Here is a 144,179-nt window from a genome sequence, read left to right as displayed (position 1 = left end):
AGCTTACCTCATCAACCAACTTCAGAGAGTACAGAACGCAGCGGCCAGGTTGATTTGCAATATCCCATTTCGCCACTCTATCACCCCTCATCTGATCAAACTTCATTGGCTCCCGGTAAGACTCCGCATCCAATTCAAAGCCCTCACCCAGGCCTTCAGAGCAATGAACGATCGAGGTCCTTTCTACCTACGTTACAGAATTAAGCCCTCACTAGCCACCCGGAACCTCCGATCCAACCACCTCCGTCTGATGTCCTGTCCCCGCTTTCGATTAGCCCGCACTGGTGGAAGAGGCTTTGCAGTAACCACCTCCAAACTCTGGAATCATTTGCCCATTGAATTGAGATTCTTGACATCAGAACCCCTTTTCCGAAAAAAACTCAAATCCTGGCTCTTCTCCCTTATCTAATTAACTTTGCAATTCTCAGTAACCCCCCTCCTCCCCCTAGTAGAAGGTATTTCTTTTAGCGCCGGGACACCTCCGTTGGAGGTAGCTGTGCGCTCTACAAACTACTAAATAAATAAATAAATAAATAAATAAATGCTGGTACTTTTCAGTAATTAGAAAGTCGGCTTATGAGAAGCCTTCATAATCTCCCAGTAAGTATTCCACTACACCCATTGTGGCTAGACTACAGGCCAAGGCACATTAACCCCTTCGCTGCGGGGGTAATCCCCCCGCTGTGCTGGTGGGCGGGGGGCGCACACACCGCCCCGGTGCTGATGATGTGCTCAGCCACGGTGCTCGTGTGCTGATAACGAGCTGAGCTCCTCACGCCACACCCGTTCCTTAGAACGCTCAGCACAGCAGGGGAATTATCCCCGCGTGTGAGCGTTCTAACGGCCGTGACGAGCTGAGCTCGTCATGAGCACCATAGCCGATGACGAGCTGAGCTCGTCATCAGCATGGGAGGGGTTAATGATATAGTAGACTCAAAAACCTTATTGTACTGGCAGAGAATATGGAGAGTCCTTGAACTCCACATTATCTGAAATGCCCTAGAGGAGATTATGGGAATCCCGTGGGCTAGTAGGATCCCCTGGCTTAAGTCAATCGCGGATCGCCTGAGAAAGTTTGGGCTGGGTAATCTTTGGTCGACACCAACAGAAGTTGTATCAGTCTCGAAGCAGGTCCTGAAAAATGCCTTTTGGCAGCATGCTGATTTGCACACTCTAAGCTTCTTCAAGGAAGGCTCCCTCACTGCCTTCTTTTTGAGTTTAAAATAGAGTATCATTTTGAGCCTTGTTTGGATGAGATTGAGCCCCCCAGGCTGGGACTTTGTTTATTAAATTTCTGGGGGCTCCATCAACTCAATCACAAAGCCTAGATCAAATGTAGCTAATACTTCATTAAACAGTTCTCCAGCCGGGGAATGGCAAAAATGAGTTGAATGAGTTGATTCCTCATATAAATGACCACACAATTAACCCCTTCTGATGAGGGAACCACTCCGTCATCGACCGCGGTAGCGCTGTGCTGATGACGGAGCGGTTCCGTCATGGCCCACTCGACGCGCCTGATTTCGCACGGTGCGTTCTATTGAGCGGGCGGGGCCATGACGGAACCGCTCCGTCATGAGCACAGCTCAACCGAGGCTGGTGACGGAGCGGTTCTGTCACCAGCATGGGTGAGCCGCGCGACCCCCCGCCCTCTTAGCGCTGCGGCGGAGGTGTTAAAATCACCCATCATAATTATCACAGTATTGGCAGGGCTAGCATTACAAATTGCATATAGCTCTTTACTTAAATTTCTTAAAACCAGACAAAGTTCTGTTGAAATCACATTGTTATAAAAATTCACTAGTATTACACATTGGTTCATAGGTATGGACACCTTAATTATCTGATAAAAGCTGCTACTCGAACAAACCTGTGTTTTGACAACTACCAACTTATTAGAGATGTACAGACTCAGACGGCCCTTAAGCCTGCCCCCAAGGCCTTTCATGTCTGATGTGTGAAAAATTTTAAACCCATTAATATGGATTGGCTCATTGACCCAGGTTTCCTGTAATCCTATAATATCTCTATCCTGGATGAACTTGTGCCATTCTGGGTTATCTATTTTCGATTGCAATCCTGCGATATTCCAGGAAATAATATCGCTGTGGGGGGACATTACCATTTGCAGACGGAAGCAGTAGCGTATTCCTGGAACTGATACTATCCCCAGTGTAGGGAACTTCAAATAGTTGTGTGGTGGGAGCGATGTTAAGAGTGAAGGGAACCTCATTGCCTTCTTCTTGACCCCTCACTCGTTCAACCCCTGATCTTACAAACTTGCTACCGTGCTACTTATCCCAGGTTGTGAGAGATCCTCCCCAAGAGTCCTTACTGGCTCAATTTTCTTTGCCGGATGATATTCCCCCGCATTCAGTCAGTCTATTTTCCCCAGGGAACTTAGGGTTTCAAATTGGTTGCTAGTTGGAATATAGAATCTTTGTTGAAAACCACCTAAGCAGTTCTCTGTCTCACTATGGTACTGTGGACGCCTGGGAGGTTGATAGAAGAACCCCAGTGGTCGGATATTTATACCCCTTGTAGAGAAGTATCTAGATCCAACTCTCTCCAGAATGGTTTTAATCAGGTTAGGTGAGCCAAAAGTTAACACTATACAATCACCGGGCAGGGATTTAACTGCTCCTCCTACCCAGGCAATTCGTTTAGCCATTTTAAACTCGGAAAACAGAATGCTAGTAAGCCTCGTCCTTGCCCCAAAAAATGTAGAGCCTTGTTTCTCAGGGTTGTCCATTGCTCTATTGCTCCAATTGGGAGTGGAGGGACATTCGCTAAGATAATGGTATATGGGGTTGCCTCGGGGGAGGGTCAAGTTCCTAGATTCTGGTGGGCATTCCTGCCTTGATGTTAGACTACCTGTTGTAACTGGGGGGATATTCACCTTATTAATGGTTGGCATGGAGTTATCCACCAGCCCCACTCTTCATGACCTTGGTGATATGTCTTGCCTAACATGGATTGACTGCACTTGGTTATAAGAGGCGCTAGGTGCTCTTACTCTCAACGGCTCTGATCCAATCCGAACATTGAGGGTGTTAGGATCTAACCAAGGGCGTAACACAGGCCCCTGCAACCCCCACAGTGCGGGGGCCATCACCCTCCAGGGGGCCCCGTCAGCACCGCACTTCTGCTGGGGAGCTCTAGATTGAGTCCGGAGGGGGCCCCTTCACTTACGCTGCAGGGGAGCCCCCTCGAGGTTCGTTACGCCACTGGATCTAACTGTGTCTGCTGTGTCTGTTGCTCTCGTACCACCTCATTCACATTGCTCGCTAAAACATGGCTGCCTTGTGTTGCTGTTTTTGAACTCGAATGGGCTGTTTGGCTACAGCAGGTACACACCGTGGGGTTAATATTCAGAGAGCTCTCCATTGTTGCCAACCTATTGTTAATTTGTATGAGCATTTGCTTTAATGGATCCAGCATAAGTTCCACTGTCGATTCAGTTTTTGCCAGAAAAACCTCCCACCAAAGTTCAGACTGAGGTCCTGGACAAAAACTACATACAGGCACTCAAATACTGTCCATTGCTTTGATTTACTCATGAGAAAGTGTCACTCAAAGAGTCATACAGTTGACAGTTGTATGTCACTCATGGACGCACTGAACCCATAGAAATGCCGTACATGAGCAATCTGAAAGCTTGCCAGCTCTGCATCCCTCACTGGCAACATTCCTGCAGACTGGAGGGCTGAGTAGTGTGTGAGCAGGTTCAGACATCCTTCATCGTGCCTGTGAAACGTACATTGATGCGCACTCTACCGGTGTCTCTCCAGTGGTAACCAATCATCTACTTTGGGTGTCAGCCCTATCATCCAAAATCGAAGCAGTCTGTGCTTAGCTAGTAGAATCAACACCGCCATCAAGGGTTTAGGGAAGAGTTTAACATATTCCAAAAGCATTCTCAAGGAGCGCAATCTACCTTCACACTTATTATCTTTACCATAGCCTGTGAAACCCTCACAGATTATAAGCCAACTGGGGGTACGCTCCCATGTCACCCATACAGCACTCGCACTGGGAAGACCTACCTGGGTCTATTCTATGTAAGAAACTGGGGAAGCAGTATAGTCTATTTAGAAATTTAAAATGAAGTAGTTTATGGCTATAGTTTACTGATTTAGTTTGAGCTCAGCCTTATTTCCACACTTCAGATTTAATATCCTTCACAAATCCAATTCTCATGTTTTATGGGCCTTGTTAATAGCTGAACCACAGCATTCATAACATTTAGGAATTCAACCTCTACCTCCAGGATTCATGATCATTTGATTGAGTGGGAGAAACTCTATAGGTTTGTCTGGGAAAGAGAGCCATATGGCAGTTGTCTCCTTGGTTCCTTTAAATTGTTCTAGTATTTGTTATTTATGTACAGCTGGCCTAGTCTCACCAGGCCAGCCTTTTCTAGTCTAGATTTAATGCCCTTATCCAGTGTTGAAGAAAGAGCAGGATTGTTAAGGAACGGGTTGGTCAGGGAGTATACTTGTGGCACACCGGCCACTCTAGAATGGCTTACACGACCAATTAGTGCTGTGAACGGTTTGTAGGAGCTGTAACGGTTGAGGTAGCTTAATTGCAACACTGTTTTTCAAGTGTCCCACATCTACCTGGTTACCTTTTATCGAAAGATGGAGTGCACTGTAACTGGATCGAACCACACATAGCTGACTGTGCTGCCTGATATTATCTCTCCAAGTCAGGGGCAGCAAACCCCCCTTTATCATATGGCATTAGGACAAATCTCCAGTTCAGTCTAGGGCTTTGTTCTACCCAAACCAGCCTTAGCTTAATAAACAACATTTGCAATGCAATAGTTCTCGCATTAACACGGGTTTGAGCTATTGGTATTGTAAATGACATTGCCTTTTATTTAAGTTTTAGTTTTTGAAACATAAATAAAAGGCATTGTCATTTACAATGCCAATAGCTTAAACTCTCGTAAATGCGAGACCTATTGCATTGCAAATGCTTGTTGTATGTTCCGGAAGGAGTGTGTTGAGGTGTGTTGTGTCTCTTGTGCTAGCACAAGGTCACCAATTATCTAAAAGTGTTAAGAGTCAGACCAAAATTACAGTGCAGACTCAAGTTCCAGATACAAAAGCAGGGACGAGCCAGAACAACAATGTGCTATAAATTAACTAAAATTACTAAACTAACACGTTACGCTCATTTCTTAACAACCTGTGAATTGAAAAAACCTCCGCCTCTTTATCGCCCCTACTCTCCCTCAGCAGTCCCACCAAGATATTACACAGCCTCTTTCACATGGGACCTACAAAGTACCTCAAGGCAACCGACAAAGGCACATGATACAAGCTTTCTCTATTCGTCCCTCCAAATTAGACCCTGTGGAATAAGACATGATAAGACCATCTTTTTCGTCAGTCTTGCACGACCCCAAAACGCTTCCCACATAAACCTCGCTGCAAATACAGTCCTTCCAAACAAACACTACGTGCTCGATAATGGGCTTCGGCACCTCGCGTGGGATACAAAGCGGTATCCAAAGGCAGTTACAAATATACAACTGCAAAACACCACAATCAATCTAAGCAATAGAAAACATCATCGCAACTATACATACTTTCCAGCCTTACAGGGAGTGGAGGGGGTTAGAAACACGGATATAGAGATACAGTAAATAAACAGACAATAACATCGCAATGGCCCTGACATGGAACTGGAGAAGCCATTTGGCACAGAACTGTTTGCGAATGGTGGCGGGATGAGGCCTAAGAGGAGGCACTACCCTCAAGGCTGTAAGCAAGACCTGGGATCGCTTGGCACTGGAGCAAAGCTTGGCACTGCACTGGTGGAGACTTACTGAGGCTTAGTAACGCACAGCCCACAGAGGGGGGGGGCTAGGGCTTGTCATAGCACACATTGAAAGGAGCCGAGTGCGGCTGGCCACGTCGCCTGCAGAGCAACGCAGAGGGGTCAGCAAAGTAGTGTTCGCCAACCAGTAGGATGTCATTTTGTTTCGAAAAGGTCACCGCGGGTACAGAGAAGTGCTAGGAGTAGCAATACTACTCTTCGCACAGCTTGTCACGAAAAGAGGCTAGAGGCCTGCCACACCCCTCCTCCGAGGGGAGGCCCGGTTTTTACAAAGGAACAGCTCAAGTACAGGATGGACTGGAGATGAGGCTTGGTGCAGCCCTGCTAAGATGGAGGCTGGCCTGGGCTTTGGCAGCGCACAAGTTCACAGTACTATTTACACCAGCAGAGTAATAACGCCTAACTACAAGGCGCAGGCATGCTTCTCAACACCTCGCTCCCACATCTGCAAGTCAGATCGAGCCATTTACGTGCTCCAGAGGCTGTGGGTATGTGGTTTCCTCCGCGAGGAGGTCGGGCACAGGCGGAGCTGCTTATTGCTGTTTATAGGGACACCCGATAGCATTGAGAACCGAAGTACGCACAATGGAAGTCTGTGCGCCCAGCAGCTGCCCCCGGGTCAGGTAATTCCTGACAAACCTCAAGAAAACAAGACATTTCACATATAAGCAAACTTAAGTCTTGGCAACTATGGAAATCCAGAAAAACATAGATACCGTCAAGCCACACTCAACTACCTGGCCTCTAGGTATGCATAGCGCCGCTTTAGCGTTAACACACAGCAGCAAACTTGCGTGGAAAAGGAAGAGCGATGATACGTGGACTCCGAGACTTCTAGGGTGGCACTGCCTACGTAACGTTTGTTCTTGTGTTTGAGCGTCTGCCATCTATTGTAGTATTATATCTCTACTTGTACTTTGTGCGCTTTTGTAACTTGCACAGGCACACGTCACTTTTTCCTCCTGTAATGTACCCTTTGCTACCTCTTGTATTTTGTTTGCTCACAATTGTCACTATTGCCTCATGTAACGTAACGTTTGCTTTCTTATTTAATTTGTTCATTTGTAATCTTCTCCTCATGTATTATTACTGTTCCTATTGTGAAGCGCTCTGACACCTTCGGGTAAAGTCCGCGCTTTATAAAAATGCATAAAATAAATAAATAAAAACTCGTGCCCTAGTTCCATAGTATGTACAATCCCAACTACCCCCCCTCCCCACCCCTTACCCCTGTGATTAGCAGGCCCACGGGCGGATGAAACACAGGGCCTGCTTCGAGTCGGCAGAGTAGAACCCTCTCTGATGCATGCGCTGCTCTCAGGCTTGGCTGCTCTCTGACCCTCTCCGGAAGGAGCCGGACGGCGCGAGCACAGATGAAGTGCAGACGCATTAATCCCAATTATCAAACAATAGCACGAGCGAGAAATGCCAGCGGTAAACACGAGTGTTGAGTTAGCATTAATTTTTAAATGAGATGGGTGCAGTTTAATATCCGATTTCTTCATAACGATAATGAGCTGACCTTATTCGGAGGCGGATGTGACTGCCGTCTGCTGGCTTGAATCTATTAATATGTGCTGACAGGAATACATCCCTCCACCGTCTATAAAAACAAGACGTGCGCGCGCACTGACAAAAACGAAATCTATCGTGGGGCGGGACTTCCCTCTTCTGAAGCCCGCGCCCACGGAGTGCCTGGCCAGAGGAGCAGTGGTGACGCGGGGCTCCCATGCCCGAGGGAGAGCCCTGCGGAGGGTGCAGATGTCCGGAGTGGCAGTAAGTGGGCCTTAGTTGTAGGGGGGGCAGCTTGTGTGTGTGTGTGCGCGCGCGTGTGTGTATGTGTGCGACGGCAGGGGGGTCTCTGTATGTGTGCGTGCGTGTATGTGCGCTCATGTGTGTGTCTCTGTGTGTGCGCATGCGTGCAGGGGGAGGTGTGGCTGTGTGTGTGTTGGAGCTTCCCAGGAGACAGGAGATGGCCACAGCGTGCGCGTTTGCACGCGCGCGGCCCGCTCCGATCCGATTTTTGGATGCGGCCATCTCTTGTCTCCTGGAAAGCTGAGTCGCTGACAATAGGTCTCTGGCGAGACAGCGCTTCGCGCTGTAAATGCCACGAGACCTAAAAAGTATTAAACTAAGAGGAATGGGCATGGGGTTGAATAGGTACAAACATCTGGGCAGGACTAACATTTTACTCAAAGCAACTCTGCCAGCCATTGCTAGTGGCAGTGTTATCAACCGTTCAACCTGCCCACTTAATTGTTCAATTATTGTGCCTTAGTTGTCCTGGGCACCAGCTGATTCCCTTTTTTGTTTTATTTGTAAGTACTCCTAGTATCTAACCAAACTCTTGTACCAGTGCATTGGGTAGTTGGCCTGTGGCCTACAGGAGGAGTCAGTGAAGGGGAATATTTCATGTTTTGTCCAGTTAATATCTATACCTGTAAGAACCCCATACCTTGTTTTTCTGTTAATGATCGCCCCGGTGTTGAACTTTTTTCCACAAAGACCATAATATCATTTGCATAAAGTGAGGATAAAGCATCAATTTGGGAAGGCAATACCCCTGTGTTGATGGCTCTTCTGAAGTCATGTAGCTAAATACTCCATGGCCAGAGGTCAGAGGGGGCATACCAGTTGTGCACCTCTATACACTAGAAATGGCATGGAAGTAAGTCCATTGGCAACACTAAGCTCCTCATTACTGTGTTGAGTCAGTTCGCAATGATCCAAGCTAGGCTTTTATTATCAGGAGTCAATAGAGATAGTCGTCTGCAGGATGGCCATCTTTGCCATGATTCATAATTGCGATGATCATGGGCTCTGTAGCAGTAGGGGGCAGTGTTTTTATTGTTTCTTGATAGGTCACCTACCTGTGACGCAAGAAATGTCTTAAATACCTTATCAAGTTCTACAGTAAGACTGTCCAATCCAGAGGCTTTGTTACCAGATAGGCTCTCAAAGGCCAATGAGATTTTCTGTGCATCATTTGGCTCCTGCCAGTGGGCCTTAGCTACACTCTCAATTCATCCCAAGGTAATCTAGGAGCATTTCCCCCAGCTACTTCAGTGAAAACAAGCCTTATTGAGTGAATAATATGTCAAAAGATTCTGGCAAACTACCAGATCCTAGGAATAACATATATTGTCCCTTGACTGCAACTATGTACAGAGTGGGAATGCTATTCCAGGTGTAGCTAGCTCATTCTTGTTTGAGTGCTGTAAAAAAACTCCTGTTAAAGCTCACTGAAGATGGGCACAGGGTGCGCTAGAGAGCCCGGCATTAAGATAGCCATCATTTCAAGAGCCTGTGCCGGCCAAGGAGAGAAATCCAGCATTCATCCTTCCCCACAACGGAAAACCTCTTCTACCCCTCTCTGTGACCCAGGAAGGCTCACCTGCATCAGAAGACGTCTGCCTGCTTTGGGTTCGGAATCTTGACAGTGGAGGACTCCTGGGTCACTATCTCTGGCCCGACTAGGTCTAGTGTCTTCGTACAGCAGACCCTGTGTGCCGGTTTACAGATGTGGACTAGCTGCTGGGGATGGTGCAATAACACCCCGCCCCCCATAGGGTGGAGGCTCCCGCTGGCCTGGATGGCGTGGCGGCAGTTGGGGTCAATCTGCCGCTGCGACAGGCTTCATGCACTCTCCTGCAGCCACCAGGTTCCTTGGCTGGCTGGCATGACTGAATTTGGAGGGAGCACGCCTGGAGGCAGGGGCCACCCAAACTCTGAGTGGGGCCTGCGAGCAGGTGTGGGTCAATAGCAGGCTGACGCTGCATCCTGGGCCTGCCTCGTGTGCTGTGCCTTTGCCTGCTCTTTTGGATCCATATCGCTAGCCCTGCGTTGCAGGCAGATCCTCGTGGTCACACTAGTTGTAGCAAGTGCAGGGGCCCCTATGTTGCTTTATGGATCACCTCCCTTGCTCTGCAGATGGTTCGACTGAACCTGAAGCACCCCTTTTCTAATGATTTAAAGACATGGCTCTTCGCAGAAAGGAACAGTAAGACTATTTGATTGTGCATTAATGGCTGTTGGTCTCCTTGTGCCCTCCCCTCCACCCCCTTCTCGGTGGCCACTCAATGAGGTGTGGTAGGACCTTGGCTGTGGCACGGCGGGTTACCCCCAACTCAATGCAGCCACTTCCTTCCATTGCTTCTACCTAATTCTTAGCCTCTTAATTGAACTGCATCTGGGGAGACACTGTTTAGGATCCAGGACGCCACTGGGGGTGCTCTGGAACCCTACTGATCAGTTGGAGTGTTGCATGTCTGATGTTGAAGATGCACACTTGTCCTCGGCTGGTCAACTCCTCCATATGGAAAAGGTACTGGAAGTTATCAAAAATAAAAATGAGGACCTTGAGGCTCTCTTCCAGCGGAATAACCTGCTTATTGTTGGTATCCCTGAATCGACAGCCATGGACAAGATGGAAATCAATATTGAAACCATGCTAAGAGCCTTGATATAGTGTACTTTTACTGTTTTAATTAACTGAATGAAGTAATTTTGACAGACTACTGGTTGATTTACCAAGGAAATTGTTAATTGGAATGCTAATGTTACACACTTACCCAGAACCCGGTCAGATTGTAATTATGGCAAGCTATCGTACCTTTGAATGTTTGTTGATCACTTGTCATGGAGTGTTTGAGCATTTCACCTAAGTTCTTATTGCTGGTGGCTCCTTGAAGAGATTGTTGAAGTCTGGTTCCAGGACGAGCATTGGCCAATGTCGTTTTTTTTTTTTTCAGTAGTATTCCCTGGCCAAAAGTAGATATATTAAATACGAGCTTTGATAAATAAAACAGTCTTGTTGCAAATCTGACATTAAAAAGGTGCCTTTAACCTTCACAGCAGAAATGTTTGCCCAATCTACATTTCAAATTCAGCAACTTCTGCACAATCATACTCAATTTCAGGCTCATTTTCCTGTATTATAAAACACAATATTAAATGCTTCAAACACAACAGACATAATACACATTTTTAAAACCATTGTATCTGGTTTGCTGAGATGCTTTAACACGATTTTGGATTTACTTCTTCCTTCTTTAATTCTTTGTTTTCAAATCTGTTTAGTGGGACATCAACTACACTTCTTATACTTGGTTGTTTAATTCTTAATTTTTCCTAGTAAAGAAATATAGCAGCATGAATGCCAACATGAATAAAAGTAGTTCCTACTCTACTGAATTCCTACTGGGTTGGTGCATGACGTGAAGCAGTGGCATTCGACTTTGGAGGAGACATGTCTACCAGATTAAGTTGTCTTTTTACTAATTTTAAACTCCTAAAGTGAGTTCAAGTTCAAGTTCGGGCATTTATATAGCGCACTACTCACCCAGAGGGTCTCAAGGTGCTTGGGGAGGGGTTCATTATTTGTCGAAAAGCCAGGTTTTAAGTTCTTTTCTGAAGGAGATGTGGTTTTGAGTAAGGCGGAGGTGAGTGGGGAGTGAGTTCCAGGTCTTGGCAGCAAGGTAGGAGAAGGATCTGCCACCCATGGTGGATTTTCGGATGCGCGGGACTGCGGCGAGGGCTTGATTGGACGATCTTAGTTGGCGGGTGGGTTTGTAGAAGGACAGTCGAGTGTTGAGGCATTCGGGTCCTAGATTGTGGAGGGCCTTGTGTGCGTGGGTGAGAGGGCGGAATGTAATTCTTTTGTTGACTGGAAGCCAGTGGAGGTCTTTTAGGTGTCCGGTGATGTGATCTTGGCGAGGGATGTCTAATATGAGTCTCGCTGATGCGTTTTGGATGCGTTGGAGTTTTTTCTGTAATTTTGCTGTGATTCCGGCTTATAGTGTGTTACCATAGTCCAGACGACTCGTGACCAGTGCGTGGGTGACAGTCTTTCTTGTCTCGAGGGGGATCCAGCGGAAGATCTTTTTGAGAATGCGAAGTACGTTGAAGCAGGAGGATGAGACTGCGTTGACTTGTCTGGACATCGAGAGAGAGGAGTCTAGGGTGAAGCCAAGGTTACGTGCATGGTCTGTGGGTGTGGGTGCTGTGCCCAGGGCGGAAGGCCACCAAGAGTCGTCCCAGGCAGAGGGTGAAGATCCTAGGATGAGCACCTCCGTTTTGTCTGAGTTGAGTTTTAGGCGGCTGTGTTTCATCCATTCGGCTACTTATTTCATGCCTTCGCGAAGGTTGGTTTTGGCGGTGATAGGGTCTTTGGTGAGGGAAAGGATTAACTGGGTGTCGTCGGCGTAAGAGATGATGTTAAGGTTGTGTTGACGCGCGATGGAGGTGAGTGGACTCATGTAAACGTTGAAGAGGGTGGGACTGAGTGAAGATCCTTGTGGTACGCCACAGATGACTTCAGTGGCCTTTGAGTTGAATGGGGGAAGTCGGACTCTTTGGGTTCTCCCGGCGAGGAATGAGACGATCCAGTCCAGGGCTTTTCCTTGTATGCCGATGTTGCTGAGGCGTTGTATAAGGGTGCTGTGGCAGACTGTGTCGAAAGCGGCGGAGAGGTCGAGTAGGATGAGGGCCACTGTTTCTCCGTTGTCCAGTAGTGTTCGGATGTCGTCAGTCGCTGCAATGAGGGCGGTTTCGGTGCTGTGTTTGGCTCGAAACCCGGATTGAGATGGATCAAGGAAGTTGTTCGATTCAAGGAAGGCGGCGAGCTGGCTGTTGACGGCTTTCTCAATGACTTTGGCCGGGAATGGGAGGAGGGATATGGGTCGGTAGTTTTTAAGTTCAGAGGGGTCTGCTGTGGGTTTCTTCAGAAGGGCGCTGAGTTCAGCGTATTTCCAGCTTTCTGGAAAGGTGGCAGAGTTGAACGAGCAGTTGATGACATCACGGAGATGGGGTGCGATGATGGAGTCAGCTTTGTTGAAGATGTGGTGGGGGCAGGGGTCGGTTGGTGAGCCAGAGTGGATTGAGTTCATTAGGCGGATGGTGTCTTCAGTGGTGATTGGGTTCCAGGCGCTAAGGTTGTTGGTTGGCGGAGTAGGATCTGAGGGGGGTGGGGAGGGTTGATCGTTGGGAGTATTCTCGAAGCTGTTGTGGATGTCGGCAATTTTGTTGTAGAAGAAGGAGGATAACGCATCACAGAGGTCTTGGGAGGGAGTGATGTCGTTAGATGCTGCGGTGGGGTTGGTGAATTCTTTGACGATGTTGAAAAGTTCCTTGCTGTTGTGAGTGTTGTTGTCGAGACGATGTCATGATCACGCGCTCACGGCCAGCCTGCCGCCCTCATCTTTCCTGTGTGTGTATGCCTCGATTGAAAGTAGTAGGGACTACATATCCCACAATCCTTAGAGGGCACAGCCCGGCTGACCAAGAAGGAGCATACTCCTATTTAAGCCCCGCCCCCACCGGGGTCGGCGCTTGACAAACTGCCTGTGAGCTTTGGACCGTGAGTGCTGCGTTTTTGAGCCTTCTTCGTTGTTTCCGGTCGATTCATCTGCACAGAGCAAGTCGGAACGGACTTCACGTTCCTACAGCGGTTTGCTCGAACTTGCATGCAACCCTTTCCTTGGAGCGCGGGTGAAGCGCTACCCAGGGAAAACCGTGTCTCTGTTCACGGAGCTGAACAGGAGACGATTTCTACATGCTGTCAGGGAGAAGGATTGTTAACCTCCCGATAGTTAAATTCAGAGAAAGCCGTGTCTCTGTTCACGGAGCTGAACAGGAGACGATTTCTACATGCTGTCAGGGAGAAGGACTGTTTACCTCCCGATAGCGAACCTAAAGACATTGGGTCGATGCTTCACGGTTCCAGAAAAGAACCGTAGAACTCTGGATTGCCTTTTGTTTCCTTTTTGCTTGCTTTTACCTTACCGCCTGTACGAGACTCTGGATTACTTGGGCGACTAAGAGCCAGATACAATTGGATTTAATCCGGAGACCTGGAGACCGGGAACTGGACACTCCCCCCTTCCTGTGGGCCCAGAGGCTTCCGAGTATATTTCCGACTTCCATTGTGCGACCTTCACAAGACAACCTTCGCATTGGCACCGCCCTCTGAAGAACGATCCTAGACACATCCATGTGAGTTCCAAGGGGGTTGTACCCATAATTGTTATTGGAGGTGTGCTACCTTGCTGTGCTTGTGTGGGTGTGCTTGTGTTGTTACTCATTTTCCCTTCTTGCTGTCTTCCTGATACAGGGTCTCTGAGGGAGTATAGAAAAGCAGTCAACCCTTCCTGTGACGGAACAGGCTCTTTTGGCATTCCTTTCTTCCCTTCCCCTTTTCCCTCGAATGCTTATCTTACCACAGTGTGACATCCGTTGTGGTGGGTTTAGTGTTTGGGAGACATTGGGTCTTACTCTTCACGGCGTCGCTCCTGCTGGCCGTCCTGAAGGTTAGTGGCGTTTTAAGTTGGGCGCTACTGACTCCTGACAGACGATCCTTGAATGCTGATTTCTTGGCGGATCGAATCAGTTGGTGGTGTTTGCGGGAGACTGCCTTGAGGGTGGCCATGTTGTCGGTGGTTGGGTTTTTTCTCCATGTTTTCTCCAGAGTGCGGCATAGCTTCTTGGATTTTTTAAGGTCATCATTGAACCAGGGAGCCTTTTTGCTGGCTGATTTGATCTGGTGCTTTTTCAGGGGTGCTAATTCGTCAGCACTGTGGGTGATCCATTGCTTGAGATTGGTGGCTGCTTGGTTTGGGTCCAATGAGAGGGTGGGAGGGTTTTGGTTGAGTGATGTGAGGAGTTGGTCGGAGGTGATTTTGTTCCAGTTTCTCCGAGGAATAGGTTGTGGGCGGTTGTGGGTCAGGGTGGATTTGTAGCTGAAGTGAACACAGCTGTGGTCCGTCCAGTGGAGAGCTGTGGTGCGATCGAAGGAGATGTGCTTGCTGGAGGTGAAGATAGGGTCGAGCGTGTGTCCGGCTACATGGGTGGGGGTGTCAACAAGTCGTTTGAGTCCGAGATTGGCCAGGTTGTCCAGAAGGGTGGTGGTGTTGCTGTCGTGTTTGTTTTCAATGTGGTAGTTGAGGTCTCCTAAAAGAATGTAGTTCTCGGAGGCGAGGGCATGTGGGCTGACGAAGTCCGTGATGTCGTCGCTGAATTGAGTGCGGGTGCCTGGAGGCCTGTAGATGAGGGTGCCTCTAAGTGTGGTCCTAGGGTCGGTGTGGATCTGAAAGTGGAGATGTTCGGCGGTTGCAAGATTATTGTCGGAGCTGGTCGTGATTTTGATGGTGTTCCTATGAATGATGGCGATGCCTCCTCCTGTTTGATTGGTGCGGTCTTTTCGGATAATCTTGTAAGTGTCCGGTATGGCTATGGCGATGTCGGGTGCTGATGATGTGTTCATCCATGTTTCTGTAAGGAAGGCGATGTCCGGTGACGCAGTGTCGAGTAGATCCCAGAGTTCAGTTGCATGTCTGTGGACTGAGCGGGTGTTAAGCAGGATGCACTTCAGGCGGTTAGAGTCGGAGCTGTGTATGGAGGAAGTGGGTTTGGTGATGGTCCTGGAACAATTGAACTTGCAGGAGAGGCAGGCGAATGGGCCGTGGGTACGTCCTGGGGCGGTTTTGCAGCATTGCGGAGCGAGTCCGGGGTTGAGGGCGAGGAGAGTTGTGGCATCATATGTGACTCTAGTGGGCTGGGTATGGTGGGGACCATGGGGACAGGCGCTGGGCGCGGTCCAGGCGTGGACGGGCGTAGACGGGCTTACCTTTGGCGCACCTTCGGCGCGCATGGGGCGCGACCGCTGCGCGTGAACGCTGCGCGAAAAAGCATCTGTCATATACGGACGGTGGGAGGGGCGAGGGGCGAGGGAGGGTGATCTTGGAGGCGGGGAGCGGGGCGGAGAGCCGGGCTGGGGGTCGCCACAATAACAACAAGATGGCTGCAAGCCAAAATGCGAGCGCGACGAGCTAGGGGCACAGGTCAGGCAAAGGCGGTCGGCAAGCGCCAGTGGGATCGGCGCTATAAGGCACGGCAGGCACAGGCAGCAGACTTAATAATTAAATACAATCCAATGATCCCAATCGAGGCACAGGCACAAGCAGTGCGAGCAGCGCTAATTAATTAAAGTTCAAAGATCATAGGCGAGGCGCAGGCACAAGCAGTGCGAGCAGCGCTAAATAAATAAATAAGTGAATAATGTCCAGTGATCACAAGTAAGGCACGGGCACAGGCGGTGCGAGCAGCGCTACAATACCAGGGTGGGATTCGCAGCAGCAAGGGGAGCGACCTCCTTCGTGGATCTCGGGATGGTCACAGCGCTTCGAGCGATGGGACGGGCTGGATACCTGCAGTGGGAGGGAGGGTGATCTTGGAGGCGGGGAGCGGGGCGGAGAGCCGGGCTGGGGGTCGCCACAATAACAACAAGATGGCTGCAAGCCAAAATGCGAGCGCGACGAGCTAGGGGCACAGGTCAGGCAAAGGCGGTCGGCAAGCGCCAGTGGGATCGGTGCTATAAGGCACGGCAGGCACAGGCAGCAGACTTAATAATTAAATACAATCCAATGATCCCAATCGAGGCACAGGCACAAGCAGTGCGAGCAGCGCTAATTAATTAAAGTCCAAAGATCATAGGCGAGGCGCAGGCACAAGCAGTGCGAGCAGCGCTAAATAAATAAATAAGTGAATAATGTCCAGTGATCACAAGTAAGGCACGGGCACAGGCGGTGCGAGCAGCGCTACAATACCAGGGTGGGATTCGCAGCAGCAAGGGGAGCGACCTCCTTCGTGGATCTCGGGATGGTCACCGCAAAGTGACATCGCACACCCTCAAAGAAGCTATATTCAATAAGGTTCCAATGCAATCTCCTATGACTACCCCAGCAAGAAAGTGTCACTTTACAACACAATACCATGCATGCCTTTTCAACCCAGCCTTTACCACGCATGCCTCTTCAATGCAGCCTTTACCACGCATGCCTTTTCAATGCAGCCTTTACTACGCATGCTTTTTCAATGCAGCCTTTACTACACATGCCTTTTCAATGCAGCCTTTACTACGCATGCCTTTTCAATGCAGCCTGTGTCAAATGCAATACGTGTTTATGAATGGATTAATATTACTCTGTGCAGATGCCTGTGGACTGGTATTTTGTTGCATTGAATCTCACAGATTACTGTAGTAAGCATCAGAAACGTTCACTCTGAATATTCTTGTTAGGCGTTCTTCAGAGGGGTAGTAAATTATTTAGCCAACAGTAACTCTGTACATGTATTTAAATCCTTTGACTGCCTCAAGGTTGCCTTTTTGGAAAGCTTGTACTCCATACAGTGTTTTCTTATGGTGATAAGACAATGACAAAGCTATAGGCCTGGTCAGTTTGTTATTAAAAGTTATGTCAGATTCCATACATTAATCTATTTAGTATGAAAAGTTACAACAAAAAAACAGTTGGACTTATTTATTGTGATAAACAAAGGTTAAAACCAATAAGCCTTTGTGAGTGGATTGTTATACTGTGATAAGGCCAATAGATGGGTGTTGGAAGGAGCAATCTCAGAGGGCCAGGTCGTGCTCACCCGATCACCCCAAGACCCACCTCTTCCACAGATCTTGCCGAGTCTTATCGTGAGGTCCTCTCTGGGGAGGACTTCGAGTCTAGGATCGTACACACTGAACTCACACCACACTTACGAACGGACACCACGCCATTGGATTCTAGTCACAAGTTCTTTATATAAGCAATAAAAGAAGGAAGCACTCTTATGTACACAGTGATCGAAGGACCCCCAAAGTCTTGGAGGGATCGGGAAGGGGGAAGCGGGACAGTCTTTTAGTCTCTGGGACAGTACGAGGCGTACCCTACGCACAGCTCTCAATCCTCGAGCCGGGGGATACGAGATGATGGTCGTCCTGGCTGCTTCACCTCCGTTGGGTCGGCTCGGTCGTGATGGTGATCTCGATGGTCCAGCCGGACCAGAGTACTCCTCGAGCCGCGACGAGGTCAGCAGGGCTCGATCTGGAGAAGTTCGTGAGGAGCCGCGACAGCGTCAGCAGGGCTCGGATGGGTGCAGGTTCAAGTTTGAGCCGCGACAGCGTCCGCAGGGCTCGGGTGGTCTTAGAGGTCGAGCCGCGACAGCGTCAGCAGGGCTCAGGTGGTTACGAGTTCAGGCTCGAGCCGCGACAGTGTCAGCAGGGCTCCGGTGGTCGTAGAGGTCGAGCCGCGACAGCGTCAGCAGGGCTCCGGTGGTTCCGTTCCTTGTTGCGAAGAGGGAGCCGCGACAGCGTCAGCAGGGCTCAGAGGTTCAAGATGAGTTCTTCTTAGGGTCAGCCGCGATCTGATCAGCAGGCTTCAGGTCCAAGATACAACTCCCCGCTAGTTGTTGGGCGGGCCCTGATATAGTCCATCGGCCCTTTGATGTCCGGGCCCTCGCAGGCGGAGGTCTCATTCCCTGGGAGCAGGTCGTTGGTGAGGTCCGGCGGTTGGCTCTTTGATCCTTGGAAAAGATGGGTCCGGGACTTTCCAGACGCCCAGCGGGTCTGGAGCCAGCACTCGGGGAGGCCAGAGGTGCGATCGAAACTGGCCCACAGGGGAGGGCCAGAGGTGGGACAGATACCAGTCTTTCAGGGGAGGCCGGAGGTTCCATCGAAACTCCCTGGCTTATCTCACTCGGGGAGCCCTTTACCCCCCCAGCCGGGACTGGCGCGCCTTTGGAGTCTGGATTCCGCTGGGGCCGGGGTCACGCTAGGCCCAGGGAGACAGGGATGTCGGGAAGGGAAGATGGCGTCCTGGCCTTGTGGGGCATGCCAGGTAGGCGCTCGGAGCCAGGCGTGGAACGGGAAAGGCAGGCCTGGTCGAGGTTCTAGGGGGATCTAGGCTTAACTGGAGTAGGACGACCAGGCTCGGGGTGCAGGCTACACTAACGGGGAGGCTGCGCAGGGGACTCGGGGTACAGGCCTACGCTCACAGGGTGTGGAGGGACAGGGGCGACCCACGCCACGAGGCCGGGTCCAACAATGGGTATTTTGTTAGGTGGAATCACACAGATTACTGTAGTAGACAAGGGTTTTGGTGTTATCTCCTCCTACAAATCCTGAAGGCAAAATATTTGCACTGTCAGAATCCTTGTTAGGACCTCTTAGGAGGAGTTGTATTTTGTTTTGCTAAGTTTAAATCTGTGTGTTTATGCCATGTTATGACTTCACACCTGATGCTTTCCTAGTGAGAAAGCTTATGATCAATACAGAAGGCCTCGGTTGGTCACACGGAAAAGCCATAGGTCAGATATGTTTAATATGAAACTATATGATTGACTTATATATTGTGAACAATTTAAGTTATTCATTTTAGGACGCGGTACGGCTACCCCTATCCCATTCATTGTTGGCACTGACAATAAATCCGTTGCAGTGCAAAATAAGACTACGTGGCCCAGCCTGGGGGATTTTACTAGGGCATACAACACAAGTTTGCCCCTATATGCAGACAACATGATGTTGTATGCAAGAGATGTGGTGATGGATCTGACACCAATAGCTAATACGATGCAGGAATTTAGGGTATTAGCGGGACTGATGGTCAACTACTAGGGTATGGGGCACTGGCGTAACAAACCCTGAGGGGGCCCCCTGCAAGGCACATGGAGGAGCCCCCTCTGGACTCAATCAGGAGCTCTCCTGCCAGAGTACTGTGCTGAGTGGCCCCCTGGAGCTTAGGCCCCCCACACCGTGGGGGCTGCTGGGGCCTGTGTTACGCCACTGGTATGGGGGATTAGGGAGGCCTAGAGTGGCACTGGCTAGGCTAAAGCTGCAGACCGACAAAGGATGAATGAAGGCCCCAGACTTCAAAAAGTACTACTTTGTGAACAGTGGCAGTAGGTTACACTCTGGCTAGCCGACCCCCACTCAAATGAAACCGGAATCAAGAATATCGACCTTTGTGAGAGAGCACTAGAGGTGCTACTACGGCACACAATAAAGCCAGGAGAGACCTTCCACTGCTGGTTAAAATGGCTGGATTGGTGTGATTCTTTTCCAAGACAATGTTTTTGTTTTTGGAAAAGATCATTTTGAACATCAAGTTTGATTAGATGCTATTTTTACTACATTGGGTGAGAGGGGGTAGAGACTGAGGAGAGACAAATGTGATTTTGCGGCGTGCAAAGTGTAGTATTTAGGCAATGTGGTCTCTGGCAAGTTAATTGGCCTGTGCCCATGTCGATTAATAGCCATTGAAGAAGTACCGATTCCTTTGGACAAGGAGCAATTAAGGGCTTTTCTGGGAATGTGCAAATATTACGCCAAGTTGTGCGTAACTTTTCCATCAAAGCTGAACCTCTACCTGCGTTGTTGTGTTGAATATCAGGTTTCTGTGGGGTGAGTCACAGATGCTTGCTTTCATGGAGATCAACAATGGTTTGGCGAATGCACCTTTACTAAGTCTGTACACGCCTGGTGAGACAGTAACAGTGGATGCGAGTGGAGTTGGGCTTGGGGTGGTGCTTACCAAGGCAGAAGAGGATGATGAGCGCACAGTCGCATTTGCATCTCGTACGCTCAGACCGCTTGAGAGAAAGTACTTGGTCATTGAGCGTGAGATGCATGCGTGTGTCTGGGTGGAGGGGCGTTTTAGAGCTTATGCGTCAGGTACTAGGTTTAGGCTAAGGTCAGATCTTAAGCCCCTTAGAACTATTCTGAGTGGGAGTAAAGTACATTCCACTAAAGCCACTGCTCGATTGGTGAGGCCGAGTGTGAAGTTGCTTGAATATGATTTGTTTGTTGAATTTACACTGGGTAGAAAAAATAAGAAAGCAGACTGTCTATCCAGATTACCCATTCAAGGAGAAGACAAAGATGTGAATGATCAGTAGGATCTGGAGTGATTGGTGGCCAGTGTACTTTGGTTAAATATCAAATGTGTCAGTGAAAGGGAGTGGAGATCTGCTCTTGTCCATGATCCAGTGGTAAACAAAGTGGTGGAATATACAGGAAAGGGTTGGCCAAGGCAAGGTCGTCTTTCTGTGGAACTCCAGACTTCTAGTAAGGTGCTGTCAGAAGTCTCAAAGGAAGATGGGTGGCTATACAGAACAGACAAAATAATTTCTCCACGAGATGTCACTGAGAGACTATTGAGCATAATTCATGAGGGTAATCTAAGCATGAAAATGTCTAAGAAGAGACTGATGGAGATGATGTTCTGGTGGCCGAAGATGGACAGCGATGGGGAGGATTGGATTGGTCAATGTATGAACTTTGTGTCGAATGATAAAGGTCTGAAATGTGTGAATCCTCCAATGGATATCCCTGAAACTCCTCAGAAGGTATGGGAGAGAGCGAGCATAGAGTTTTTTGGGCCTTTCCAGGTTTTCCCTCAAGCTCAAAGATTTGTCATTGTTCTAATTGATCACTTGTCAAAGTGACTTTAAGTTAAATTCATTCAAAAGCCTAACACCAGAAGTGTAATAACTTTTCTCACTGATGTTTTTGCCAGAAAAGGTTTCTCTTCCGAACTCCATTCAGACAACGGTGTGCAGTTTGTTTAGTTTGAGATGGAGGAATTTTTGATGGGAGTAGGGATCAAGCACAAGAGGTGCGGTCTGTATCATCCCCAAGGGAATGGTCAGATTGAGAGGGCAAACAGGATGGTCTTTGACTGCGTCAGGGGGGCTGTAATTGAAGGTCTTGATGTGGTGTATGCAGTGCGTGCTGTGCTCTGGTCATATCGCATTACCCCTCTTAGTGTAAATGGTGTTACTACATTTGTGGCCCTGAGGGGCAGGGGCACTCAGGATTCGTTGAGACCCGCATGGTTTAACAATCTATTGAAAGTCAAATCCAGCAATAAATCCACTCATGACTTTGAAGTGACCAGGAATAGACTCTGAGAGCGTCACACAAAAAGTAAAAAGAGGTATGATGTGATTAAAGAGAATAAAACTGTATTGATTGAGTAGGGTGATTATGTGCATGTAAAATTACCAGATTGAAAATGTATCAAAGGATTTTGAGGTTTAGTCCTGCCTGTCGTGTTGAAGAGGTGAGCAAAGATGGCTGTGCAGTGAGAATGCAAAATGGACAGTGGTGGAATTGTGTGAGATTAGTGAAAGAGACGGGCCCTGTCCAGACTCATAGTGAGTCTGTGGGGACAAAGTGATGAAAAGTGCAACTCCAATGGAGAAGCTTGTCCATACTTTCCCTCGAAGATACAAAGATTTTGTCATGACTTTAGATCTCATTGTATTTCCTTTTATCTGATATTGTATTATTTTGTTTAGTTTTATGTTATTGCAACACCTCTTTAGAAAAGTAATTTATTTAGAACTGTTATTTTTTTTACACTATGGTTTTGCTGTTATTTCTACTCTTATGGTATTTATTCTTGAAATGGGAAAAGGGGGAGGTGTGTTATATCTAAGGGTTTGTCTATGTGTTAGGATATTTACATATATTGGTATGCCTACGTGGTGGGAGCTGGCTCGTGACACTTCCAGCCCGTGACAGTTCCACTCCACGTTGCTCGTTCAGACAGTTAGGTTGGCATGTTGAGCAAGCTGTGTGGCGGTTGGAGCCGGCACAGAGCGCCTGGTGTTGGCAAGTGGCTGCCTGTAATATTAACCCCTTCACTGCTAGGCCTTTCCCCCCATGTGCTAAGCCTTTTTTTGGCCATATGGGGAAGTTCGCACTGAGGCCCCTGTAACCTTTTGCCAACATAAGGTATCAAAGTCAAATTTGCGCCATTTTTTTCCAACACTCTGTGGATTCTGAAGGTACCAAGGGTTTGTGGTTTCCCCTGGAGGGCACCCAGAAATTAGCCAAAATACAGCCAATTAAGTTTTTTTTAAATGGGAAAAAGTGCTGCAGAAGAAAGCGTCTAGTTTGTTCCCAGCGAATGCATTCAACAAAGGGTTTATAGTGTTGAACTCACCCTCTTCTCAGCTTTCAGGGACAGGCAGACTTTTGTCAAAAAAACAAAATTTTCCATACAGTTGTGTAATTTTACTGGGACATAGCCTATTTTTCCTATTTTTTTTTACAACACTCTGAATTCAGCAAGGGGTCATTTGTGTAGATCATTCAAGGTTTCCCTAAAAAAAGCAACAATATTGAAATTGAGTTGACAAAACAGCATTTGTGCCAACGTGTTACCTGTAACTTGTATCATTTTACTCAGGAGACTGAGTGGAATGCTGTGTGGTAGAACATTTGTGCAGGCACAGTGATCCCCACAAAAATATGTGGAAAATATGATTTTTTTTCTGCTAAATTTGAGGTTTGCAGAGGATTCTGGGTAGGAAAACATAGGGGGATCCACGCAAGCCATACCTCCCTGGACTACGGGTGCTAGGTTTCAGAAATGTGTGGGTTTGGTAGGTTTCCCTAGATAACCGCCAAGCTAGAGGCCAAAAACCCAGGTGCCCCCCATGCAAAACCAGGTCATTTTGTGATAGGTATTTTTGATGTCTCCTCAATATGTTTTGGGCCCTTGCCTGTCGCAGGTACTTTGCCCACCCACACGAGTGAGGTACCATTTTTATCAGGAGACCTGGGGGGAATGCTGGATGGTAGGAAAACTGTGTTTTTTCTGATACTAGAAGATTATGACACAGTATAGCAAGAAAAATGTGTGACTATAGTCACATTTCTAGGTTTGCAGGGCATTGTGAGTAAAAAAAACTTGTTGAGATCCATGTGAGGCACACCACCCAGTACTCTTCATTTTTTTAAAGTTTACAAAAATATCTAAAGTTGATAAATTTTCCCTAGAGTCAACCTACACCTTAGCACAGAGAGACAGATAAGACAAATATGACTGCATATCCATCTGTTCTTCAAGTATACATATATACTGGTTGGATTTTGCACGAGGGTGAGTGAAAGGTTCAAATGTATATTTTATTGACAAGAGATTTCACAAAAAGTAAATGCACTGTTAATAGTGAAAAGGTTAAAAACCTGAACCAATGAATCACAGCTTGTGGGCTGTAAAGCCACGGCAAGGCACCACCCTCTTTACAGGACATTCACACACCTTTCATACTTGACACACACACTCACACCACCAGCTGCGGCCCCGGCACATTATAACACTCACATCAGCAGAAAATGTAGAGACAATGTACTCCCTGGCAGAGAAAGACAGAAAAGACAAATATTACTTCAAAAGAACTATTCCTTAAGTACACACACATACCGGTTGGATTTGGCATAAGGGTGAGTGAAGGTTCAGAGCGTAAAATTTTATTAACAAGAGATTTCACAAAAAGGAAATACACTGTTAATAATGAAAAGATTAAAAACTTCAAACTGGAATGGCATGGTGAGCAAAAAAATTATGGATTTAGCCCCAGATCTCTGTACTGGGGTGAATGTATGACATTGTTCTGCATTCTGTCCATCAACTGTTGTTTTTGCTTTTGTCACCCCGAGTGGGACGGGTATGCTCAGACGTGAGTATAGTGCTCTCCATGTCACTGGAATCAAGCTATCCTGGCTGAAGACGGCTGATAGCCAGAAACCGGTCCTAGGATGCATGTTTCCAGTCCAGGGAGGACCTGGCTTGGCAGTTCGGGCTGGACTGTTCCCATGGGGCACAGGACAAAAACTGATTTGCATATACTGGGTTCAAACTGGAATGGCATGGTGAGCAAAAAAACAATGGATTTAGACCCAGATCTCTGTACTGGGGTGAATGTATGATATTGGTCTGCATTTTGTCCGTCAACTGTTGTTTTTGCTTTTGTCACCCCGAGTGGGCTGGGTATGCTCAGACGTGAGTCCAGTGCTCTCCATGTCACTGGAATCAAGCTATCCTGGCTGATGAGGGCTGAAAGCCCGAAACCGGTCCTGGGATGCATGTTTCCAGTCCAGGGAGGACCTGGCTTGGCAGTTCGGGATGGACTGTTCCCATGGGGCACAGGGTCAAGGCTGATTTGCCTATGCTGGGTTCAAATTGGAATGGCATGGTGAGCAAAAAAACAATGGATTTAGACCCAGATCTCTGTACTGGGGTGAATGTATGACATCGCCCAGATCTCTGTACTGGGGTGAATGTATGACATTGTTCTGCATTCTGTCCATCACTGTTGTTTTTGCGTAAAGCCACAGCAACTCACCAGCCTCTTTACAGGCCATTCACAAACCTTTCATACGTGACACACAAGACCATTCATCACCGCCAGCCGCGGCCCAACACATTACAACATTCACATCAACAGACAGCGCCAATCAAGGACCCATCACTTCCATACGCTCACTTGACTGACACAGCAATCAAATCGTCTGGTGGTTGACATAGTGTATACAGTGGCATTTGGCTAACAGACTGTGTAATGACCTGCAGCAAGTTACTACTGTCAGCCAAATACCAGACCACGCACACAGCAAGTCAAACGCCAGTCCACGTCACCGCCAGCCAAACACCAGTCCACCCACACCGCCAGCCAAACGCCAGCCCACCCTTACGCCAGCCAAGCCCTAGCCCATGCACACTGCCAGCCAAGTACGAGCCCACACACCGCCAGCCAAACACCATCCCACGCACACCACCAGCCAAGCGTCAGCCCACGCACACCGCCAACTAAGCACCAGTCCATGCACACCTCCAGCCAAGCGACAGTCCACGCACACCGCCAGCCAAGCGACAGTCCAGGCACACCTCCAGCCAAGCGACAGTCCACGCACACCGCCAGCCAAGCGACAGTCCAGGCACAACGTCCTCAACTTTTTTTTTTAACAAGAAAGAAAACACAAACCAGTTGGCACTAGATACAAAACTATAACTACAAACACAACAGCGGTAACTAAAGACATCATTCTAATGCCAACCTTGAAACTGAACAACAAATATAAAACTATACAGACCAGGCAGTACACTATTGGACTCACAGCTGCTCCCAAAAACATTTTTGAGTGTGATACAATCTGAAACATGTGGGCACACACATCCCAGGATTGGAAGGACAATCAGCACAGTGCATACAACTCCCTTTCCGCATACTTCTTCGCAAACAGACTCTACATCTCTTACAGGGATTGGGTTTTTTGGATGTGGGAGGAATTAAATCGGGAAAGTGGCGATCTTTAATTCTAGCCACATCCTCCACTACTTGCACTCTAGGAACACTTGCCTGTTACACTACAACAGGGCTGCTTATAACAGACTCCTGAAACTGAAGTCATCTTTGACGCTGGAGAACACTCCTTGAACACAACAAAAGCATTAAAAGTTGCTAAATTGAAAAGATGGATGGCCAACTTCTTATACCAAATGTAAGCCTTACGAACAGCAGTGTAAGGTTCCAACCTCTGATCTACTTTATCGACACCACCTATATGCTTATTGTAGTTTACAATACACACAGGTTTGCGCACTTCAGCAACCTGACCCCAAACAGTCAAAGATGAAGTACTTTCATCATAGATGGTAGTCAGTATATAGACATCTCTCCTGTCAGAAAATTTCACAGCTAGCAGTTCATCACTATGCAAGACACTGCACTGTCCCCTCTGAAGTTTTTGCAAACAAGCTCTTTTGGGCAACCTTTATGGTTAGAGCGGATTGTGCCACAAGCAGAAGGGTCCATTTTGAACAATTACTTAAACAATTGCACAGCAGTGTAGAAGTTCTCAAGGTACAAATGGTGACCTTTGTTAAACACTTCTCTAGCAAACAATTTTCTTTGAAACTCCTAAAGTGGACGGACAACCAGGGGGGGTCAATAGTGGCACCCCTACCAGTGTACACCGGGAAATTATAGACATATCCTGTCCTACTCTAAGACAACATATATATCTTAATTCCATTACATGCCCTCTTACTAGGAATGCACTGCCTAAAAACCAAACAGCCCTTGATCAGGACCAAATACTCATCAGCAGCTATTTCTTTCCCTAGAGTATAGATCTCTGAAAATCGATCTACAAAGTGATCAAGAACAGGGCGAATCCTTAAAAGACGGTCACAGTCAGGGTGATCTAGTGGCAACACCAAAGCATTATCAACAAAATGCAGCGTCCGAAGCAAAAGTAAATACCAACTTATAATTACAGGAAATATGGCCATTGCCATCAATGGACTGGTTGACCAAAAAGAAGTCAGGAATGGCTTCCTTATCAAGCCCAGCAAAAAAGTCAAACCCAAAAACATCTTCATCTCATCCAGATTTGTGTGAGTCCACCAGTAGCTCTAGAGTGGGGCCTAAGTCTGTTGTCCCTCAAATACTGTTCAGCATACAAATTAGTCTGCTCAACAATCTCAACAAAAATACACCACCCATAAACAACAGAAAAAACTGTATAGGCAAAAACAGTTCACAATTCACTCTTCATCTGCATCACCACTAAAGGCAGGCAACACCGGCTGCACCATGTTTGGATCAACTCAGAGTCCAGAATCCGGCACTTCCAATGGGACACCTTGCAGCCCCAGGCTGCAATCCAGATGCTTCTTGCTGAACCATCGACACATCAGTGTCCTCAAAAACAGGCACTTCATCCACACTGAGAGTAGCTTCATCCGCACTTAGTGGCTTCATCATCAGATGATTCTTCGTGGACAGAAAACTCACTTCCAGAATCTTGCACTCCCTCCTCTCCCTCAAACGCACTGTCAGCCTCATAATCATGGTAGGATGAAGATTCAAAAAGCCTACCAACCACCTGCTGAGCAGTAATTCTGTGGCTAGCCATAATCCTTACTAATAAATGTAACTTGTCCAACAAGTCAGCAACAACAAACACTTTGTAAAATAAGTAATAAACAAATTGTGGCTTTATCACAAAGACCTATATACTCCAAAACTATACCACTCACTTGCCAGAAGCAGCTAGGCTCACCACCATTTACTCTGCACAGACACAGCAAGGACCAACAATATCCCACTAAAAAAAGAAAAGAAAATCACACATAAGACAACGCAAAACAAATTGCGAAGATTTTCACCCTCAAAACACTAACTAAATATGCTGCTATCATGACACCCCTTACAAAAAATTCATTTGTGTATGACAATAATACTCATCTGTAGTGAACAAAAAAAGTTTTTCTTTCCAAAAAAATGCAACTATGCAAAACTACAGATCAACCACATCCGAAACCGCAAACATGAATAAGAAGCTTTGCACTAGAATAATGAGAAATAAAACATTATAATCACAAATGCAAATAATGCACCAGTTCACACAATATCTACCACCCAAGCTGGGGGGTAGGTGGGCCTAAAAGCATTAGGCCGATCTGCTCCCAAGCGGGGCAGAAACAGCCAAATTATTCACTTTCGTAAAGGGGAGCAACCCTTGTCCAAGGGGCCACTCCCCAACACCACCATTGAAAAAAACCCTGGTGTGTAGTGGCTTCTGCCACAAAGAGGGCAGAAACTGCCACAATGCTCACCCCATACAGGGAAGGGACCCTTGCCCAAGGGGCCACTACTCAACAACATTTGAGAAAACCCTGACGTCTAGTGGATTCTTCCCCCTTGGGGACATATGAGCCTAAAAACATAAGGCCGATCTGCTCCCAAGGGGGGCGGAAACAGACAAAATATTCACCCCAAAAAAGGGAGCGACCCTTGCCCATGGGGACGCTCCCCAACAACACTAAGACAATCCCTGGTGTCTAATGGCTACTGCCTGCCTTTGGGGCAGATGGGCCTAAAAACATAGGGCCAATCTGCCCCCTAGTGGGGCAGAATTGGCTAAAATAAATGCTCCCCAAAGGTGAGCGACCCTTGCCAAAGGGGCCGCTCCCCACAAATATATTTAAAAAAAATCCCTGTTGGTCTAGTGGGCACACAATAAAATAAAATTCATTATTTGGGCCGATCTGCCCCTCCAGGGGGACAGAAATGGCAAAAATAAATGCTCTTCAAAGAGGGACAGACCTTGCCTAAGGGGTCACTCCCCAAAAACATATTTAAAAAAAGAATCTCTGGTGGCCTAGAGGGCACAAAATTAAATTAAAAAAGAATTGGGGCAGATCTGACACCCAGGGGGACAGAAACAGCCAAACAAATTGCTCACGAAAGAGGAGCAACCCTTACCCAAGAGGCTGCTCCCCGAATCACAAGACATTTAAATAAAACAAAAGAAATCCCTGTTGTCTACTGAGCATTCCTGCTGCAGGAATGCGCCCCATGCACGATCGTGCATCAGGAATGCTGAAAAGACATCGGAGGAAAGGAAAACCCTTTCCTTTCCTCTCATGCCTCTTTTTTAAATCAATCCTCCCTGAGGAGAAACTCACCTCTCCTCCTTGGATGCGCTGGAAGCAAATGGCTAATGACATTGGTGCATGGTGCATTCTGACTTCATTAGAGGACATGGAGGAGGTTTTGGGGGGCCAGCACTAGGGCTTCTGATGCCCTCCCTGGTGGGGGCAGCATTAAGGGAAGTCCACGCGGGGAGCACCAGGGCTTCCCCCGTGGGTGGGTGCTAGGACGGCCCGGAACCATTCGACGCAAAAGCCCACCATGAAGTCGGACGGCTCCCGGCCGTCCAACGCATGGAAAAGATTAATGCCCTGAACTTGGAAAAACCTTTACTAATCTCACACTCAAGTATGCCACCGTATTAACTCCTTGCAACACAGACATTTCATAGGAGTTACAGGGAGCTACAGCGAGCTAGTGGCTGTGACCCTAAATGGGAGAGAGACTTACACAAGGGTCTCGACTTCTTATGATAAGTGATGTAGCGCTGCACCTATTGGGCCCGGATCGGGTGTGGGTGGTTGACAATATACTTGTTGCAAATCTTTGAGTCGTGTTCTGAACCCAAACACCAGGGAAACACCTTGTTTGGGTCACAGATTGACATCTGTTTTCTCACTCATGGCTTGGCTTAAAACAGGATGTTTAGGGAAGGGGAAAATGACTCCTTAGCTCTGGATGTCAGTAAGAAGTAATCGAAAGGCCTTCTGAGGAGCAGAGCTTCTGATCTGCGCTGGAAAGTACGGAAGAAATGAACTGGTATCAGCCTGCAGAGATTACATTTATATGCATTGTTGGAGAAAAGTTTCACATCTGTGCTTGGGGAATATTCTACGGTGAGGCTTCAAAGTGGATGTGAATTTAATATTCAGATATACTTATCTGCATTGTAACGACTCTCAAAGTAAATGTAAGTTACCCCGATAATTTAAATACATAGTAAAATCATACTAGTTGCAACTTTTCACCAACCAAAAGAAAAATAAGTATGAATACCAAAGAAATGAGAAAACAATAAATATAAATAAACACATATAGATAGTTAATACTTTTGTTTATGGGTATTTCAAATGACACAATAGTACAGTACAATGTTAACACTGAATCAGTAACTTGGGCTTACACTTTTTAGTCCACGCTATGCAGACAGGAGCAAGCGAACACCCACAAGGGAATGGGGTTATGGACGCACTTGCAGACGGAATAGATGCTAAAACAATAATAATACTCATTTAATAAACAAACTATAACCATGTCCATGTGGGCCTAAGTCTCATCACAGAATGTGTGAAAACATAATTTGCGGTGGAGCCGAATGGCGGCAAGGAAGAGCAATCCATTCCGCCTACGTACGTATCACGACCTTTGCACTCTCAGTTTTATCAGTGTTTGGCTCATTTACGCAACTAGGACTTGGCCCCACAGTCTACCCCTCCTCAGAGTCAACTGCAGTCCCAGGGGACTCCCATTTGTCAACCACCTCCCTCCACAGCACTTCAGTAGGCCTGTGACGGACACCCCTTGCTTCCTCCCTCCGTAGCACCATTTCCTTTGCCCGTGCCCCGGGTGTGACATCAGTAACGCATGTTTCCACACTAGGTCACCTGGGCGATTTCCAGGCCATGGGCACTCATTGCTTGGCCGTAGCCAGGGCCAGGTCCACAAATGTGTTGCCCACCTTCTTGGGGCCCGGCCTACGGAACAGGCCTATTAAACAAACTGCAGACGTATTTGTGAGTGTTGTAGACAGATTCCTAATAGGACACAAGATTACCTCCCCACAGAACCCTGCGAGCCCAGAGCAACCTCAAGTCATGTGATCAAAATCATCATCCAGTGCCACACAACAAGAACAACCTCTAGGCTCCCCACCATACGTAGTCTGTAGTAGGTCCTGTTAGTGTAATTGAATTGTATATATTTGAGATGTGTATTGTGAAAGACTTTCTGTGGATATGCAAGCACCCGTCCTCATTCAGCATCAGTCATGTTCTGGCCCAATGGGTTCTTAACCATCCCATTCAGAGCCTGAGTTAACCACAAGTCTACGCAAGTTCCGGAGTAGCTGTAGCACCCCATGCGTGGGAGATTCTGCTCTAGCAACACACCTAAGGTCCCGTAGAGCATGAGTAAGCTCTTCTTAGGTAAGAAATTGGCCCACTGGCAGGCCCGTCTGCTCCACTATGTTCCCAAAGGGCAATAAATATACAAGAAGGCCAAGTTGCATCAAACGACCAGGACAAGGCATGCTCCACTTTCAATAATCGATTAATGATAAGTCAATATTTGGATTTGATTGGATTGGATTGTTTTTTTATAAAGCGCGATAGTTACCCGCAGGCATCCTAGCGCTGGTGGATTGCATGAGTGTATAAAAGAAGGAACCTGCTTTTATCTACTGAATAAGAGAGTCTTCAATTTTTTCCGAAATGAAAGAAGGTTGGGCTCAGAGCGGAGGGAAAGGGGGAGAGAGTTCCAAAGTCTAGCCGAGTTTACAGAGAAAGTTCTTCCTCCACACCGCGCTCTTTGGAACCTGGGAGTGATTACTCGGAAGGCATGCATCGATCTGAGTTGTCTGGTTGGATTGTATGGGATGATCAGGGTGTGATTTAAGGCTGCTCCTTTCCTCCAGAAGGCGCGATGGGTGATGCATAAGCTTTTAAAATCGATTCTTGCCTTGATAGGTAGCCAGTGGAGGTTTGTTTTTAGTTCTGCTTCCACCGACTGGCGACGAGGAATTTCTAGAAGGGTACGAGCAGCGCAGTTCTGAATTACCTGAAGTCTATTAATGGTTTATTTCGGTGCTCCCAAATAAAGGGCGTTTCCGAAGTCCAAACGGGACAGAATTAGCCCTTGAATCATGACTTGTTTTGCCTTTGGAGGAAGGAGTGGAGTGATATTTCAAATAGTGATGATTGTACCCGGTGTGTATTGTCATAGATCACTATGTTATTGAACGTCATTCATCTCCTGGGTCTTTTCTTCCAGATAAAAGGTTTTGTCACAGACTTGTATTTCGGTTAGAATGTCAACAATTATGTGTCTATTGTGAGTATTGAGTGTTACTGATTCACCTGAGCACTATCGGGATGCGATTTTATGGTTGCTCGCTTGTTTCTCTGCGTGTTTGAGGGCAAACGATTGCAATGTATTGTTAGCACCAAGTCCCATGTGATGCATAGTGGTCTCCAAGAAGTCCCAACACACTGTACCGAAGGCCTTCTCAAGGTCCATCAACACAATCACTGCAGCAGATTCAGGTAACTAGTCATGGGTATGCAGTGTAGAATAAAGCCTATGGCAGTTGTGATATGTGTTATGAGTTGGTAGAAAACTGTTGTGGTCTATGTGAATTAGGGCCTGCATATGGGGTAATAACCTAGAGGCTAATATTTTACTGAGTATTTCTAAGTCAAAGTTCAACATAGAGAGGGGTCGAATCGAAAGTCCAAAGGTGCCACATCCTGCACGCTAGATTGGGCTGGGGCAATACCAGAGCCTCCCTCGTGGTTGCGGGAAGGATACCCATTTCATAGACCTCCACGTACATTTCTGTCAATTTAGATGCCAGTTCACTCACGAACGTCTGGTAAAACTCCAAGGGAAGACCATCTGCGCCAGGTGTCTTACCTATCGCAAAGTCTTTGATATAGTTTGTGGCCTCCATGTCTGATGCTCGGGTGCCTAGTGATTCTTGTTCCGCCTGAGGGAGAGACCGACGTAGGAGTCTCTCCAAGGGGGATTCCAACGCTTTCTGGAGGCCCAACTCCAGCAGACGATAGAGGTTCACGTAGTAAGACCTGAATACCTCATTAATAGCTTTCATCCGAAAGAAGACCGCCCCTCATCTGAACTAGGTAAGTAATAGGGGTATCCCTACACTCTGCAGAAACCAACCAGGCAAGGATCTGTTCCGACCTCCCCTTCTCTTCATGTATCGTATTTACATAATTTGTATAGTCATGGCATCAAAGCCACTCCAGAGCCACATTATACAGCTCAAGTGTCTTTAGCAACTGTGGAATGGCACCCAGGCTACGACCCAGCTCATTATCCCGCTGATGCAGATCAGCCTCAAACCTCTGGTGGATTCGCTCCAGGTACCCAGAGTGTCCCAGGCAGTGCTACCGCAGCACAACCTTAAACGTCCCCCACTCTAGGCTTTGAATTGATGCCGAACCCAGGTTAGTGGTGAAGAACTCAGCGATTCTGGCTGCTAAGGAGTCTTAAAGACAGCATCCTCCAGTGAAGTTGAGCATAACCGCCCAGATGTTATAAGTGGGCATTCATCCACTGGTTTCAGCATCAAGAGGAGAGGGCTATGCTCTGACAGTATTCTGTGTGTAATATACAACTGTTAAGGGACTTAGAGCAAACAAAGCGATCAATTCTCTAGTGAACTTGATGAAGGCTCGAGAAGAAAGAGTAATCCCTGTCTGTGGGATGTTGTGTACGCCAGGGGTCCTAGATATCCCAGTGAGTAATCCAAAAGGCCAATTCAGCAGTTGTTCTATGGGCTGATGCCCCGGGAGTGGCTGAGACGAGCGGTAAAAAGATGTGTCTAATACACAATTAAAATCGCCTCCATTGAGGCACAGCCCCCCTGTCAGGTGAGCTAATCACCACGGCAGGGTATAAAGAAATAAGGCCTGATCATAAACACTGCCCAGTACCAGGGGCCTCCTGCTAAGACATCGCTCTTTATCGATATTGAATGCAGTTGTTTAAAAAGGAACTCACGCCTGCTCCCAGAGTAGCACCACATCTTGCAAAAGCAAAGTATGTAGTAACATGAAGCTGACCAATCCATCGCCTGCAGAGGTGATCAGCCTCAGCCAATGTGAGGTACGACTCATGAATTAGGGCAACATGCACACCACGTCTTTTAAGATACATCAGGATTTCATGGCGTTTGGTCGCAGAGCGCATGCCACGTATGTTCCATGTCATCACTTTTTAGATATTGAGTCTGTTGCCATGGTGCTAGCTATGTGGTAATCTGGCACAGAAAACCACCTTGAGGAGTGGTGTGGCTCACTGGTTAGAGGCGGCAGACCCGGAAGCAGAGAACGGCCCAGGGCCAGGGTTCAATTCCCGGCGCGCCAGGGTCATGGACCAGGGTCAACGGACTCGATAATTCTCGCCTCGGTGCCTACTCTAACCAGGGATCACACTCGGCAACTCTGGGCATTAAGCTTGCCTCATCTCTACAACGGCCCCCCACAAGTCGCCGGGGATGCCTGGTTTCACCTTGGAGATACCCAGTAAGGGACCATCTCACAGGGAAAACCAGGACGGGTTCCCCAGCGGTCTCCAGCACCATGATACTCCGGCAAGGAGTCGCAGTGCGCTTTACAAGTACACCCACATTTACATTTACATTTACATTTGAGGACGGATGGCAGTAGGATGTAATGTTCATTTGTTTTTGTTAAAAAACTGATTCCCATATATTTGCTCCCTTTTGTGAAAAATGATATTTCAGTAGAGTACTTGAAACCAATGTAGCATAGTAAGTCAATACTGCTAGCTCACTGAGGCATAAACATGGAAACTTGTTTTAGGTCTTGCCTAGCGTTGCAGTGCACATGTGCTGCTCGCTCTGCGAGGCTTCTTGTAATCGATACAATTTTAGATGTGCATGTAGGCTTGGCTCCTTTTTTCATTGGCTTGCATCATTGTGCATGCAAAACGCTGGCTTTCCATTGCATGTGAGGCTTTTCGTTCCTCCTTTTTGCCGCCCTGTCACCTTGTAGCCCCGCCCACCCGGACTGGATCGTTTACTGGCAGAGTTACACAGTCTCCATTATAAGTCTGCAAGCACTCTTTCATTTTCCTTTTGAGCGCAGTCCGCTTCGGCCGTGCTTGTTTATCATTTTCAGCGTGGTCCGCTTCGGCTGCACTTGTTTATTCACTTAATTATTTTCTCGCCCAAGCGCAGTCCGCTTCAGCCGTGCTTGTTTATCATTTTCAGCGCGGTCTGCTTCGGCCGTGCTTGTTCATTTACTTATTTATTTTCTCGCACAAGCAGAGGCTGCTCCCGCTGTCGGCGCTGACGTTTTTCTCAGCCATAGAGAATTGATTGCTTTGTTTACTCTAGTTCACCTAGACGTCTATTATTCCAGTCGTTGCTCCCACACAGACATATGCTACATTCATGTTACAGTGCCCAGAACGGAAACCTTGTTAGACCGACATATCGATTCCGGGTCACTTTGCGCACGGTCAGTGAGAAAACCAGCTAGAGCGCTACACGGCATGGACACGGCAGGCACTATATGCTAATCCTCTCAGCAAAGAGCGCGGCAGTGTGCCATCCTACAACTTGAGGTACAGGGTTCGCACTGTGCTGAAATCCATTCCTCGTATGTACACTGAAGTTAAATAAACTTGCTGTACATTGTAGAAGGGTGCCGCTCGCAGACGTTTTTGTGGCAACATACCTTCCTGAGCAATAGAGGAGCAACCTTCGAGGACCCTGAAAGCTACTGATAGTTGAGATTGTACCGGGGAGACCTGTGCCTGACTGTCCTGAGAGTGCGGGACTGCGAGTCCCAGCAGGCTGAGCGCTCTAACCACCCGGCGCACCGGCGACTCTTCCCACCCCCCTCCTCCTCCCGCAGCTGATAACGGCTCGCGGCCCCCGCTTTGCGGGAGCCACTCGCAGCCGTTTTTGTGGCAACATACCTTCCAGAGCAATAGAGGAGCAACCTTCGAGGACCCTGAAAGCTTCTGATAGTGGAGATTGTACCGGGGAGACCTGTGCCTGACTGTCCTGAGTGTGCGGGACTGCGAGTCCCAGCAGGCTGAGCGCTCTAACCACCCGGCGCACCTGCGACTCTTCCCGCCCCCCTCCTCCTCCCGCAGCTGATAGCGGCTTGCGGCCCCCGCTTCGCGGGAGCCGCTCGCAGCTGTTTTTGTGGCAACATACCTTCCAGAGCAATAGAGGAGCAACCTTCGAGGACCCTGAAAGCTTCTGATAGTGGAGATTGTACCGGGGAGACCTGTGCCTGACTGTCCTGAGGGTGCGGGACTGCGAGTCCCAGCAGGCTGAGCGCTCTAACCACCCGGCGCACCTGCGACTCTTCCGGCCCCCTTTCTCCCCCTATATACAAGAGCACTCATGACCGCGCACGCGGGACGCGCGCGGGACGGAGCATGGGGCGAAGCCCGGGCAAAGGGCGGGCCGTTTGAGGCCGTTCGAGAACGGTCGAGACCGGGTCCGGGCTATCCCTCTTGTTTCCGTCATCCTGCTTGAGCACTACTCCTATAACACCAAGAACGATCCATGGCGACCAGGGAAACAAGGAGTAAGAGTGCACTGACCGCTGGAGCAGCAAAAGGTACTTTGGACAATTATTTTGTTAAAGCTGGGTCTCTCTTAATAGATGAGATTACGATTCTGGAAAGGCGTATATCTCTAGAAATAGATTGGGTCCGAAGATCTTCTATAGGGCCCTTAGCATTAGCAAAGACCCCAGAGAACAGACTGAACTGTACTACTTCAGAGATTGGGGAAATTGTGGCTGGTGGGACGTTAGCTTCGATCAATTCGATTAATTCCACCTTGTATAACATTGGAAGTGACACAAGTATGCCCGATGATCTTAGTCTGTTACCCCTACCTCATATTCAAGCGCACCAGACCCCCACCCCCCATAGATATTAGGGCCAATATTGATTCTATTACTGCTGGCGCAAGCTGTACTATGCAGGGGGAAAGGGAAGGCGCAATACCGAAAAGGAAAAGAGGGACGCATAACAACGGAGGGCGTAAAGCTAAAATTCCCAAGAACGTTGGAACAGTGGCGGGTAAATGTAAATGTAGTTGAGCTTATATAGCGCACAGCTACCCGCAGTGGGTTTCCCGGCGCTTGCTTAGGGAACCCTTCCTGGTATTCCCCTGTGAGATAGCAGGGTATCCACAAGGTGAAAGTCATGCATCCCGCCGCGAGGGGCCGTTGTGGAGATTAAGCAAGCTATTGCCCAGAGTCGCAGAGTGTGAACCCGTGAGTCGAGGAGGCACCGGGGCGAGAATTATCGAGTCCGTGGAATTTTTTAGCCCAAGACCCGGCGAGGCGGGGAATTGAACCCTGGTCCAGGACCGATCTCAGCTTCCGGGTCTGCTGCCTCTAACCCCTGAGCCACACTTCTCCACATACAAGGACCACCTAAAAAGGGACCTGTTCCTCCGGCAAAAATCATACCCTCACCTACTGTCTCATTGCTAACGCAGACACCAACCCTCGCAACTCTGCCCCCGCTTATAACTCTAGAGGCTCACAATTTGACCCTAACGAAGATTGAAGAATTATTGAGGACACTTCTAAACCCCCTAGACTCACGATTATTAAAGATAGAAGCCAGGCTATTAATGATAGAAAAAACAACGCACATCTTGCTGATACATTTAAGTTAAATAATAATGCTGTAAAAGGAGGGGACGAGGCTAGGAGCAGGAAGGCCGCATCTAAGTTACCATCAAAGGAAGCCCGGCCAGCTCCTAAGCTACCACAAATACAAACACATACTTCTATAGCACACTCAGCTAATACTATGGTTATCGATGACACCTCACAAACATCACCCTCACCAGTAATTACTGCCACTTTTCAGATGACTGAAGCTAAGTTAAAATTGAGCCGTCCACATAAAGATGCCGCTATCACAACAGACACACATATTATCAGTAAAACTCCTAGGCCTGTGAACTTGCCACCTGAGTCAAGCCCGTACACAGTCATTTTGGCTGGTGTACCTGAGTTGAACCCGGAGTGCAAGGAATCCGTCTTTACTCTCAGGAACAAGGTAATTAACTGGCTTTCTTTGAATAGACCTCTACCTCATGGAATCACTAGCGGGGTCCTCATGGTTAGGAGAGTCCCATGGTTGGGCTCCACAGAGAAAACAATAAACGGAGATTGCGTTATAATAAATTTCAAAGACCCTAGGACTGTCTCCCACATTTGTGGATGGCCACACATTGAACAGGGGACATATATCCAATCACTACCTCTTTCTTTCTTTTATCCAGCACAACATAATTTACATGAGGAAGAGGGCTGGCACACCGTTCCTAGGAGGGGGAGAGGTTGGGACCCTAGAGCTAGGGGCGCCTTCCACCACCTTAGACCACTTCAGCCAGACTTCTTTCCCACACTTAATAGATATAGCAGCCTGGAAATGGTGGACTGACGCAACTGGCCTGGGAGGTGGGAGCGGGGTGACCATCTGACAACATACAATATAGGAAGTACTAGTCCACAAGTTCTAAGCCCTGTTAGCCCTCTGAAGAACAAACACTGCAGCAAGCCCTACAATGACAGCATAGAGATCCACCCAAACAATTTGGGCCCCCCATTTATCCTAGAGGGTCTGGGAACTGAGTTATGGGAACGACCACCTAGCGTTCCATCACAGCTTAGCAGAACTGATATAGTGGCAGCTACTGCTCCAGTTTCGAAACCCAGGTCAACTTCCCTCAAGCTTTTGTCCTGGAACGTGGCTGGCCTGGGGAACAAACTGAACTACCCCGATTGGTGTGCGTTCATTGAGGACAAAGACCTATGCCTGTTTCAGGAGACCTGGGCCAGAGAACCCACACTTAGACGAGGCTTTGAGGCTTTCTCAATTCCAGCGAAGTGGGGAGGGAAGGGGCGCCCCTCGGGAGGACTTGCAACCTGGGTGGCTGCCGACCTGGGATGCAAGGCTTCAACCCTTCCATCAGCATCTGTTGATATTCTGGGGGTCTTGCTGGAGTGGCCAAATTCGAACAGATTGATCGTGGTAAACATCTACTCAAGACCAGTAAACATCACACAAGAGTCAGACACCATTGATCAACTTTTGGCTTTCCTTAGCGACATCCCCCAGGGCACACCGTTCTTGGTGGGTGGCGACCTAAATTGTCATTTTGAGCCTCTCCAAGGCTTACTGGATGGTCTAACTCAGGAGGAGGATGCGGCGTGGCTGGTGCCCTCCTCGGCAGCTCCCTCCCCCAGAGCCTGGACACCATTGGCTCTGCAGAGTACCATCTTAACCTTGAAGTGGGGTATCAGGGCTTGTAATGGACGTATAAGCTCAGATGTCCCACCCAAATGTACTTACCACAGAGAGGGTAGAGAGTCGAGATTGGACTATATTTTGGTCCAACTTTCCATGTGGTCACATATAACTGACTTCCGGGTAACAACTAGGGAAGATAGTGACCACAATGCGTTAGAACTGGAATATGCGATCCCCGATTTGGAAGGCAGAGGGGTGGTGCGAGAGGACGCTGCCCCAGAACTGGCGCTCTCAAATAATAGAAGGCGAGTGAGGTGGGAGAAACTAGCCTCCAACCCGGAGAAGGTCCGCGAAATCTACCTCCGGCTTATACTGGCTCTTGAAAAAGTCTGCATGATAACGGACCTACCTACCTCCCAGGGCATACACAAGGAGCTCTGGATCACCCATGAGAATTTAGTTGAGTCTGTGGCTGAAGTTCTTTTCACCACAGGAAAGAGGCGGCACTACGACCGCCCCAGATGGTACAATCAGGCTTGCCGGGAAGCAAAATCAGATCTCCTGGCTCTAATTAAAAACGGAGCAGAAAGGCCTGCTATCCAGGAAAGTAGAAGGGCTTACAAGCACCTATCTACCAATGCTAAAAGTGAATGGGAACATAAAAAAATGGGAAAATCTTGCCATAACCCTGGCGACTAGGGACTCTCGCAAATTTTGCCGCTTGGTTAACACAGGGTCTGAAGAGCTAGTTTCTGCAATAGAACCCAATACTTCAGCTAAGACCTGGCAGGCCCATTTTCAGTCCCTCTATAAGCTACCTGATGATGCTATTAATGACACTTCTCTCAATACTAACGCACCAGTGGAGGGGGACCCCTTCACAGAGATGGAAGTTCGAGCCGCTATTGCAGGGCTGGCACCAGGTAAGGTGCCCGGTTTGGACGGCAGAGGACACCCTGCTTCTGTCTAAATCCCCAATGGGAATCCAAAGAGTCCTGACTGGGTTCGCAGCCTTTTGTGCAGAGCGGGGACTTGAGATCAACGCGCTAAAAACTAAATTCATGATTCTCAATCCCCCTAATTAAACACGCCCTAACCCCTCCATAGGCCAATCAAGACTAGAGAGGGTTTTTACATTTGAATATTTGGGCTTAACCATTAATCAGGACATGACTTGGGACACACACCGGACCAGGGCCAACATGAAACTGGCCCAATTAACGGGGGGTATTTCTAGGATGGCAAACAAATCGACCTATAAACCTTTTGGTGCCGCCCTAGAAATTTACAAAATGCAGGCTAGAGGTGCAGTTTTATATGGAGGGGAACTATGGGGGCATACTCCGGCCCAAAACCTCCAGACCACGGAAAATAATTTTATCAGGCAGTTGGCTGCGTTACCTGCAAGCACTCCGCTTCTTCCACTGAGACTCGATATGGGTCTAAGACCTATATCGGAGGAACCGGGTCTAAGACCAGTTATCTTCTGTCGACGCATTTGGAGCAAGCCTGAACTTATAGATTACAGGAACGAGCTCCAAGAGATTCTCTGCTCGCCTAAATCAAGAAAAATCCTATGGATAATGTATATCAAGCAAACATGCGAGACATTAGGCAGACTCGATCTATGGCTGGACCCAGCTAACACATGCACTAGGATCCCATGCAAACTTTTAGTGAAGGACTTTCATGAGCTGAACTTAACGCTAACAATGGGGAAAATAAGAGGGGGTCAGGCTTGTTTACTAAATTAAAAGACTCGTATTTACTAGAATGTGTGCTAGACGACATTTCACCTGTCTTTACCAGGAAACTTTTTATGCAATGGCGCTATAGCACACTCCCCATAAGGTCCTTTACTATTCACTGGGCCCAGCCCACATCTAGCGAGCAGTGTCCGTCTTGCCCACAATATCGGGAAGACCCCTTTGGCGGCATTGGCGGAGTCGTTCGGGGCCCGGATCGTATCTTATGCCGACGATACCCAGCTCCTCTTCTCGTGTAAGAGAGGAGGAGATTTCGAGGGGGAGAGTATCCGGGATTGCCTTGGGGCTGTGTTCCAATGGTTCCAACTGCACAGCCTCAAGTGCAATTCCGACAAGTCTGAGATACTCTTCTTTGGGTGCGACACGGAGCCAGACTGGCAGGCCTGGTGGCCTATCGACATGTTCCCCCCCTACGCGTTCTTCCCAAATAGCGAAAAACTTGGGTGTTAAGTTGGACACGGGGCTGACAATGAAAGCCCAGATTTTAGGTGTGTCGGGCATGTGCTTTGGCCTCCTCAGGATGCTGCGGAGGTTATTTCCCTTGTTATCGGAGGAGCACCGGAAGCTGACTGTACAGGCCCTGATTGGCTCCAGGTTGGATTATTCGAACATTTTATACCTGGGCCTGCCAGAGTACCTGTTACAGCGGCTTCAGGTTGTACAGAATGCTGCGGCAAGGGCGGTCTATGGAGTGAACAGGCGTACCAGCGCTGCGGGTTTGCTCCAGACCTTGCACTGGCTCCCAATCCGCAAGCGGATCGCCTTTAAGGCTCTGACATTGGCATTTAAGGCCCTCCATGCGTCGGGAGCGAAGTATCTCCAGAGGAGACTGACTTTCTACCAACCAGCTCGCTCTCTGAGATCAGAATCTTTATTTCTGGCTACTGTTCCACGAGTGAAGAGAGCGCGTCTGGGTGGTCGCTCCTTTGGATTACTGGCGCCCCAATTATGGAATTCCCTGCCCCTTTCCCTTCGGGGATCCACTGGCTTATTAGCCTTTAGAAAGGACCTTAAGACCTGGCTGTTTGTCCAGTAGGCCTCTTTGTGTGCTGTTTTCTTCTTCCACTCTGGTGTCTTTTATTTTTTTAATGTGTTATGTTAGTTTACTGCAGCCTGCCTCAATTAAAAGCGCCGGGACACTCTTTTTGAGTAGCCGTGCGCTCTACAAAAAACCATTTAACATAACATAACATAACAATCTGCATATTTTATTTGTTTGCAAGGCGTACCATAGACCTAGGAAGTACTGGCTTGTCCCTCTTCTTAAAAATCTGGGTTTTAAATCACACCTCCCTGCTTATAGGATTCTAAAAACTGACCTCTCACCTCCCATTGTCTTCGCGGTCGCTAAATTTTTGACTGCGATATGGCACATCCGTACCCGCTCCTTCAAACAAGAGCAAGCGTTGGGATAAATGAATTGTTCTAATGAATTGTAATTGTAACGCACAGTCTATGAAACTACCACTTTTTTAATGTTTTTAATGATTTTGGGTGTATATTATCTGTGTGTTTTAACTGTATACCTGTTTTGTACATCTTTTATGATCTAAAATTAATCGAAATAAAGATTGAAACTGAACTGAAGAAGGAACGTTTATCAAACTATGCTGAATAAAGCGCCAAGAAGCGCCTGTGCTCTTGTTAAACACTACAAATGGATTGCCAACAGGTGGGAATCCACAGCCTGTGCTCGCTGCAGCACCAGTATGCACGGATTTCTTAGCATAGGTTAAAATTGCAATGAAGGATTGAAACGTTGAGATGAATGTTGCAGATTTTCACCCACCCACTCTGCCATCATCCAGCCTGTACACTCTGTGCATGAACAGGTGCTGCCACCCATGCAGTCCGCTCCGGATACCAGAAGTCCTGCTAATTGATGGGTTTGTGTTCACGCTGAGCCTGCAGTGCAAAGGTTTGAGGTTTTGTAACGCCATGCAAAGTGTGTGTAGGTGCGAAAGCGCTGGCCGCAGTAGCAGCTGACAATGGAACACAAGTAAACCTTTTGTGTGAGCAGGTCTCCCTAGGCACTCAACAGCAGAGCAACAAAATGTGACTAAGTGTTGCGCCTGGACAGGGCCAAGCCCCGGTGCATGGATTAGGCCTGTGTGGCTGAAGATGGTGATGCTACTGTCCAAACAGGCGAACGTGGGGTTGTCCACGGGGGCTTTGCGCAGACAATAGTTTGTGACGCATGCAGTGACTTGGAGGTCACATCATATATTATTCTTTTTTTTTTTTTATTAAATAGAATGCACATTTTGCGCAATTTCTGCATCGAATATTGAGTATATTTTGTTAAGGGTAATGGAAGACTCCATATCTGTAGTGACATAATTTCAGTCATAGGCATTCATTTAACCACACAGTGCATTTTGGGAGCTGGTGTCCCAGTTCACAACTATTCACTACTATTGTCACATAGTGCGGGGCTGTCATTAGTTTAACGCAGTGCATTCTGGAAGCTGTAGTCCGTGACTCACACCAAGTGCCAGTTGGATTGCAGTTCAAGGTGACTGTAATTTTCAGAATAAAGAACCTGTAATCTAAAGGGATAACTGGGTAAACACGTGATCCGGAGAGGTGGGGAGCAGCTTTCCGTCTTCTGGGGGATGGATTGTTGGGGGAATCTGGTTTATCTGAAGGCCTTTAGCTGTGAAATGCCTTCTCGATTGGGCACATACCATCCAGTGGTAGAATAAAATCCTCTAAGTTTGTTCATTCGTTTCCGCCCCCGACGCATCACTGTTCCCGCCATGACACAACGACCCCCCCTTCAACAACCGAGGGCACTGCATCCTCGTTACCCTCCTTCCCGCATCCCACCATGTTCTGCCACGGACACCTCGGTGCCACAGCCGCAGCACAACACCGGCAGGGAAAGTAAACATTATACCCAGCACCAATTCATCACGGCGGCACATCATCCACTTGGAAACGTTATGCTGCAAGCCTAAAGCGCTTCGTCCACGCCGCCAACACATCAGCACGTCACTACAATTGCAGGCACGTGGGGGCACTGCTCTGCTCAATGAACGGCCAACCCTCCCGTAGGACGACTTTAAAAAAGAAAAAAGATTGTCATTTACAATGTCAATAACTGAAACTAATGTCATTGCGAGACCTATTGCATTGCAAAGAGATTAAGGTATTGAATTACAAATAGACCAGTTGCGAATAGGGATTGCAATTTATGCATTGTTTGTTCAGTTTGTGCATCGTCTCTTTAAAGGCATCCTTTGTAGTAATTGGTCGCAGAGGGACCTGTCTAATGTATATTATTTAGGCAGGTTAGTATTTGTGACCTCCCGTGATTGGATATAAACACAGGGATGGTGAAGTACCAACAGGAGACCACCATGCCTGTGTTTGCATTCCCGAACCAGAAACTTTGTTTTCTTTTAAGCAGCATCTAGTTTGAATTAAATAAATCAGAACTAATTTACAAAAAAAGGAAAGTTTTCCTGTTTAGTTAAACCTGGGGCATAGCCCCTATTTGTTCATTTGACCACTGCCTGTTGTTCACATCCCCCTGAGTCCCATCCGCCCGACACTATTCCAAAAGGGGAAGCAGTCCTTTTTAAATCTTTTGCTGCCCTCTTTGAAACCCACACCAGAGTTGCAAATACTATGATTTTACAAAGTGCGGGGTTTACATTTGAAAATATCTTTGTACATCTGTCCCTAGGCCTCAAAGAGAAGGTTTAAGGTCTGGCTCCTTTCCTCAAAGTTAATATAAAATATTGTTATCATCCACCCACTAGGGTAGTTACCTAGTTAGATTCCTTTGTAGATCTTCTCCTTTCTTTGTCTCTATCCCATACCAACTTCGTAGGGCTTGGGGACTCTTACTAAACGGGCAGAATCACTTTGAAGTCAACTGGATTCTAAATGTATTAATGGGGTGGCTTCCTTAGAGCTCAGTCACTGTTCTGAGGTCTACACGTGAAAAACACCATACACTGGACCAAATTTTTGGATCAATTGAGACAGTGAACTGTGGGGAAATTGTACCCCAAGTGTGACCTGATCATTTTTGGTCAGGTTTACTGTCAAGTTGAAGAATTGCGTCTCACCTACACAGGTGGACCTAATGTGACTATGCTGATAAGTCCCTGGGGTAGGTTATCCATTCCAGATTTTGTCCATTGACTCCTACATAGGATTTCACTGCTGAGGATTCTAAAAGCTATGTCCACTTGGATGTCCAAATAAAATCTGCACCATTCTTTAGTAGAGCTCAGAAAATATTCTGTGAAATCAGCATAGTGTTTTATGAACTTCACATAGAGTTCGTATAACCCCATAAAAGACCTTAGTTTTTCCTTATTGGCGGGATGGGGAGCATTGACAATACCTTCAACAATGCTGGGCTTCGGTTTGCACCCTCATCTGAAAGAATGGGACCTAAATATTCGATTTCGTTCACAGCAAAGATGCATTTGTCCTCTCTGAGCGTTACACCATTCGTTTGTAAAGTAAGAAGAACTTGTTCAATGATCTCATTGTGTTTCTCTTGTGTGTCGGTATGCACCAATATCTCATCCTGTAGAATCAGAACATTGGGTACATCTTTGAACATGTTAGTCATCACCTTCTGAAATACAGAGGGCGCCAAGCCCAATCCAAACAGACTCTTTGTATCGGTCAATTGAGATCATAGTAATCCTGGCTCCGGAGTCAAAGAGCAGTGGAATACCACACCCTTCAATTTCTACAGGTACCAGGTGATCACCAATCTTCTGGTCAGTCTGGACATTATTAATTTCAACACACTCTACAGATAGAAGAAGCTCTTCAACCTTTTTTTCAACAATATACTGTTCATGTCATGCTGCAGTCTTAAACACTTCTGATAGATGCGCGTCTGCCACCCCTGACCACCTTGCCAAAATGCCCTAACTTCTTACACTTCCAGCATTCTTGTGATGCCGCCAGACAATTTTTAAACCTAGAAACATGAGTAGAAGTGCCACATCTAAAACAGTGCAATTTAGAGAAATTGTGTCCAGAAATTATACCTTTGCCTCCTTTAGCACTAGTTTCACCCCTTTAACACTAGAGCCACGGGTGTTGCACATGTTAGAGGTTTTGGTGGAAGAATTGACACTAGCTACTCCAGCAATAGGCGCTGCAACCTCTAACTGCTTGGCATCAAGCTGTGAACTTTTGATACTTTTTGCTTTATCAATAGCTTCGTCCAAAGATGGATTTTGCAATTTCTACATACAATCTGGTCTCTAATAAGTTGAGAAGTGAAATTATCAAAATCACAATACCAAGCTAACATTTTTAGAGCAGTAGCATAGGAATCAATTGATTCATTAAGTTTTTGAACACGCGTAAAGAACTTATGTGTGTGTACTACTAAATGGACTTTTCCTTCAAAGTATATACTCAATTTTTCACGGCTAATTAAAATTCATCAAGGTCTTCGCTATTGTGGCCTGTGTACTCAGGCAAGTGGTCAAATACATTCTGACCTTCTACACCTAAGTAATAGTACAAAAGACTGCATTTTCTGTCTGCTTTAAATTTAAAACCATCAATTGCTCCTAGATTAGCACTAAAGGAGCTATACCATAAACACCATTTCAAGAGTGGTTCACTTGGTTCCTGTAGAAAAGGACAAGGGGGTGTGACTGTTTGCATTGTAGAAAACTGGCAATTACGTTTTTCCTTTAAGAGAGGTTAAAGGAAAAGAGAAAGAACAAAAAATAAATGAGGAAACAAACAAATGAACATAAAGAAACCTGTCATGAGAAACGTGTTAGCTCACAATGGAAATCATAATGCATTCAACAAAGTTCAAGCCAGAGAAATGAGAAAGAAAACAAGCACTGGCGTTGCCAATAGGTCTCGCAGTAGGAAAGTTGGAGCTATTACAATTGCAAATAACAATGCCTTTTATTTTTGTTTTCATTTTAAAAACATAAAGGGCTTTGTCATTTACAAAACCAATAGCTCCAACTTTCCTACTGCGAGACCTATTGTGCACTGCACAGTGTGGGTGAAAGTGGCACTGCGTGTGTGTGAGTGGCTTTGAGTGAGTTGCGTTGCGTGGGTGAGTGGTGTTGCATGTGTGAGTGGCGTTGCGTGTGTGAGTGGCGTTGCGTGTGTGAGTGGCGTTGCATGTGTGAGTGGCGTTGCGTGTGTGAGTGGCGTTGCGTGTGTGAGTGGCGTTGCGTGTGTGAGTGGCGTTGCATGTGTGAGTGGCGTTGCATGTGTGAGTGGCGTTGCATGTGTGAGTGGCGTTGCATGTGTGAGTGGCGTTGCATGTGTGAGTGGCGTTGTGTGTGTGAGTGGAATTGCGTGTGTGAGTGGCGTTGCGTGTGTGAGTGGCGTTGCGTGTGTGAGTGGCGTTGCGTGGGTGAGTTGTGTTGCGTGTGTGAGTGGTGTTGCTTGGGTGAGTGGCATTGCTTGGGTGAGTGTGGCATTGCGTGGGTGATAGTGGGCTTGCGTGGGTGTGAGTGGCGTTGCGTGTCTGAAAGTGGTGCTGTGTGGGTGAAAGTGGCACTGCGTGGGTGTGTGGCTTTGCGTGAGTGAGTGAGTGAGTGGCGTTGCGTGGGTGAGTGGCGTTGCATGTGTGAGTGGTGTTGCGTGGGTGAGTGGTGTTGCGTAGGTGAGTGGTGTTGCATGGGTGAGTGGCGTTGCATGTGTGAGTGGCGTTGCGTGGATGAGTGGCGTTGCGTCGATGAGTGGGGTTGCGTGGATGAGTGGGGTTGCGTGGATGAGTGGGGTTGCGTGGATGAGTTGCGTTGCATGTGTGAGTGGTGTTGCTTGGGTGAGTGGCGTTGCGTGGGTGAGTGTGGTGTTGCGTGGATGATAGTGGGCTTGCGTGGGTGTGAGTGGCGTTGCGTGTCTGTAAGTGTTGCTGTGTGGGTGAAAGTGGCACAGAGCCTTTGATGTGGCCTGGCGCAGGAGAAATGCTGCTGCTGCTAATTAAATATAAAAAGTGTTTAGGGACTCACGGCTGCCGAGAGTAACAAGGCAGTGCTGGGAGGGGGGCTGCGCACCAACTGAAGTGCTCTGGTTGCACGGCCTGCGGCCGGCCGTGTGAAGTGATAAAGCATGGGGGCCAGAATATTTAAGTGACCTAAACTGGAAATAGTTTTAGTACAATAACTGTGGTAGTAGAAATCGTTTCAGCCAAAAGGCCTGGTTGCAGCTTTGTTTTGTTAAACGGGGTGTGTTTTAAAGTGAGGCGTTGGGGCTGGAAAGTTTTACGATCGGCCTGAGAAGAGAAATGTCGAACAAAGACAGTATTTCACTGCAGGCTGGCAGACAGCTGCGGAAGGTATTTACAACGCTGCTGCGGCCAGGAAGTGAGGGGGCAGGGGGGTTGGAGCAATCCGCATACACATGTAAATTGGAAATGTGGTGCAATTTGTAAAAATTACCATGATCCTCTTTATTCTATAGAAAATAAAATGGCGTATTGCAAGCAATCACTGGAAATACAATGCCTTGATGTTTCAGTTTCCAATGTCTTGCTCATCTCGCACATATTGCAAACGCGCACAATCGGGAATATTTATGCAAATGCATCTGCATACTTTTATATACTAAATGCGTACGTCTTGTAGGGAGTGGGGTGTAGGAGGGAGTGGGGTGTAGGAGAGAGTGGACGACATATATACATTGATGGATGACATATATACATTGAGGATATGCAGGGTGAGAGAAGGGAGCAGGAGAAAAAGAAAATATAGAGAAAGAGAATGCGAGGCAAGAAAGGAGACAGCTAGAGAAGGGTAGAAGGGAAAAGTAACAAGAGTAGGGTTGCGAAGGAAAGAGCATGGAGAAGGAAAGTCAGGAGGCAAGAGAGGGAGGGAAATGAAGAAAGAGTGGGAAAAGAAAGAGATGAGGCGCGAGAAAGAGAGGGATAAACTCAAGAAAAAACGTGGGAGTGCGAGAGATAGCGAGGACAACCAGAGAGAGGTCGTGGGAGGCGATGGAGAAACAGAAAGTGAATGAGCGAGAGAAGCGCAGAATCACCGAGAAAATAGAAAGTGGTAGAGGGCAGACCCAGCTGGACTGGATGAGAAGGGACAGAAAAGAAATCAGCTTTAGATGTAGGAAGAAAAGAAGGGAGAGTTAGAAATACTCTGACAGGCGAGTACATGAGAACAGTACCAGAATGAACAAATGAAGGGAAAGAACAGTGACTGCAGCAGGCAGGATGGAAGGTCACGAATGCTGCTAAGGAAACGGATGCAGTTAATAGCTGTACGTGGGGAAGCACGGGAGGGAATATTGTTGATAGAAGAGAGAATGCAGAGCGCACGCTGGGCGAAGCCCTTTGATGTGCTGTGAGCGGCCGAGAATGAATGATTAGGGGAGGAGAAGCGGGAAACTGAAAGTACGGCCGGCCGCATAATTAGGGGAGGAGAAGCCCTGGCCGTGAATGCGCGTGCATGTTTGCTCACGTGATTCACGTGAACTGCAAGAAAACCGCGGGGCTGAAAGCCCTTAGTTTGAAGAGGATTTTGGCCACTTGAATTCTCGTTACCTCAATGCGCTTGCGCGCATTGTAGGTCACGAGACCTAAAAAACCCTGTTCTGTGTGGATGTAGTACTGTGGCTGCCCACACGGTGGCGCTGAACAGAGCACGAAGACAATCCAGTGGGCACTCCAGAAAACAAGGCAGTCCCCTAGAAGAAAGGTGAGGATGCAGATGAAATGAAGGCGACATCAGAGACTGTAATATTTTTTTTACTTTAAATGGTGCAGTGGTTTCATAGGCAGCAGAGAAAACAAAGAAAGCTGGAGGAGATCCTTGCTCAAGCACGAGTGGCAGAAAGAAGATGCGATCAAGTCAGCCGCACAATCTTGAATGTGCGAAGTAGTAGAATCACATAGGCTTGAAAAACGTAAAGGCAATTATCCTTAAGACAGGTCGGGCTTAAGGAATCCCCCGCACAAGTCGGGCTCACGGCAGACACATGCAAAGCTAGCGTGCGCTGCCCGTTGATATGAAGGCACGAGAAGCTCGAGCGAAAACAAGCTCAACCATGTTCCACAGGCAGTCTTGAGCCAGTCAAGCGCTCATAATACACAACGCCAAAATGGACATGCAGAGGGAGGCTGGAGGAAAAGCGCAAGCGTGACAGTATGTTAGGTACAGCTTTGAGGACAGACACGCCTTGTAGGATATTGAACTAAGAGGCAATGTCACAAACAAGAAATGAAACTCGCATGACTTCGCCGACTTGGTAAAAAAAAACACTGGGATGGGAAAAAGCAGCGTCCCACGCGTAGTAATCCCTGGGCCCTCGTAATTCAGGTGGACAGTGATGGAGCTCAGATTTCACCTATAAAATGTAGCATTATTATATGTCAAAAAGCTGCAGACAGCATTTCTAAAATGGCACGCAGATTTGGCGCAAGCAAAATGAAAACATGACATAAGGCCTGGTCCAATGTGTTCTTTTTTAAATGGCAGATTTTTGTGCATGAAAAGTGAAAACATGAATCAGATGCTTTTAAAGGGGTAACACTTTTGGTCCCTACAAGTGAAAATATGAAATAAGGCCTGGTCAGAATGCTTTCAGTTTAAAAGTGCTTTCATGTAAAAGCATTCTCAATTAATTAAACAGCCATGTTTAAATGTGATCAATCAATATGTAATCTCACTATAGAATGCACATCAATTTAGAAAATATATTTGTACTTTCAAAATAGCATATAATTGTACTGAATTAACATGTATTTTTTTGCAGAAGTAGAAATGTGCTGTAATGTGTTTTTGTAGTGTAGAAAAGCACATGATTTCAGTTTGCTTTAGTGGACTCAGCTTACTGCAGTTTTTGCCCTCGAAGATTAGAATGGAAGGTGCTCCTCTTTCCTACCAACATTCTATGAATGGGCTTTGTTAATAAATCGCGCCCTCCTTTTTCCGTCTCTTCCTCCTTCACTATGTTGCATAGTTTTTTGTAGCCCGTTTAAACAGTGGAGTGAAGAGAAAACTCACAATTAATACTTTTTGTTACAGAAAAATGTAATTGTTTTTAAAGTTTAAGGATGTGAAGTCATCTAGCACAAGACTAAAATTTGAACAGGAACACGCCTGATTAATGACGTAACCAGTCACCCCATGGGGAGACGATGTGTTTTGAAGTTCTGATTGGACCAGCTATGAGGACCAAGCACGTGGACGTTGCCTTGAAATATGGCTTACAAGTGGGAAGGGTGGCTTTTTTGCTCATATTTTCCTGAGGGCCATTCCCAGCTTCTGTGCTGGACACAGAGACCGGGAAGAGAGAGAAGTAGGGGCTGCGACTGTGGGGGCTATTTTGCAGCTCCTGAGACAGAGAGACAGACCAGCACAGCGAGGCAGAGAGAGCTGAGAGGATCAGAACATGTTTAGATTTTAGGTGCTAAACTTTAAATGTCATGCTTTGACTAATTGCTTTTGAAAAGATGTATTTGTCCTATGCATTTATTTCTCTTTATGGGAGATTTTTGCAATTTATTGATTATTGATTAGCCTTGCAAGACTCATTCTTTTTTTCTTAGAAACTCTTTAAGAGTTTTGACAGACAATTTGCACCACATTTTTCATTTCTACATGTGATGCTTATATGCAGACTGTAATATGTTCTGTATTAATGCTATTTTTCCTGTTTTCTAAATTCTGTAACCTGATTGATATTTAACTAATGAATAAAGGGTGAGAGAAACTTTTGACTAGAAAATAAAACCCTTTAAAATACTCACCAACTCTCTTTATTGGCTTAAATATTAAATGCATTTTTGATTTTCATGTTTATGTAGAGTCTCCTGAAGGTAATACATGGTGTCAAGGGCCTAACACCTTTTCAGCGGTAAATTAGAGGTGGATAAGGTTTTGCATTGAGAAATGAATGTGAAATTACAGCTGGATCAACAGTACCTGAGTTTTGTAGGGTGGAGAAATCATTTTGCGGCGGTTTCTATTCGAAACAGAAGTTAATCCAAGCTTGTCGCCTCATTGTTAAGTACACTCTGAGACGTTGAAGTTCTCCAAGAAGCAAGAGTTTGTTGAGCGTGTTGTGTACAGATCCAGAGGGCCCAAGCGATCAGCATCAACTGCCCAACAGTTCTAACATAAACATTCCAAGAACTACATGACCAATAAAAGCTCCCAGCAGAGAATGAACATTAAACATTCCAACCACTAACATATAATATAAGGTACAATGAGAAATGAACATAGACACCACAGTTCAATTAGTAGTGAACGAAATGAATAGAAAAAGTGCCTGGCTGGGCATATAGGAATATTACTCAACAGGTAGAGCAATTTAGGCATGGTGATAGTCTTTAATAATAAAAAGGCTTGTAGACCTGCCTGTGATTCTGTTGTGATTTCAGACCATGAGACATTCATTTAATATTGTCAGAAGCTGCCTATTGTCCACACAACTCGGGGATACCAGTGACCTACCCGCGAGCTCACCCTCGCCATATCAGAGGGCTGTATAATATTTGCACAAACAGTATATTTCTCGGTCTGTGTGGGTTATGGCACCTTCAGAGATTAGTGAGCTAGAGAGTATTTTCATTTGCTGTAGTAGCCTGGCAACCAGCGTCATGGAGTGTTTTGAATCAGAGGTTCTAATGACCTGGCGGTCAAGTCCCAGTTTGAAATCTCCACCCCATAGGAACAGCCCATATGCTATCCTCCAGGTCCTGGAAAAATGTAGGGGTCTCGATATTTGTTTCATAGGCATTGATAATATTAACAGGCCTTATCTCTAATAAACCGTGTACTACCAGGAAGCGACCCTCAGGATCCTCAAGGAACACTTCCTGACATAGCTACAATAAGAAGCAACAGAGCAGTGCGTACTCCATTGGGACGCAAATCTTGTTTCCATGTTTGGGGTTAAGAATGTTTCCTGTAAACGTACTATGTGTACATTGTTCCTAACACGATACATCAGCACCTACCTGGCTTTACAGGCGTTGCTGGGCAAGTTACTTACCTTCAGTACCCCCTTATATGGTGGACACTCAAGCCACTGATTCCTTTCCTTTTAATATTCCCCAGACATCAAACTGGATCTGGAAACTTTACAAGCAGTACCTCTGTGTGGTGGTAAGTGACATTGAGTGGCTCTGAGTCTGCGTCATCTGCTCCGAATGCAGCGTGTGATGCCTATATAGGACCCACCCCAGCTCGCTGACATCTCTTACTTTTGGCAACCTTTCCACGGCAGGAGCGCAAAGTGACAAAGGTTTCTGATGTACACTAAGGACCTCATAAGGGTTACCCTATATGGAGATATCTGTTCATTGAGGGGAGGATCAGTAAGTAATCTACGGCTAAATAAAGAGTCTCCCAGATAAAGCGTTACTGATTGAGTCATTTTTATACAGACTTCTAGCTGCAGATTCCTTACCTGAGAATAGGTACCCATTCAATACCTCCCCGGAGGTGGGTCTGCAAACAGCTTTAGACCAGGAAGTCCAGGAGGACAGAACAGGTAAAGTGCACATCATAACAGACCTGACTACCCATGTACTAGTGTTTGGTAAACAGGTGCAGAGATGCCCACCTTACAGCCTGGAAGATGTCCAGGACAGGGCCTGGTGGAATGAGGCCTGAGGGCGTTACTTCTTGGGCAGTGCATAGCAGAATTTAATGCAGATCACAATCTAATGTGAGATGGTCCATTTCTGTTTTTCCTCATCCCCGAAAAACACAGCGAAGAGTTGTTCATACACGTGGAACTCTTTGGTACAATCAATCTAGAATGACAATGCTTTCTTTGGGTCCAGACGTTGGGATCGCTCCTCCACATTGGAAGATGACACATAACAAAGAAAGCAGGTAATGTGCTAGTCCGGCCTACATTGAAAAGTGTTACTACTTTCCGTAGGAAAGAGACACATGTTCTCAAAACCAGTTTGTCTTGGGGATAAAAGAAATGTAAGGAGGGTGCACAGTGTCTGCAGTTCACTAGCCCCCGTGACCAATATAACGGCGACTAGAAAGGCAGTTTTTACGGTCAACTGACATAAAGGACAATAGTGCAAGGGCTCAAAGGGCGATCACATCAGGAAGGTCAAAACTGGGTGCAGGTACCAATGGGGAATGATTAAGTCGTTTGGAAGGAACATGTGCTCCCATGATATTTATTCGAAAACTACAAGACATGCAAAATGCTGCGGCACACTTGACTGTAGGGATACCTAGGTATAAGTAAGCTAGGCAGGGTTGATTAGTTTTCATTGGTTACCTGTCACCCTAAAGATTGAACTTAAATCCTTGTGCACAGTATACAGAGCTTTTTATGTGCACAGCCTTACATTTACGCAAAATGGTTAGGCTCTACTCCCTTAAGTTTTCCTAGATCAACCAATACACACCTAGTTACTGTCCCCACTACCAAACGAGCTTGAAGTGGAGGAAGATATTTTCACCTTAATGTGGCCAAATGCTGGAATGCCCTCCCTTGGCCATTCGGACCAGGACAATAAGCTGAGTTTTCGAAAATCTCTTAAGACCTGGCTTTTCAAGAATTGATCTTCTGTACCTATGGCCTTAGTGGCACAGTTCTCTTTCTCTGTCAGTGCTGGGATGCCATCAACTTGCCATGTGCTCTATCACTCGCATAGCGTAGCATGTGTTGTAGTTCATTTAAGAAATGAGTCACAATGTGTGACTTGAACATAAAGGGCAGATACGGTAACCGAAGGAGTGCTGATATGGCCAAAATGCACCTTTTAAAAGTCTTGAAGGATTAGTGAAAGAACAAAAAAAAAAAACATTTCAGACAACGGTGCAGAAAGGAGATTAACATTTTTGGAAACACACCAAGCCACAAATGTGCTGCAAAGGTCAGGTGTGTACTGTCTTAGTTGAGGCTGCCTGGCTGCTGGAATGGTATCACTGACTTCAGGAGGAAGGTAAAAAACTGTCAACTGCTGCGGCTAAATCTCTACCCCTGAAGGATGAGCGTGCATACATTCAGGTGCAAGTCTCTGCCCTGTTGCGGCAACAGTAGATCCTCCAGAAGAGGCAGCAAGATTGGAGGACCTATGTTCATGCTCAGAAGTTTGGGATACCATACCTTCGGTGCCCAATCCGGGGCCCAGTAATTCCAGATCTTCTTGAGAACTCTGGGCAGGAGTGGTATCAGTGGAAAGGCGTATAGGAGGTCTGAGCTCCACTCAATACGAAATGCCTCTCTGACAGTGAGAGTCGCCGTAGAAACTCCAGTGCGCAGAAGTGTAGACATTGCATGCTCCCTGTGGTTATGAATATATCTAATTAAGGTTCTCTATAATCTCTTAAGAGACCTTGTACCACCTCCTAGTGGAGCTGCCATGCGTGATCTACTATGTATCAATAGCTAGTTTGTCCGAACTGGCGTTCAGAGAGCCTGCTATATATTGAGCCACCAGGAAAATGCCTTAGTGTTCCAGCCCTGTCCAGAGTTGGAGTCTTGAGACCCTGCTAGTTGAAATACCAACTGGTGGTGGTGTGTCAGTTAACACGTGAACAAGCTTTCCCTTGAAGGAAGGAATACAGGGTTTCAATGCCAGCCGGATAATTCTCAGCTCCAGCAGGCAGATATGGAGCTGAGACTCCACCGGAGACCAGAGTCTTCTGACCTTGACCTCCCCAGATGGTCGTACCAGCCGAGGAGTGAAGCATTTGTCACTAGGGTTAGCTCCGGGTGGGGGAGGGAGCGAGGTCTACTGCCGACCCAGTAGTTGCGCTTCGTCAGCCATCACTGCAGATATTTTGCACTTGCCTCCGATATCTGGACCAGGTCAGAAAGCACACTGGGACTTCAGGTCACACTGCTGAGCTGCATTTTCCAATATGCTTGTGCTAGCAGCAGGAAGCCCTAAGGCCTAGCACCCTCCGGCTCACTGTAATCCTGGATAGAGGCTGAAACATCAGAATCATTTCCCGAATATCCTGGACTCAAAGTCATGTGCACACCTCAAGCTAATTACTTCAAAACCACATATATCAACAGTTATTTCGTTTTAGAAGCAAAAATCTGAAGACAGGGTCGACAAACAGTAGTTGATTATTTTCTTGTTTTATGTATTATTGGTCCTCCTTCAAGCGGAGATACCAAGAAGAAACTTGGCAAAAACGAAATAACTGTTGATATATATGTGGTTTTGAAGTCATTAACTTGACGTGTGCACAGGACTTTGTTTTTGCATTCTGCATGGTGGGTCTTGCCCACTCTTTTACAGGGGTTTGGGGTTCCTTCTCACCTAGTAGCACCGTCCTCATTTAGTACCTATTCCTACTTTTTCCGCTACCTGTTATGTGCGCCGATTTCCCTGTATACTGAAAACCCTACGCAGAAGAGTCATCCTGGACTCAGTGTTCTGGAGAATAGGCCAGAAACTGCATTGTATCCAGAACAGCTCAGATGAAAGGGAGCATCTGAGAGGGCATCATGTGCGACTTTGGCATGTTTATAGAGAACCCAAGAGAATGATGATTTTTGGAAGCCTACTCTCTGTGGGGTGGACATAGCCTGGTGTGCGATGTCCTGCAAAAAGCGCATGGATGAACTGGTTTGAGCTGAGGCAGAAGTGGAGGCGCTCAAGTATCGGAGCCGGGAGGCAGGTGAGGAGCAGGCGTTGTGACAATTGCTCCTGGTGCAGCAGTCCTACGCCTCTCCCCTGATGGATGAGGCCCAGGTTTGGCTGGCAACGCGTAGGAGGATATGTCGGTGGGGTGACAAGTCTGGTAAGATGCTACATCGGCTATGCCAGGGCACTCTTCAACCCCAGGCCCTTCCGGGTGTGCTGGTTGAGGGTGGGGCGCAGATGACGGACCCTATGGCCATAGCGGAGAGCTTTGCCGCATATTATGGGGACCTTTACGCCCCTTGGGAGTGCCTACCAGAGGCTACGGTTGACAAATTCATAGCTTATCTCCTGCCCAAAGCGGTGTCGGATGAGACGTGTCAACAACTGGAGCTCCCCCTGTCAGATGAGGAGCTGAGCAAGGCCCTGGGAGAGTTCAACTCAGGGAAGGCACCTGGACCCAACGGGCTCCCTAGTGAGTTCTTTCGACAGTATAACTTACAGCTAGCCCCTTATTATCGGGCCGCACTGGAAGAAGCCAGGGAGGCGGCCAGGCTCCCCCCAGACTAGAGACATACGGAGGTGGTGGTGTTCCATAAGCCCGGCCGGCCCCTGGAGCAGCACGCCTCCTATCGCCCCATTTTCCTCCTCAATGTGGAGGCCAAAGTTTTGGCCAAAGCATTGGCTAACCGCCTGTTACCTTACATTTCGGCACTTGGAAAACCCGGACCAGGCTGGGTTTATGCCCCAGAGGGCGACAAGACACAACATAAGGCGGGCACACGTGGCATTGGTGGCTAGTCAACAGACTGGGGAACCGGCTGCACTCCTGCTAGTGGACATGGACAGGGCATTTGATTACCTGAGTTGGCTCTACCTGTTTGCCCTACTACATAGACTTAATTTTGGCCCACACTTTCTATCATATTTGATGCTCCTATACACCGATTTGACGGCGTCGGTACGGGTGGCAGGAGCGGTTTCATCCAGCTTCCCTTTCAGATGAGGCACCAGACAGGGGTGCCACCTGTCGCCGTACTTATTCGCCCTGGCCATGGAGCCATTGGGGGCCTAGGTGTGCATTGACACACAGATCAGAGGTTTTACAGCGTTGGATAGATCGGGGCCACGGCTTCTGTGGATCATGCAAATATTCGGGGAATTGTCCGTGTTATATATGAACCCCTGTAAATCCACACTGTAGGTTCTGGGAGATCGGGTGAGAGTGGGCATGTGGGCATCTGCAATTCAGGTGGCGGTGGGGGGCCTCAAGTACCTAGGGGTATTCCTGTCGGCCATCTCTTGGGAGCGAAACTTGGCACCGGTTTGGGAGCGTGTTTGTGCAGATATAAAGACCTGGTCACATATGCCTTTGACAATATACGGCAGATCAGCAATTTTTAAGATGGTTGCGCTCCAATGTTTGCTATACTAGCTACAGAATCATCCGTACCCGATCGCATCTAGATGGTTCCAGCTGGTGAATTCTGTGCTGGGGCAGTTCCTGTGGGAGGGGGATGCAGTACGCGTAGCGATGCGCACATGCTTTCTCTCCACTTACTGCAGAGGACTCGCGACCTCGCATATTCTCTCATACTACCAGGCTTCGTCCTTATTGGTCCTCAGTGAGTGGTGGTATCGGAATAGGGGGGACGCGGCCTATGCATTGGAGCGACACCTTATGGGGCCTCACACTCTGCACACTATTCATTATTCAGTGCCGTTGCGGGGTGCGCTGCTACCAGTCACGCAGGTAGTATTTCTAATCTGGCGGCAGTCGCTGAGACGAATGGGGTGGTGGAATACCCTAACCCGAGAAACTCCTCTATGGCATAATAGGCGCCTGCGTGACCTGGCTGCCCTGCAGGGCTTTTGCGGCTGGGATGCTACAGTCATCTCAACCTTGGGGGATGTTGTGAGGGATGTGTCACTCAAGTCCTTCCAAGATTTGCAGGCGGAATTTTGTATGCCCCGGTCCCAGTTCTTTCGGTACCTACAACTCCGCCATGCACTCCCCCCCCCCAGTCTGGAGGGCCTGGAATCTCTCCCAGAAGTTAGCCCGTTGGAGGCAAAGGTCTTCATGGTGGATCTGGAGACCAAGAAGATCTCCTGCATCTACCAGTCCCAAGTCACTCACTGCTCCCCCACACTTCAGAAGCTTCGGGGGGTATAGGAAGAGGATGAGGGTACGCTGGACTGGAGGGAGGCCCTAGCCGCCCCCGGGGAGTGGCCATAGCGATGCGTCTCCGCCTCATTCATTTTAAATATCCACAATGGGTCTACTTTACTCGGGTTCGACTGTGGCGGGCAGGATTGATTGCAACCCCGGAATGTCTTCGTTGTGGCCGGGAGGAGGGCACATTCTTGCACACTGTCTGGCAATATCTATCACTTGATCGATTCTGGAGGGTGGTGTTTTTCAGTCTGTCGGAGGTCTTGGGGTGGACACTCCCACGTACACCACAGTACGCCCTGCTTCATGTCATAGAGGGGATTGGGGATAATGTATATAAAAGACATCTTATGCAACTGGGCCTCAATTTGGCGAAACGCAATATACCCAGGATGTGGAAGGATTCACGGGCCCCCTCGGTGGCCGCCTGGAAATATGGCCTGGACTTTTGCATGGGGCTGGAACAGCCAATCTTTGTTGCCAGGGGATGTCCACGTAAGCGCTATAAAATATGGATGCGGTGGGGGGATTATAGGGGTCTGTGGCTGGAGCCTCCCATTGTTGAGGACGATCTCCCAGTGGAGTGAGGGCTGGGTCCGGTTGGTTGGACCTGGTACAGGGGGGAATGGGGGGGTAGCCTGGGGTGTGTGTGTATTTAAGCTGATTTTGTTTTTTCTTTTTTCCGTTCGTTTTTCTCTTTTTGTCCTATATTACCTGCTCTTGGACTGGGCTCAGTGGACTTTGCGCAACTTGGGGAGAGGGTGTGGGGGGGTTTAATATCATAATTGAAACACTATGTCAGGTGATTTGGTTGTTCATTTCAAAAGGTCAGTAGGTTTCTTGCTTATGTAAATGTGATACTGCAGTTGCCTCTGGGGTACAGAGCCCTGCAACATATGTGCAATTTGACAATAAAATCTGTTTTAAAAAAAAGAAAAATTCAACAGCTTTTGGGAAAGCTCGTTTTGAAGGTTTGTCCAACCCTGAAGGCATATTTTAAGGGACTAACAACCCCATTAACCCCCATTCACTAGCCTGATGAAGGGAAATTACTCTCAGAACCAGGGAGAATCAGGCTTTTTGGGGGACAATATCAGAAAATATTTACAGGAGGAACTTAAAGCCTCCCTTAAAGAGCAGTAGATGCCACTTTGTTCAAAAGGCAAAGAGGATTCCCCTCTGAGGATAATTATTTTTCTCTATCTGACGAGGATTTACCATCTACCTCATTGCCTAAAAAAAGGGGAAAAGTTACTCATAAAAGCAAACACCTATCTAAAGCTCTTGAACCAGCTTATATTACTGGCAGCCCTTGCACTATAACAGATTCACGTGCTCGCTGCAGCACAAGAGAGAATTGCCACCTTAAGGGGGCACAAAGAAAGGTATCCCATGGCGGCACAATAAGAATCAGTAGCCTTTATGGCACAACAGATGTTGAAAATACTACGTCTTCAGCTGAAATTGATGCAGACGAATTTATCTTTGACCCGCAAAATACATTTGATCTCCTAGATGAAGAGATTAAGATATTAATCAACCTTGTACTTCCCAGGTAAAGTAAGGACCCCTTTGGGAAGAGATGTTTAATCCCACAAAGTGCAGATTGGTGGCCACTACAACATGTCTCCCCCTTTTTAGGTCTATGGGTCAAAAAAGCCCTCGACAAGGATACACATAACCTCTTTATGAGTGAGTGCCTAGACCCTCTACAGAGGACAAGGCGTGTGTAACACCTAATTTGGATTCAGAGATAATACGTTTCGTTTTTAAATATGGTGAAGACCCGAGAAAAGGCATAGAGAAGTGCCCGAAACAGTCTAAGGATAAGCTCCTAGGTATATTGGGGCCCCTAGCACGCATCCTGGACATGACTTAAGATTTGAGGGTGAAAAACATCCTTGTGAACACTGATTTACTAAGAGGTTGGGCGCAAAGGGCCTTATGCATGTTAGCCAATGCCAATGCCAACCCTCATAACGGAGAAACGGAAGGCCGTCTTGATAAGAATTAATCCAAAGTTAGCAGATCTTGCTTCCTAGAAAGACATCAATCATACCAATGGTCTCCTGTTTGGTGAGATCTTTATTAAAACCTTGGGCAGATATGTTTCAGCCTAGACTGCCTTCTGCTAAGTGCAATATAACATGCATAGAGTCTTTGCCTCACATCCTCAAAGGGGCAGAACCCATAGGAACCACGGAGGAAGAGCGATACCCTCCATTCAACCCTATCAAGGTGAGCACCTCTACTTCTTCACAAACACTAAAAGTGGGGGGCAGACTAAAACTCTTTACCCAGAGTTGGGTTTTAGAAACAGTTACAGGCTTCAAAATAGACTTTTTGAAAACACCTCATCAAGTCAGGGAACTGATGGATTTACATTTAGAGGAAGACAAGATGTCTCTCTCTTATAGACATAGAGGTAACCCAAATGTTAAACAAGGGTGCTCTAGTAATAGTAGACAAACAGGACACCTCACAAGGTTTCGCAAGTACAATATCTCTGGTAAAGAAAAAAGAAAGGGTTGGCGTCCAGTCATAAACCTCAGCTACCTGAACAGATTTTTTACCTACAGGCATTTCAAGATGGAAGGTATTCACCTGTTGAGGGACATCCTACAAGCAGGAGACTGGCTAGTAAAACTAGACCTCAAAGACGCGTACTTTATGAATCCCATGGACAAGGACAGCCAAAGATATCTCCGTTTCAGAGGGAGGGGCATACTCTACCAATAGCTCTGCCTCCTTTTCGGGCTGTCCTCAGCCCCTTGGTGTTTCACAAAGTACTTCATCCAGTGGTCACTCATCTCAGAGAGAGGGGAGTGAGGTTGATTATTTATCTAGACGACATTCTTATTATGTCGCAAGACAAGCTAGAGGTACAGAATCATTTACTCAGGACTATAAACCTCCTATAAAGCCTGAGTTTGATTATAAACACCGAGAAGTCAGTTCTGCTTCCCAGTCAGAAGATAGAATCTTTAGGTTTTCAGGTAGACTCGACCCTATCCCACTTGAGTTTACCCCACAAGAAAGTGGTAAAGATAAAGAAAGACGTGAAGTCTTCCAATCAAAGGACATGGTACCAATCAAAGACCTTGCAGGGGTTTTGGCTCTTCTTTCATCCACCATCCAGGCCATATCTCCCGGTCCCCTACACTGCAGAGGTTAACAGAGACTGAAGACCCTACGTCTAAGGAAAGGTCTATGGTACGAAGACTTGTTTCCCCTTCATCCAGATGCACAAGAGGATCTATCATGGTGGCTGAATGACCTTGGTGCATGGAACGGCAGGGCCTTTTTTGGTAATGTACCAGACTTTTTAATAGAGTCAGATGCATGCAACACTGGCTGGGGATTCTGCCGAGGAGAATCAGAGACAGTGGGAAGATGGCCTCTTCAGGAACAGTCTCTTCATATAAATTGTTTAGAAATGATGGTGGCCTTAAACTCCCTTATGAGCTTCAGGGAGCACCTAAAGAAATCAAACGCGATCATCCACTTAGACAACTTCACAGCAGTATCATATATAGACAGAAAAGAAGGTGCGAGATCCAAGACACGCTCAAACATAGCGCAACAAATTTGGTATTTTTGTTGGGAACACAAAATTATCCTAAGAGCGGAGTTTATTCCAAGGACTCAAAATATAAGAGCAGACTGGAACTCGAGATTTCTGTTGATTACAGCTATTGGCAGCTACTCCCAGAAGTCTTTGCTCTGATTCAGGACCTATGGGGCCCAATTCAGATAGATCTCTTTGTGAGCAGATTGAACTTTGAGGTTCCAACCGATTTCAACTGGAAGCCGGACCCCCAGGCTACAGCAATAGATGCTTTTCTTCAGCATTGGGGCAAGAACTTAGCCTATGCATTTCCCCCTTTCTCCTTAATCCAGAGAGTTCTCTGGAAGGTGAGAGTAGAGTTGAGCACTATCATTCTAGTGACTCTCTTCTGGAAATATCAAGTGTGGTTTCCCGGAGTGATGCAACTGGCTGTAGACATCCTTCGTCTAGTTCCAGCATCCCTGGGCCTGCTTCAAGACCCAGAGGGAGAAGAATATCCTTTTGGTTTCAGAGGGGAAGATGAACCTTCTTGTCCGGAGGATTTCAGGAGGCCTAATAGATATTCAGACCTTTTCATCAGAAGCTAGGAACTTATTGGATGAAGCCTCGGGTCTAGGAACCAGGAAAAGATACAGAGGTGTATGGAAAAAGTGCTGCAGTTGGTGTTTGGAGAGGAGTTTGGATCCCGTGGAGGTCCCTGTTTAACAGATAGCAAACTAATTAGCATCCTTTTTCAACTCTGGTCTCTCTGATAGGACCATTATTTGTTACAGATCCACGATTTCATCTGGGCATGCTTTAGTAAACAATTCAGCAATAGGTAGTAATTCTCTTATTAAAAGAGTAATGAAAGGTGTTAGACTCAAGAGACCCCCTAAAGCACGTTATGATAATTTGTGGGATGTTAATCAAATTTTCAAACTTTTTGTTTCTTGACAAGATAACTCATTCTTATCTTTTTAAACAGATTTTGTTTAAATTAGCAATTTTACCTTACCTAGATTCTTTCACACGAGTTTCAGATATTAAAGTTCTTGAGCTATCTAACAGATTTTATTCTAATGAAGGCATACATTTAGACATTTGGAAGAAAACAAAGACTATGCCTGACTGTTTTCTACCCCTTTTTCAACAAGTGTGAAAAATTGTGCGTGATGAGATACATGGAAGTTTATGATGACCCCATTGCACAATTGAGGGATAATGGAGTTCATCAACTGCATTTATCTTATGTTAAATCCCATAAACCAGTCTCTTCAGCAACTTTAGCTAGATGGATACGTGCCATAATGAGTGAAGCTGGTATAGACCTATCTAGATTTGGGGTCCACACTTCTAGAGGGGCAATGTCTCGTAAGGTGTTCTGGTCAGGTGGATCTCTTTCAGAGATTCTTAGAACAGCTGATTGGTCTAACGCAAATACCTTTGCCAAATTTGACTTAAGACCAATTGAGCATGTTAGCAGTATAGCTTTTAGCAGCTTTGAACATGCATAATGGTAGCCTCCGGTCTTGTTTTGAAATGACGATTCTCCAATTATTATGCAGAGAGAATCTTGATTTCATTAAAGACATACGGAGGCTAACATTATCCCACCCTCCTCACCCACATATGAGGAGAAAAGGGATAAAGCGGTTTCTTTGAGTTTTGTTAAGCTTACTTAATGTGTACGTTTATAACATGCTTATCACGCACTGTTTTTTTGTCCTATTATTTAATCTTTCTCTTATTTCAGATAATCCCACCTAGGATTGGGATATACAACAACTTGGTTTTTCAAACCTTCTTTATTTCCTTGGCACCAGAGGATTACTTTCATCCTTGTTTGTTTGCAGTATGTAAATGTAAAATGCAAATGTATTTGAGCTTGTAAAGCGCACTACTACCCGTCCGTAGGTTTCCTGGCGCTGTATAACTCTGGGGAACCCGTCCTGGCTTTCCCTGTGGGATGGTCCCTGCAGGGAGTCCCCAAGGTGGAGCCAGGCATCCCCGGAATTGATGGGGCCGTTGTGGAGATTAGGCAAGCTAATGCCCAGAGGTGCCGAGTGGAACCCCTGATTAGAGTAAGCACCGAAGCGAGAATTATCGAGTCCGCTGACCCAAGTTCACGACCCTGCTGCGTCGGGAATTGAACCCTGGTCCCAGGCCGACTTCTGCTCCCGGGTCTGCCGCCTCTAACCAGTGAGCCACACTACTCCAAAAGTATAAAGAGGAAGACAGCCATGTGCATTGGATAGTTATAATTGTTCATGAACATTCTACTTGTTTATGATATGTTAATGTTCTTTAAAGGGCTGCAGGTTTGGGCAGCAAATAAAAGTATATAGTGTAGGAGGTTTGCCATAGTGGTGGTGGGAGACAATGCCTAGGGCAAGCCTTCCTCCAATCGTCAGTCATATAGCTAGGGGGAGACTGGAACCATCGACTTTCACAGGTATGCTGCAATCACTGCCGTCGCCATGGTGAGCACCCGAGGAGTGCTCGTAAGGCTAAAAGGGAGCACAACTAAATTATAATGATCGTGAACCGCAGGTAGTGCCTGGACAGGCAGGACTGGAATGTGGAAGTAGGCATCCTGCAAGCTCAGAGTTACCATCCAGTTTTCCATGGTCTAGGGCAGAAGGAACCAGAGCTAATGTGTGCACGGAAAAATGAATGGCAAAATTCTCACCATTAGATAATAACTCCTGCTTACGTTTACAGAGTATTGCTCAATTACCATGTTGCTTACTCATACGGCCAATGGAAAATACAGCAAATGATATAACATGTTTTTGGTGCTAGGACAATGTAATGTGCACAGTAAAGGTCTGTCCGAAAAAAGCCGGTCTTACCACCAACTTGCTTACTAAGCTAAACGTTTGGTGTTAAAAAAGTAGGGAACCCACACCAAAGAAGAACATTTTTTTTTTATTATCCCAAAATATTAGATATCTTCTGAAAATAGAAGAGCAGCACAAATGCCATACAGTCACCAAACACGCTTGATCATGAAGACAAGCTTTGAGGCAATGTGACAACAATGCCCAGCAACTGGAATTTTCAAATTCACTGCCCTAGAAACTACACAGCCTCCCTTCCCGGTCAGTCGAAGGAACAGGCTGCAATCACAAAACTCAAGGAATACTTTTAGAACAGACACATGATTGTGTTTACAATCCAAGACTCAACGGTAATTGTCTGGCGCTGGAATTTTATACAGAAACGGTCCCAATACATAAAAGAGGTTAAAACATCCCTAAATAGCACAACGCTGCGTGCTCAAGTTAAGCACTGCAATCACTTAATTCGGTTTTATGCTACATAATGCGCCTACAACAAACACATGACACAGATCTTTTTTTGTTTTAGCGACAAACACATGACAGAATTTTTATTTTATTTTATTAGTGGAACAATATTGGTTCAAAGTTCCACCCAATAAAGCAGAGTTAAACAAGCACGTTTTAAATGTGTGCAGCCAGGGTAAGATAAGTATCAGTAAACAGTAAAACAGCCTTAATGTAAGAAAAAGAGTTCCACAATTGTTGAGCCTGGTGCCACTGCACCTGCTGCACGATTTAAATCATGAACCTAGTGCCTTGGGGAAAACAGAACTTCTACAAGCCTGTTTAGTTGTAAAATATGTGCATAATCTGTGTTTAGTGGGGTGCCTAGAGCTTTTGGTCCTGGTGCCAATACACCTGCTGCACTATTGAAATCATAGCCCTAGTGCTGGTCACCACTGGGCCTCCAAGGACGGAGTCAGGCCGCGACTGCTGTCAGGGTGCCGACCGGCGATCTCAAGTGGCATTAGATCATATAATTAAGATCCCATGCACTCAAAGCATTGAATAAAATGTTATGCGGAAACAGAGAGCACTCAGCAGTGCCGGCAGGCATCCGTTTACAGGCACATTCTCCAGAGTTTCACAGCCGAGTGGCCATCTTGGTCGCCAGCTTGGCCATGCCCCTGGATACAGCTTGTATTACAGTGATGTTTTACGCTATGTGTTTCATTGGTCTTGGGGATGCTCAGTGCCAGAGGTTATTTATTCTTGAGCGGACTTCCAAATCTTTGTCTTTAGTTTTGATTTCAGTCAGTTACTACGTTTGGTTAGTTGGGTATCATGTGCCGCCACTTTGTCCTCACAGTCAGTTTTCTCTTGTTCCACCATATCAATTCTCTCTTCGGTTTGTGCATGTGGACCATGTAAAGGAAAGAATGGGCAGTCAATGAGTCGTTTTTCCCTATCCATGATGGACGGGCAGTTTTCAGGTCCAGTGGAAAAGCTTTGCTACTGGCTGTGTACAGGGATATATCTGTGTTTTCTTGTTTCATCTCACCCATTTGCTTTGGATTTGCACTGATCTGGTTTACCCATGTTTGGTTTCAGAAGATCCACTGGCGTCAGCATCTGATTAAATGAGATTCTGCTATCTCCCATCTGCATGGGGTGTGGTACTCGTTTTCCTGTGAGTAGTGGGTTTGTCAGTGCTAGGACTCTCAGTTCCTCAGATTCTGGTTGCAATGTTCAAGTAAAATGGTGCTCATTTGTGATCGTGGAGAGCCACCCCATTATGATGGTGAATGTGCAGGTCTGTGTTCTGAGGCCCTGATTATGAGTGTGGGTGCTATTTATCACACCTGGTAAATAATGATACCAGGGGATACGCTATTTATTGGGCGCAATAAATAGCACCTATTAAGAGTTTGTTGAGAATAGCTTGCGCCTTTTGGTGTTTAATTAACCTGCGCCTTTGGTGTTTAATACACCAGAATCCACATGGTTCAGTAAATAACATATATATTTCCACTGTTAAATTTTGGCAGGTTTGACATGCCAAAATTTAACAAAGCTTGAGGTATTTAATACAACTGATAGTTGACGGATACAGTAAATAGCTTTTAGCTCGTACTTCCAACCAGTGTACAATCAGGGGTTTACAAATGGGTCGGAAATAACTAATCCTCTAATAGCCAGGATTTGAGGCTCTTAATTGCTATTGATGGGAAACACAAAACCCAAGAGTGCGGCAACAGTAGTTCAATAGTTTGATCTTGCTTTTGCCTAGGCATATAATAACCCCTGTGGCCCCCAGACGGACCTCCTAACCTAGCCTCAGCGGTGAGGACACAGGCCCAACAATGAGCTGTTACTCTGCCAAGCAAAGTAGGTACATATACTCAGCACTTGCAAGGTGCAAACAGATACGAATCCGCCGACTTCAGAATCTTGTTTTGTGATATGCAGCATGAATTGGGGCTCTCAATGACTTGGACAGAATAGGTCCCAGTGATAACATAGTTCTCCCTCGTTGGCTTTTTGTAGCTGTGTTCCCATGCCTTTAATCTCCTACCTTCAAATGGTCAGCAAGGTGGTCACGCTAAGTACCCTCTCTGGCCTCAGCACACACCAGTCACATTGGGACAGCAGTGGTCCAGGCCCACATGCTAGTCCAGGCAGCAGATTTACTGCTCTCCAGAATCAGCAGACAACACACTGTTTCGGTATGCTGTTGTTTGATTTTTTTTAGCATGTTAGCTGTAGGATGGAGGTGAATTTTAGACTCGGTCCACAGGTGGTTAGTGCTGAGTGGCCACCAGAGGCAGCAGTTCTCTGGCACCACCCTCTGCATGAACGTAACCCCTTGTGCTTTCGTTAAAGCTAAATCAATTGGCCAATACGTAATCCACAACATGACAAATCATTCAATGCAAAGCTGCTGAATACAGTTTGCTACTTATTATCTTTGCTGATGGATCACTGACTTAAGATTTCCCTACTCAAAATACATTTCCCCTTCCAACATACACACCATATTACATTCTGTGCATCAACATACATACTGTTTTAATTATTTTCATGAAAAGGACTTTTTAACATTTAGCATTAGTTTCAAAAGCCATTTTTCAGAAACAAAATCACCATGAAACATTTGCTGTAAAGCATAGCCTATTTAACCAAATAAATACAATGAAACAGAAAGGTATTTGTACATTATATTGGGCTTCCACAGAGTCACCTTCCACACAAAGTCCAGCTCTCCAGTGTGGCAGAGTTAGCAAGATCTCAATACTCGACCCTCATTTGACACGTACACATCAATGTCAACTGACAGTAGACTGTATAAAGTCAGCATGGAAGTACATAGGGTGCCTGATGCACACTTCCATATTTAGTTTTGCATTTTTCAAAGAAAAGAGTGCTTAGCAAGTGGTATAAACTATTTCTTTTCTTAGAAGAAGTTTCATTTACTTCCTCATTCCCATGTGGGTTTGTTACAGTCCAATCTGTTGAACCAGGAAGCACACACTACTTTTCCTGGAGTTTATTAGAAACATAAGAAATGCATTTATGTTCCCGAGAGCATTCTTGTGCCCGAGTGTGCTCTACAGTCAGAGTGCCATGAAAGTTAAAATTGTTGTTAAATAAGACAACATGTATTAACATAAAATCCTTTTAACAGTATTGCCTGATAACGCTCAAAGACAACAATATCTATACCAGTGTCATCTGTGCACAAGAGAAACATTTTCTAATGTATATTGTTTTTTACAGATGTGACAAGATTACTAACAGTTAAAAAAAATTTAATTAAAAAAATGCATTCAGAATCATTATGGGACATTATGAGGATGGTCAGATGAGTCAATGGCATGTGGATGCTGCTTGAAAGGTCATTCATTTATTTGTGCATTGTAAGTATTATAATAATGTTCCATTTTCAATAGAAACTGACAGACTGTATAAAATGATTGTTAAAAGAAAGTCTAAGACTTGAAAAGTTCTTGCCAAATGGTGACATCTGATCACCCTACACATCATTATTCCTAAAAAAAGAAAAATATAAATAAAAAAGATAGGTGTATCCTATCCTCAACATATTGTACTCTTCTATTTACAATCATACACCATTCCCAGATCCAAGCAATGAAATTACATCACACTATAATAGTCGACAAAAACATAGCAGGTTATCCTGTAATATGCTCTTATACTGACCCCATGGGGTTCTGGAGGCATTTCATGGGTCTCTATGAAATATGGGTTTCGTTAGCAAGTGGACAGCATCAAACCAGCAAGTGGACAGCCTCAAACCAGCCTGCAGAGCTTTACAATTGCATTTTGTTGATGTAATATTCCAATCATGAAAACTCATACCTGGTCGTTCTCATTTTAATGAATGAATCAGGAGAGCAGGATTAACAATCTCACTCTTATGCAGACTTCAATTATAGTTTTTAGTAAACATTCCCATTTGAAAAACAATACATTTTTTAACCCAACTGCCACAAAATATTCATGTAAAATAAAAAATACAGACCGGCTAACTTTTATGACATGACCCTACATTGCCATTCAAAGGATCTGGTGATATTTACAAACCCCATCACCTTTAGCCTTGTGGTTTATGAAAGGATCAGAACACCATGATGAAATGTAGGACCATACAACATGGTTACCTATTATTATCCTACACAAATAACAAAGGTTATACACTGAAATATACTTGGAACGTAATGTTTACATAATTCCTTAAGGCCTTCACCATCCCATGTACATGAATGAAATAGAAAAAATGCGCCTCATGGTCAACAATGGCAAAGGTTACCAATACATTTAGTAACAAGATCGAAGAGCTCTCTCTCCTTACAGCATGTAAAAGACACCTTCCACAGCGGAGGGTAGTTTCAACATATTGAATTATTCCAAAGCTAGAAAGCGCAATATTGAACCTCACCTGACATGGGAAAGGTCTAGACATAGTTTCTCCAAAAACCTTATAACTCTGAATGCTGAAAAGTAAATTAAACCCTCCCACATTTACTGTAGCCAAAATGATGTTCTTAGATGCGTTGCTGACAGCAACTTATAATTTAATGAAAGACTGAAACACACCCTATCTGATGCTTCTGTATGAGATTTCTGTGTCTAAACTTGCAAATGCATATATAGATGGGAAAACCATGGAAGCTCTTTCCACGCCCATTACAACAGAATGTTATTTACACTTTGTGTGTTCACTAATTGACCACTAGGCATAATAAATCATGAAAGTTCTTCCCTCTCTAACTACATCTGTGGGTTTGCAGGAGGTGTCTTATATTTTATGAATAACTGAAACATCCTACATATTTTATATTGTTTTTCATGTGTGTGATTGCTGGAGGCATTTTAGGTATGTTGAGCTAGGAAAGCCCATTTAACCTCCAATGCATTTGAATGGGTATTCTTCTAGATGTCTTCACAGATAGCTGGTTAGGACTTATGCTTGAGTAAAGTTCTTTCCACATACACTGCATGTGTGTGTTTTTTCCATTTCTATGTTAGCTGCTGACTCTTAAGATGTATGGATTTACTAAAGCTCTTTCAACATTCACTGTATTTCTATGCTTTTTCTTCTGTATGCCATCACAGCTGGATGGTTAGGTCTGAGGAGTGTGTAAATCTCTTTCCACATCCTCTGCATTTGTATGTTTATTTCCCCTGCATGTTAGATGGTGGCTCTTTGGATACATGGATTTACAAAATTCTTTCCACATTCCCTGCAAGTGCATGGTTTCCCTGCTACATACCTTTGCAGATGTATGGTCAGGATTGATGCTCAAGTGAAGAAATTTCCAGATTTACTCCATGTGTGTGTTTTTTTCTGTGTGCATGCGCTGATGGACCTTCATAGTTGGTAAGCGTGTAAAGCTCATTCCACATTCCCTGCACGTATATGGTTTTTCCTTTGTGTGTGTTAACTGGTGGCTCTTTAGATGTGAGGATCTACTAAAGCTCTTTCCACATTCACTGCAAGTGTAAGGCTTTTCTCCTGTGTGTATTCGCTGGTGGATCTTTAAAGTTGTTGCTTCAGTAAAGCTCTTTCCACATTCGCTGCAAGTGTAAGGCTTTTCTCCTGTGTGTATTCGCTGGTGGATCTTTAAAGCTGTTGCTTCAGTAAAGCTCTTTCCACATTCACTGCATGTGTATGGTTTTTCCCCAGTGTGTGTTAGCTGGTGGCTCTTTAGATTTGCAGATGTACGAAAGCTCTTTCCACATTCACTGCAAATGTGAGGTTTTTCCTCTGTGTGCATTCGCTGGTGTCTCCTTACATTTGATGCGCAAGTAAAGCTCTTTCCACATTCACTGCATGTGTGTGATTTTTCTCCTGTATGTGTTAGGTAGTGGCTCTTTAGATTTGAGGATGTACTAAAGCTCTTTCCACATTCACTGCATGTATGTGGTTTTTCTCCTGTATGTGTGAGGTAGTGTCTCTTTAGATGTGAGGAATTGCTAAAGCTCTTTCCACATTCACTGCATGTTTGTGGTTTTTCCCCTGTATGTGTGAGGTGGTGTCTCTTTAGATGTGAGGAATTACTAAAGCTCTTTCCACATTCGTGGCAAGTGTATGGCTTTTCTCCTGTGTGCCGTCGCAGATGGATGGTTAGCTCTGATGCATAAGCAAACCCCTCATCACATTCACTGCATGTGGATGGTTTTTCCCTTGTGTGTGTTGGTTGATGGATCTTTAGATCTGCTGTGTGACTGAAGCTCTTTTAATTTTCACTACTTGTGTCTATGCTTTCTGCTTTATGTGCGCGAAATTGGGTCCACAGAGTTGATGACTCATTAAAGGTCATCTTACATTCATTACACTAAAATAACTTTTCTGTTGAGTTGTTACTGGTGTCAGTGTAGGAATGATGAATGACTAAAAATTCTCATAAACATAGAACCTTTATGTTGTTCATCTCTTTATTAATGAACTCTTAGTTGTGAATTGCTGAACAACAATATTGCCACATTAACTGTGGCCTCATGGGTTTTCCCCTGTGCGTGGTGTAGCACTGAGGAGAATCTGGAGCTTGTCTTCCATTGTGGCGTTTTACTTTGGGGTTTAGAGTCCAAGAGTTAGCTATATTTTGGCATAACCCATATTAATGTGTTTGCTGACTGACCATTGTGGTTCCTTAACCACTAACTATATTTTAATAGTCACTAGATATGTGTAGTATTTGCAGTCTTCTGTTCTTAATAATAATGTTGAATAGTTACTGGAAGTCTTGCACGACTGATATCATATGCATGGCCTTCCTATATGGAGCTGTGTCTTGAACCTGCATTAAAAACTTTCAAGTAGATTTGCAATCTCACAGCTTATCTAAATAGTCGATTTCCTGCACAGTATTTATAAAATACACACACGCAGAAAAAAACTCATTACCAAGTCTTTATGTTTTAGGATAATGTACGGATTGTAGGGGCCAGCCAAACAGTTTTTATGATGGTCTAACATCACAACCTTTATATTATCATGCTAGAGAGGCTAGCATTGTTGTAACTACCTGATAATTATCTAAGATAAAGGGTGGTAGCTAGCATATTTTAATAATGATTGTGTTCTGCCAGTTTAATTTTTGTGATTTTAATTTAACTCAATCTTTAGAGACCGGCAGCACGGATGTCCTCAGCCTCTTGAAGCAGCCAGATTGCACTTGATATTCTTGCAAGATTTGTCTGTTCGTGTACGAGAGTCTCTGTCTCCTACTAAGTTGTTCTATTTCGAATTACTGTTTGGCATAATTTCTGGTTCTTCTTGAGTTTCAGATAGCTTTCCAGTATGGTCATATTTTCTTCATTACTCTTCGTCTTATTATGTGTTCAGGAATCTCCTATTGGAGGGATACAAGAATACTTGTAATATCGAAATCTATAAGCAGCAAAGTGTACACTATGTCTCAGATGAAATGTCAAAAAATTAACATGAATAAATTCCAGCCACTGGTTATTCCTCTAGATAGAAATCTAGTCTATCTTTTTAGCTCACTGTGCCTCTATAGACAATCATTCTTATGGAAATCAGCTGTTATCCTGCTCCAAAATGAACGGGCCTGTATGTGCCGAAGTTCACCTGGATCTGAATAGTAACATAAGCAACCATGCAAAATGGAAAGGACAGAGTTGGCCTGGGTCAGTGAGTTGTGGCTTAAGTCCTATGGTACAGAAAGACCATCAATTAATACATTTCAACTTGTCATGTTCATAGCTTAAAAAATAGTGTTACAATGAAAATCAATGATCAGGCTCAGCAAGTGGCCTAAAAGCTGCTTCTCACTGGAGAGTTGCTGGAGAAACTCACATGAAGTGCAGAGGAAATTCCCCTAAACGTAATCAGCACCTGGGAAGATGAAACAAAATGCTGTCTAAGCTGATGTATGGATACGAAATGTTGCCTTCCTGAAACACAACAGAGCTCGATTATGTACTTATCAGTCTTTCTATAGAGTAAAATTGTATACAATTATTGTAACTGATTTAGAAGTATTACACTTTGTAAGTATGTATTAGGCTATAACTGATGACTCGTCGGGTTCGTAGATCACCCACTTCATTGTATGTTTGCTGCTTGTATTTAAAGATCATTAAAACATAATTTAAAAAGAAATCTGTCAGTGAACCAGAAATTGAGAGGTTAGAGATCATCAAAGAAAACTCAGAATACCTACAGAATGTCTCGTACTTTAAGAGAACCAAGCACCTTCTAACTGGTGCATTCAGTGCAACTACAATTATCACCTAGAAAATCTATTGCTATCTACGGACTTCTCCCAACTCAACTACAAGTCTAAGTAATGCTACTCATAAAACAGCAATACCAAAGGGGAAGATGGACGGAGTGTTGGACATTACAAGCACTCACCCCCAGTCAACTGATCTGGGTTTAATCCATCATCATTCTTTAGCTCACTCCGCCACCCCTGTTCCGACATGGCCATATGCAAATCAGTCTGACCCTGTGCCTCATGGTAACAGTCCAGCCCGAACTGCCAAGCCATGTCTTCCCTGGACCGGAAACAAGCAATCAGCCGTCATCAGCCAGGCTAGCTTGAATCCAGTGGCAAAGTGAGCATGCCCTGGCCTGGCAGTTCAGGCTGGACTGTTGCCATTGGGCGCAGGGTCAAGACTGATTTTCATATGGCTGGATACCCTGGCCTGGCAGTACGGGTTGGACTGTTCCCATTGGGCGCAGGGTCAAGACTGATTTGCATATGGCTGGGTACAAACTGGAATGGCATGGTGAGCAGAAAAGTTATATCCTGGCCTGGCAGTTTGGGCTGGACTGTTCCCATTAGGCGCAGGGTCGAGACTGATTTGCATATGGCTGGGTCCAAACTGGAATGGCATGGTGAGCAGAAAAAGTATGGATTTATGCCCAGATCTCTGAACTGGGGTGAATGTATGACATTGCTCTGCATTCTGTCCATCAATTGTTCTTTTTGCATTCATAAAACAGCAGCAGCTAGTGAGAGAAGGTATGAATCCAAGAAACAACTAAGAACAATGACACCACAGACACTGAGCACCATACAAGACTAAAGGGCAGCATTCTACATTTGAACAGTAACCTGCAGACTCAGCAGCACTGACATAACTATCTCCAATCACAAATCAAACATATCCTAAAATGCAGGGGCTGATATGAGGTTCAAGATGCAACCCTCCAAGACATGCTCTGAGATAAATCGCAACAGGTCAGGCAGCAACAGGCAGTGATTTACAGACACAATAACTTTGGGCCAGAAACATAAAAAGCAAAGGTAAAAATAGCAGTACTGCAATGAGCATCGAGAGGCAGACACTGTTTTAAGGTTAGGATACAAGATCCCTCAACTGGGAAACAATGCAGTGGCACATTCATTATACTGTGCATTAAAATGCAGTTTAATTGCTTTATGTCACACTGTACAAAACCCTCAAAACATTTCATACCCATCATATGCTAGTCTTTGTTATGATATGCCCAGTATTCCCCACAACTGTCATTATCAAGATATGTCCACACACTGCATCATACAGCTGGGGATGGAGTTATTTAGACAATAAACTAACTCAAAGGGCAAAATGCTAGTGAAACATATAGGGCCTTATATTGAAACTCATTACTCAAATCTACTCACTAAATTAATTATGTTTGAGCAAAAAAGCATTATTAGATTACACTTTTGTTTTACTAATACCAGCTCAAATTAAATGCTTTGCAACAATTCTAAAATAAAACATTTTGTAATAGAAAGAGGTATTATTCTTGTCTGTATAAAACATGCTAACACAACATAAATGTTCTGTAATAGGTCATTTCAGGCAGCTTGGTAATCACTAAACACAAGGCAAGATGCAGCACATGTAATTGGAAAGTCTGCTCTGAAAAGTATTGCATTAACGATGGCTGTATCGACAGGGGGCGCTCCTTGACCATATGTGCACAGCAACAAGTGTTCTTATACCCATGGTTGGAAAACCTGCAGACAGGTGGGTCTCCTACAGGCTGATATCTCTGCTTAATCCGGGCATGAAAATACTGGCTAAACTAACTGAGAAGGGTAATCTTGAATATGATTTATGCCATATAGATTGACCAAAGTTAACGTTCGGTGTCTTTATAACAGCATTGCTGCAATAGAAGGAGTTACGGCTCTGTTGGCAGTAGCCTCTCTGGACATCAATAAGTTGTTCGAATCAGTGGAATAGCCCTTCCTATTCGGCATTATGAACAAGATGGGATTTGGTCCCAGCTTCATGAAATGGGTCAGGTTGCTCTATACTAACCCTAGGGCGCAGCGACGTCAATGGTGTCCTCGCTGAGGAATTCCCCATAAAAGAGCGGCACGAGGCAGGGCTGCCCCCTCTCACCAGTGGTATTTGCCCTAGTGATAGAGGCTCTGGCGGCATGGATTCGTGTTGATGCCCAAACTGGGGCTGGAGATGAGATCACCCATGGGAGGAACGTCTATCCAGTTATGCGGATGATATTCAATATTGCACCTAGCCAACCCAGATATTTTATTTTTTGCGGATTTGCGACATCGTCACTATTTATGGAAACTTCTCCAGCTTTGGCATAATCTAGGATAATTCCCTAATAGTTCTGATGGGCGGCTGGGAAGCCGAGGGGCCCCCCATGCCATTAAATGTTGCCACCCCGCGCTTTAAATATCTGGGTCCGTGAATCTCAAACAAAGATGATACCCACTATGAGGATAACCTGATCCCACTGGTTAGTAAGCTAGACAAAGATGTAAAACACTGGAGGGCACTACCACTGTTGGATTCACCTTTATACTGCAGAATAGCAGGTGTGCCTTGCCCAACACTTTCTTCGTCGCAATAACTAGGCTCCTGAGATCCCTGTTCTGGCTAGACCGCCCGACACGAATAGCAGTCCAAACTATTCAACGGTCTACCTATGATGGGGTATAGCACTATCTAACATATGCAAATACTAGGCTTGGCCGAAGTGGCACAGATCAGTGTTGTCAACAAATGGGATAGGTACCGCTAGAATATCCCGCCTTCCTACTGGATTGTCTGGCTGGGCATGGGGGGCTATATGCATGCGCTGCACAGTGGAGAACGCTTAGCTGATGCCGCCATGCAACACTGGCAACTACGTGGCATAGATAACCAAGTGAAATGAAACGGGAGAGGAGATTGTCTTCGAAGACCCCACTGTGGTTGGGCACAAGACTGGGCTGGGTGACAGCATTACCAGGGTTAACAAAAATGGGCGACATTAGCCTCTCCACCTTGGAAGATGTGTGGGATGCAAATGGTAATGTACCTATTGCACATCTAAGGATCCAGTATGACAAGGCACCCACACTGGTATTTAAAAAGCGACAACTGTGCCACACACTGAAAGCACAGATATCATCTGGGGAGGAAACTAAAGAGGAATTTCTGCTGGAGAGAAGGTTGCTGAACTTCCACAAGACCACGAAGGCAATGTCCCTTAGATACTTTACTGACTAACATGCAAACAGAGCATGATTGATTGAGGTCCCGTTGGTAAACTGATGTGTGGGAACTAGTGTGCCGTAGCGATTCAGGCGCATTTTTGGCTGATTGAGCTGAAAATACAACAAAGAAGCTATTACACTAAGTCATTTCTACACAAAATAGGCCAGTCAGAACACGTGCCTGCGCACCTGCATCCAGGAGGGTACATTCATACTTACCATATGGGCTTGCCCCAAGCTACGCCCTTTCTGGGAGGGAGTTACTGAGAGGCTGGAAAGCACCACAGGTGCACACGCTGACAGACAGGCAGCCCTAGGCTTGCTGGGGACATGGCAGAACTCAGACGTCTCCTCTTATAAAAAGAATGGCTGGTTCAGTTGGACTTCCTACTGGCAAAAAGGGAGATTGCATGGCTATGGGGAAACCAACTAACCCGCAGGTGCGGAACTGGGAAAGGGAAGTGAACATATACTGCTGTGTCATGGAAAAGCTGTTATACAAGTGAAAGGGTGTTGAGATGAAATCTGAGAACATTTGAGGTGGTTGGGGATGATACTGGATTGCATGGGTGACCAGCTGGGCCCGGAGTAGAGAAAGAGACGGAGCAGTGCTAATGGAGATTATGGACCGCTAAGATGGTGCTCAACCACTTCACCCCCCAGTCTCATTGCGATACAGTCTCCATACTGAACAGAGTGGAACTATTCATTCCCCACTTGGGTTAGGGAATTGTAAGCGTGCAAATATAAGTGCAATTATTTATTTGTTTAACTGTTATGCTAGGTTTGTTTTGAAATGCAAATAAAATACATTAATAAAAAAACAATGGCTGTATTATTCAGCGCTTATGATGGATGACACTTCTAAATCTCGTGGCAAAGGATGGCCTTCGTACTGGGGTGGGGACTGAGAGCACCTTCTTTCTCAGGACGTCCAGTTTACCGTCATTGTGTATGCAAGAACTGGCCTGAAATACTAAATGATGTAGCCCATGCATTTATATTTGTTGTGCTTGTACTTATGCAATTAATGGTTGTGTCTCTTGTCGAATAAATTGACAAGGAGAGAAGTAGCATCTACAGCCCTGATTCGTAAACGTCTTGCAGTGTCCTTGGCACAGTCTGTGAGAGAGGATTAACAGCAGAGATGAGTATTCTTCGTTCTAGAATCAGCTGATAGCTATAGCACCTGCTGTGTCCTTTTGCAAAACAATGCTCACATTGTAAGCTCTTGCACAAGTCTGGGGCTAGGAGAAATTTGTGGTGGTCTTCGGATGCCAGTGCATTTTAAAAGGTAAAAGGTGATGTCCCTGTGATAATCTCGAAGATGAGTTGATAATTGTAAGAAAGTACCCATTACCATAAAATGATGTGCTCTTTGGAGAAAGAAAGCTTTATAAAGTGAAATTTAGTGACTCCATGCCTAGAGTTGAAAATATAGCCTTCACCATAGATGGCTGATTGCTTAATGGTGATATTAGTGGCTAAGTTACGTGAAAGAGTGAAATCCAAAAATTTCTCAAAGCGACACATACCTCTGAATGACTGCGTCTATGCCAAAGGTCTGAGGGGATAGAAACAGATGCAGAAACAATATATAGAGAAGAGACCAGAGAAGATGTAGGGAAGGCGAAAGAAGAAGGGGAAAGAAAAAATTGAGCTAACTCATTAAAATGGATAAGTATGAAACGACCAAAATATTGCTAGTAACGCCTAATTGAAATGTAGCTCTTGAATGCCAAGAAAAAGGAGGACTCTCACCGCTCTGCCGGTGATACTTCCGACCCGGTGGGGCCCTTGACCAATTCAAGTAAGGATACGGATTTTCAATATAGACACTACATAAAAATAAAAAAGAAGAAACAAAGAAAAACAAAGGAGAACTCTGTTTTAAAATGGAGACGTGCATGTGAATATGTTTAATAGATTGAATACATTTGAATTGAACCTATACACCTGTACATATGCCACCGATCAAGATAGCAAGCCTCATGTACTGAATTGGGGGCTAAAAGTTCTTAATTTATACGGATATAATCCGTGTGGTATTAGTAAATTGAGTGTAAAGATACCACTTTGACCTAAGAAATCCCAGTTCATTTACCCTAGTAATATTGAGAGCATTATAAGGCTATGGACAAGTTTCCAAGTGATGGACTGCTACAATGAATGGTATTCTTAGAAAGATCGTAGCAACTCGCAGTTCATCTGTAAAACTGAAGCAACCTTAGACGATAAGGTCCTTATTTATATGAGCAAAAATATCCTGTCTGTATTAGTTCAATTATAAAAGTAATTGATGTTACTCATAAAGTATTTATTTACAGGGGGCCTCTTCATGTAACTTTCCAGTATCGTTTTGTAGTTGGAAAGTGTCTATAAATGCCGTGATCACATCATACCTGTCGTGTCTGTGTAAATCGACAGGAATCCCGGGAGCTTTTCTTAGTGACGCAAGGATTGGAGCGAGTGACTCCAAGCTTGTTCTCTATGACGAAAGAAAATAAATGACCCAAGAGGTAATAACTCTTGTTATCTCTCATGCGTGTTTGTAAGTAAATAGCCGAGTGAATACTATATCTAAATTCATATCCAGCTTACCTTGGTAAGTAAGTTGTCTCGAGCGGAAGGGTAGAGAGAATGAAGTAACTCTCAAACCCAGATAGTATCGTGAACTGAAAAAGAAGCAGAAAGGTGGCGGTATATTCAGTATGTGAATTCAGCATATCGTACGTTCTATAATAATAGCATTAATTCGGTCAATATATGATAGCTTCCTTAATCTAGTTTGACACTTACATGATCAACGCGAAGTATGTGCTGTACGTGTTGCTCCCGGGTCACCGTGTTCCTGGTTGTGGACACGTGACCCATAAGTAAATTCTGGTTAAATACACCCCGCCTCGCTCACAAGTCGAATAAAGACTAGAGCGCTGCCTGTGTCAAGAACATTAATTATTCTCTCCGTGATCACGCGATCAGTGAGTGTTTATAACATATGTTCGTGTACGTACTTTGTCGACAATATAAAACAAAGTTGACCTTCAGCAGCACTAGTAAAAAAAACGCAAATTCACAAACACAAAATTTCTATTCGTATTTAGGATGTTACAAGTGGGCCAATGATAGCAGTCGAATCCTGGGAGAGATGTTGCATCTGAAAGAGTTTCAGACAAATAATACCTATAAGAATATCAAGGATCATATAACAGAGGCACCAAATGTACCGGACCTATTTATTCCACGAAGAACTTTTTAAATGTCCCCAAACCAAACGACATGATGCTCCTACGTACGTTTCAGTGTTTTAAGTGAGAGCATGCACATTTTTTTTTGTATTTTTTTTGGTGAAGTGTATAAAATGCGCATTATAGTGTCTCACTTAAAGTTAACTTTTGTTGTATTAGAGAAACAAAATTACAAACAAAAAGTATACATAGAACTTGTAAACTTAGAACCGTATATTTCTCCAACAACCATGTGTTTCATGTGGACAATATCATTGCTCATTCGAATTAGTCTCCTTAACATGAAACTTGATAGTATCTCTTTATATAGCTGATCTATCAAGATATATGCTTAATAGATTGCTAAAGATAAATCCTTTTACTGATATTGTGACCTCATGGATTTATGAATTCGATTTCCTACAGAAGTTATATAGATAAGCACATTAAATATCACTCAATAAATGGTACAGTCAGTTAGTTGTGTCATAAGATGATATTCTAACACATGATACAGTCTGAATGAGAGTGGCACGAGCCGTAACAACCCCATTTGTTAGGTATCCATATGTTGGTGACTTAGACCTCCTAGTTACCCATATGTTAGTGACCTTGACCTCCTAGTTATCCAAATCACAGTTTAACATTCATTTGAATGAATAAACGGTCAGACACTTAGGTTACAGTCAATCACCTAGAAAAAATTGAAATTCTGAGTCATAATTGAGTCCCTGTCCCACCGCGTACAGACGCATGATCCACATTGCTTCAGCACGTCTGAGTTTCAGCTCTCTGTTGCCACCTCTGACCCCCATGATGATTGTGTCAATACCAAAGTATCGCACTGATCTATCAATTTCTGCGTTTTGACAACTAGCTACATGTAGTGCCACAGGATATTTAGGGTATTGGTTGAGTATGGCTCTCATATGTTCTGATATCCTTTCTTTTAGGGGTCGGATGGTGCTGCCTACATACTGTTTCCCACAGTTGCATTCTATGATGTAGACCACGAATTCTGTCATGCCATTAATGTTGGATTTGATGGTGATCACATCCCCCTTTGGACTGCTAAAGTTTTTTGTGCCATGCTTGGCCCATCTACACATGGCACACTGGCCGCATTTATAAAAGCCAATACTGCGTTGGGACAGCCAGGTAGTGGAACTAGTGCCATGTGGCACTGTAGGACTGAGTCTGTTTCTTAATGTATTGCCTTTCCTAAAGCAAATCTGTGGCCTTTCTGTTATGTACTCCTGGATTGTTTTCTCTGTTTTAAGTATTCCCCAGTGTTTCGTGAGGCTCTTCCGTAATGTATGGTGGAGTGAGTTGTAATCCGTAACTAACCTGATGGTGTTTACTCCCTGTTTCTTAGATGCTTGTGTGTGGAATGTGTCTGGCCTTTTAACTTTTGCTATTCTCCGTTCGGCTTTTAAGATGGTAGCATCAGTGTAGCCTCTTCTAGAGAACCAGTCTTTCATGCTGTTTAAACAGCGTTTGAATTCCAGGTCTTCGCTACAATTTCTTCTTGCCCTGAGGAACTCACCATATGGTATGGAGTTGATTTGATGTGGTGGATGTGAACTAGAGGCGTGTAAAATTCAATTACATGCTGTAGACTTTCTAAACAATTTGCTGTGTAATGTGTCGTTGCTTACATAAAACTCCACATCTAGGAATTCAATCCGCGTTTTGCTGAATTCCATGGTGAAGTCAATCTCCCACGTGTTGTTGTTCAAGTGTTCGTAAAACTGAATCAAATGCTCTTCAGTACCTGACCACAAGAGTATACAGTCGTCAATATACCGACCCCAAAAGATAATGGAGTCGATATATTGTGAGCCTTTTTGTCCCCAGATCAAGTCCGCCTCAACCGTACCCATAAAAAGATTAGCAAAAGATGGAGAAAATTTTGACCCCATTGCCACACCCCTCTTTTGACGATACCAGGTTTGTTCAAAGATAAAGTAGTTGTTTCTTAATACCAGTTCCACCATAGCAGACAACATTTCAGTATGTTGCCAAAGCGATGCTGGTCGATTGTGTAGTATCTTATTAATGGCCTGTATACCTGAGTCCATATTAATGCTAGTATATAAGGACACCACATCCATGTTGACCAAATGGTACCAGGTTGCCACTGGATGTCAGATAGTGTACTTAAAATATGTCTTGTATCTTGTATGTAGGAAGGAAGATTCTGCACAAGAGGGCCGAGGAAGAGATCAACATATTCGGCAATTCTCTCCGTCGGTCCCCCTATGCCAGATACTATAGGTCTACCTGGGAGAAATGGCAAGTTCTTATGGACTTTAGGCAGAGTGTACAGCCATGGATATGATGGTCTGAACACTTTCATATAAAGGTATCTTCATCATTCAAGAGACCTGATTGCTTCCAAGTTAGAAGTTTACCATTGATCTCAATAGTGAGCGGGCCCCTGGGATTGTGTGTAATGCGTTCATAGCATACAGGATCTCCAAGTTGTCCAAGAATTTCTTCTTGGTAGTCCGCGCGGTTCATTACGACCACATTGCCGCCCTTGTCGGCCTCCCTGATGGTGATTTTGTCATTCTCACTTAGTATTGTTAGAGCGAGACGTTCGCCTTGTGTCAAGTTGTCCTTAAATTTAAAGACATTATGTCTGTGGCTGGGGTTAAGTCTGTCTATGCGCTCTAGTACACGTTTGTGGAAATTATCGATGGGATTACCACCTGGTAGGGTGGGAATCCATTTTGATTTTGACCTCAATCCACTTGAGATACTAAAATCAGAATCCATATTTAGCTCCGCTAAAAGCCTATCCATATCATATGGGGTATCCTCAACATCAGTGATGGACAGGAGAAGCTGAGTTACTTGTATGTCTTTTATTGACAAAAATTCGAAAGAATCAGCAAATACAGGAATATTCATAGCACAAGTGGTTACCTTTTCTTTACCAGAAAAATGTTTATTTAGTTTTAAATTTCTAATAAACTTGAACAAATCAATCTTCAGTGTACATATGTCACCTGTAGCGTAGGGATTAAAATTGAGACCTTTTCCTAACAATGAGATCATGTCTGGTGTAAGAAGGTATGAAGAGAGGTTAATAACCTGTACTTCTGTGGAACCCAGATGGTCTAATTCCTGGTTGTGCCCGACCTGAGTTTTTTCTTGTAATCTTCCGCGTTCGATCCTCCTACCCCTGCGGGTTTTGGATCTGATAGATCTCTTTGTGGTAGTACCCTGTTCCCTCTTCTTATGCGTTGTACTTCCCGTAAAAAAGCGGACCCACTGGGTACTGGTCCTTCTGCATTTTCAGGGTCACTCTCACTAACACCTGTTGTACTTAGAGAAGTATTACTAGATGATACCGAACTGGGTCCTGTCCCTGGAAGATTATTTTTACTTCTGGCTACAGTGTTCGGAATCAAGGAATCATATTTTCTTGCATATGTAAATATCCTGCCATGCTGATAATCTTGCTCGTCTCTCCTGAGCTGTCTAGCTTTTCTGTTCTTTATATCAGACTGTTGCTTGAGAAGAATATCATCTAAGATGGTATAGTTTTTTTACAGTTGCTTCTGGCAGGTTTAGATCTTTATTTTCCTGCTCCACAATAGAGATTTCTGCCTGAAGCTTGCTGACTTTGCGATCTGCACTTTCAATTAATAGATCCATCAAAGTCATTGAATTATGTATCAGTGCTTTAAGAGAGGTATTTAAATCAATGGTAATGAGGAGGGTAGTTATGAGGCAGGTTGATGTTTGTTTTATCAACAAAGACAGGCGCCATGGGGGGATGAAGCCGCTCGCACGAATATGGAAGTTCTAATATTGCAAAGTTTTTCATACTTCTCCTACTCATGACAGAAACACATTCCATATCTCATAAGAACTGCAGCTGTAACTAAACAATACAATTATAAAAAGGTGCACTCTTCACACTGTGCTAGGAAGAACCACAAATTGAGCCTACTGGCAGGGTGTGACCATTGTGATGGTTGTGAAATTATAAACTTCAGACAACTGAATCATGACTGCATTATGGATGGGTGCGGATTATCAGGCAAAAGGGCCTGGGACAGACATTTAACTGCAGCTGGATCGCCTGACCCAGCCTGGGGTTCTGGTCAGGACTCCCCCTATCCTTTTTGGGGTGCTCCTCAATCTTTAAGATGGTAATCTTCCTCCACTTATTACACCAACTACATAATTATCCATATATTATTCCCTGCTACCTCTTCACTTGAATGGACGCTGCCTTGTAAGATGTTCTGGGGAACTACTTCCTGTTCCGTCCACCTCAGAATTTCACTGTCAAAATGCTTCAAATCCATATATGAGGGACGTATAGCGGCTATAATGACTTCATATCATAGGGAAACCCATTACATTATTAAAAATTAATGGTGGTTTGATATCCAGGGGGACCCAGCCTTTACCTCTGACAAAGGGCTGATGTGGAGGACAGAGGAAGATCCTTTTTTGAGGGATAGACCCCTTTCTCTCTCTCTGGGCACAAGAGTGGCGTTTCTGGTTTGGAATGAAGCTATGAGGTCTCTGGATATGTTGCATGACAAGCGAGACACTCCTGTAGTTGGGCTGTTGGCTAGGGCAGATGTCTGGGTTACAGGGACTCAGGTGGAGGGATGCAATCTTTAGGATGGGGAATGTCATGTCCAGTTACACTGAAATTATTTACAGAGCTCAATAGTGAATATAACCTCCACTGTAGTCAACTCCATAGACTTCCGAACCGCCCGTGTGCTCTTATTCCTCACATAAAAGACCTGGACAAGCTCCCCAAATAAAGTTAGAGAAGTTTTAATGGAGGAATTGAGGTCATAAGATCTCAGCAGTCTATAGCTCTTTAGCAAATTGCTCATCTGACTCTTTTGGCCAATTGCGGGAGGAGTGGGAATGGGAAAAGTGTTCCCTAATGGAAGACGAATCAAGGGAGGCATGGGTGTTCCCCCAGGAAGTAGTGACTGAATCACAGTTTAGGGTCATACAGCAGAAATACATACATAGGGCCTAATTCACATGAGATAGGCTGTGGAAGATGAGATTTATTTTATTATATTATCTATTACTTATATATAGTTTATATTCATATTATTGTATTTATATTATATTATAAATATTTGTAGAGTGCACTGTGACCAGACAGGTATCTTGGCGCTAAGAGCAGTAATTGCCTACATGAGGGAAGAAACCCCGAGCATAGCACATCATTACGGGAATCCACTATTTAGGGAACAGGCAGGTCAAACATATGTGGATCTGACAACACGGTTTCTAACAAATGGAAACCGACTTCCAATAGAAGTTAAAGTAGAAATGAGTAGAGGAACAATTCCAGTAGAACTAACAACCTACTAAGGTCCCGAGCGCATAGAACCTGAACACGTAAATCTTAAACTTGTATGGGATGCCCCTCCGACTCCTCAAAAAAACTGAGAGGAGCGAAGAGAAAACAAAAGCCCTCTCCCCCCAGGAGGATTCATCAGAAATGAAAAATCTAGCCTCTGTATGGGAAATTTTGTTTAGGACATTGCAGCTAACACTGAGCGCCCTTTCTTATCAGTCAGAGAAAATGAATGCTCAAATTGACTTATTGAACATAATTGCAGCTTCAGTATCTGGAATTGACTAGAACATGGCCAAATTAAATAATTTGATAAAACATACACAAAATGTGCGGCTTCAGGCACATAAGACTGCACATACACTCCAGTGGCAAACAAACTTGTTACAATTCCTGAGGCAATGTATGCATTAATAGAAGATCTAAAAACAAATCTAATATCTCCATGGAACAGCAAAGTCCATCTCCAGGACAGTCAACAAAATCACCCAGCAAAAAAATGTCCATCTTCCCAGGAAATAAAAGGATAGGAAGATGAAGAAAGAAACAGCCCTCCTTCCATGCAGGACGGGCAGACACCCAAAACAATAACTACTACGGACAACATTCCTCTTCAAACCACAGAGAATATTGAAGCCAGATCCAAACTAAAAGCAGCATCTCTCTCCTGCCCTCGCCACCGAGCAGGATATCAAGGAATCTCAAATAGTGCTTCTAACTCAATCTGAACCCAAAAAATCTAAGAGACAACATAAAAAATTGTGTAAAGCAAGAAATATACAAACAGCAAACAGTGTAATGGCACAAGGGTTCACTACAGTAGTCCAGCAAAGTGATAAAAGTGCAACAATGCAAGAGGATGTTAAATGTGAAAATGACAAAGCCTTGGTAAAAATATTTGATGAACTAAAAGGATTTCAAAAAGGAGGAGATAAATGAAAATCTGGACTATGAGAGAAATCAAGCAATATCATCCCCTCTTAAAAAGGATAGTACTAAAAGTAAACAACTAGGTAAAGAAAAGGAACAAAAGGAGACAGAGTCCAAACAGAATGTACTAACCCGCACGGACAGGGTTGCAGAAGTGGGATATAACTAAATCCAAAATGAAGACGAGGGTAGTACAAGCTCCAAAATAATGTTTACGCCTACATATCAATCAAGATGAAGGTATGATATTCTGACTCAAAAACAAATATGCGGAGGGTCAAAGGGGAAATAATTTAATGACCTGTCAACTCATGCCCCAATAATAGATACAAAACACGGAAAGGAGACCAGGTCAATTAGTGGTGTGCAGCGCCATAATGTAGCCTTACTCATTTACTACTAGGCGTGTTTTTAATCACGACACCTACACTTATTTTCGATAAGTCAATTCTTTAGTCTAGGTAGTCATTTTTAAGCATCACTTTTTTCATAGCACTGCATTCTTCCTTGTTACACTTTATTTTGGGCACCACTGTGGCAGAATACGCTTGTTTCCTTTTCCGCATCGTCACATTGGGCGGTAAATGGAATAACTGCCCATCCCCAAATGATGATATGCCGCCAAGAGGGTGGTCTGATGGGACCTTTCTAGCCCAGTGTGACCCAACATATTTATTCACACGGGTGTCCCTGTGATTCCTGCCCTCCACTCAGGACAGCACACCACTAATTGACCTGGTCTCCTTTCCGCGGTATGATATTCTGAACAGAGATAATATTCTTAAACTTCTGCAGGCAGTGCCCTCTCCAGGGGAAATTACCTCAGTTGACATAGATTTCATTGAATTTATCGAACCAAGAATAAATCCTCATTACGTGGGCATGTTGTCCTACTGCTAAAACGGTACTTCAGGAATAAGTCAGTCTATAGTCCAGGGGTATCCAAGTCGAAATGGCCCCTTCTTCTTCCTATCCAGCACTATTTGCCTCAGTAAACCCGGTACCAATGAGGAATAATCACAGAAATGTCAGACAACCATACTCAATTTTGACAAATCTAGTAGAGAGTACTTCAAGCATCTCCTCCCCCATCAAAAAACGAGATTACATCAGATCAAATGGGAAAGATAAAAGCTAAATATAAGTTGCCTAACTAATGCCCTGCATGGGAAGAGGAGTATCGAAATAGAAGAATCTACATTTGCTAACGAAATAGGTGTATTAACAATTTGCTCTTGGAATATCAACGATACATTACCCTAAAGTCAGACTAAAAATCCTATACAACTCCTGGAAAATAATCATATAATATTCCTCCAAGAGACTTAGGCATTACAATCATTCCCAATCAACAGCTACGTAGGTTTTTTTCTCTCCGGCTATGAAAATTAACAAAGCTTGTCACCCAAAGGGAGGTTTCGCCACATTTGTGGCAATTGCACTACAACCCGAAATAGAATTGAATAATATAGAAGATGAAAACATCTTAATAATAAAACTTACGAAGTGGAATAAAGACGCAAAAAAAGAAAAATGCTACTTACCCAGTAAGCATTTGTTCTTGACAGATAGAGCTTTAGAGTCATATCCTTTAGCATAGATTGCCATCTAGTGTTGGGTCCAGATGTTCGCACTTTGTTTTTCTTCTAAGTCTTTGTAGTCACGAGGTAGGTGACTCCTCCTTTCGGTGATAGTGCGCATGGGCATCGGCCCCATCCTTAGATTGTTTTGCCACAAAGGGTGATGATGGAGTTAGTAAAGTAGTAAAGATAGATGGCCATGTATAATGTAGCTAAATAAGATAACACTGCAACAGTAAGAGGTACCTGGGGAGGCGGGTGAGCGCATATGACTCTAGAGCTCTATATGCCAAGAACAGATGCATACTGGGTAAGTAGCATTTTCCGTTCGAGGCATATGAGCTGTAGATCATATGCTTTAACATAGACCACACAGCAGTTATCTCCCAAGCGGTGGCTAACCTGTAGCTGTTGCAGTGGTTTGCAATAGTGTTCGTAAAACTGCCTAGCCCACACTAGTTTGCTGTCTTGCTAACACATCTACACAATGGTGCTTTGTGAATGTGTGTGGTGTAGACCATGTTGCAGGTCTGCAGAGGTCATCTAAGGGTATATTCCCTAAGAATGCCAAAGAAACCCCCAGTTTGCATGTAGAGTGCGCTCTAGGGGGAATTGTTAATGTGCGTTTAGCTTTAATGTAGCATATTTGAATGCACTTAACTATCCATTGTGCAATGCCTGCTATTGATATGGCATTGCCTTTATGCAGTGGCGCAAAAACAAAAACAAAGTTGGTTTGTTTTCCTAAAAGGTTTTGCTCTCTCTATGTAATATAGTATGGCTCTTTTGACATCTAATGAGTGAAGAGCACGCTCTACCAATGAATCTGGTTGAGGAAATAACCCAGGCAACTCAACAGACTGGTTGATATGAAAGACAGAAACGACTTTGGGTAAAAATTTGGGATTAGTCCTAAGAACCACTTTATTTTGGGGTGATTGTAAAAATGGTTCTTGTATAGTTAATGCTAGGCCTGGGCAGTAAATCTGTTTCGCTTGCGGAATTTTATGGAATTTGGGTAATTTTGCGTTCTGCGGAGAACGCTAAATTGCCCACAATTCTGCGTTCCGCGACTTCGCGACATTGTTTTGCTTGTTCGCGTTCTCAAAATGCGTGTTTGTTAGATATTTCATCCCGAGCACGCAAACAGCAATTGAAAACAGGAAAAAAGTATCGCGAACAAGCACTTCCGCGTGTTCGCTGAGATTTTTTACTGTTTCGCGAAGATTTACGTGACGCGATTACGCAACTTCCGCCCACCCCTAGTTAATGCCTGAAGCTCACCCACTCTTCTAAGAGATGTGATGGCTATAAGGAAGGCTACCTTCCAGGTGAGAAACTGTAGTTCACATTTGTGTAAAGGTTTAAATAGTGGACCCGTGAGCCTAGTAAGAACTATATTGAGATTCCACACTGGAGAAGGTGGAAGTCTAGGAGGAATGATTCTTTTGAGTCCTTCCATAAAAGCTTTGATAGTGGGTCCTCTAAACAGAGGCAAATGTTGTCTGTTTTGTAAGTAAGCAGCTGCTGTCCCAAGATGTAAGCGTATGGATGTATACGCCAAATTAGAATGCTGTAGGTGTAATAGGTAGCAAATTATGTTTTGGATTGAAGTATGTAGTGTATTGATTTGATTGTTGGTACAGTAAACTACAAATCGCTTCCACCTTGCTGCGTAGCATGCTCTTGTGGTAGGGCGTCTAGACTCTTTAATGATGTTCATGCAGTCTGGCGGGTTAAGGTAGCCAAACTCTAGATTCCAGGTGGCAGATCGCAAGGTTGAGATGACTGGGATCTGGGTGTCTTATCTCTCCATGGCTTTGAGTGAGAAGCTTGCTGAGAGGTGTAGTTCTTGGTGAGGAACTACTGATAGTTCCAACAGGGTTGTGAACCATGGCTGTCAAGCCTGTGTTGGAGCAACTAGGATGAGTGTCAGGAAATGCTGTTTGTGTTTCCGAACCACTAATGGAATTAGCGGGAGAGGTGGAAAATCATCAGCAAATCTTCCTGACCAATTCATCCATATCTCATTGTCTTTGGATAATCAGTGTGGATACCTGGACCCGAAGCTTGGGCATCTTGCATTGAGGTGTGTGGCAAATAGATCTATTTCTGGGTAGCCCCACATTTGGAAGAATGGGAAGAGAACTTGAAGATGAAGTTTCCATTCGTGGATCTGTGGTCGTTGACAACTGAGCAGATCTGCAATCTGGTTGTTTACTCCTGGGAGGTGTTCTTCAAGGAGATATATTTCTTTAGGTATGGCCCATATCCAGATGCTTTGACCTAGTTGTGAAAGCTGTAGGGAGTGTGACCCCCTGTTTTTGTATGAAGTACATTGCTGTCATGTTGTCTGGACGAACTAAGACAACTACTACTAGATGCAGTTGAAAATGGAGACGCAGTTGAAAAGCTTTGAGAGCAAGAAAAATTGCTAGTAGTTCTAGATGGTTTATGTGGAGTTGTTTTTGTTGTACAGTCCACATGACCTGAACGGTATGTTTTCGAATATGCCCTCCCCAACCAGTGAGAGATACGTCTGCTGTTAGAACTATCTGTAGAACCGGGTCGATGAACGGCCGTCCCCTGGAAAGGTTTTGTATATTCCACCACTGCAGAGAGCGATGGGTGCGGCCTTCTACCAACACTAGATCTATTAACTGTCCTTGAGTCTGGTTCCACTGATGTGCTAAGCATTCCTGTAGTGGAGGCATTTGCTGGCACATGCCATTTGCGATTCCTTATAGCGAAAAATAAGGACTCGCTAATAAGGAATAGCAAAAGTCTATGCATGTAGAGATCGCTTAAAAAAATGCGATTTCTAAACATTCCTTAATTGCGACTTGCAAATTGTGAATCACAATTAAGGAATACCTCCCCATTCATTCCTATGGGCCTTACTTTAATGCATTGCATTTAAGGAATCTCAATTTGCGATTCCTTAAATGCAATGGCAATTTAAGGAATCACAATTTAGAGATTACTTAAATTGCGATTTTTGCATTTGGGATGATGCATCCCAAATGCAAATCTACCTGTAGCAATTGGGCAGATTCTGAGAATTTGCTCGTTTGCGACTGGTTTTTGCTTTGATGCATGTGAGCCTTGGAGTCTTGCATAAGGAATGATTAGAATGCAAGAGGCCATCATTCCTATCAATCACATGAACACTGGGAGTGGTTGAAAATGTGATATTGGATTTTGCATGGTGCGTATCCTGACTGGGTTGGGGTATGCTAGAGCTTTGCAAGTATCTATTGTAGCTCCTAGTTACGCTTGTGTGTTGGATGGCTGGAGACGAGAACTGGCGAGGTTGACAGTGAACCCCAAGCAGTGAAGTAGTTGAACTGTTCTTTGAGTGTGGCATAGGCAGCTGTGTTGCAATTTGGCTTTTATCAGCCAATCGTCTAAGTAAGGGAAGACGTGAATGTGTTGTCTTCTTAAATGAGCTGCGACTACTGCCAGACACTTGGTAAAGACTCTGGGTGCTGTAGTTACCCCGAATGGGTGAACTTTGAATTGATAGCGTGTTCCGTCCACCACAAACCTGAGATATTTTCTTTGAGCCTTGTGAATGGGAATATGAATGTAGGCGTCCTTTAATTCCAGAGTGGATAGAAAGTCGGCTTGCTGAAGCAGTGGGAGCACCTTTTGGAGTGTGACCATGTGGAAGTGGTCTTATTGAATGTAGAGATTTAGCTCTCTGGGGTCTAATATAGGCCTGAGAGAGCCGTCCTTCTTGGGGATTAGGAAGTACAAGGAGTATACTCCTGTTCCTTGATGAAATGGGACAGGTTCTATTGCATGTTTTTCCAAGAGCGAGAGAACCTCTTGTTTTAAGAGAGTGAGATGTTCTGGTAACATTACATGTGGTCTAGGAAGAACAGTTGGGGGAGTGCTTAGTAAACTCCAGGCAGTAACCATACTGGATAATTTGTAGAACCCACTTGTCTGAGGTGATTGAATTCCAGACAGGCAAGAATTGTGAGAGACGTCCCCCAACAGGTGTGGATTGATCGGGGCTGCAGAGGGAAGTCATTTTTTCAAGGGAGGTCTCTACAACTGGCCCGAAAAGATGTTCCTTATCAAAAGGCTGGTTTAGTATGGAGGATTGTACCTCCTGTTTCAATCCCAAAATTCTAAGCCAAGCGTGTCTGCGCAGTAGCACGCTAGTATTTACTGCACGAGCTGCTGTTTCTGCTGCATCGAGTTCACATTTAATGGAAGTGTTAGTGATAAGTTTGCCTTTATGGATACGTTCATTAGCTTTTGCTTTGTACTGATCGGGTAAGTGTTGCATGAGTTGTTCTAACTCATCCTAATGAGCCCCATCATAGCATGCTAGCAGAGCCTGAGCTTTTGCAATACGCCAATAATTTGCAGCCCGTGTAGCCACTCTCTTACATGAGGCATCAATGAGCTTGGATTCCTTGTCAGGAGGAGGAGCCTCACCTGTGGTTTGAGAGTTAGCTCTCTTGCGAACGTTAGAGACTACAAGAGAGTCCATATGCACCTTTAATGTAAGCAGGATCTGTAGGAGCGGGTTTATATCTGTCTACTCTGAGTGTGAGTATTCTTGCTCAAACTGGGTCTTTAAATACCTCATTCGTGTTTTTTTAACATGCCTTTTTGCATTGGTAAAGTGTGAGTAGATCTTTGGGAATAAGTGAGTATCTGAAATAGGAAATCCTCTTCCAAAGGCTCTTTATGGAGTTCCACTCCTTGATATTGGGCAGCTCTATTTACCTCTTGCATGCGGCGTGAATTGTCGCGCTGTGCGGGCATTTTAATTAGTGGGCGGGATTCGGACAGCCTGGGGCCGCCCACTGTGACGCATGACAGCTCCCTTGTCGCAATGCGGGGGTAAGGGCGGCCTGGGAGCGCGACCTTGGTCACCCGCTCACAGACGCACAGTGGGGTCAGTGCTGTACGCAGACATGTAGAGTATCCCCTAACCACTAGCACAAGTTGTTGCATTTAAAAATTTTGTAGAGAGCATACATGGCACCTAACAAAATGCATCGTATGGACCCTTCGCATCCCCATAGTTGCCCGGGTGTCGCTCCCCGGAGGCAGACTTCGCACACATGACTTGGTCTTTGTGGAAATCTCTCGTATGGTTGAGATGGAGGTTACACCCACACCTTTGGTGGCGTTACTGGAGTACACATATGATCTCCCCAAATCCAGGTGTCGATTTGTTGCAATAGCACTCCTATTTACCAACATTGTTTACACTGCACTGTACTGATATGTTTCTTTTTTTTTTTTCTTTGGTTGTAACCTTTCTAAAAACCTTAATTTTTTTCAAAAAGTATGGCTACACCTCAAGCAAAATCGGACTAGCACGCCATGTTACGTTTGCTCGCCTATCCAGCTTGCAGGCATGTATGTGTAGTTTCTTTGAGGTGCTTTTCTTGCAAGAAGCAAACATCCACTGATTGTCTCTGCTCGTACCTGTTACGTATTCCAGGTGATAATCTTAAACGACTGCATCAAATCACTACACATAGTAAGAATGAGCTGAGAAGACTAAGGCAAAGAAAAGGGAGGGGGAGGGAGTATTGCATCTAAGGTGCTGCAATTTACAATGTTCATAAACATTCCACCCATCACCAACTTTGACCACCCCCACATTCGGGTTAAATATTACTAACCCACCCTTTCTGCAACACCCAACCATGAATTGTAGTATGTTTACAGGGACTCATCCCATGAGGGCAAGCCTGAGGTCCAGCAGACTCCCAGCTTCAACGAGCTTGGGTTTGGAGTCTGAAATACACAAGTACACCAAGCCCACTGCATCGATGACACAGCATGGGCTTCACAGTCTCACCTCCAACGGCAACAGCTCAAACTGCAGTCAGTAGGGCAACATTTCAGCACAGGCTCAGACCCTCTTACCAAAAAGTGAAGAAGCAATGCAGTATTAGACCAGTGAAGCACCACCAAAAGCACCAGTGTCTTGGGGAGTGTCAGCCATGCCCCCAGAGTTGATGCCACTCTGGATACAAACCTAGATCGTGTGGCAGTTACATCACATTTAGAGGAGAGAGGGGATTAATCATGGTCACTGAGTTGATCTGCATTCGGTGCCGGGAGGTGGGTTAGGTGCTCATCTTCGCAACCGAGATGGTTTTTGACAAACTTTACCACCAACTTAGAGTCCGTAAAGAAGTGGGCCTTCCTCTAATTCTGAATTTGCAACTTGGCGGAGTACAACAGAGAGTATTTGGCATCTGTGTGCTGAAGAGCATGCTTCACAGGCACAAAGTCATGCCTAGCAGCCTGCACCATCATCGTGAATCCAGGATATATTGAGAGTAGCTTTGTAATTTAATAAGCGGGCAATGAAAGTCCGGGCCGGCGATCCAGTGGGAGGCTTTGACCCAGGGACCGATTGGAAGTACTCCACCCAAAACATAGCCAAGCGAGTGTCTCTGAATATGGTTCGCAGCATCTCCTCCACATAGCACTGCCGATTACTGTCGATTCGGGTAGTCCAAGGATACAATGGTGGTTCCTTCTCGATCTCGCCTCAAGGACTTCATTCTTGTTTCGTATGACCTGGCGACGAATGTGCATGCGCAGGCTCCCGTGCCTGCGCAGTTCCAAGAAGAAGGCTAGATGGCCCAGGATGACCCCGCGATAAGGTAAGTTTTATTTTAAATCTTATCTTAAGGCTTTTTAATCACATTTAATATTGCGGGCGGAAGGTGGGCGGGAGGCGGGCAGGAGGCGGGTGTCACGTAACGGAAATATGCGGAGAGGCACGGAGATTGGTTCGATCTCCATGCCTCTCCGCGTAAGTCCCTTAGGCGACTTCTGCCCACCCCTAGTGGAGACCATGCTTCGCGGCCTCTTTGGGGAGGGCTTGTCCATGGGCTTCGTCATGGAGTGGGCTCGCCACTCGCTGGGCCCGGGGCCCCCCAGGCACACCGGCTCGCCCCTATAGTTGCACGCCTATTGAACTTCAGGAATTGGGATCTGGTCCTGCAGCTTGCGCACATGCACAGATTTATCCAATATCTGGGAAACAGCCTTTCCTTCTATCCAGACTTCACACTATCGGTGCAGGCTGCCGGCTGCAAATTCCTGCCTACCAAAAGGATTCTCAAAAAAGCAAAAATTCCCTATGCATTACTATTGCCCAGCCAAATTAAGATGTATGTCAGTTGTGGAAAAGTAAATTTTGCCATGTTCTGTGTCCCTACGTGTCATCCATCATATGTTATGTGTGCATGATTAAATATGCATATGTACTCCCCATGTCCGATTAATGACGCAATTACAGTTGTGTCCACCTCTAGTATGCCAGTTTCCAGTCCTCGTGAATACTACGAATATCAGGCCTATGTAAAGCCACGTTGCCACGTTTCTCAGTGTGCACGTTATTCCATTATAAAGTCCCCGTTTCTAGGCCTCAAAAGGGCCCGGACACCAGATTCAGCTCCTGTCTCCTGAAGCCTCGCTGAGGAGGGATACAGCCCCCACCTGTATCCTCGACCCTTCACTTACTTCCTGCCTCGCAGTGCCCGGTGCAGCCTGGCTCTGCCTCTGAGTCTGCCAAGACTATGTTATGATTCCAGTTATCAGTTCAGCCCTCCTTCCCTGCATTCCTAAAGCTACTGAATCGCATCAATAGTTTCCGTCATTGTCTAGCCTTCTCGTCTCCACGTTAGAGAAATACTGTATTTAATGGTCATTTAATATTCTTCATCACGCACTACATGTAGAATAATGCATGCTCCAGTCTTAGAGTCTGTTAGCCTTTCCCCTCTTGACTTCTAGTTTATATCAACATGTTCCCTAAACATCAGATACTAGATAGGGTTTAGGTACATGTCGCTCCGACCCTCCAGACTTCAGTCTCTGCTCCTAGCACAGAGTTCATAGCCCCCAGCTTCTCCTAGTAATACGTCATTGCTAGTTTGCGCGCACCACCAGGTTAGAGGTCCCGGCTCCTCAGGTAGCCCCCTCCATGGTTTCCGCCCCATTCATGACATATCCTGTTACGTTTGCATCACATGTCTATGTATACGCCCTGTTACACCTCTTTTCCCCCTTATCTTTCGCGACTGCTACGCGTCACGCCTTCTGCTCCACCCACTGCTACGCCTACTGCAATGTAATGCTATGTGTTCACGTTATGTATATATGCTCATGTATTGTTATTAAAAGCCAGCGCGCTCGTCCCAGATCCAGCCCCAGCAGCTGCTGGGCCCTGTCATCCTATTCCCATGCAGGTTGTCCTGTTCCTGTCCTTATGCTGTATTAAACCTGCAAAACTCCTACTACCTCGAATCTTGACTCTTATTTATTGAGCTATCTGTTATGATATATGTCTAGTCAAAAATAGGGTATTATTTATTTATTTACCACATAATGGCGCCCGAACAGGGACTTGCCCTTTCCCCACGCGTCGGTGAAGCCACGCCGACCCCCTGACCCTCTGCAGTCGTGACGGAACTCTTCTGCGCAGTGGCAGATATTTCTGCTCAAGTATCCCTCAGGCCCACGGAGGAGACGGAGGAGGCGGTCCAGCATCCAGACGAGACGGTGGAGGAACGCGGCGAGTCCCGACCAGAGCCCAAGCCAAGAGTCCAAGGTCCGAGGTATCCGGAGGTCCATCCGTAACTGAAGTCCGAAGTCCGAAGTTCGTCGTCCGTCGTCGTAGCAGTCCAGTCCAGTCTGAGGCTTTCCGTTCTTGCTGCCCGGTGAGTACCGTTACTGGGGTGGTATCTAGACAGGGTCAATTTAAGTGACTCTGGTCTGTGGGTTGGTGGTACACAGTCCCACAAACGAAGTGTCCACTTCGGTGGATGCGGGTCCTGACGTGTCTCTTTATGAGACCGGTAAGTTTCGTACTGTTCCAGCAGTGCATCTAGTCTCTGTTCTAGTCAGTTTCTGTTCTCGAGAAAATGTATGTGTTCTGTTCTCAGTATTTCCAGGTAGTATTCTGTTCGAACTGTTATTTTTAAATGTTTTTCATGTATTTCAATGTCGTGGTATGAATGGGGATTAAGTATCGTGTTTATTGTGTATTGTATTGTGTCTAGATTACAGTCCAGTCATGCCCATATTTTCCAAGTTACGTCAGTTAAAAACTAGAAAGGGTCTGCTGGAAGCAGCAGTTCCCGTCCCGCCCAGGGACAGTCCAGGTCACTTTATGTATCAGAAACATGGCATAAGTGCCATATTGTATCTAGATTTATGGGTAGAGTATACCAAACAGTTAGAAGAAAAGTATAGATGGCCCGTATCGGGTACATGGGATGCCGAATGCATCATGCGAGTAGAAGAAGCATTATGGAAAAAGAAAGCCAGACAGTCGCAGAAAGATGCCATCGAGTTATGGCGTAAAGAAGCTCATAAAAGAACTGAAAAAGAAATCAGAAAATCAGAATTAAGTAGAGAATCCTTAGAGCGAGCCCAAGAAAAAGAATTAATCGAGATAGGTGAACAAGTCAAAGCCGAACAGTCAGACAGACAGAGGCATGCCCTTATTAAGGGTATGTATCCTCTTCTTGCCGAGGGCTTGCCAAAAGCGACCCCGGAGGCATCCAGTAATTTCCCGCCACCACTAGTTCCGACCAAGCTACGTCACAAACCGACCGCAGCTGATATTTTTATTTCGTCCTATCTGGACGACACAGTCCCTGAATATGCAGATCCTGTTCGCGCTCCGCCAGTCCCTGTAAATCAGGCACATCCTGCTCCTCCAGACACCGGGGCACCCCATGCAGTACCTGCTACGGTACCCCCGGTCCAGCCAGCATTTCAATTTCCCGCTCCGCCACGAAGAATATCAATCGACGATTCTAGTCTAGGGGCCGCAGGAGGAGGTCCTCCTCAAACCCCGCCGCCACGCAAGCGTTTATCAGCACTCGAATTACATGCTCAAGCATCACAGCGTACTCCCAAGAGTAATAAGTCTGTTGCAGAAATAAGGCAAGCCCTTGGCGAATGTGCCTATGACCCAGTCCCAGGCGAGAATAATATGGTTTTATATTCAGTACGCGTAAGGAGGGTGACCGAGTATCTAGTCACCCTACCCAATATGAAAGAAGATCTAGACAGAATATATCGTTTCATCCGTACAGGGGATGATCCAGAAAGTATTAGTGATGCCATGTCTCAAAGGAAAGCTGAGATCCAGCGTATGATATTAAAGTTTTTAATTAACTGTCTAATAAGAGAACAAGATTACCCGTCTAAAGACCCGGCCGAAATGAAAACCCTGACAAAGTGGAGTGATAATATAGCCGAGGGTAAGCACAATACCATTAGTGCCATGGAGAGTATGTACAAGAAAATCCGTAGAGAAATAATAAAGATACACGAACAACGTAAAGCAGCACAAGTAAGCGAGAAAGAAAGTAACTCTGATACTGAAGAGGTAGAGGACGAGAATACCGCCAGAATAGCGTATGTAGGAAAATCTAGATTTCCAGATCGCCATTTACGCCTAGAACACAAGTCTATTTTCCATCATCCAGCACCAGAACAAGGTTCCCTAGAACAAGTGTTCCAAGCTACCGATCACATTCTGAAATCACGAATCGGTTACAGTGAATTAAGTACCATGCATGAACAGGAACTAGCCCGATCAGCAGTCCGATGGATTACTGATTCTACCACTTTTCCAGACGAAATAGTGGCACAAATGTTTCTGAAATTGCCCCCAGCCGAGCAGCGACTGGTGGGTATGTATATGATCCAGCACCTCATTACTTTGTATGAGGGTCAGCACTCTGATCCAGGTCCGTTACACGATGTCCTGAACGAGTTACTCCAGTATAGATGGAAAGGTCTAGGTACCGACTTAATTAGTGTCATTCTAGAGCAGCGCCACAAATATAGAACGTTTCTGAACCCGCATTTTGTTCATGTCTCACCCCCAGAAAGTAAACCATTTTACATGGAAAGACAGAACCCGTTACGAGAAGTGCATCCAGTTAAGACAGAGGACGGTGAAATGCAACAAGTGTTTGTTTACACTCCGATAACAAAGATGGAACTCCTCGAAATGAAGAAATTAATTCCCTGTCATGACAAAGATCCAGCAGGGTTCCATAGAGAATTAAAAGACATGCTCCGTATGGGAGAATACACTTACCCAGATATCATTAAAATGTTAAAGGTCCTGTTGCCCGCAGGGGTGTATGAAAAGCTAAAGGAAAAAGAATGGGAGGTGGGAGAGAAAAAGATCGATTGGGCAGTTCTAGAAGCTGAAGACAAGGCACGAGTACCAGGTACCGGTCTAGGAGAGAAATGTAAAGAATTACCAGAATTATTAATACAAGTTTTACCCAGATTATTGACAACTAGAAAAGAAGACTGGGATGCAATCTCAGCCTGTAAACAGAAGCAAGATGAGGATATTAGTGATTTTTATTCTAGATTTGAAAAATGTTTCAGTATCAACAGTGGCCTCAAGACAAGTAGTGAGTCATACCCTCACCTTTTTGTTACTAAATTAGTCGAGAATTCAAGCCCACAAGTTAAAAATCGAGTTCTGAAAGTCGAGAGTACCTGGCAAGCTAATACCCCGTCCCAGATGTTGCAAATGCTTCAGTATCACCAGAATAGAATCAGAGAAGAACAAGAACACGAGAGAAAACGTATGAAAGACACGAAAATGAAAGTACTAGTTGCACAATCTGTTCCTCAAGACAGTCAGAAGAGGGGTCCGAGTCAAGCCAGTCATCCTGCAGCTCCCGTTAAAGGGAACTGCAATTATTGTAAACAGCCAGGTCATTTTATAAACGAGTGTGCAGTTCTGAAACACAACATAGCTACTGGTAAGACTAAAGAAAGACCACGTCCGCCTAGACAAGAACAAGTTTCACAGATTCCTCAGCCACAGAATGCACCACAGACAGTTACCGCACCGCAGCCTATCGCTGCAACCCAGCATGTTACACAGCAGATGTACCAGTATGCACAGTCTGAGTATCCAGAGTACCAGCAGTATTCATGAAACAGCCTAGAGAGGGAGGTAGGCTTGCCTCTCATTGAGATACCTGTAGATCAAGAAGGTCCCTATGTTCACAGTCAAGTATTAGGGAAAGACAGAAAGTTTTTGATTGATACAGGGGCAAGTAGGACCACAATTAGTCACGCCGAAGTTCCAGGGGCTCCGCTCTCAGGCTCAAGAAATGTTTCCCTTGGATTTTCAGGAAAACCTATCGTAAATGAGATTTCAAAGCCAGTTACTCTAGAAGTAGGTCCATTGTCCCGCACTACTGATCTGTTACTTACTAAGTCATGTCCAGAAAACCTTTTGGGCATTAGGACACTGAAAGAGTTAGGTGCAGTTATATGCTGTTCCCCAGAGGGAATACGATTGTTCCTACGTGACTTCAAGGGTCACTATGTATTACGAGATTTTGATTCAAGATTGTCTAATGTTCCACAGTATTTATGGGCGCAAGGTCCAACTGATGTAGGTTACATGCAAATCACACCCTATCGTGTGACCCTCAAACCAGGTGTAGTGTTACCACGAATCAGACAGTACAGATTGCCACCCGAGGCTGTAGCAGCCTTATCCAAAATTATTGGCGAGCTCATCGCTCAAGGAGTGGTTGTAGAAACTGACTCCAATGTATGTAATTCTCCGATCATTCCAGTCATGAAACGTACTGATCCAAATGCACCCCCAGTATATTGATTAGTGATTGACCTACGAGAGCTTAATAAATGTATTATTCCGCAGTACCCAGTTGTCCCAGACATCTCTTCCCTATTGACAGCCATTGATTCCGAAGCCATGTTCTTTACAGTAATCGACCTCAAGAATGCATTTTTTAGTGTTCCCATTCATCCAGACAGCCAGTTCCTTTTCGGATTCTGTTTAAATGGAAGGAGCTATATGTTCACACGCGCTCCTCAAGGTTTCACAGAAAGTCCTAGTATTTACAGTCAAGCACTTAAGAGACAACTAGACAACATTCACATGCCAACTGACACTGCCCTGCTCCAGTATGTCGATGATCTACTGATCACAGCCCGTTCCGAACGTGCTTGCGAGCGAGCATCACTGACAGTACTGTATTTCCTGGCCGAGATGGGGCACAAGGTGTCCCCTTCTAAGCTTCAATTCTGTGTCCAGCAAGTGGTCTACTTAGGACACTTGCTGTCCAAGAGGGGTAGGCAGTTGACACCAGACCGTATCCAGTTAATAGCGAGTCTTCCTCAGCCCAAGACCCAGAAGGAGGTACGTGCTTTTATCGGCCTTACTTCTTACTGCAGACAATGGATTCCCCAGTATGCATTTCTAGCCAAGCCACTGATACAGTTAACGACACAGGAGGCAGCCGTATCGACTGTCCTCCCTTGGACATCTGAACATATACTTAGTTTCAACGAGTTAAAGAAAGCTTTATGTCAAGCTCCAGTTCTAGCCACACCGAACTACAGTAAGCCTTTTACACTTTTCGTCACAGAACGTGAAGGTACAGCATTATCTGTTCTCACACAAGATCAAGCAGGACAATACAAGCCCTGTGCTTATTTTTCGAGCACACTAGATCCTGTAGCCCAGGCTCTGCCTGCGTGCCTCAAGTCAGTTGCAGCCACAGCACTAGCTATTAGGCAAAGTGATTCCATAGTTTTAGGACACTCCTTGACAGTACAAGTTCCACACTCCGTGGAAGTTCTTTTAAATAGAACACAAACACAGCACTTGACAATTGCACGTTTAACGGGTTATGAATTGACACTGTTCCAGCCACACATAGAAATCAGACGCTGCAACGTCCTGAATCCTGCTACATTGTTACCATCAGCTAATTCGAATTCTGCCACACATGACTGTGTGGAAGTAGTTAACATTACGACAAAGCCAAGACAAGATCTGACAGATATTCCGTTACCAGACCCTGACCTGACACTTTATGTGGATGGTTCATGTATGAGAACTAGTACAGGAGAACTAGTCGCCGCGTATGCAGTGACTACTGACACTGAAGTTATTGAAACACACCGTATTGATACTCTGTCCGCTCAAGCAGCAGAGCTAGTTGCTCTGACACAAGCCTGCATACACGCCAAGAACCTGAAAGTTAATATTTACACAGATTCACGCTACGCATTTGGAGTCGTACACGACTTTGGAGTGCTCTGGCAGGAGAGAGGTTTCATGACTTCTCATGGAACCAAGATTCAGCATGGTCTCCTTATTCAAGCTCTGTTAGATGCCATACACTTACCGACATCTATCGCTATCATGAAGTGCAAAGCACATACGAAAGTTACTGACATTATTTCCCAAGGTAATGATCTAGCAGATCGCACAGCCAAGCTTACAGCACAGACTCCAGACATTCCAGTTAATATGACACATACTCCAGATCCGACTACATGCATGACAGTTAAGGACCCTACACAAGATGTCATAGATATCCAGTTACATGCTACTCCTGAAGAAATCAAGAAATGGTCCGAACAAGGAGGGGTCCAGACAGATCAAGGATGGGTAACGAAGGGTAGAGCCACATGGTTTCTCCCCGACTCTATGGTTCAAGTCATTATTAATACCGCACATAGTCCAGCACATTTAGGGGAAAAAGCTATGCTAGACAGTATCCAGAACATTTGGTTCAACAAGCACTTACGAGCTGCAACCAAGCAGAAAGTCCGTACCTGTATGATATGTTGTCAGTTTAATCCAGGTAAAAGTGTCCCGGTGGAACAAGGTGGATTCCAGCCCCCTGACCACCCTTTTGAAGTCCTCCAGATGGATTACATTCAGATGGAGCGATGTCGAGGTTTCAAGTATGTCCTTGTAGTTGTATGCGCTTTGTCCAGGTGGACAGAGGCATATCCAGTCCCAGATTACACAGCCGCGACCACTGCCAAGCAGTTGGTTCGTGAGTTCTTCCCTCGTTATGGACTCCCTAGAGTCGTATATTCTGATAACGGCCAGCCATTCTCCTCAGAGTTAATGAAGCACGTTTCCCTTTTATTAGGGTACCAGTGGAAGTTCCATTGTGTACGCCATCCTGAAGCAGCCGGTCTCGTTGAGAGACATAATCAGACTCTAAAAATCCGTATTGCAAAAGTGTGTAAAGAAAAAGGTGTGGACTGGCTAGTAGCTCTGCCAGTCGCTTTATTTTATATGCGCATGGTCGCACATTCCAGATCAGGTCTGTCCCCGTATGAGGTCATTTTCGGCCGCCCCCCAAATATGTGGGGTACTCCTAGACCCCGAAGTATTACCGATGTTTCAAGTAATATGCTGACAGATTACCTAGCTTCCTTGATGTCTGCCCTCAACTCATGTCGTTCACAGGTTGCCGCCGCATTTCCAGACAATACAGAGGTGGCACCGCATGAAATCGTTCCAGGATCCATGGTGATGGTCCGCAACTTTGACAGATCAAGTCCGCTGGAGCCTCGTTGGAAAGAGCCCCGACAGGTCCTCCTCACCACCCGTACAGCCGTGAAGTTGGAAGGACGCAAGGGCTGGGTGCACCTTTCTCATGTTAAACTTTTTAATGGACTGAAACCCGTCTTTAAGAACATTTCCCAGGATTTGAAGGATTGCCAGAATATTGTTCTCAAGGACTGTCCCGCAAAAGACATTGCTACAACCCCTCCCCTGTTAGAGAAAACTCCGCAGCAGGAGTATAAACAGAAACTACGGTCTAGTAAAATAAGTCAGTCAGTTTGATTGTCTAAGTCCTCCCCTAGGTGAAACGGTTAGACTGTTTCTGACATGTATAAAATAGACCCCCATAGTGAGAGAGTCAGTCAAAACTCAATCCGATGTATCGTTTTTCTATGTTTCATATTATTTCTCAGCATTATGATTTCCTGCACCAGTTATGCATTTTTCCTATGTTTCCCAGTTTCACATGTAAATAAGTCTGCTAATGCTACAGTAGAGCACACGTTTAGTGATCTGCCTCCTCATGAACTGTCCTACCGCCTCGCTATGCGTAATAACTCATTTATCCGTATGTTACATTACTCACACCAGACCAGCAATGCCACTAATTGTTGGGTGTGTGGTCGACTCCCCCCTTTCCAGACACCGAAGGGAGTTCTGCCACTTTTTCCTTATCTATTCTCACATAATGGTTCGTGTGGAGCATGGTCCACGTTAACGTCATCCTCAACAGATATGTCTTTTCTTAACAGCACATGTTTCCCAGACAAGCATGGTCCCCCCCACAGAACAGGTTTAGATCTAGAAAATGAAGTGTACAATTTAGGTAACTATTCGTCGAATTTTATGGTCCTGAATGTTCAGTCTGATACTACTCCAGACTTACCCGCTATTTCAGTACTACCAGTCAAAGGCGAATTATGTGTCCGAAATAATGGTTCTGTACATGTAGGACATAGTGATTGTACTACTATTGTCAAGTATAGTGACAGTGGGAAATCTATTTTTAAAGCTTCACGTCATTCTTATTTTGTTTGTGGTCAAACTGCATATGTTCGTCTGCCCCTCGATTGGGAGGGAACCTGTTACATTGCCTTCCTACTGCCACCTGTTTTTCTAGCCCCACCTGACTACCATAGGAATTCCTACCTAGTACATACTAGACACAAGAGAAATCTCCCGATTGTCGACTATACTGAAACTGCTGCAGAGCAATTCATTGATATTGATAAAGGTGTTTTCCCTTATTTAGGTACAGTTGTAAATAGTAAGCTAATCCGTAGGTTAACAAGAACCCTTGAAGCTGTAGTAGATGAGACTGCCTCCGCTCTAGGTAACCTAACCGAAGAGCAATCTGCTATGAGATTTGTCGTTTTACAGAATCGTCTCGTCCTTGACGTCATATTGGCCGATAGGGGCGGGGCTTGTAGAGTCATCGGATCTAGTTGCTGCATTTTCATTCCAAATAACGCGCCGTCTGTTTATTCAGCTATAACCAGACTCCATAAAATTGCCCATCTGTTACACCAAGATCCAGGCACCTGGACATGGTCCGGTTGGTTCTGGAATATAATTTCCGCATGGGGATGGAAAGTCTTGTCCTTTCTAGGTATAGCAGTAGCGATCACATTCAGCTGCTGCCTCTGTATACAATGTGGCCCTGCGATTTGCGGCATTTGTGCTACCTCTTGTATTCCTAGTCCCAAGCCCCGTTCTAAATCCCGTTCCAGGATAATTCGAGACGAGCAAATGATACTGTATGAAATGATAGACGGTATCATGAATATTGATGTTTCCTGATGGAAACGTAGTGACAAGGAGGGAATGTGGAAAAGTAAATTTTGCCATGTTCTGTGTCCCTACGTGTCATCCATCATATGTTATGGGTGCATGATTAAATATGCATATGTACTCCCCATGTCCGATTAATGACGCAATTACAGTTGTGTCCACCTCTAGTATGCCAGTTTCCAGTCCTCGTGAATACTACGAATATCAGGCCTATGTAAAGCCACGTTGCCACGTTTCTCAGTGTGCACGTTATTCCATTATAAAGTCCCCGTTTCTAGGCCTCAAAAGGGCCCGGACACCAGATTCAGCTCCTGTCTCCTGAAGCCTCGCTGAGGAGGGATACAGCCCCCACCTGTATCCTCGACCCTTCACTTACTTCCTGCCTCGCAGTGCCCGGTGCAGCCTGGCTCTGCCTCTGAGTCTGCCAAGACTATGTTATGATTCCAGTTATCAGTTCAGCCCTCCTTCCCTGCATTCCTAAAGCTACTGAATCGCATCAATAGTTTCCGTCATTGTCTAGCCTTCTCGTCTCCACGTTAGAGAAATACTGTATTTAATGGTCATTTAATATTCTTCATCACGCACTACATGTAGAATAATGCATGCTCCAGTCTTAGAGTCTGTTAGCCTTTCCCCTCTTGACTTCTAGTTTATATCAACATGTTCCCTAAACATCAGATACTAGATAGGGTTTAGGTACATGTCGCTCCGACCCTCCAGACTTCAGTCTCTGCTCCTAGCACAGAGTTCATAGCCCCCAGCTTCTCCTAGTAATACGTCATTGCTAGTTTGCGCGCACCACCAGGTTAGAGGTCCCGGCTCCTCAGGTAGCCCCCTCCATGGTTTCCGCCCCATTCATGACATATCCTGTTACGTTTGCATCACATGTCTATGTATACGCCCTGTTACACCTCTTTTCCCCCTTATCTTTCGCGACTGCTACGCGTCACGCCTTCTGCTCCACCCACTGCTACGCCTACTGCAATGTAATGCTATGTGTTCACGTTATGTATATATGCTCATGTATTGTTATTAAAAGCCAGCGCGCTCGTCCCAGATCCAGCCCCAGCAGCTGCTGGGCCCTGTCATCCTATTCCCATGCAGGTTGTCCTGTTCCTGTCCTTATGCTGTATTAAACCTGCAAAACTCCTACTACCTCGAATCTTGACTCTTATTTATTGAGCTATCTGTTATGATATATGTCTAGTCAAAAATAGGGTATTATTTATTTATTTACCACACAGTACAACACGATCTAAAAGATCGCGGTACTTGACAACGCGGGCATTATAACGCAAGTCGTTACAACGACTTGCGTTGGAGTGTGCGGATTTTGGAATCTTATAATTTTATATTCCAACACCAGCCCACGTAACAGTAGGGAAGGTGTTGGAATATAAAATTACAACATTCTTTGCCCAACAGCGCCATCCAGCGCAAGTCGTAGTAACGACTTGCGTTGTAAAGGCTGCGTTATAAAGGCACTGTGGTGTAAACATGGCGTTCTAAACGATGTTTCCCGCCAAATTACAGATCTTTGAGGGTAAACATACTTCTTTACGAATGCTGTCAGCTCTAATGGCCTAAGTGCATCACTGCATCACTGTCCAATTGTCTGTGGACCTGTGAGTGGGGGGGTAGCCTATCTATGGGACACTCACTATGCATGGTAACAGCTCGATAAAACCACGTTTCATGTAACCAATGTCCTTATATTCTAGCCTTTGTTCTTTATCTCTTCTGGCTGTATTACATAGGAGTCTTTATCACATGAATCATGCAATACCTCAGATTGCGAATTCTGTAGCTCCCCTCCCTTGGGCTCCCTCTGCTTTCCCTCTCTCTCCACCATTGCCATCCTCTCCTACAGGCCCCCTCCCCTACATGATTACAGTTGTTGTATTGTTCTCTATTGATAAATGCCAATTAAAACTATTTTTTTTTTTAAACGAAAACAAGAACAAAATGTAGGTCCCATTGAGGCATAATAAAAGGAGAAGGAGAGTATCAAGTTGTAAGACCCTTTAGAATTCATTAAACAATTGGTATTTTAAACAATAATAGTTGATCCGGTAAGTGTAGGAAAGCCGCTAAGGCAGACCAGTTACCTTTAACTGTCCCAACTGAAGTGGAGGGCAAACAAGGGAAGTTCAGGTGAATGGGCTTTATTGGGATCTATGGATGGATTCATCAGCACACCATTATGAATTTAATTTGAATTTAAAAACATTTATATAGCGCGCTTATACCGTGCGGTTTCATGGCGCTGCCAGATAGCGAGAGAGCAGTAGGAGTGAGGAGAATTGATTAAGCTGCGAAAGCTCGGGAGAAGAGTAGAGTTTTCAGGCTCTTTCGAAACACAGTGTATGAGGGTGTCATGCGGAGTTCTGTGGGGAGGGAATTCCAGAACACAGGAGCAAGGATCGAGAACTTCGTTCCGCCCGCCCTTTTCTTTTTGAATCTGGGAATGGTCAAAAGGGCTGTGTGGGCGGAGCGGAGTTCTCTGGCCGGGGTGTAAGGCTTAATGGCAGAGCAAATGAACTCTGGGGCGGTGCCCATTTTGGCCTGGAAAGTGAGGCATCCGAGCTTGAACAAGGCTCGCTCCTTCACCGGCAGCCAGTGTAGGGCCTGCAGTAAGGGAGATGCGCGATGGAATTTAGGCAAGCCATAGATCAGGCGAGCAGCCTGATTCTGCACCAGCTGCAGACGGTGAATGGCGTAGGCCGGTGCGCCATTGTAGATGATATTGCCATAGTCAAGTCGCGATAGCACCATTGCCATCACTATGACCTTTAGAGCAGGGAGGGAAAAGAAACGAGAGACCTTCCTAATCGTTCGAAGGGAGAAAAAGCAAGAGGAGATGACCGAGCTAACCTGTGAGTGGACCGAGAGCGAAGGGTTGAGGAAGATACCCAGAGTTTTGACTTTAGGAACAGGGAGTGGAGGAACACCAAGTGAGAGGGGCCAGTGAGACGGGGACCAGGGACTGCAGCCACCTCCGGTCAAGACTAGTTCCGTCTTGTCCGGGTTAAGTTTGAGGTGGTTGCAACATGACGGATTGGACCTTCTGAGAGGATGTGGGGGAGTGGGAAAGATTAAAAATTAGCTGGAGGTCATCGGCGTAGTTGAACACCGTGACCTCGAGCTGCTGTAACATAAAAATGAGAGGGTAGATGTATAAATTAAACAAAAGGGGGGAAAGTGAGGAACCTTGGGGGACCCCGCACACCACCTTACGAGAGACAGCAGTGAACCCCGCTAGATGGACAGCCTGGGCCCGGTCCCTCAAGAAGGACTCAAGCCATGCGAAGACACGGGAGAGGAGGATGGAACGATCCACCGTGTCAAAAGCGGCGGACAGATCTAAAAGTATGAGGGCCTGCGGAAGATTGGTATCAATGCCCTCCCGTAGGCTGTCCATCACAAATCTAGACCATCTACCAGAGTACACAGATCTGGTGGACAGATGTCTGAAAGAGAGAACGATGTCCGCCACCTCAGGCGGTACAGAGAAAGATTTCAGGTTGCCCCACTAAATCTCCTGGCATGCAGGTGGAGGCTGGGGTGTAGAACCCCCACCTGTGACTGCGACAGGAGGTCAAACCTGTGAGTGAGAGATAAACATGGTCGCATACCACAACCTTCTCGGTCAGTCCGGGGCAATTACTTGGGCCCGGTCTACGTGAATCTTCCTCAACACTCAAGGAAATAAGTGTATGGGAGGAAATGTAAACAAAAGCGGAGCAGTCGACTTGAGATAAAACACTTCCCCCAAGGCTCCATGCATCAGATACTTGAGGGCACAGAAGTTTGGACAGTGAGAATTTTCTTGAGTGTAAATAGATCCACAAGAGGAGTCCCTCATAACTGAAAGATTCCCTGGATCACCTCAGTGTTTAGACCCCACTCGTGGTCTGCCGGATGACGTCGGCCGAGACCTCGTACATTGAGAACTCCGGTCAGGTGACTTGCTACTACACAAATCTGATAGTCGTCATCCCACAAAGCTTCTACAGAGAAAAGACAACCCTACTCCTCCCTGTTTGTTTGTGTACCATATTAGTTGTGTTGCCTGTCAAGATTTAGACAAACAGACCATGAAGGAAAGCCTTGAAAGGTAGATGTATCACCTGCAATCCCAACAGATTGATATATAACCCTTTGATCTCCAGTTGAGCACGTAGAGGCATCTGTGATAACTGTGCCACCGGAAGAAGTGGGTGAAATGTTTTCCCTTGATGCATATTGTCGTTTACACTCCACAGCTGTATTTCCTCTGCTGTGTCCCTTCAGATCTTTATGCATGCCTACAGATCTCCAACGCATTGAAAGAACTGCCTGTTGGAGCAACACTGGAGGGCTCTCACGTGTCAGAGTGCATGTGTGACCAAGAGAATGTAGGAGACTAAAAGACCTAACAGGTGCAAGACCGTCAGAACTGGAATGACCGCTCCATTAGGAAACATTCGAATCACAGCCTGATAGTCTTGAATTCTCGGAGGTAGAGGAAAGGCTTGACTCCAATACTGTGTTATGAATAGGTGAGACTTGCACCAAAAAGCATTTGTTGACCGGAAAGCAGAGTTTGCACAAATGTTTAGCTCTTTCTTGTGAATCATCAAATCAGAGTCTTGGCTTTGGTTAGCCAGTCATCCAGGTAGGGGCATATATCAATTCAATGTTCAAATACTTTATTTAGACAATCAAATCCCTTAAAGTGCCAGAAAAGATAAGAAGAAACACAACATCGCATTACATAAATGTAGCCATATTATATTAAAAAGTGATCTTCAAATAGCAGCATCTATTACAGATTCTTTGAACCATGGGATTAAAACACAAGTTTGATTAAAAATAACATAGTATTTTAAACATATTTTTTTAGGACATACGAGATAAAATATTTTGACTCTTAATGGTTCATTATGGCCCCTCTTAAAGTGAGCATAGCCTGATAATCAATACAATTTCCTGGTGCAGCCATATGATTTAAACTCATCACTACTAACTGAGAGTAGAAATGGAGCCTCTAAGTGGGTCAATTGTTTCTATTGTCTCTGCGTGTTTTTATATTAACTATGCAGCAGATGAGAACCTGGGATTTGAGTAAAGCAAGTAATCTACAACAAACTTTGTGACTACATAATTTGTAACCTTGTCTTTAAATACTTGCCCTGGGGGGGCGTGGCCAAGATGGCGGCGGAGTAGGACGTGCTTTTGTGTCCCTCCGGCGCCTGGTCGTTCTTAGCATTGCATAGCACCCTTTTCGGGGCCCGGTTGCCGACGTTTGTGTGCCTCTACCTCTCCCTGAGGCGGTGTGACCTGCTATCGTTGCTCAACCTTCCCGCCGATGACGAACCAGGAGCGGCTCTTGGTGCGGCCCGTTACGTGGCGGCCATCGGCCTGTGGCGCGGAGCTGCCGTAGGGTCCTCCCGAGTGTGGACGCAGGTCGGAGAGACACCTGGGGCCCCATCGGCGAGTTGAGAGGTGACCGGAAAGGAGGGCGGAGCCGGACAGCGCTCTGCAGCGGCGCCCCAGTAGAGTACAGGGAAACGAGCACCCAGCGTGGACGGAGCGTGGTCCCCGGCCCGGTGGATTATGCGAGGCCGTGGATTCTGGGCCTATGCAGCCCGGACGAGTCTGCGGGGAGGAGCGCAGTGATCGAAGGACCGCCGCCCGGTGGGGATCTCCAGCGGGTGCGAGTGTCAGCGATCTCGGAAACGGGGGCGTCCTGCCCCATACACGACCTGCCATGGATCGGAGCGGCTCTTCAGGGCTTGAGAGGTGTACCCCGGTTGCGCTGCCCTGCGAGCGGTGGTGCTGAGCTGCCCACGCTGAGCCTGGACCTGTAGGCCTCCATCGCTTGCGCTGGTGGGCCCTGGTTGGTGCGCGCTGTGCCCCCACCCCGCACAGTATCGTTCCGCGCTCCGGCCCTGATTATTGATCGACTGGGTGACGGTTGGAGCTGTGGAGTGCCCCGTTGAAGCAAAGGGCTGCCGGTGCCGGCCTCTCTGCCTGGGTGGTGCCGAGCTTGGAGGCCTCGAAGTGAAGTGAGGCGCGTTGGACTGGTGTGAGGCCTTGCTGGACTCGTGGGCACCTGGGCCTGGCTGTACGGGTGGTGCTGCGGTCTCCCCTGGGTCGGGAGCGTAGTGCGAAGGAGAGGCCCACTGTGACCTGCCATGGCAGCGGCTAGGCTAAAGAAAGACAAGCCGGGCAAGGACGGCTTACCGAAGAGTGCAGTGCAGGCCGTGTCACCGGTAGCTGACAAGTCCCCGGGTCGGAGCCAGGCGGAGGAGCCCGCGACCAAAGCCTTTATGCTGGAACTCTTTGCGGCAATCAAGGAGGACATTGCGGGGCTGCGCACTCAGCTGGCCGCAGACCTGAGGGATGTTCGAAGGGATGTAGACGATATAGGAGAGCAAGTAGCCACGCTGGAAGAGCACGATCTTGAGACAGGGGGCGACATACGTCAGCTTCAGCAGACGTCATCAGACTGACCGAGCAGAACCTCGACCTTCAGGCCCATGCGGAGGATTTGGAGAACCGGTCCCGCCGCAACAATATCCGGATCAGAGCGTTGCCGTGGAAGGGCGAGGGAGCAGATCTCCGTGAGTATGTCGAGGCCCTCTTTAAGCAAATCCTGCCGGACGAGGAGGTGTCGGAGATTCGTATGGACAGAGTGAACCGTGTTGGTCTGCCAAAGGGTACAAAGGCACCACTACCGGACATCCTCGTTTGCGTGCATGATTTTCAACTGAAGGAAAGCATCCTCAGGATGGTGCGCGAGGTCGTCCCTCTGCAGTTCCGTGCTCTTTCAGGATCTGGCAGCGTCGACGCTGCAGAAACGCAGGGACTTCAAACGTCACATCTGCGAGATTGCAACATCGCATATACATGGGGTCCTCCGTTCAGACTAATTTTCCGCTGGCAAAATAAACTGGTTCAGGTCCGTTCGCTCACAGATGCCATGGACCTCCTTGGCATAGAACACACGGAGATGGAGTCCGCTGGCGGTAGCGGTACCTTCAGGCGACGACGACGCTCAGCGGATTGGCAGAAAGTGGGCCGCTCTGTACCCAAGAAAGGGCCTGATCCCTCAGTATGTCTACAGGAGAAGGGTGCAGCTGTAGCCTCCGTGGCCCTGGTTACGGAGGCAGTACCAGATGACGTTCCAGAGGTGCTGTGAAGCCCGGGATGGTACATTGCCGGCGTCGGAGGGGGGCATCCCCTGAAGGTACTCTAGTACGTCCGGCTGGATGAGTGAGTCCCGTATCGGGAATTGGAAGACTGTGGACTAGTACCTCTTTCCCTTGCTTTTGTGGCCTGTATTACGAACTTTCGTATCTTGCTTTGTCTTTTTCTGCTCCTGTTTGGTTCTGTTGAGGGGGGGTTCGGTGTGTGTGTTGGGGGGAGGGGAGGGGAGGGGTGGGTTGGGGGGGGAACTCCGCATCAGACCTCTGCCGATTGTGTATGAATGTGCATTTTTGATGCTTGCCTTCATGTCGATTGGTGTGTGCGCAAGACATGTGGGCCGGCTGCGCTTTGTCCTGGAATTGCTCTGGAGAACATGCGATGCTGATCTGGTTGGAGTGGGATGGCTAGGGAACTGAAAGTGGTGAGCCTCAATTTCCGGGGGCTAAACAACCCAGTGAAACGCTCTGCTGTCCTGACCCTCCTTGAGCAATCCGGGGGAGATGTAAGCCTTTTGCAGGAGACGCACCTCCTCCACAAGGATGAGCGTCAAATGCATGACAGGAGATTACCGCTTCAGTTGTGGTCCTCGGGCCCTGCTAAGAAGAACGGAGTTGCCCTCCTTTTCAGCTCCCGGATGCGATGTAAGGTTTTGACCCATCTGGTAGATATACGGGGGAGATTTCTGGTGGTGCGGGTGCAGTGGGGAGACACGATTTTCACCATTGGGTCCTTGTATGCACCGAATACACGGCAGGAGCCTTTTCTGCGTACAGCTCTGGCCCAAGTCCTTGCTTCCCCTAATGCTCTCCTCTTGGTGGGGGGGGGGACTTTAATCTTGTAATGGATGAGACTCTCAATGGATCGGCGAATAGGCTGCACCACTAAGGGACCTGGTCTGCGGACTTTATTGCTTTAGCGGCCACGTATGCCAAGCTTCGTTGAGAGAAAAGAGAGGAGCTGGAGGGGGAAGTGCGGGGCTTAGAATCTGTCCATAAACAAACTGGGGCTCGCAGGGTCTGGAGGGAGCTCGAGACCAAGAGGCGCATGCTGAAGCATCTAGATCTCGATAGGGCGGAATACGCGCTTCTGCGCCTGCGTCACAAGTTCTACCTGAGTGGGGACAAGGGTGGTAAAATGCTTGCACATCATTTGCGGGCCCAGGCCCAATCCCATGCCATCACGGAAATCCGCGACCACCAATCCAATCCGTACCACTGACTCCGAGATCGTGGCGGCCTTCCGCCGTTTTTACCAAACCTTGTACACAAAGAAGGGCACACCGCCCGTAGCTGGTGACCGATACATTGAGGCGGCTGGCATTACGCCCTTATTTGAGAATGCTGTCGAGGACCTGAACATGGAGATCTGCGTAGAGGAAGTTATCTCTGCCATTGCCCGGCTTAAGTTAGCTAAATCCCGCGGGCCCGATGGCTTCTCTGCACTTTTTTTATAAAACCTTTTGCCGGGAACTGGCCCCGTTTTTGACCCGCCTCTTTAATTCGTTCCTGGACACGGGTTCGGTCATGCCCTCTATGTCTGATGCCGCCATAACGGTCATTCTCAAGCCTGGCAAGGACCCTGCTGATTGTAATTCCTATCGGCCAATCTCCCTCCTCAACGTCGATGCCAAGCTATTTGCGGGCATCCTGGTGGCACGGCTTAGCCCTCTCCTGGATGGTGTGGTTGAGCCGGACCAGTCGGGCTTCGTTCCTACCCGCCAGGGCAGTGACAACTCCAAGAGATTGCTGCACCTGCTGGATGGAGTCCACCACGCAAAGACCCAGGCCTTCCTCCTAGCCATCTACGTGGAGAAGGCCTTTGACAGGGTTGAGTGGGGGTTCCTTTTCCGAGTATTGCAGGCTTTTGGTCTTAGGGGTAATTTCTTGCGCTGGATTCAGGCCCTCTATGCGTCTCCGAGAGCGGTTGTGCGTGTCAATGGCTGTAGTTCGGAACCATTTTCTATCACCAGGGGGACGCGGCAGGGGTGTCCCCTTTCTCCGCTCCTATTTTCGTTTTATATGGAGCCCTTTGCCCAACGTGTCAGGTCCCACCCCGACATTGCGGGCATTCGATTTGGAGCTGATGAGCATAAAATCAGTTTGTACGCAGATGATGTTATTCTGGCTCTATGGAACCCCGCTGCCTCTTTACGCTGCCTCTCTGCAGAGATTCGGGCTTTTCATGACGCAGCGGGCTTTAAGGTTAATTTTACCAAATCTGAAATCTTAAAACATCTCTGTCCCGCCGGAGGAAGTGGCTGACCTGCAGCGGGATTTTGACTTCCGCTGGACGCAGTCTGACATCACATATCTGGGCATCCGCCTTGCTTCGACTGTGTCCCAGACGCTTTCCTTAAACTACGCCAAGCTGATAGAACAGACCACCAAATCTATCTCCGCCTGGTCGTGCCTCAACTTGGCCTGGCTTGGCAGATTGGCGGCTATTAAAATGACTCTTCTGCCCAGAATACTTTACGTTTTTCAAATGCTGCCCCTGACACCACCGAGGGGAGCTCTGAAGAAACTCCAGCGCTTGTTGAATAGGTTTTTCTGGGACAACAAGCGGCCCCTGGCAGCGTTTGCAACGACCACACTCCCGAAAGCAGCTGGTGGTTTGGGTTTCCCCCATCTCTCAGCCTATTTTCAGGCCTCCTGCCTTCGCTACGTGGTTGAATGGAACTGACCTGAATCGAGTAAGCATTGGTTGTTCATGGACCAGACTGTGGCGGGTTGCAACATTTGGCGGGAACTCTGGTTGCCTCGCAAAGATAGGGCATGGGGGCTATACTCCTCGCCGGTGACGTTACCTACACTCAAGGCGTGGGATCAATTAGCACTCCGTAAGTGTTGGACGACCTTCCCTTCACCCATGACGCCGATTGTAGACAACCCCGCCTTCCCCCCTGGCCGTGCATCCCTGGTCTTCCACCGCTGGCGGGAGAAGGGTTGTAAGAGGGTGGGTATGCTTTTTGATCTAGAGGGGCTTGTCCCTTTTTCGGAGCTACGGTCGGACCATTCCCTGCTGGACGAGTCGGATGGTTTTTCTTACGCGCAGGTGGTACACTGGGTGACGCATCCGGCTAATGTGGTGTTGATGTCGCGCTCCCTCACGGCTTTCGAGCGCTGGCTCCTGTGCAAAAAATATGATCGGAGCCTTATCTCTGGACTATAGGCCATGATTTTGCGTGACCCGAGGCGGCAGCGTACAAAGGCGCAAGTGCGTTGGGAGGTAGAGCTGGGGCGTCCACTCTCGCAGAGAGAGTGGGAACAGGTATTCTATCGCGCGCATCACACTACTGCTAACACGGTGGGTACGGAGTCGGCCTACAAACTGGCGACGTACTGGTACTATACACCACCGCACGTTGCATCCTGGGACAAGGCTAAATCCAGTCTCTGCTGGAGGGGGTGCGATATGTCGGGTAATGTCCTGCACTTGCTGTGGCGCTGCCCTAAGCCAGAATGATACTGGAAAACGATCCTTGATGACCTAGATGCTGCGTTCCAGATCACATTGCCTAGGCTCCCCGAGCACACACTGCTAGGCCTCCCACATCCCTCTTGGGTTCCCCTGCGCACGCTGCTAGGTTGACAAATTGCGCTAGGGCTACTGACTGCGCGACAGGTCTTGCTAGCACGATGGGGCTCCCCGGACGTCCCGGATGTGGTGACTGGTTGATGCGCCTGTGGCATGCCTTGGCGATGGAACGTCTTTCCTTGAATATGGATGGCAGAGGGTCCGAATATGCTACTCTGTGGGTCCCGTTTTTGCGACTTCTGTCTAAGGAGCTTAGAGAAGTTACATGTCCGAAGTACCTATAAATCCTACAGCTCATCCCCTTGGATCCGATGGGTGCTGTTCCGGTGCCCTAGTTCCTAGGGACGGATATGTCTGGGTCAGAGGGGTGTGTACGGTACACTTAGCTTGGCTTATGGTTGATGCGGAGTGGGGAGGGAGGGGGAGGGGAATTGGGGGGGTCAGCTAGGGGGGTATGGGTGGAGGGGGGATGGGGGTGTTTCCTCTCTTTCTTTTTTGGTTCTTGTTGGTTTTCTCCTCTATGAAAATTGCAGACTCCGCTTTGCCGGTGGGGGGTGGCTATGGTTTTTACTACGCAGGACCGCCCTCGGGTTGTAGGTCCAGACGCTGTGTTTACTTCTTGCTTGCTTACGCCCTGCCAGCGAGTTGATGTAGGCAGCTGGGCTGTGTATGATGCTAACAGGCCGCATAATAAAAGGTTTGATTCTAAATACTTGCCCTAAGGTGCCGAGACATTTTAAATGATGTTTTTCTTCCTTAATAATTTATCTGCAGTGTCTAGAAATGTTAGAAGTCTGGAAATCGCCTGCGGCTGAGCATTGTTCAGGAGATAATGAACAGCCAGTGGAAATGACTGTATCTCTTCTTTAATCAGCAGATACCGGAGAAGACTTCTGAGTTCCTCGAGAAGGGTGGGGCAGATGCAGAAAGAGCGTGATAAAGATTCCTGGAGCAAGCCACATAAGTGGCATGAGTAGGTATCAGGTTGACATGCCCATAGGGGTAGTAGAATTGGCAACATTTGACTCCATAATACGACGAGAATGGTTCAGTGACATATTTTTGAAGCCCTCATCTGTAATAGCTGATAAGAACTAAGGCAGCCTGTTCTCTTTTGATAAAAGTCTGGTGGTTTAATGCAAAAGATTCCATGTTAACCTTTCTATGTAAGGCTGCTTGAAATGTCCATGTGGTAGTGTTAAGTTCCACATATCTACAGCACCGATTAGCTCCAGTGGGTAAGATAGGGCATGAGCCCACGCGTTTGATTGACACAGGCTGTTGGCGAGTGAGACTTTATGCCAGTTGATATGTTTTAGAGATCCTGATTCTGCTGCACGTGCGGAGTGCATAAACGTTAAGATACAAGCCTTCTGTATGAATAGTTAATCACTCAATGCGAATTCCATCCTGATCTGGGCCGCAGAGGTATTACACCGCAGTTTAAACAGGGATCTGAATACTGCACTCTGTGAGATGTTCAAGAAGGTGCCAAGTTTCATTGGGAAAGCCTCCGTCCCATATTCCAGAGTTGGAATAAGTTTGGCAGTAACTATTTACAGAAACCAGTCAAAAGTGTACTGTTTTCTGCTTTTAACTATTGTTTGAAAGGCAGATTGTAACAAAGTCAATTTTGGTTGTAGCCAATCAATCAATCAATCAAGATATTTGTAAAGCACACTACTCACCCGAGAGGGTCTCAAGGTGATGGGGGGAGGGGTGCTGCTACTGCTGGAATAGCCAGGTCTTGAGTAGCCTCCTGAAGGTTAGTAGGTGCTGGGTCTGCCGTAGAAGGAAGGGGAGGGTGTCCCAGGTCTTGGCAGCGAGGTGGGAGAACGCTCTGCCGCCTGTGGTCCCTCTTCGGATGTGGGGGACTGTGGCGAGAGCGAACGCGTTGGAGCGGAGCTGGCGGTTTGGGGTGTAGAAGGTGAGTCGTCTGTTGAGGTATGCTGGTCCGGTGTTGTGGAGTGCCTTGTGTGTGTGGGTGAGGAGCTTGAAGGTGATCCTCTTGTTGACGGGAAGCCAGTGCAGGTCTCTCAGGTGGGGTGTGATGTAGCTGTGGCGAGGGATGTCGAGGATCAGGCGTGCAGAGGCTTTCTGTATGCGCTATATTCGTTTCAGGAGTTTGGCCCAGGCTCCTGCGTAGAGGGCGTTTCCGTAGTCCAGCCTGCTGATGACGAGGGCCTGGGTGACCGTTCTTCTCGTTTCGGTGGGGATCCACCTGTAGATCTTGCGGAGCATGCGGAGGGTGTTGAAGCAGGATGATGAGACGGCGTTGACTTGCTTGGCCATGGAGAGTGTTGAGTCGAGAATAAACCCCAGGTTATGTGCGTGATCGGTGGGTGTTGGTGCTGCTCCCAGTGCGGTCGGCCACCAGGAATCGTCCCAGGCTGAGGGGGTGGTGCTGAGGATAAGGACCTCCGTTTTGTCCGAGATTAGCTTCCGACGGCTGTTCTTCATCCACTTAGCGACGGCTTTCATTCATTCGTGGGGGAGGCGGACGCTCTGGGTTCTGCTGGAGAGGAAGGAGGTGGTCCATTCTAGAGCCTTGTCTCGGATCCCTGCATGTGGAGGCATGTGCGTAGGGTGCAGTGGCAGACAGTGTTGAAGGCGGCTGATAGGTCCAGGAGGATGAGGGCCGCAGTTTTGCCATTGTCCAGCAGGGCCCTGATGTCATCGGTGGGGGAAATGAGGGCAGTTTCGGTACTGTGGTTTCTGTGGAACCGGGACTTTGACAGGTCCAAGATGTTGTTCACCTCGAGGTGGCAGGTCAGCTGTCTGTTGACGGTTGTCTCGATGACCTTCGCCAGGATTGGGAGCAGGGAGATGGTCCGGACGTTCTTGAGGTCCTCTCGGATCCGCCTTGGCTTTCTTGAGTAAGGATTGATCTCGGCATGCTTCCAGGTCTCCGGGAAGGTTGCGGTATCGAAGTAGATGTTGATAGCCTTGCGGAGATGGGGTGCGATGGTGGTGCTAGCTTTGTTGAAGATGTGGTGCGGGCATGGGTCTGATGGAGAGCCAGAGTGGATGCTGTTCATGACTTTGATGGTGTTGTAACGTTTGTGTGGGTCCGGGTGAGCAGGGGGTTCATGTGAGTGGTGGCCGTAGGGTCTGAGGTGTCGGTGGCTGTCATGGCGGTCAGGTTGTTGAAGCTGTCGTGGATGTCTACGATCTTGCGATGGAAGAAGGTGGCAAAGGAGTCGCACAGGTCTTGCGATGGTGGGATGTCATTGGTGTTTGAGCTAGGGTTGGAGAGTTCCTTCACAATGTTGAAGAACTCTTTGGCGGTTGTGTGCGTTGTTGTCCAGGCGGCCCTTGAAGGAGGCCCTTTTGGTGGATCTGATGAGGTGGTGGTGTCTGCGGATGGCGTTCTTGTGGTCTGCGTGGCTGTCCGGTGTCTGTTCGCGGTGCCATTTCTTCTCTAGTTTTCGACAGGTTTGCTTGGAGGCCTGGAGATCCATGGTAAACCAGCTGCATTTCTTGTTAGTGCATCTGTAGGAGGGTTTCTTGATCGGGCGAGAGTGTTGGTGCAGTCGTCGATCCAGCGCCTGAGGTTGCAGGCGACGGAGTAGGTGGGATGGGTTTGGACGAGGGTGGTGTTTAGCTGGTCTTTGGTGATTTTGCTCCAGCTGCGGCGGGGGATCAGTTGAGTGCAGTGGTGTGTGGTGGGTTTCCAGAGGGTGAAGTGGATGCAGTGATGGTCGGTCCAGTGGTGTGGCTGAAGGTGATGTGGGAATTTGCTGAGAAGATAGGGTCAAGTGTTTGGCTGATGCAGTGGGTGGGTGTTGTGACGAACTGCCTGAGACTGAGGTTGGCAAGGTTGTCAATCAGGGTGGTGGAGTTGGTATCGTTGATGTTCTTGAGGTAGAAATTCATGTCTCTGAGAAGGATGTAGTCTGTGGAGGCGAGGGGGTGCGTGCTGACGAATGTTGGCGATGGAGTCGCTGAACTGAGGCCGGGGTCTGTAGGCGAGAGTTCCTCTGAGGGTGGTGTTGGGGTCAGTGTGTGGATCTGGAAGTGCAGGTGTTCGGCGGTGCTGAGGATGTCATCGGTACTGGTTGTAACCCTAAGGGTGTTCTTGTGGACGATGGCGATTCCACCTCCTACTGTGTTGGTGCGGTCCCTGCGGATGATCTTGTACCCATCTGGGACGGCTATGGCGATGTCGGGTGCCGAGGAGGCGGTCATCCAGGTCTCTGACAGGAAGGCGACATCCGGGGAGGATGTGTCGAGCAGGTCCCAGAGTTTGACGGCAGAGCGGGTGTTCAGTAGTATGCATCTGAGGTGGTTGCATCCTGTCGCAGTGGGTGGTTTGCCGGTTCGGAGGCTTGTGAAGCTGCAGGTCCTTTGGTGTGCTTTGGGGCCGCCAGGAAGCAGGTGTGCGGTCAAACGGTGTTGAGTGCTTGGAGGGTGCTGGTGGTTGGTGGTGTAGTGGCGGCATTCGGCGTTAGCGGGGACCAGGGGTCTGGCGCTGGGCATTGTCCAGGCGCAGACGGGCTTGCCTTAGGCGCACCTTCGCCGGGCCCACTGGGCGTGGCCGCCATATTAGGGGAGGTGGAAGGGAGAAGCACCTGGGAGGTGGGAGTGGGGCGGCGAATGGGCGAGCAGGAGAGTGGGGCCGCAGGGAACGCAACGGCGGGAAAAGTGAGAGGGTAGAGCAAGCGGAGGATACAGAAGGCAAAAAAGGGCACAATAACCGTACAACAGTATAAAAAGGAATACTGTTGGGCAACAAGTTCCAAATCCTAAGGATTAGGATTAGGATCAGTCATAAACCAGCTTCCTTATTCGGGGTCAGAAAATATCTGGCATAGCATTCCTGTCCCTTTCCTGCTCTAGAACCAATTCCACTGCACCCTTGAATAGAAGGGAATTAAATACCTGTTGAAGTATTTGCAAGTGTTTGAGCCATAGAGTCTGTTCAGGGTGGTATGGGAGGGGGCTGTTGTTGGAAGTGGAGTATCCACCTTTCCACAATTTGTAGACCCAAAGTTCTTGCATGATGGACTTCCATTTTTGGAGAAAGTGGGGTACCCGTCCTCCAAGTGGTTGAAAATGATCTGGTACAAAAGAACTAGAGCTGCTCCCCTGCAGTACTTCCGGAGTGGAGGTAGAGAAGGGTGGGAGAGGAATAGCTCGCTTTCATCCTCAACCATGGCCCCTTCAATGCATGTAAAGCAGATTGGACTGCTGCAGGCTACACTGATCTGAAAGGAGAATCACTGGCTAAAGCCTCTACATTGTAGCATCTTAATTGAGATTGAAAACCTAAAAATATAGCTGTTGCCTTCCTATCCTTAAATCATTCACAGCAGGGTCAGCCTTTGCTACAAAAAGTCAGGAGCTATCAAATGGTACGTCCAATAATGTTTGGACGTCCTGCAAAAAGCCGGAATTCCAGAACCATGTATGACGATGAAGTGATATTGACGAACCCGTAACCCTGGCTACTGATCAGTCACATTCAGGTCTAACTGGATAATGTATTTGTCCATTTGCAACTAACTTTGCGAAGTAATACCTAAGATGATCTGGGAAATTGGGGTAACCGCTTGAGCAGTATCTACTGAAGAATGTACATATCTGCCTAGCAAGCACGTGGCATTGAGGGTTTTTAGTGGCATGCTAAAGACTGAGAAAACGTTCTTTGCAATATGCGCCATCTTTGTACATTCTGTGTCCGCTGGGGTTGAGGGAAATGATTCTGGGTGGTTTTGGATGATCGTGAGGCCCAAACCACTAATCTTTCATCTCAAGTCGACTGCTCCGCTTTTGTTTACATTTCCTCCCATACACTTATTTCCTTGAGTGTTGAGGAAGATTCACGTAGACCCGGCCCAAGTAATTGCCCCGGACTGACCGAGAAGGATGCGGTATGCGACCATGTTTATCGCTCACCGTGCCCTCCGCTCTCTCTCACTCACAGGTTTGACCTCCTGTCGCAGTCACAGGTGGGGGTTCTACCCCCCAGCCTCCACCTGCATGCCAGGAGATTTAGTGGGGCAGCCTGAAATCTTTCTCTGTACCGCCTGAGGTGGTGGACATCATTCTCTCTTTCAGACATCTGTCCACCAGATCTGTGTACTCCGGTAGATGGTCTGGGTTTGTACAATGGTGTGCTGATGAATCCATCCATAGATCCCATTAAAGCCCATTCACCTGAACTTCCCTTGTTTGCCCTCCACTTCAGTTGGGACAGTTAAGGGTAAAGTGTCTGTCTTAGCGGCTTTCCTACACTTACCGGATCAACTATTATTGTTTAAAATCCCAATTGTTTAATGAGTTCTAAAGGGTCTTGCAAATTGATACGCTCCTTCACCTTTTATAATGCCTCAATAGGACCTAAATTTTGTTCTTGTTTTCGTTTTTTCGGGAGAAGGGTGAGCGGGTAGAAATGTGGGATCTCCTGGTGCTGGGTTGTATCTTTTTGTGAATGGTCAGGAGACAGCAGTAGAGGCAGCTGCTTCCCCCACATTGGCAGAGTAGACTCAGCGATGACCTCACTGAATGGTACAAGAGGCTCAGGTGAATGTGTAGAGGAATGAAGGACTTCAGTTAAAATGTTACGGTTTAGTTCTGCTGTAGGTAGATTTACGTCCAACATACCAGCAGCTTTCCTTAGGACAGAATGGTGAGAGGTGATCTCTGGAAGAGGTATGCCTGACGGAGATATTAGCGCCCCCTCTGGAGATGTATCCAAGGCACTTGCATTTTCAGACACTAGTCAGTGGGGTATAGGGATGGTTGGCCATATTGATATTTGTCCCAATCATCTGGATCATCTTGTGGATCGAAGTCACCCATCGCAAATCTTTCTTCTTCTAGTTGTCTTGGTGCTTCTCTTGTTGAGCTATGAGGCCTCAGAGGCAGAGTATCTGAATGAGGGTTTGAGGCAGGCGAAAGAGAAAAGTTGAAGTGGAGGAGATATTGGAGTAGCTGATGGCATCAGAGACTCCGATGCCGGTGTAGTGTCCAGCAGTGCAGATGGTGTCACGGTGGCGCTGATGAAACGTTCGAACCTCGGCTGATGGCAATGTATTGGGTGCCGAAAGAGGAGGGAGATGTCACTCTCAGCACCAATCTTTTAGATGCAGGAGCCGGTAGAGGATTTGCCCAAGATACATGTGGCAAATGGTAGAAAGGAGTGAACAGAGTTGACTGAAACATCGTCGGTATTACTCCTATTTTATAGAATAGAGGACCCGTGGCGCAAAGCGGCAGGCCTGAGGGAATCATGTCTCTATTAAATACAAAGAACATACATTCAAAAAGTTTGAAATGGCTGGGTCCAAACTCAGGTTGCATGGTGGGAAAAAAACAATGGATTGGGATGTGGGTTGGGACACTGCCAATGCCTGAGATTAATTCAAGCATTCCATCCGACACCTTGCTTTTGTTGACATTTTATGCAATACAGAAATACAATAGCTTCTTCACCTAATTAATGACAGATACAGGACATCAGCAGGCAGTCTTTGAAAGTTAGAAAAGAAACGAACATCCTGAAAATAGCTTCCTCGAGAGGACACATATGACATTTTGTTTTGGGAAAGACACCACAGTTCAGGGGTCAATTTCAATGATTTTCTACAAATGGAAAACACACAAAGACACATGCACCTGGAAAGTCTCGCTCACATAAAAGATATACACATTTCCTCTGCAAATATGAATGGCTATCAGTGCAAGTTGGCTGGGTCCGAAAAGCGAGATTCACTGGCATTCCCAAAGTTTATTTTCTTCTAGTATGTAGTCTGAAGCAATACTCCCTTATAGCCTGCATGGACAGGTACGTTCAGTAAAAGGCCCATTTATTGGGGTGCACATACTCTGGGCATTCAAGCTCTTTGCTGGATGTATTTGGGAAGATTTTGTGGGTTGGGGAGTGTATGAGATGCCTCTGAAAGTGGGTATTTCAGAGTAAGATTCTGAATTTGTTGGGAATCTAATGTGGCTTCCAGAACCAATCAGGCTGCTGAACATTCCAAGCACAGCATCCACATAGAGACAAATGACCCCATCTGACAATCCACTGCCTAAGTATCTACTGGATGAACATTCCGAGCACAGCATCCACATAGAGACAAATGACCCCCATCTGACAATCCACTGCCTACGTATCTACTTGATGAACATTCCGAGCACAGCATCCACATAGAGACAAATGACCCCCAGCTGACAATCCACTGCCAACGTATCCACCTGATGAACATTCCAAGCACAGCATCCACATAGAGACAAATGACCCCCATCTGACAATCCACTGCCTACGTATCTACCTGATGAACATTCCGAGCACAGCATCCACATAGAGACAAATGACACCCAGCTGACAATCCACTACCCAAGTATCTGCCCGATGAACATTCCGAGCACAGCATCCACATAGAGACAAATTACCCCATCTGACAATCCACTGCCTAAGTATCTACCTGATGAACATTCCAAGCACAGCATCCACAGAGATAAATGACCCCCAGATGACAATTCACTGCCTAAGTATCTGCCTGATGTGCATTCCGAGCACAGCACCCACACAGAGACAAATGACCCCCAGCTGACAATACACAGCCTACGTATGTGCCTGATGAACAATCCAAGCACAGCACCCACACAGAGACAAATGACCCCCAGCTGACAATCCATTGCCTAAGTATCTGCCTGATGAACATTCCGAACACAGCATCCACAAAGAGACAAATGACCCCAGCTGATAATCCACTGCCTAAGTATCTGCCTGATTCCTTGCAGACTTGGCATTGCCAGAGTGAAAGCGTAGTCCAGCACCAAAAATAAAAAGCTTTTTATATTACTGACAGACGGGAGGGTGGGGTACGAGGCAAGATGGGGGAGAGCATGTGTGGGTGCAACACAGACAATGAACGGTGTAAGGAAATAAACCACTGTCTTTGTTTTGTTACGGCGGGTGGAACGATGGAAAGAGGGTGGACAGGTGAGTGGGGCAACACGGACAACAGATGGTGGGAGGCTATCATGGATAACAGAGAACTGGGGGTAGTAACAAGGAAAGACAACAGAAGGTGGGAGGGCAGGTGAGGCTGCAAGCAACACTGACACAGAAAGGAGGGAGGGTAGGTGGGGGCAAGCAACACTGACACAGAAAGGAGGGAGGGGAGGTGGGGGCAAGCAACACTGACACAGAAAGGAGGGAGGGGAGGTGGGGGCAAGCAACACTGACACAGAAAGGAGGGAGGGGAGGTGGGGGCAAGCAACACTGACACAGAAAGGAAGGAGGGTAGTTGGGGGCAAGCAAAAAACATTAAGTGGAATAACTGGCAACTCAGTGTTTTCTGAGGCCTTGCAAAAGATGGCTGACTTATTGAACTGCGAATAGAAAATGAACTGAGCATGTGCAAGTCCAAGTCCGAGTTCGAATGCGAGCTGCTTGTGCTTGGAGTGAATGCAGTTCAAGGACGACGAGGCCTGGAAGTCTAGATGGCTGCCAAAAAGATGAGCACAATGGTTCTGAACGTGAGAATGTTTGGTAAAGTTACCAACTGAGAACAGGACTAGGCCGGACGTGGCCCAAAACAATGACCCATCTAAAATCTAGCTGACGGAAGCGTAATGAATATTATAATGAGGTGATGCTCATCCACCCCAAATTGTCCAATCAGAACTCGATTTTATGTTGAAAGTTACTCTTTTGGCTAGATAGAGCTAATGAGAAATGTATAAAAAGTGCTGATTTTAATGAGGAAAAAACTCCTTTTCGATTTCCTACCGAGATGCAGTCCGTATGCTGATTTTTCCTGAGATGTAAGACTTTGAATAATTTTCTTATTTCTTTAGAATGAGATCTGAACTTTAGGTGAGGTTATTAGTTATGGAAGTTAAGCGATAGGATGAAGTTTGGGAACTATCTGTCTTTTGCTAAAATACTTGCATTTCTGAAATCTAAATAAATGTCTATTTCTGAATTTTCTAAAATAAATTAAATTAATTGTTTTGAGATAAAATCCTTATTTTCCTTAAATGTCGTTTTTGAATAAAGAAATGAATGAAGTGAATAAACTTTAGACATGTTAAAATTTGCCCTTAATAAAAATTAGATAAATGGAGAATTAAGCTGGCCTTGAGTTTTCCTATGCCTAATTTTTACTAGCAGATCCGTCAACCACAGTGGCGGCGTATCTAAATAAATGTTTTGTTAATGAAAACCCTGGTAAACTCATTTAAAACTGCAGGTGTAAATAGTATAAATATTCAGTTATAGTTTAGACACTCTGCTATGATACAGCAGCTCTCCTTTGAATTTCAACGTTCCATGAAGTAGGGTCTAAGTATTATGTGAGTAACTCACGGTGTCATGGGCCCCACTGTCGAGTATATGTATGAATTTGTACTTCAGGGAAAGGTGTCATGGTTTTAGAAATTATTTCCGGTGAACCGCTGCATCAGGAGGACCACCAACGAGGAGTCGACTCACGGAGGAGGACACCCTGCTGCATACAAGCCAAGGAGCTCTGTCAGAGCCAAGAGGAACACCTCAAAATACAGACTGGAGCCGGCACTCACCTGGAAATGCTGTGGTCCCACCTTGGTTCTTGGGAGGACCTTGACTGACCAGGTGCGGGGCAGCGGTAGTACAGGTAAGGTACAGGTCATGGAGTGTACGGGCATAGAGGCTGACGCAGAGCCCATGAGTGACACCTGGGGGAGGAGGCAAAACCAATCATGCATAGAATCCTGCTGGGGGGTGGCTAAGCACGCAATGGCGGAGGACGCACTGGGGTAGAGCTCCGATCTGAGCTCCCCTCCCTCAGGCCATAACTCCGTTATACTTCTCCAAACCCAGCCTAAACTTACAGCGGAGCCGCGGAGAGCAGTTGACCACCGCTCCGCCAAGTTTGGGACCAGTGAGGCATTGTTGGCCATGCCAGGGGCTCCACGCAGAGTGCTGCTGCCTGCATTGCTTCTTGCCCTGAGGGCCCATCTACGCGAGGCCGTGGAGAGGCACTGGAGACCTTGTGCCCGGCGGGGGTGCCTGACGCAGGGACGAAGGGGTGTACTAGCTGGGGCGCCCCCCCCCTTTTGCTGTTGCCTGTTGTGAGTGACCCCCCTGGCCTGCGGAGCTGTGTTACCTGTGGTGGCGCCTAGACGACATTGTGAGCGGCCATAGCTGCAACGCCCCACACAGGGCTGGTGCTACCTGGAGCTGTGCAAGGTTGTGTTACCGCCCTTGCAAAAGGAACAATACCTACAATTTACTGCCTGAGCCACCATACCTAACAATTGTCTCGCAACGCTTGCCTCTGCCTGCTGAGGACACCTGCGGTGAAGCAGTCGGGAACTCATGTTCAGCACTGTGCGGTGCACTGGTTGACTCGGAGATGGGCGCTGGCTGCCCCCCCTCCCGCTGCACCACTTTCTCGATGTAGATCACTGAGACACGGCCCACCTGTCCCATCCGGCAACAGCGCATCTTTGCGGGTGCTCACCTCCTGACGCCCACCCTCTCTCACTGATCCTGGGGTTGACTAGCACCTCATAGACCATTGGACACTAGTGTGTGAGGCAACAACTCGCTACCTAATGCGCTGCTCATGTCTGGGGGGTACCAGGGCGAGGATTGGCGCTGGTGGCACACAGACGAAGGGGAGAATAGGCAAAAAAACACAGTCAGCTGATGTGGACCAGACAGCTTCCAAGCTTGACTCGATGCTGGCCGCCATGGAACGTCTGGAAGAATCAATCCAGCTAACCCGCACCTCCCTGGAGACCAAGATAGACGGTGTTGTGATCGATCTCATGCACCAGCGAGCCGATCACAAGAAACTGGCGGAACGCACCACCACCTTGGAGGGTGCAGTCGCTGGCCTCACGCCCAGCGTCGCTCAGACTGACAAGCAAGTGCAGGACCTCCTAAACAGAGTGGAATTCTTGGAAGATCGTGCTGAGGATGCGGAGGGAAGGGCACGGAGAAATAACGTGCGCCTTGTAGGTGTGCCGGAGCGATGGGAGGGGAGAGAACCTACGACGCAAATGGAAGACTGGCTGAGAAACCTGCTGCCGGCCGGCACACTGTTGCCACACTTCGTCGTAGTGCGAGCACACCGGGTACCGACCCGACCGCTCACGACGGGGTCCAACCCCCGGCCTATGCTCTTCAGGATTCTAAATTATCGAGATCGTGACTCCATCCTACTGGAAACTAGGAAATTACAGGGGGTCCGCATCGATAATGCTCGAATAATGTTCTTCCCAGACTACACCATACATGTTCAGCGCCAGAGACACTCCTTTCTGGCAGTCAAGCAAAGGCTCCGTCAACTAAATTTGAAGTACTCCCTTCTCTTCCCGGCGCGCTTGCGGGTGGTGGCACAGGATAAAACCCATCCATTTCTTTGCCACTCCAGAGGAAGTGGAGACCTGGTTGGATGCTGGCATGGCCGCAAAAACCCGGACGACATCGGAGTCATCACCCATGCCACGCTTCAGAGGACCCCGACGTCGGCGTAGAAACAGATCATCTCCAGTGCATAGAACAAGCGAGACAACGGAGAGAAGTCCGCCAGCGGAGCTTATCCACAGTGAGCAACAGGACGCCCTCAGGATGGTGGCGGAACTTAGTGGCTCCCCAAGTACAGATGCAGCTCCAGATGCTAGTCCACGCGAACTACCTAGTGATGACAAACACATTTATGGACTGCCAGACTCTCAGAGTCCATGAAACAACCGGATGTTACTTCGCGAACAGCTGATCTTATCCACTGACTGTACAATTATACTGTCTGGAACTGTTTGTTTACCACTGGGCGTTCCTGCTGTACTACCAAGTCTGGTATCGACTAGGCCTTCGTGCAATGTGGCGACCGGAGCCTGGATATGCACTGAACTCTCTATCTACAGTGCACTGCGCAGTGAGTACTAATGTTGAGGTGGATGGATTATGGAGAGGTGAGGGCTTTGCGGAACTGTCCGGTTAATGGCCGAGCCTGATAGTGATGGATCCTCACTTAGTGGGTGGGGGAATGTGGGGGAAGCTCCGCCTTCCAGTGGTGCCCTAACTCTGAACTATGTGACTTGCTGACCGTGGGATTTCTGACCGGAACGATTTGCATTTACCTTGGCTGACACAAGCTGCCTGAGAGGAGGGGCGCTCCCTCTGCTTGAGTTGCAGATGTAACGGAACAGTCGTGCCAGGTGCATAGCAACCCCCCTGTACTTGGATGTTTGTTGCCTCATTGGAGAGTTTGGATGACGGCATGTTCCGCTGTCGACCTTTTGGCATTGTTTACTGGTTTCTTTTCTTCCATGTCATGATTGAATTGTATTCTTATTTTGTGAGTAGACTGCAACTGCCCGCTAATCTATCCTCTGTAGCTCGGTATGGGTAGACTGTGATGGCACTGGGCAAACTATCTGCTGTAAACCTGTGGTGGGGAGGGAGTGGGGAGGTTACCTGGGATCGCCATGTCGGCGATTAAGATAGGCACGTGGAATGTGCGTGGTATGCATACACTATCACGTAGGTACCAAATTTACTCTTACCTTAAATGGCACCACATCCACATAGCTCTACTACAAGAGACATTTCGCTGGTGCGGAAGTACAGAAACTACATCGCAGGTGGCGAGGGCAACTATATGCAACCGGATACTCGGCTTATGCCCGTGGGACGCTACTTTGGGTGAGGCCTGGGACCCCATTTGCAGTCTCGCAATCCCAGGTGGACCCTGAGGTCAGGTATGTAGTTGTACAGGGTAGGTTAGATGGCCAACCGATTGTCCTAGCCTCATTATATGCTCCTAACACGGACCAGGGGGGTTTCTTTGCAAGGATGTCTACGGTCCTGGAGCCTTGGCACGGAGTACCGTTGGTGCTGGGGGATGACTATAATTTCATATTAGACGTTGCCTTGGACCGTTCCTTTCCACCCCTTTCTGGCGCGCCCGTACACAGTGCCATGAAAGCAGTGGCGGCCTGGGCTTCACAGTGGGACTTACACGATGCTTGGCGGAGTCGTAACCCACAAACCAAGGTATACTACTATTATTCGGGTGCGCACACGTTACATGTCAGGCTAGATAGGTACATGTTATCGATTGAATTTCTCCCCCATGTCAGTAACACCTACTATATGGGTCGCACCCACTCTGATCACAATCCTCATGTCTTAGAGCTAGCGTGGGAAACGCCTGCATCTACCATTACCCACCTGGAGGCTTCAGCCTGACTTACTACTTGATGCACCCTTTCGCAATTCCATCTCTGCACATGTTGTACAATATTTTGAGGAAAACAATCACACTGCATCCACCTCTCAAATTGAGTGGGACACGTTTAATGTCGTAACTAGAGGTCACTGTCTAGGCACACAGGCAGGTATGCAGAAACACTTAGACAGGGAGCTGACGCGCATCGAAACCGATTTACTTAGGAGGGAGCAGGAAGCGGCGGAGGGAGATGAAGGGTCGCTGTCAGAGGCTCATGAGGAACATATGCGTCTACTTGACAGTTTGCGACACTTAAATTATATAGCCCATTCAGTGCGTACCCACCATCTTGGTGACAAGCCAGGCAAGTTATTGGCCTGGCTGATCAAACAGGATGCAATGGCGACGCCAGTGACAGCAGTGCGCGTCAGTCAGGATACTGTAGCATACACACAGAGTGCTATTCATGCAGCTTTTGTAGACCATTATGTGGAATTGTACCGCTCTAGATTACAGGTTTCTGCTGCTGATCTAGCCGACTACCTTTCTGACATAACACAGCCCAGACTGGACGATGTGCAACGTGATGAACTGGAGGCCCCACTAACACCTGACGAATTGCGTACTGTCATTTTTTCCCTTTCCAATGACAAATCCCCGGGTCCAGATGGGCTCCCAGCCGAATTCTATAAAGCTTACTCTGATATTCTAATCCCAAAACTTCTAAGAGTATATGCGGCGGCTATTTCTGACTCTTCCCTCCCACCCACGTTAAATGAAGCTAATCTAATTTCCCTCCCGAAACCTGGCAGAGACTGTGCGCTATTAGGCTCTCTCCTGTATACCGAATACAAAATCCTTGCTTCTGCGCTGGCTCAACGCTTGGCCCCAATGGTACCTACCCTCGTGCACAGTGACCAAAACGGCTTTGTGCCCACTCGTAGCACTTCACTTAACATCGACACTTGTTTAGAGTGCTAAGCTTTGCCACGAAACAGTGGCCCCGATCAGGGTGTTTGGTGCTAGATCTCGAGAAAGCATTCGACTCCGTGGAGTGGCCCTACCTTGTAACGGTGTTGAGGAAATATGAACTCGGGGATGATTATATTCAAATGGTGGGCCTATTGTATCAGAAACCCACGGTGCGGATTCGCATCGGTAAGTTGTTGTCTGATGCCATTCGTGTCAGGGGGGGCACCAGGCAGGGATGTCCCCTATCCCCACTGCTCTTTTAACTGGTGATGGAGCCCCTGGCGGAGCAGCTGAGAGCACATGGTGGGGATTGGGGTATCCCCCTGGCAGATGGACTCCATACAGTGTCTTTATACGCCGATGACCTACTCTTATAAGTCAGAGACCTGACCTGTGTGCCATCGGCCCTATCTGATGTATTTCGCACCTTTGAGGCAATGTCGGGACTTAAAGTCAATTGGACCAAATCTAGGGTGTATTCCTTCAGTGCGGACATGCAGGAGTGTGAAGTCACTATCAATGGTGGGCGACTCACCTGGTACCCTACTACGTTCCGCTATCTCGGAATATATATTTACAGAACCCCGATAGATGTGTTGGAGGGTAATTTGGTGCGAGCTATCTCCTCTCTGCAAGCGCAAATGAACTTTTGGAAGACCCTCCCCCTAAATGTACCCAGCCGTGTCACACTGACGAAGATGATAGTCTTACCCAGACTATTGTACTACTACGCCAACCTCCCAGTATACGTCCCAACATGCATATTCCGTGCATTGGAAACCTCAGTTAGAAATCTCATATGGAATACAGGACCACCCGCGTAGCGTTGAAGAAACTCTACGCGTCTACAGATACTGGAGGCCTGGCGGTTCCTAACCAGGAACTCTACTATCTGGCGGCACAGCTGCAGTGGGTGGCCGGCTGGATGAGTGGGAAGAATTTGGGGGCTACTGCGACAGAATCCACGGTCTGGACACGAACGCAAGTCCACACACTGTTTCATCCACTGACCAGGACTCCCTATCCGTCGCAGTTACATTTAGCAGTTGCACGCAAATGCTATATGAGAAGCTTGAAACTCACTAGTGCCCCAATACTTCCACTGCTGGGAATGCCCAAGGATAGAGATGTCATCATGGAAGCGGAGCTGGAGCACTGGGTACAGGCCGAGGTGGACACGGTGGGAGACCTATATACAGATGGGGTATTGGTTCCTTTTGAAACTTTGGTTGAGGACACGGGACTTCCGGTAGGACAGTTTCTCCTGCTTGCAACAATTGTGCACACGTTAACGCGCGCCCGGGGCGACCTCTCCGGAGAGTTGCCGACGCATCTGCTGGTGCAATACTTGCATGTAATGGGAAATGGCTCCCATGTGGTCCATTGGCTAGCGCAGGCACTGCGAGACAAGTGGGCGGTGAACAGGGGACAAGCATGGACAGATAAGGAATGGGCGGTAGTGCTGGCTGGCGCCACGAACATCCGCGCAACTCCCGCTTCAAGCTTATACAGCTTTATATTATACACCGTGCATATCTGTCGCCTGATAAACTCAATCAATACTTCCAAATCGCGACATCCGCATGCCCGAGATGCGCACTTGTAGATGCAGTCCTCTTACACATGCTTTGGTCATGCCTCGCATTACAGACATATTGGCACTTTGTGACAACTTCCCTTGCAGAAGGTGTTGGCAGGGAAATGCAGCATACATGGGAAACGTGCATATTGGGTCTATATAAAAGGACGAAACAAACTAAAGTCCCCTCTAGATTCTGGGACCTTGGGCTTATCACAGCGAAAAGATTAATCACTAAGCGCTGGAAATGCAGCGAACCCCCGCAAGTGACGCACTGGCGCAACTTTTTTGATAATTGGGCGAAAGCGAAAAGTGCAACCCTTCATAGGGAGGAGACGGCGGGACTACGAAAATATCCCATAGCACAGTCTTGGGATGACATCCTGAACGCTTTTCACCAAGCATGCCTTCGAAGAGGGGCTCATTAGATATGCCCTTGCTAGCCCTGACTGGGGAGTAGCGACACCGGGGACTGTGGGCCCGTGCGATCTCTTTGTGCCTTATGCCTCTCTGCGGAACACTTTTGTCACACTGCATTGCCGTGTAGCTGACCTGGATACCAGCAGCTTTACTCCCACTGCGCCGTGAGCCTGATGCTGGTGTTGCACAAGATAATAGCCCTTCCCTCCTCGACAGATCCTGAACACAGTAGCAGCATGTTTCCTGACCCCCGCACAACCTATACCCCATGATTAATGTCACGCACTTGCAGTAACACACCTATGATTTCATTATTAGCTTATTATTCTCCCCCCCCCTTTTTTCCCTTGCTTTAATTATCTTGTGTCTCATTATGGTTTTAGTTCTAACGGTTGTTATAATGTTATGAATATCGGACAATGTACACACTGCCTCATACCTACTTGCATATGTTAATAATGATGTTTCGGACGATCCGTCCTATGACTGTTTAAAGTTGCAGGCCAATAGAGGCGCATAGATAAGATCAAATCCTTTGTATTGCATTACTAGGAACCATGGTGAATGGTTAATAAGGCCATGATGCTATATACTCTCTGAAGTTCATCTTGGTTTACGAACTCCTTTGGTCTTCCTGCGCCTTGGGCTTTGTGGTGGTTTACTGTTTCCCGCTACATCCTCCTTTCCTAAATGGACCTACCACTAACCAGATACAGGATTCCTCAAACGACACGCCCTCGTGTGCATCTTTGGTTTGTATAGTATGAAACGTGTAACACTGTGGCAAACTATAGTTTGTGCTGAATATTACTGTTTGGCTGCCAGATGTAATGTTACATTTCTACGGTTACTTCTATGGTACGCACTGTGAATACAAAAAAAACCAAAAAACAATAAAAGATATTCAAACAAAAAAAATGCATAGAATCCTGTTTACAGGGCGAGCCCTAAAATCTTCTGGGTTTATTTTCTTTTAGAAGCAAGTCTTGATGGCCTAACTAAGGGCCTTATAATTGTGATGGGGGTTCAGGCAAAGAGAGTGAACAGACAGGGGAAATAAAGAAGAAGAAATACAACTGTGCATAGAAAGTAGAACATAGCTGGATACGATAGAGCTGGGAAGAACAGCCATAGGTGAGAATTTGAGAGGATGTGGCTAGCCAATCACTTTGAGATGTTTTTATCTACTTAAAAAGACACTCACCTTTTCCTTTAATCTGAGGACACTGGAGGTCGAGCCCCATTCAGCCTCTGGAGCTAGGAAGGAGCCTGCAGGGCCAAAGCCTAAGGAAAATAAAAGAAATGATTCTGTGAGATCTGGATAGTCTTTTTGAAGAATTTGAGCCTATATGATAAAGGGAGAACAATAAAACGTTTAATTACTCAGGGAGGCTTGTAGTTAGCCTGTGTTACAGTACAGAAATAAACCCACATAACACTGCTTCTTTTTGCCCAAGAGCCTCTGTTCCATGTACAGTCTATGTTTCAAGTTTCAAGTTTATTTGCATAGTTTGTTAAAACCATTGCACACAGAAATAATTCATTACAGTCCATTTTATGTACAGTCTGTGTGTTTTTAAAGTGTGTTTGTGTGAGTGTTTGGGTGAGTGTGTGTGTACATCCGTCTGTCTTTGTAGTTGGCAGGGTATGCCCAGACGTGGGTCCCTTGCTCACTTTGCCACTGGATTTAAGCTAGCCTGGCTGATGAGGGGTGTCACCCCGAAACCGGTCCCAGGATGCTTGTTTACGGCCCAGGGAAGGCCTGGCTTGGCAGTTTGGGCTGGACTGTTCCCATGAGTCCCAGGGTCAAGACTGATTTGCATATGGCTGGGTTTGAAGTGGGGTGGGGAAGTGAGCTAAAGAACGATGACGGATTCAACCCTGATCTAATAGTGACTGGGGGTGAGTGTCTGAAAAGTTTCAGCGCTCAGTCCATCATCTCCTTGTGTTTGCTTTGTCTTTGCACCTGGTCTAGTCTGTCTGTCTCTGTATTTATCTCAGACCCCTGAGGGCTAAGATAAGAGCACTCTAGGCTTTGGTCTGGAGGCAAGTATTGGTGTTTGATATTTGTGATGAAGGGGTGTTTGTAGCCTTCATCTATCCATGTGCCTGTCCATCATGTCTTATGCTGCTTCTCTTTGTCATTTTTCGGTTTCTCCTGTGATTCGCTTGCATGATCTTTTGTTTTTACCTTTCCTTGCTTCTTATTAGCCAGCACCTGTTGGTTTCACTTTCTGCATTGTATGTTTGTCCCTTCCATGGAGCATGGACAAAGTTCTGATTAATTGCTTTATTGGTGTCTGCCATGGCTGAAGCTCGGATTCAGGTACTTTTTTTTAAATTCTTGCTCCATCCTGTTTTTGTTGCTTCCTTGTTGTCGTTGCTAGCCTGTTGTTGCTTGCACAGCACGCCTCCTGCAGTTTGTTACCTCTGCCGTCTCCAGTCACCGATGCTTTTTACATTTTAGTTGCACCTGGCACAATATTTGATCTATGGAGTCTGAGCGAACAAGGCAAACCTAATATCTTGGTTGGAGTGAAATGCGAAACGGTCGCTATAAGTGTCTTGCGTATTATTTTCTTTCTCTCTGCAGGTAGAAAACCACGCGGCCTCATACACATACAGGCGATAGACTCCAGACAAGGCAGAAGAGAAAAAGCAGCTTTACTCCTACATGTCACTGTAGCCCCGAGTCATTTCGCAGACCAGTGGTAGCTGGTGAAATTTGAAAATAAGGGACAAGAAAAAAAAAGTAGAAATGCAGTGAGAAAGCAAACAAAACCTACAACCCCAAAAAGAAGGTTTGGCTCGGGTGGGGAGATTTCTGCCACAAAAAGTACTATTGCGAGACCATGTATCTACACCCGGTCAGCACAGGAAAAAAGCAAGCACTACATGCACGGCGCTGCACAATTTAGCTCATCCATACAACAGTTTCACAAAGAGCTGCACTAATTTCATTAGAACATTAAACCAGTTGCACCTTCAATGGGGGGGGGGGCTGTTTAATTACACTACTGCCTTATATCAATCTAGTATTATTGAAAAGAACAAGGGAACCCACTCGGTAAGCAAGGACCAAGGGTATTAGTACGAATGAGCAACAGCGGTCCTTGACAAAAGGGAGGTACACATTTAAATAATTATAGGCCACAATCTGCGCTATATTTTTCATTATAGCGCAGATTGTGGGCTATAATTATTTAAATGTGTACCTCCCTTTTGTCAAGGACCATTGTTGCTCATTTATTATATCAATCTAGTCACTGCAAGTGCGACTGGCATCATTTAGTGTCAAAGATGCTAACTAGTGTGTTACCTAAGACGCCTGAAGCATTTACTGGAAGTTTCTGATGGCCATGAAGGCTGCATCACAACAAAAAGAGGGCAGTCTGCCATCTGTTAAACATTGAAGAGGGACTGCTGCAAGACTAATGTTTCTCACCGCCCGCGTGGCATAGGGTCTGACTGCCTCATGCCAAAGCCCTTAGAGACTGAATTTCATCAGCCTTAGTGGGGTCACTGCTGCAGCACCTCTCTCTTGACAATCAAGAAAGAATAGAAATCAGAGAAGGACAGTGGAAACGATAGCCCTATCAGCGACAATGACTGAAAGATCGAGACACGCCAACACAACGCGACCTGGAATCCGGGCCGGGCCCGCGGAGCATCTATTCTACATTCATAGGGACGTAACTACCGACCTCTCTCTCTCTGCCTTCTATGGCGCCCAAGAGTTGGTCCTAAACCTGTGTTATAAAACATACAGATAAATATCCGTATCATCACTACTAAATATATACTACTGTCATAATAGCTTACATAGAGCATTTTATGATCTTTCCTAAATGCAAACACACCAAGTTATATATATCAGACTGTATATGTTTCTTGAACTTAGGGCCTAAACAAAAACAAACAACCTAAGACTCCTGACCAACAACAACAAAAACACAACCTAAGACTCCTTACCAACAACATGCCTGCATCCATCACCCCCGTGCTCAGCCTCCAGATCTCATCATCCCATTGTTATTTTCAAGGGACTCGAGCATCCTATTCTCGGATGTTTTTCGGATGGACTGGGAACCACAGACACCTCATCCGTATAATTAAATGGGTGGAAACCTCCTTTTGTTTGGTGGTCGTTTTAATAAAACTAGGAGCCCCCGGCATATGCCCCGTGGTGGCCACACAAACTGAAAGAGAGGGATTTAACCTTTAACATCCTCCATATATGTAAGTTGAACAGAATTTAACTGAACCATATTCCAGGTCAGGCTGTCCTTCTACCCCTGTGTGGGTACAGAGTATACCCCCCCCCTTCTCCCCATCGGTATCCGATGTATGTCCTTTTCTATCTGTGGTTCCAGCCAGTACACAGATCATGAAAACACAGCGTCGACGCGTTTCGGTGGTAGCCAGTTCATTTGAACCATCTTTTTCAAGACCACAACATGTGACTTTCCCGGCCTTCTATGGTGCCCAAGATTTGGTCCTAAACCTGTGTTATAAAACAACAGATAAATATCCATATCATCACTACTAAATATATACTACTGTCTTAATAGCTTACATAGAGTATTTTATGATCTTTCCTAAATACAAACACATCAAATTATATATATCAGACTGTATATGTTTTTTGAACTTTGGGCCTAAACAAAAACAAACAACCTAAGACTCCTTACAAACAACATGCCGGCATCCATAACCCCCGTTCACATCCACCAGTTCTCATCATCCCATTGTTATTTTCATTGGACTCGAGCATCCTATTCTCTGATGCTTTTCGGATGGACTGGGGACCACAGACACCTCATCCGTATAATTAAATGGGTGGAAACCTCCTTTTGTTTGGTGGTCGCTTTAATAAAACTAGGAGCCCCCGGCATATGCCCCGTGTTGACTACACAGACTGAAAGAGAGGGATTTAACCTTTAACATCCTCCAGATATGTAAGTTGAACAGAATTTAATTGAACCATATTCCAGGTCAGGCTGTCCTTATACCCCGGTGTGGGTACAGAGTATACCCCCCCTTCTCCCCATCGGTATCTACATAGGAGGGGAGTGGGGGGGACAAGCCTCCTAGTCTCTTTGCTTCCTGTATTTCATCCTCACCTTGGGTAAACTTTATCCTCAAACCCCTGGTGGTGTTTCTCAACTCTACTCTGTCCAGGGCCCTAAAGGCGGCGTCCGCCCCTCTCGTCCGTTTAACCCTGTCCAGGACGGAATCCACAGGGCGGAACAACATTTAAAGAGACTGAACTGATGAGTTCATTCCTCATCTCAGCCCCTCCACTGAGGCCACTTGAGGAATAACACCGACCCTCAGACTCAAGAAGTCTGGCTTCAAAGAGAACAAACTTCTGTCCATAAAGTCGATCGACCTTGGCTTCGATTTTAAAGTCTGGAGGTTCGATTATTGGAGATCAGACCTTTAATCAATGAGGCCTGTGAGAAATGTGGGGGTATAAGGGAGAGAAAATTAAAAAAAGATTATAATAAATATATATATATATTATTATAATAAAGCGGCCATCTCCCCAGGTTAACAGAGACTCTAGTTTGTAAAAAGCCCTGACCGTAGTTTTATATTTGCAGTGTATTCGATCTGAATGTATGTTTCCACTCGAGTATGTATAGCGGAAGCATCCTGTGTAATGACTCAGCCCCCGGGGCCGCCCCCGCTCGCTTTTTATATATAAATAAAGAAGCCCGTTCTCCCGAGTGAGAGCAGATGCTCGGTTAAAGTAGTTTTAAAAGTACAGGGAGCGGAAATCCCGGCTCCGGGAGGCAGCGCACCCCGTGATCCTCGTTCAAAACTAATATGTTTCATTGTAGCGCCTTGAGGCGATGTAGTCTGCCCCTGGCCTCTCAACATACCTGCACTTCTTCCATCCGCCGTGTTCTCGCTCTGAGGACTGATGGACGCGGGTTTCCTCCCACGGGAGTTTCTTTCTAGCGCCTCAAAACGAATGAGCGGCCTCAGTGAGCCCAGGCAGGTCACGGTCCTCGTGCCTCGCGTGTTAATGCACACTTCCTCTTCCTAATATACACATCAGGACTACAATATCCATCCGCCCCTGCATCGAGTTCTGAACGTGTGGAATCAATGCGCCTAGTGAACACAGCGCTACACGTGCGTGTGGAATCAATGCGCCCAGTGAACACAGCGCTACATGTACGTGTGGAATCAATGCGCCTAGTGAACACAGCGCTACATGTGCTCTGAAAGATCCACAGTATCTGAAGGGAGTGGTCACAGGCATTGATATGTCGCTCAAGCATGTCATTTAGGGAATAGAAATTGCAAAGTAAAAACGATTTTTAAAAAACTATGGGCCATATGTATCAAGCAAATTCGCATTCGCAAAGGCCGAAATTCGCAGAATTTCGACCTTTGCGAATGCGAATTTGCTAAATGGAATGTATTAAGCAAAATCTGGTGCAAAATAAGGAATCGCAAAATTTGTGATTCCTTATTTTGCAATTGCATTTAAGGAATCGCAAATTTGGCCATTCCTTAAATGCAATGTATGTGGCAAAAAATAATTAGTAAAATGCCCTTAAGGAATCGCAAATTACCACCAACAGTTGCGAATTCCATGAAAAATGCAAATTTTTGCATTTTTCAAAGTGCCATGTGACGCACATACATGCCCTTAGGGCATGTATGTGCACCACATGTGCACCCATGCATATTTCAGGTGTGCAACAGGGTGTCCTTTAGACACCCCTGCACCTTTGAAATTATTCTCAATTTGCGATTCGCAAATTGCGAATCGCAAATTGAGAATAACTTCCCATTCATTCCTATAGGCCTCCTGGCCCATAGAAATGAATGGGAAAGCATTCCTTAATTGCGATTCGCAATTTGCTAATTGCAATTAAGGAATTTTAAGAAATCGCAAAAAAAATGCGATTTTGTACATACATACCCATTTGCGATTCTCAAATAACGATTTCTTAAAAATCGCTATTTGAGAATCGCAAATGGGTAGCTTGATACATATGGCCCTATATATGTATCATTCCAAATTGCAATCACAAACGCCGAAATTCGCAGTTTGCGATCACAATTTGGCTAAGTGGTATGTATGAAAACAAAACTGCTTCGCAAAATAAGGAATCGCAAAATTTGCGATTCCTTATTTTGCGATTGCATTTAAGGAATCGAAAAATTGCTATTCCTTAAATGCAATGTAAGAAGCACAGAAAAAGTGCAATTTGGCCTTTTTCTTTGAAAAGTGTCATGTGGCACACATACATGCGATCAGACTCAACCAACGTGTGGTACGACTCATGAATTAGGGCAACATGCACACCAAGTCTTTAAAGATACATCCAGATTTCTTGGCGTTTGGTCGCAGAGCCCAAGCCACGTATGTTTGATGTCATCACTTTTTAGATATTGACAGGGCCAGATGTAGGTAGCCAAATACCTGTTGGTAACGGCCAAAATTCGGTAATTTCGGCCGTTACCGACCGGTATTTGGAAAATGAGATGTAGGTGGCCATTTTCCTGATTCGGTAATTTACCGAATCGGTATTTTAGGAAATCGCAAATTACCGATTTCTTCAAATACCGAATCGGTAAATTACCGAATTTGCTATGTAGGGAGCACTCAAATATGTGCTTTTCCCCTTTTAGCATTCGTTATTTACCACCAACTACAAGTTGGTGGTAAATAATGAAAACCTTGGAAAAAGCATTTTTTTTGCTTTTCCAACATTGCCATGTTTTAGACATACATGCCTTTAGGGCATCATACATGCATGTATGTCTGCAAAATGTGCACCCATACACAATTGAGGGGTGCAACAGGGTGTCAAAGTGACACCCTGCCACCCTTCAATGTTTCCCCATTTTACCGAATCGGTAAATACTGATTTGGTAATTGGCATTCATTTCTATGGGCCTCCGGCATTTACTGAATCGGTATTTACCGATTCGGTAATTACCGAAACTTACAGATTCGGTAATTTTTTCGGTAAAATTACCTACATCAGTATGATTTGGTATTTAAGAATCGGTAATCTGGGATTACCTACATCTGGCCCTGAGTCTGTAGCCACAGCGCTAGCTATGTGGTAATTTGGCCCAGGACACCACCCTCAGAGAGGACTGCTGGCAGTAGGATGTAATGTTCATTTGTTTTTCTTAAAAAACTGATTCCCATATATTTTCCCCCTTTTGTGAAAAATTATATTTGAGTCGAGTACTTGAAACCAATGTAGCATAGTAAGTCATTACTGCTAGATCACGGAGGCATAAACGTGGGTACTTGTTTTAGGTTTTAGGTCGAGCCTAGCATTGCAGCGCGCATGTGCTGTTTGCTCTGGAAGGCTTCTTGTAATCGATACAATTTTAAAATTGTTTTTATAAATAAAGTGCATGACAGACAGATAGACAGTAATTACATACAGTACTTGCAAGTTACATTTAACACCGCACCTGGGACAAAGGCCGGAAAAGCCTATATATTAAACAGTTACTTCTCTGTCTCTACTTCTCCGCATTTCCAATTCCACCACAGGCGATACATATATCTTCCCCCTATAGAAATTCCACTTTGACCATTTCCTATCCCATTTCTTTGGGCACCTCCTAGCTATAAATACTTCTTTGTCTGCTAGCATACATCTATCGAATTCTTTCAGCCATACTGCCGCTGCCGGCGGCCCCACTCCCGGCGGCACCACTCCGCCCCCCCTCCTTTCGCTATCTCCCGCTTGACTAGCGTAAAGCCTAGCATTGCCAATTGCCGTTCTGTCTCAGTCAGGTCTGTATCTTCCCATACATTAAGCAAGCCCAAGCGGGGCGTCAGGCTCAGCGTCTTCCCCAATGCAGATTGCACGTGTTGAGGCCCTGTCCCATAGTTTCCGCACAAATGGCCATTACCTCCTCGTTAGTCTTCCTCACCGCAGGACTAACAAAGTGAACAAAGTGAGCTTCAGCTCTACACCAGAACTCTCCAAAGCAAAAAGTCAGCCTCCCATGCCTCCCCTCCCTTCCCAATATGGCCGACCCATTACACCCTGACCTCTATCAGAGGCGGGCCGGCCCAACCCATCAGCCTGTTTTTTTAGTTCTACGCAGCAGATTCTCCGGAGCATCTGTTCAGGTAAGTTGGGCTGAGGCCCTGCTACAGCAGGTCCCTGTGCCCTGGGGGTCAGGCCCTGCTCCAGCGGGCTCACTTTCTGGTTCCCCTGCCCTATGGCCCTCTCACTGACCCTATGGGTTCACGGCTCTGCTCTAGCAGGCTCTTAGTGCTTGCAGGCTCTTGGGAGTTCTGCCCTGCCCCTCCATTTTTTGCTTTCTGCCCTGCTTTAGCGGGCTTTGTTATTTGTTCCCTGCGGTCACTGAGTGGGACGGCTGGTGGGCTCTGGTGGTGGGTGCATTCTTCTCCCGTGAGGATGCGGGCTTCCTTTTATGGCCCGCTGCTTCTCTGGGTGGGTGTTTGTTGTCTCTCAGGCCTTGTGGATCTGGCCTCTGACTCTTCCCTACATTTCAGGTTTTCCTGTCCCTCTGCATCTCTGCCTGCAGCGGCTTATTGCCCCCTCCTGTGGCGAGACACTCGCTTATAGCCTAGGCATCTCTTGGGGAGTTTTGCCTTGCATGCTGGCAGCGCGGCGCCTCCATTGTCGCAGCCACGCCCCCTTGTCCCTGTCTCTGCATTTGAATGTCGGGTGCGTGTGCTCCTTCCCTGTTGTGGGGGTGGGTCTGCATCGAGCGGCCGTTTCCGTGGCCGCGCCCCCATGTGCACCCGGGCCTTTGTACGGCCTGTGCTGTCAGCCTTGGGGCTGGCTTTCGAGCTCTCCCCCAGCAGCTCAGCTCGTTCGACGCTTTTCGCTGACTCACCTTCGGCCGGGGCAGGGGCAGTCCTCGGCGCTGCGTGGGCATTCCGCTAGGCGGGTTATGGCTTGCTGCCTCCGGCTTCGGTCTGTCCTGCGGTCCTTCCGTTGTCTTTCAGGAGTTTGGCGGGGGTCGACTACGCGGCCGGGTGCAGCTTCTTCCCACGTTTCTTTCCCGACCTCTGTCGGACGGGACCAGGCTCTTTTGCTCTTGTGAGCCTCCATGTTTCGGCTCCTCGCCTCGGACCGGGGGGCGCGGCCGGGCGCCTCTGATTTCACTTCGGAGGTTCATAGGTGTCTGCGATTGACTGGAGACAGCCATTGCCTGGGCGATGTATCGGTATTTGGTATGGACTGTTATTCTCTTATGTGCTATTTCAGTGTTTCGTTAATGCTTGCACACTGTACTGTACATGATGTCACTGATGTGGTTTCTGTTGGGGACATTATTTGTACTTTTCACCGCCCGGGGTCTGTGTGTGTGTTTATTTACATTTCCTCACCGGTTGCGGGTCCTGGTTTTCCTCCCGGTTTCCCATGTTTTTACGGGTTGATTGGGTGGGGCGCGTCCTTTGGGCTCGATCGGTCTCTCTTGCTCTGTCCGGCTCTCCTGCTCTCCCCGTGCTCATGGGCTCCTTGCGGGGTTTGTGTTGTGGTGCGGCTGTTCTTGGTTGGGGCCTCTGTTCAGGTTCCTTTCCACAGGTTCAGATCTCGTCGGGACCGTGTGGTCCTGTGGGTGTGCACCTCTTTCTGTGCCGGCATGCCCTTCGGGGTGTGGGTGCTCCTGGTTTTCCCTGTTAAGAGGGCGCTGCTTGTCGCGTTTTGGGTCCTTTCTGGTATGTTTTTTTCTGTGATTGCCGTGGGGGTGCTGTGGAGTAGTCATCCGCTCTTCAATTGGGGACGTAGTGTGGTGCTACGGCCAGCGCGATTGGTGCTGGAACCCGGGGGCTCACGGTTCGATCCCCAATGACGGCGGATCAGCCCAGCTCCATGTGACTCTGGGCAATTGCTCGCTTACTCTTCCCGAGAGCCCCCTGCGCCTTGCCACCTTCGGGTTTTTGTTTTCGACCTGTAGTTTTCCCATCACTGGGCTTATGGTCACTCTTACGGCTTGCGCTTGCCCGGTGGGGTGTGTGTTCCTGGCCTGGTGTGTTGCGGACATTGTCCTGCGGTTCCTCCATCCTGTATGCTGTGGCACTCGGGGAGGGGGGGGGGGGGGCGGTGGCTCAGTTGGGGAGCGTTTGACTGCTGATCATTAGGTCCCCCTCCGTGGTTTCGTTCTTGGACCCTTATTTCTTTCCGTTGGGTACCCTCTCTAGGTTTGGGTTTTCCGAAGGCTACAGTTTATCTTCTGGGCCGTGCCTCTGTCTGCCCCTGCCCGTCCTTCCCTGGGCTGCTTCTGCGGTCTCC

At 46.5% G+C, this 144,179-nt stretch overlaps 1 protein-coding gene and 1 long non-coding RNA gene across 2 annotated transcripts; both read right to left on the bottom strand.

The window, feature by feature from the left end:
• Window positions 1-70,122: 70,122 nt before the first annotated feature.
• Window positions 70,123-71,600, bottom strand: LOC144773681 (uncharacterized). Its single transcript, XM_078658833.1, has 2 exons — window positions 71,595-71,600; window positions 70,123-71,502 (listed from the first exon to the last, which is right to left on the bottom strand). Exons 1-2 carry the CDS (start codon window positions 71,598-71,600, stop codon window positions 70,591-70,593), a joined length of 918 nt encoding a protein of 305 aa, XP_078514959.1. The 3' UTR covers window positions 70,123-70,590.
• A 758-nt stretch (window positions 71,601-72,358) lies between these two features.
• Window positions 72,359-138,926, bottom strand: LOC144772275 (uncharacterized). Its single transcript, XR_013599703.1, has 3 exons — window positions 138,798-138,926; window positions 134,114-134,193; window positions 72,359-72,621 (listed from the first exon to the last, which is right to left on the bottom strand). It is a non-coding gene; the product is annotated as an uncharacterized LOC144772275 (long non-coding RNA).
• Window positions 138,927-144,179: the final 5,253 nt, after the last annotated feature.

Source organism: Lissotriton helveticus, chromosome 8 (genome assembly GCF_964261635.1).
Source record: "Lissotriton helveticus chromosome 8, aLisHel1.1, whole genome shotgun sequence".
In the NCBI taxonomy this organism is placed as follows: domain Eukaryota; kingdom Metazoa; phylum Chordata; class Amphibia; order Caudata; family Salamandridae; genus Lissotriton; species Lissotriton helveticus.
The sequence above is the reverse complement of the archived record's forward strand: the minus strand, read 5'-3'. Positions and strand labels throughout refer to the sequence as shown.